Here is a 144,179-nt window from a genome sequence, read left to right on the forward strand (position 1 = left end):
TTTTCTGCGGCTGGAGTCTTGTCGGTAGAGGCTCTAAAGCTCACTTCAGCCAAGACTCTAAATACCAGCGTTAGGAAGATCCCATTGAAAAGATAGGATACGCAATTGGCGTAAGGGGATCTGCGGTATGGAAAAGTCGCGGCTTGGAAGTGAGCGCTAGACCCTTTCCTGGCTGACTCTAAATACCAGCGGGCGGCCAAAAGCAGCGTTAGGACCCCTTAACGCTGCTTTTGACGGCTAACGCCAAGCTCTAAATCTAGGCGTAAGTGTTTACTTTCCCTTTAAGTTCTAACAAAACTCCCATTATAAATCCTGAGTTTCCAGTGCTTATATGTTGGGAATAGATTATTAAATGGCATGAACTGCTTTGGTATGGTAATATCTACAGAGCTATGGCTGAGCCTCAGGATCATGTCATGTGATTACCTATAGGGTTACCAGCCATATTAATTAGCATATGTAGTTGAACAGTGTAGCTAAGAAACTACAGGTGCAAGGTCTGTCATTATTTAATAGTAGAGTCCCCACATTTAAAAGTCTTTATGTCTGTATCAATTTTATATTAATTATAGTTGATCTGAACCATACAAATAGCGTGCCCAGTATTTTGGCAGGCTGTCAAGTACTATGTGTAATAAAATACTGTACACTTAAATACCTCTGTCAGCTAAATATAAAGGGCCTTCTAGGCCTTTATGCATTAGAAATATGGCTGAAAAAAGTTACACTGTGCATTTTCTATTATATGTGTTACAGGCAACCATGGGGGTGTTCAATCATTGCTGGGTATTTACTTCTGGCAGCCAAGGGGGTCACATCACTACTACATACATGTGTTACTGGCAACCAAGGGGTAAAAAATATATGTGGTTAGATCAAGGGTGGTGCCTAAAGTTTAGCTTTGGTGGTGACATTGTGTAAACCCAGCTATGAAGCAGAGCTGGCAACCTTAGAGTGCTCTCTTGTGAATTTTAATCTTCTGATGTTTTAATCTCTGAGACAATTGACTCTGGTTGTGTTTGGATTGTAGAGTGCAGGGAGTTGAGGAGAGTCATTTTATTTTTGGATCCAGGCAGCACAATATCTTGAGCAGGTCCTGGCATTGACGCAAATTGCTGTGCACACATAGGGATAATTTGTAACAATTTAGAACACCTAAGGGGAAATAGTGTCATGAATTTAAAAAATGAGGGACATACTTCCAGAATTCAGGACTGTCCCTAATCACAGGGACTTCTGATCACTAACTATTTAAAATATTTATTTCTTGTTATATTTTCCCATAATTCCTAGTAATAATGTATAGTGTGATTTTACTAGCTATAGGAGGATCTGGAGAACTAACCTTAAAGGGACAGTCAAGTGCAAAAAAACTTTCATGTTTCAAATAGGGCATGTAATTTTAAACAACTTTCCAATTTACTTTTATCACCAATTTTGCTTTGTTCTTGTGGTATTCTTAGTTGAAAGCTAAACCTAGGAAGGCTCATATGATGATTTCTAAGCCCTTGGAGGCCGCCTCTTAACACATGCTTTTTTTATTTGCTTTTCACAACAGGGGACAGCTAGTTCTTGTAAACCATATAGCTAACATTGTGATCACGCCTGTGGATTGTGGCAGACACTGCACTAATGTGCTAAAAGGAAAGTCAATAGATAATAAATAAAATGTCAAGTGCTCAGGGGGCTGTCAGAAAATGCTTAGATACAAGAAAATCACAGAGGTAAAAAGTATATTAATATAATAGTGTTGGTTATGCAAAACTGTAGAATGGGTAATAAAGAGATTATCTATCTTTTAAAACTACAAAAATTCTAGTGCTGACTGTCCCTTTAAATAGTGTGTCACACGGTACCATTCTTTGACTTTAGCTTTGGGCTGTATTCCTTTATAATAGTTCTGTGAAAAAATACCAGTGTTTACCCATGTACTACCCATTTAAATGTATTTTCTTATACTTGTTTAGAATCTGGGCACTGTGTTACAACAATAATATCAGCACTGAGTGAGTGTCAACCGACAACCGCACGCCAACCACAATATGTCTGCTATCGAGAGCACAGCTCACCCAAATCAAAGATGGCTGTATGTGGTTTATTTCTAATTTTACGTCAAAACGGAAATTTGGTAAAATTTCTAGACCCGCCTATTCCGGAAGCGCTGCAGTAGGAGACACGTGGTTGTACTTTCATCATGATGGATATAGAGATTGTCTCTGAACAACCGGATCCTGAAGGTAAAGTTTGTGTTTTATAACCGTATAGAGGTTGATAATGTAGATTCCTAATCAGTAATCGCAGTATCTAGCTCAAAACAAATTGCACAAACTCACTTCACGTAACAGGCAATGCAATATATACATTAATATTTACTATTGAGAGCATAGTGATCTGGTAACGAAGGGGTTACAATAATGATCATTTTATTGATCTAAATAAAACTTAAGTAATATACGTTCTAATGAGGAGAGCTGGGATAGACGAGAATCTATGGTACAAATATGTCACTGGTGCAGAGCTGCGTTTGTAAAGCAGTGGGTGCGTGGAAATAATATGCTTGCCCATCTACCGGCCCCTCTTGACAACTTCACTATTATTTAAACACGTTGGTTCTACAGCTATAGTTCAGACTACTCGGCCCTTTTGGCCTTGTAGGCTGCCTCAGCCCCAGATCCACATCTGAACTCAGGCCCCTTGTCTAACAGACATAATGTGACAAGCTCTGGGCTAATACACACTACAACGAATTGTCACCAAAAGCATTGCTGTCCTAGTCCAATTGTCCCCAGGGCTATATAGGGACAAAACGTCATGATGTCCCTCACGTTATGTTACACGTCCTGGATGTTGTAGTGTTTAAATCTTACTCCCCTGCACATATAGGTAAAAAAATAATGGTTATGAAAGAGTTTTTGTTATCAAATTAAAAAGTTTTGACGTTATATTATACTAACAGGAATTGCACATTTGTGAGCAAATAATCCCAAGGGACACCTTTCTTGATTGGTGGACAAGGATATGCCCCACTCAAGGCTATTTTTTTTCCTTTTCCCAGCAGCATCTGTTTTTCTTATTTAAAATACACATTTTATATTCAATAAACATAAAAATGTAAACATAAAACTTTGTTGTTTATTTCTCCAAATGTACTTATTATTCATTTTTTTTTTTTGTAGAAATCTTGCTGCTATGATGGCATAGGGAGTTGGGTTCTGGAATATGCACATGTCGTGACAGCAGTGGGTGTAGCGTTGTTATACAAAAAATAATATGTATGGTGACCTTTTAGAGTACAATAGTTCAACCACCGTAACTATGGTAAAGTTGGTTAGTGCTATATATCTAGAAGCACTGCTTAAAGTGAATGTCAATTTTGATGCTAAAGTGCCTGGTTTTTAAAAATTCGATTAAAAACAGGGGCACTTTAATTCATCAAAATTTACATTTCACTCCTGTTGTGCAAAAAAAAACTTACCTTTTAAACTTGACAGCCGCTCCAGCTTCCTCCACCCGTCGCAAAGCCTCTTCCTGGGTCTAAAATGAGGAATCCGTCTTCCTCCAATCACTGCGTTGAATCAGACACTGATTCCCCCGGGGGGGAAGCCGTCATTGGTGGATGACCTATCCATAATTTCTGACGTCCGAAATGGCTTTCAACGACCGGAGGAAGCTGGAGCTGCTGTCAAGTTTTTAAAAGGTATTTTTTTTTTCACAACAGGAGTGAAATGTAAATTTTGATGAATTAAAGTGCCCCTGTTTTTAGTCTAATTTTTTAAAACCGGGCACTTTAACATCAAAATTGACTAGGGCTGCAACAACTAATCGATATAATCGATAATAATCGTTTATGTAAATAGTTGCCAACGAATCTCATAATCGATTAGTTGGTTTGCAACTAGTTGGTCTGTGCACAGCACCAGCTGCTTCACTGAGCTCCTGCACATGGTATTGTGTTTATGGTTATGCCCTTAGCCTAAAGGATGTCTACAGACATTTTACTTTTCACTTTTTCAGGACAGTATAAGCTTACAACTGCTCCTGGCTTATGTACAACCCAAAAATAAAATGGGAGTCATCATTTGGATTGTTTATATTAAATCAGGTGATTTGGGACTATGCTTTACATTATATAGTGCAGAGATTGTTATTTACACCTAGCCCTAGATTGATGGGATTTGTTATTTGAATTGATGTGCACTATTATCTGTTTGCACAATTGTTAGCAGATCGCTTGCTATTGCTGATATGTACTGTATAGATAAATGTGAAAGGCTTTGTCCTGCTATTGATAAATAGTCCTTAGCACTTTTGTCTTTCATTGTTTTTTTTTATATTTTAAATTAATTGTAACAAGTACAAAATTCAACCTCTATAAGTATATATCTGTTATTATTATCATTTATTTGTATAGCGCCGCCAAATTCTGTAGCGCTGGGTACAATGATAGGGATATACAATGACAAAGATTTGTGATAAAATACAAAACATAACAAAACTAAACAAATCTAGCACAGGAGGAAGAGGGCCCTGCTCCGGAGAGCTCACAGTCTATAGGTTTAGGGTGCAGAGACATAAGGTTAGGGTAGCTTGTTACAACAGTTGTATTTGCAGCAGTGAGTCAGGCAGTTCATGTACATGTATTAGTTTGGTTCGGATGTGGGATGGAGGAGAGATGGTAAGCCTCTCTGAATAGGTGGGTTTTCAAGGATCATCTGAAGCTATACAAGGTTGGAGACAGTCTAATGGAGAGTGGTAGAGAGTTCCAGAGGACAGGAGTAGCACATGCAAAGTCTTGGAGGTGGGAGTGGGACATAGAGATAACAGGAGTGTAGAGACATAGGTCAGAGGTTGATCAAAGAGGACGGGATGGGGAATATTTCACGATGAGAGAGGAAATATAGTTGGGAGTTAGACTGTTGAGTGCTTTGTAGGTTAGGGCTAATACTTTAAATTGTATTCTGGAGTGTATGGGGAGCCAGTGTAGAGACTGGTGGGGCGGAGCAGCTGATGTAGATCGTCGACTTAGGTGGATGAGTCTAGCAGAAGCATTCATAATAGATTGGAGGGAGGAGAAGCTGTGTTTTGGAAGACCATTTAGGAGTAGATTGCAATAATCAATGCGTGACAGGATGAGGGAATGAATAAGTATTTTTGTAGTTTTTTGAGTAAGGAAGGGACGAATTCTGGAAATGTTGCATAGGTGTGAACGGCAGGATTTGGTAAGAGTTTGTATATGTGGGTTGAATGTGAGTTCTGAGTCTAGTGTGACCCCAAGGCAACGGACCTGGGGTGAGGTGTTGAGAATAGAATCTCCAACCATCAGAGAAATGTCAGGTGTCGGATGCCTCGAAGAGGGGGGGGGGGATAAGAAGCAGCTCAGTTTTGGACAGATTGAGTTGGAGGTAGTGTGAAGACATCCAGGAGAAAATTGCAGAGAGGCAGTTGGAAATCTGTTATTTTAAGAGCGGACTAGAAATGTTTCCCTAACCTTATAGCTCGTTATTTACCATTGCATTGCAATATTCAAGATATTTTTATGTTAGAATGTAGTCCAGACTTACTTTGCATTGGTGAAGAGCTAACAAACATAAACATCCCACCATGGTGAGATTGGCAAAAACCTATTTCTGTAACCTCAACACCATTTGAGTGCCTCTTCACTGATGGAAGCAAAATAGTTGCAAAAAGAGAGCCAGCCTCAGCCAGGAGCATGTTATAAACAGTGCTCATCTACCTCTTTCTAGTTCCACCTCATTTCAAACAGTTTGTGGTTTTGTTTTGCTTAATTATAAAAATGTGTTCTGCTGATTAAAAATTGCACAAACAGTTGTGTGAATGTAAAGTTTTAGTCTGAAATTTATATTTGTAACAATCGGTATATTGATTTTATTTTAAATACAGGAAAAAATAATCGGCCGGTTAATCGATTATGAAAATAATCGTTAGTTGCAACCCTAAAATTGACATTCACTTTAATGGATGTGCAATTGTCAATTTGTTTCTTATATAAGTGCAACACACAACGGTCTGGATTTGCACAGATCTTTGTGTGTTGCACTTTCAAACAAATCCGTCTCCGAAAAGAGCCAAATGCCGCTACTCGCGGCCATATTCTGCATTGGTTTTAGAAACAAATCGCCAAATGCCTCTACTCGCGGCCATATTCTGCATTCATTTGAGAAACAAATCGCCAAATGCACATATCTACTGCTTAAAGGGAAATGAAACCCACATTTTTTCTTTCACGATTCAGATAAATAATGCAATTTTAAACAACTTTCTAATTTACTTCGATTATCACATTTTCTTCATTCTCTCTTAGTATCTACATCTCCCAGCTTTGCGTGCAGCTAGAGGACAGACTTAGACTTTGTTTTGCTGTCCTTACCGGTTGCAGAGTATTGAAGGGCGCAAGCAGTTGTGTAGTAGGCTGCTGCACTGAGAAGAGTTAGCGGTTTTGTAGTGGGTGCACCACACGGCAGATTTTCCTGACCATCTGGCTAATAGTTTAGCCAATATTGAGCTAAAATTAGCTAATATTATTTAAAATGTTAATATTTATGGCACAAATGATTAAATACATTTTATGTAAAAATTATGCTATTCTTTTTTGCTTTGGGTAGCATTAACTCCTTAATGACTGGGCCATTTTTCAATTTTTTTACCCTTTAAGGACAAGGGCTATTTTTACATTTCTGCAGTGTTTGTGTTTATCTGTAATTTTCCTCTTACTCATTTACTGTACCCACACATATTATATACCGTTATTCTCGCCATTAAATGGACTTTCTAAAGATACCATTATTTTCATAATATCTTATAATTTACTATAAAAAAAATTATAAAATATGAGGAAAAAAAAACACTTTTTTTCTAACTTTGACCCCCAAAATCTGTTACACATCTACGACCACCAAAAAACACCCATGCTAAATAGTTTCTAAATTTTGTCCTGAGTTTAGAAATATCCAATGTTTACATGTTCTTTGCTTTTTTTGCAAGTTATAGGGCAATAAGTACAAGTAGCACTTTGCTATTTCCAAACCACTTTTTTTTTTCAAAATTAGCACTAGTTACATTGGAACACTGATCTGTCTGGAATCTCTGAATATCCCTTGACATGTATATATTTTTTTTTTAGAAGACAACCCAAAGTATTGATTTATGCCCATGTTGTTATATTTTATGCCACCATTTCACTGCCAAATGTGAGCAAATAAAAAAAAAAAAAAAAAAAACGTTCACTTTTTCACAAATGTTGTCACAAACTTTAGGTTTCTCACTGAAATTATTTACAAACAGTTAGTGCAATCATGGCACAAATGGTTGTAAATGCTTCTCTGGGATCCCCTTTGTTCAGAAATAGCAGACATATATGGCTTTGGCATTGCTTTTTGGTAATTAGAAGGCCACTAAATGCCGCTGTGCACCACACGTGTATTATGCCCAGCAGTGAAGGGGTTAATTAGAGAGCTTGTAGGGACCTTGAAGGGTTAATTTTAGTGTAGTAGACAACCCAAAGTATTGATCTAGGCCCATGTTGGTATATTTCATGCCACCATTTCACCGCCAAATGCGAGCAAATAAAAAAAAAAAAAAAAAAGTTAAATTTTTCACAATTTTAGGTTTCTCACTGAAATTATTTACAAACAGCTTGTGCAATTATGTCACAAATGGTTGTAAATGCTTCTCTGGGATCTCCTTTGTTCAGAAATAGCAGACATATATGGCTTTGGCGTTGCTTTTTGGCAATTAGGAGGCCACTAAATGCTGCTGCGCACCACACTTGTATTATGCCCACAGTTAAGGGGTTAATTAGGTAGCTTGTAGAGAGCTTGCAGGGTTAATTTTAGCTTTAGTGTAGAGATTAGCCTCCCATCTGACACATCCCACCCCCTGATCCCTCCAAAACAGCTCTCTTCCCTCCCCCACAATTGTCCCCGCCATCTTAAGTACTAAAATAAAAGGTGTTTTTTTTTTTTTTTTCTTTTTAAATTATTCAGCTGTGATGGACCCCTGCCTTAGCCCCCAACCTCCCTGATCCCCCCCCCCCCCCCCCAACGGCTCTCTAACCCTCCCCACCTTCCTATTTGCCACCATCTTGGGTACTGGCAGCCAGTACCCAGTTTTCCCCAAAAAATAAAGGTTTTTTGTGTTTTTTTTTTTTTTTTTATTACAGCTTTTTCTGTAGTGTAGCTGCCCCTAACCCTACCAGATCCTACACGCAGACCCCCCTCCGCATGCTCCCAGCATCCGGCGTGCACAATGCACTTGCAGGAACCGGATGCCGGGTAGCGATGGGCCGCCCATCCGCCTCCCTTGTAAGCTCCCACCAACGAACGGCACCATCGCTACCGGTGCAGAGAGGGCCACAGAGTGGTTCTCTCTGCATCGGATGCTTTTTAAAGGGTATTGCAGGATGCCTCAATATCGAGGCATCACTGCAATACCCTGAGAGCTGCTGGAAGCGATTGCAATCGATTCCAGCACTCTCTTAGACAACTGACGTACCAGGTACGTCCATTGTCACTAACTGACAGTTTTTGCAGGACGTACCTGGTACGTCAGTTGTCATTAAGGGGTTAAATTTATATTTTAGAAAATATTACACTGTCCTTACCCAGCTACTTAATGTCACCGGCTTGCAACATTTTCTGTGGAGAACACTGCAGCAGGATGCATTTCAAGTACAAAAAAAACTAAATTTTCAGAGCTAAATTACATGAAAAGGGGGCAAAATTAATAAACTTATATTGGCAACTTGTTTCATTGAAGGGACACAAGTCAAAATTAAACTTTCATGATTCAGATAGATCATGCAATTTTAACACTGAGTGCTAAGCACTTTACCACCTGGGTGCTAAGGTGATTTAAAGGGACAGTCTAGTATTAATTAAACTTTCATTATTCAGATAGGGCTTTTAATTTTAATCAACTTTCCAATTTACTTTTATAATCAAATTTGCTTTTTTCTCTTGGTATTCTTAGTTTAAACTAAACATAGGTAGGCTCATATGCTAATTTCTAAGCCTTTGAGGGCTGCCTCTTATCACATGCTTTTTAAATCTCTTTTCAACACAAAGAGACAGAAAGTACACGTGGGCCATATAGATAACACTGTGTTCAGGCACAGGGGGTTATTTAAGATTCAGCACAACACAATGCTAAATTTAAGACAATAGATAATAAACAGTCACAGTCATGTGATCAGGGGGCTGGAAGAAGGTTCCTAGATACAAGGTAATCACAGAGGTAAAAAGTATATTAATATAACTGTGTTGTTTGTGCAAAACTGGGGAATGGGTAATAAAGGGATTATCTATCTTTTAAAACAATAACAATTCTATGGTAGACTGTCCCTTTTTAAGGTTTTTTTTTTAAAAAAATTTTGAACTTTTTTTTTTTTTTTTTGAACTTTTGTATTTTTTTTCCAGTTCCTCAAGACATAACCTGTTATAAAGGTTAGGTGATTACCTTTCTAACGGTGGATCTTGGGGGCCTGTAGCTGCTTAGATGTCTTAGATACAGGCAACTAAAAATTTAGTATAAAACAGTTTAAAAAGTTACTTAGAAGTTCCCATTTTAGTTATGTTAAAAAGGTAGCTGGAACACCCACCCAAATATCAGACACTCCCCCCTTCCTTTGCATATGAAAAGACCCTTTAAACAAGCAGGAGTAGGTATACATCAGTATTCTCCTAAAACTTTGGTGCTTGGTTAGGAGTCTGAAAATCAAAACAGTGTTATTTAAAAATAAGGAATCCGGATATCTGTGAATGGAGATCACAAAAAAGAGGGCGCCTCCTAGTGTAATACTGCAAGTTAAACCAACGGTAGCAGATCTTGAGAAAGAAAATATACTCACAAAATGAGCAGCACCAATGTGCTAAATGACGCAGGCTGAGATATCAGTTTCCCAGCAAACTGATCCTCTGAAGGATGTAGGGGCCCAGGGGTGGCCAAAGTAGGTGTAGGTAAGACTCAGGCTTCCAAATAATTCAGCAAACTTTTTATTTAAACCAGTTAGTATAAAACCAGTGGGTGTGTACAATGCCCAAAGTGTATAAAAACAAAGTTTCAGACAGATTGCAACGCGTTTCTCAGCTGTACTAGTTTCATCAGGCATCTGTTGAAATGGTGGAAGCTCTGGCTTTTGTAGCTGTTTTACCTAATCCCTAATTGGTTACACCCTTTTTCCAATTGAACAGGTGCATCATCAGTAAAAAACTAATCCTAAAATAGCTTATCACACATGTGAATATAAACAAACACATGAACCATAATACAATTTTGATAATTGCCATTTCATAAAGCCACATAGAATACAAATGCGATCCATAGCAAGCTTTCCTTACTTGTTCCCTACACATTTGTTTGAAGATGATTAACACGTCGGTATTTCACAAATTAATGTCTAGTGACGATACATTTGGTTTATAACGTTGAGACCGTCATAAAGAGAAGGGTGAGTGCTGGTGATCAGCAAAAATTATGTATACTGCAACACCGATCTATCATAGCATTTAAGCATTGGAACAGTGTATTCATATGTTAAAGGGACAGTACACCGTAAAATTGTTTTTATATGAATGTATTTTCAATGACTTGATAAACCAGCTGCAAAGTAAAAAAATTATGAGAAATTGCATTTTTCAGTTTATTTGTGTATATGAAGTAGCTGGTTTTGTGCTTTTAAACCACAGCCTATTGCAATGGGTTGAGCTTCAGGTAATATCAGATCTCATTATGTTATCACTTTTATGTACACAGACTTGCTTCCTTATCTTATATTTGTCTGGAAAACCAAAGCTCAATACTTAGAGAGAACAATCGAAAATTATCATTTTATTACTTAACTATCATGCCCCCCACTGAGAGTGTAATCTCTTCTGCTGGCTGTTTTTACTTAGGCTATTCAATAGAAGAAACTTTCAGTATAGGTTGGGATAACACAGGCTAAATCAGCTATTTCAAATGCCAAAATAGGGGTAAAGGAGCTACTTGTAAACAATTTAAAACACTCCAGCAGGTAAAATGAATCATTGGGAACAATTTAAAGGGGAGAATATTTTTGGGTGAACTGTCCCTTTAAGTCCGCTACTCATACATTGTAGCAATATAAACATGTGACGGCTTAGCTTTGACTCAAGGTTTTAACAGGTTCAGATCAAGTTAATATTCTCAAACTATCTCATTTGCCGATAGTTATTGAATGTGAGCCATGCTGGATGAGTGGATGTAGGGATATATGTTTGTATGTGGAATTATATTTTTGCGGTTATGTGTCAGCTCTCTTGAGCCGAAGGCTTGCTCATGATCGCTAGTGCTGTGGTTATTGACAGCAAAGTGTGCTTCTGGTATGCAGGAGAGTGCACGCTCACAGTAATAAGCGAAGCCACATCCGGAATAGTGCTCAGACCGTTAGCAGCATCTGCATGGCTGATAGAAGGAATGGGGAAACAGAGTTTAAAATGAATTATTAGAAGTTAGGCTTATGTATGGGAAAAAAAATATTAAGTTTGAGTTAAAACATTATAACCTACACTATGAGCATTAAAACTTAAAGGGACACTGAACCCACATTTTTTCTTTTGTGATTCAGATAGAGCATGACATTTTAAGCAACTTTCTAATGTACTCCTATTATCAAATTTTCTTCATTCTCTTGGTATCTTTATTTGAAATGCAAGAATTTAAGTTTAGATACCGGCCCATTTTTGGTGAACAACCTGGGTTGTCCTTGCTGATTGGTGGATAAATTAATCCACCAATAAAAAGTGCTGTACAGAGTTCTGAGCCAAAAAAAGCTTAGATGCCTTTTTCAAATAAAGATAGCAAGAGAACGAAGAAAAAATGATAATAGGAGTAAATTAGAAAGTGGCTTAAAATTGCATCCTCTATCTGAATCATGAAAGAAAAAATTTGGGTTTAGTGTCCCTTTTTGAAGTAACTAAAAGTTCAGTATTTAAGGTCCCTTTTAAGTAACAAAACAGTAAAGAGGTGATAAAAAGCATTTAAGGCACTAACCAGCTATGATAAACATTGAATACATTTATTTACACAGAATATATTAAAATGATTAAAGTGATGGTAAATCCAAGCGTTTAACAAACGTTCGGATTTACAGTACCATCACTAAAAATCAAGGGGAGTTTCATTGATCAAACGTACAAAATGGTGCTAAACTCACCTTTTTCTGTGCCGTTGCATAGCGCTAAATTTAGCAGCTCCAGCCACCCACGTCACAACAATCTTCTACCAATGAGGTGCAGATAACCGTAAGTCTATAACGTTACTGGTTAGAATTCTTCTGCCCTCATAGGGCTAAGACGTCTGGTAGATGAACACTGGGATCCAGGCGCCTGAACAATGGTTTCATTTTTCTATGCAAATGGAGCTCATCACGTTCTACTTTTTCAACACACAGAATGGGTCTTTCCACAGTATTGATATTATATGACGCTCAGTGTTTGGAATCCACGCTATGCTGTATAACTGTAGCAAATGCGGTCTGCTCAATGTAAAAATGATGCCCAGCGCTTTAGATGCACACTCTGCTGTTCGACTGTTATACGCATTTCGCCTCTGAGCCTTTGTGAAGAGTATCTGATTGGCTTAAAATGCCCTCCTTTTATAGTGCATATTTTTAACCTCTTACTTTTCATACGATATTGGCACACATTCTTGCTTATAGTTTTCAGTATTCCTGTAGATAGTGTTATTTTGGAAATCACAGAATCAAAATATATTATGTAAACTTTTCACCATGGTCTCATACTAAATTCAAAAAGGGTAATTCTGATATTTCAACTGTAAAAAAAGGTTTCATGACTTATTAGTTCAATGGGGATTCCAACTCTCAACTTCAGTAGTTTCTTGCTTCAGAAAAAGCTTTACTTAAAGGGACAGTCTACTCCAAAATTTTTATTGTTTAAAAAGATAATCAATTAATTACCTATTCCCCAGTTTTGCATAACCAACACAGTTATATTAATATACTTTTGTACCACTGTGATTACCTTGCATCTAAGCCTCTGCAGACTGCCCCCTTATTTCAGTTCTTTTCACATACTTGCATTTTAGTCACAGTGCTGATTCAAAAATAACTCCATGGGAGTCAGCACAATGTTTACTATATGGCACACATGAACTAGCGTTGTCTAGCTGTGAAAAACTGTCAAAATGCACTGAGATAAGAAGAAGCCTTCAAGGGCTTATAAATTGGCCTTTGGAGCTTACCTAGGTTTATCTCTCAACCCCTTTTAACCACTTGACTAAATATAATATTGCACATCCATTTCTGTAATATCAAAAATAAGAGGGCACATGCTTCAAATAACAACATACACAGCTCATTCAATATATGGCACTTGTACCTATTAACATACAATTATATCAGAGTCCCATGTTGAAAGTCACTATGATAGTGAAAAAAATCAGGTATTTCCTCAGTTTGAATGATGGCTGCACTCCTCTTCACAGAAGATACTGGAAAAACTGTAAAATAGAAGAGAGGGACGCCTCATGTGTAGAATCACCAAATCAATAAAGCTTATGCACTCGAGCCAAATTGGTACTCACATTTAAAATAAGCCCCCCAATGTGCTAATGGAAGCAGATTGACATAATATGGTGTCCACTCCAGGATATCCCAGCCAGGTGTGTCTGTAATGGAGAGTCAGTCTTTTAATAAAAATGTTTTTTACTATAACACAAGTATAGTGGTTTCTACCTTGCCTCTCATTTACCAATATTGGGCTGTTTGTGCATTTATCCTGTTTTTGGACCATATCGTTGGTAACACCTGGAGTGGGTGAGTTGATACGCCCTAGCCTAAAATTATCAATCTGCATCTACCAGCAGATAGGTGTGCCATTTGGCATAATTATCTCCATCTATTTGGTTGATCTGCACATGTGGTTTCCTTTGTTGTCTTGACTCTCCATTACAGACACACCTGGCGGGGATATCCTGGAGTGGGTGTACTGACACACCATATTATGTCAGTCTGCTTCCATTAGCACATTGGGGTGCTTATTGTAAATGTGAGTACCAATTTGGCTCGAGTGCATAAGCTTTGGCTTTATTGATTTGGTGATTCTACACATGAGGCGTCGCTCTTTCTTCTATTTTACATTTCTGTTATATATATGATTTATAAGATTAAAACACTTCATCAAATACATATTATATACATTTGTGTGTGTGTGTTAACATTTTATATATACTATTAATCCAATCCCTATCAACTCCCAATTAGTGCTTCATAATATGAGTTAAAAATATTTAGTACAGTATACAAAACTTAAAATATATGATTTTATTAAGTACAAAATCAGGAGGTGGGTGGGATTGGACTCACATCTCTCTCCCTTAGACACTGACTACTGTACCAAACCTACTATTCCTACATGCCATTAGCTAAAGTACAGTACTAATGATTTTCAAGTAGTGTTTATTAGTATAATACGAAATACATTCAGATAGAGCTAGATTATCACTACACATTTCGTCGCTCTCCATGAGCATTTAATTATGTGGATGTCAATTTATAAAACACTGGTAAATGGACAGGATCGACCCCATGTACTCTATTTCCCTTATATGGGCAAAATCATTAGGCCAAACGCCCTAATTATATACCCAATTAACTAAAGTGTAGGTATGGTATTTAAGAATTAAGTAATCATTACAGATATAAACATAAATACGTTGTGTACATTTCAACTGTAAACAACCTACAAAATAACATATTTATATTTCATACTCCTTACCATATAAGGATCCCTAATGGGGAACAATCTGAACATTGTTACTTAAAAGTGTTTTTATCATTACAAAGGTAGTTTAAATCCATTTCTGCATTTAAAGGGATGGAGGGTGTCAAACTCGGATATAAGTTTGACTTTATTTAACCTCTTAACTTGCCTATCAAAACTATGTGTATGTATGTGTGTGTGTATATCAGTGATGTGCAGTCACTAGAGGCAGGTGAGGCAGTGCTTCACCTCTCATATGGGCAAAAATATATATATTTTTTATTGGCTTTAAAAAAAAAATTGTAAATTTTTTCCCCCAGCATTTTTTTTCTCACAGCTATATGTTGTGCAATGAAGAGGCACAATCAGGTCTGCCCACCATTACACAACATGCTGCGCCATCTACTGGATGCAAGTGGTTAAGATCATTGCATGGCTCATTAACTGCTTATTTGAGACAGTCCTATTTGGGCTGAACCAATCCAGTGAGAGGCATTAGTAAGTGGAACATAGGGTTGGGGCTGGATGTTAAATCATATAAAACAAAACAAAAACGCAAAAAAAAACAACTTTCATATATTTTGTTGCTGTCCTGTGAACCTGCTAGCTTTGCTAAAGTGAAAAAGAGAGTTCTGTTCTTCCCCTCTAAGTGCAGTGGAATGTGCCACTGTCACTTCCTGAATCCTTACAGAGCAGGAGAGAGGCACAGAGAGCAGTGTTTCACCCACATCTTATTAAAGTAAGATTTTACTGAAAGATTCTGTTAGTTAAAATGATAATTTAATGAATGTGGTTTAGTGTTTGTTTACTCTTTTATAGCAGGGTCGTTTTTGTATTTTGTTTACTCAAACTTTACACCCACTAACTTAGCAGCTTGCCTCTGTACTTCACACTAAATTATAGACTAATTTTCTGAACTCTCTGTAGCTCTGCTGTTTTATTACTTTAAAATGCAGTGGTCCCCCCCCTTGTGTGTGTGTGTGTGTCTCTATCTATCCATCTCTCTCCTTATGTGTTGTTCTCCCCCATGGTCTCTTTCTCTCTCTGTCTCTCTTCCTCCCCCTCTGACTCTCATCCCTTATGTAATGAAAGAATCTATAAGCATAATTTGCAGCATTAAAGTAAAATGTATGTTTTAAACATATTTTAATGGGCATGGATTTCTAGATCTCATAATCAGAGCAAGCATTGTGTTATCTGGCAAGAGTTTCTGTTACAATCCTTTTAGACTAAAATCAGATGTTTACTAAGTTGACCAGTTTTCCAAGACACCATTTAAAGGGACATGAAACCCATATGCAAATTTAAATAACTTTCCAATTTACATCTAATATCTAATTTTCTTTATTCTTTTGATGTCCTTTGTTGAAAATCATATCTAAATATGCTCAGTAGCTGCTGATTGGTGGCTGCACATAGATACCTCATGTGATTGGCTCACCCATGTGCATTGCTATTTCTTCAACAAAGGATATCTAAAGAATGAAGGTGTATCCTAGCCACTGCCTCACCATCCTCTGACGTCACTGCACGTCACTGGTGTGTATATATATATATATATATATATATATATATATATATATATATATATATATATATATATATATATATATATATATATATATATATATATATATATATATATATATATATATATATATATATATTTATATTTTTAGTAGACAACCCAAAGTATTGATCTAGGCCTATTTTGGTATATTTCATGTCACCCTTTCACCACCAAATGCGATCAAATAAAAAAAATAGTTAAACTTTTTTACAAACTTTAGGTTTCTCACTGAAATTAATTACAAACAGCTTGTGCAGTCATGGCGCAAATGGTTGTAAATGCTTCTCTGGGATCCACTTTAAAAAAATAGCAGACATATATGGCTTTGGCATTGCTTTTTGGTTTTTAGAGGGCCTCTAAATGCAGCTGTGCACCACACTTACCCAGCAGTGAAGGGGTTAATTAGGTAGCTTGTAGGGTTAATTTTAGCTTTAGTATATAGGTTACCCTCCCACCCGACACATCCCACCCCCTGATCCCTCCCTAATCTCTCTCAAACAGCTCTCTTCCCTTCCCCGCCCCACAATGGTCAACCCCATCTTAAGTACTGGCAGAAATTCTGCCAGTACTAAAACAAAAGGCATTTTTTTTTATAAATTTTTTTGCAGTGTAGGACCACCCCGCCAAAAAGCTCTCTAAACCTCCCCCCTCTACCTATTAGCCACCTTCTTAGATACTGGCAGCTGTTTGCCAGTACCCAGTTTGCTATAATTTTATTTGGCAAACAAAAACATTTTTTATGTAGTGTAGCTACCCCCCCCATTACCATAATGAGCAATTTTATAATTTACTCCTGTTATCAATTTTTCTTCTTTCTCTTTGTATCTTTATTTAAAAAGCAGGAATGTAAAGCTTAGGAGCCGGTCCACCAATAAGCAAGCGTAACCCAGGTTCTGAACCAAAAATGGGCCGGTGTTCTGTCGAACTGCAATTCATCGAAAACTGCAATCCGACGTCCCTTCCGGTGATTCCATACATCTGATTGGTCCATGTCCAGTTAGTGACAGGACTCACAACCAATCAGATGGGCACTGTAATAGCCTATCTTCACTATCTATTTTGCCTCTGCATGGGGGGTTCGCCCCCCTTGTTAACCTCATTTTACAAGGTATGCCAGAGGATTGGCGGTGCCCCCCCAGACAGAGGCAAAACAGATATTAAAATAGAAGACTCACCGGAAGTGGCGTCAGATTGCAGTTTGCGACAGAACACCGGCTCCTAAACTTTACATTCCTGCTTTTTAAATAAAGATTTCAAGATAGAGAAGAAAAATTGATAATAGGAGTAAATTAGAAAGTTGCTTAAAATTGCATGTTCTGTCTGAACCATGAAAGAAAATGTGTGTTTAGTATTACTTTAGGAGGAGGGTTTTTTTAAAATCCCCCTTCCTCCTGTCTAGTTGAACTTCTTCTTTTTTTTTTTTTTTTTTTTTTTTTTAATACCCCAAAATGTAATCCCCTTTCAATTTCTGTTATGAACTTACCTAAAGTGTTTATATAGGATAGTTTCAGTGTTTCCCCTTTCTATCTGCCAAATGTGTTTCCTAATTTTATCCCTTGCGTTGTCTACTAGTTTGTCTTAAATATTGTAAATAACATTGTAACTGGTATATTATGTTATCTGAGCATCTGATAACGTCCCTAATTTTAAGTTATTTAATTTCACATTTTATATCAAAATCTCAATGTGTTTACTGTCCCTTTAAGTAGAGGGCAGTTGTGCAGCAGTCAGCTTAGTTGAGGAGAGGTCAGCAAGGAATGTGTGGTAGTCGATTTTCAGTAAAAAAAAAATCGAACTGTGAAGGAAAGAGTGCTTTAAAGGGACAGTAATACTGAAATTATTATGTAAATTGTGTACCATATTTTAAATACATTATTTGATTAAAATTGGATCTTAAAGTAGAATATTTTGCCAGCCGGTGGCATTACAAAGTAGCCAGATAGGGGAAATAATTAATCACAGGTATAAGAAAATGTTTTTTTATATTCTTTAATTGTATATTTTACGAGTGACAGTGGATCATTTTAAGATTTGGTGTACTGGAAATGTTATGTAAACTTGTAAAATCTAAAAAAAAAAAACTATTTAAATAATAAATAAAAAAAACAAAAAACGAGGGGTACCAATACTTTTGGCCACATCGGAATATAACACGAATAGCATTAAATACTGATTATAATATTCTAGGAATAGTTTAACTTCCATCCATTAGCAACAAAAAGCAAATTTATTCCTGCAGATTTTGTCAGGTAGGTCTGGATGTATAATTATACATGCTGAAAGATCACATTGGAACCATATGCTGCTTATTGACGTCACAATAACAAGAGTTCTAGTGATGTGGGGTTTTGAGTGACACATTAGTTGACAGAATGTTGGGGTTTTTTGTTTTGTTTTTGCAGAGGTGAAATATGAGTTCTTGTAATTTGCCAACTGTTACAAACAATTTCATTTACATTCAAACAAAACCAAATTTTTCATCTCTTACAAATTTGTTATGGCATCAGCATTTGGGTGACACATAAAATTCTTGAAAGTGGCGAGTGATGTTTGCAATATAAATCTTAGCAACACTGATAGATGCTGTAATGGCAGAAATATTCCTGTCAAAGTATATATTGTCACTTGCAAGGCAACGGTTACCAGGTGTCCAGAATTGAACCTGACATTTGGGTATTTAAGCCAGCTGTGCAGTACAACATTGGTAACAAATTTTAAAGGGACATGAAAACCAAAATGTTTCTTTCATGCAATTTTAAACAACTTTCTAATTTACTTCTATTATCAAATATACCTCCATCCGAAATCACTATTTGAGTAACTTTTTGTTGCAACAGCTTTTATCTTGAAAACCCTTGTTGGCCACTTTTAATTGACATATATTGGGCCCATGGTAATGGATACGGTTATGCCATTGAACTTGCCCCCCTGATTTTGAGGACGCATCCACTACCCGAATTTAAAGGGCCATAATACCCAAATGTTTAAACACTTGAAAGTGATGCAGCATAGCTGTAAAAAGCTGACTAGAAAATATCACCTGAACATCTCTATGTAAAAAAGAAAGATATTTTACCTCAAAGGTTCCTCAGTAGCCACCTCCCATTGTAAAGGATTTCTAAGCAGCATTTTAGTGTGTCTGTCCTAGGACAGCAGATGGGATGAGCATTGTGCGCACTCATATTTTTTCACCAATCAGGTAAAGGAAGCTTACTATGAAATCTCATGAGAGTTAAGTCAAATCTCATGAGATCACAGTAAGAGTTCATGACCTCAGCAATGCTGATGCTGATTGGCTGCTGTTCATTTCTTCATTTATTTTTTTATTTTTACCTGCAGCTGGGAGCAGCTGAGTATAACTTTTTACACAGAACTTACTCTGCTGAGCTGAGGAAATTGTGAGGTAAAATATCTTCCTTTTTTACATAGAGATGCTCAGGTGATATTTTCCTGTCAGCTTTTTACAGTTATACTGCATCAGTTTCAAGTGATTTAGCATTTGAGTATTATGTCCCTTTAAAGGGAAATGAAAAAGCATTTTTCTTTCATAGAGCATGCAATTTTAAACCACTTTCTTAATTCTATTATCACATTTTCTTTCAGGAGTGTGCATGTCTGGGTCACTATGGCAGCAGTTTTGCAAGAATGTTATCCATTTGCAACAGCGCTGGAAGGTAGCGCTATTTTCTGCCATGTAGTGCTCCAGACACATTTAGGTATCTCTTCAACAAAGAATACCATGGGAATGATGCAGTTTTGAAAAAAGAAGTAAATTGGCAACTTTGTTTAAATTGTTTTTATTTTATTCTCTGTCTGAATCCCAAAACATTTTTTTGGGGGTTTCATATCCCTTTAAGGGATATTAAATTTAATTCACCATACAATATTTAAAGGACCAGTTAATACAGTAGATTTGCAAAATCAACAAATGCATGATAAAAACACAAAGCAATAGCTCCTTTTTGAAAAAAATAAATAAAAATCATTTATGTCTATTTCCACTCCTGTATCATGTGACAGCCATCAGCCTATCACAAATGTACGTACTGTGAACTTTTGCACATGATCAGTAGGAGCTGGTGACTCAATGTAAATCTAAAAATCCAGTGCACGTTTTGTTAATGGAAGGAAGTTGGAAAGTTGCCTAAATTGCTGCTCTATCTTAATCATGAGTTTAATTTTGACTTGAGTGTCCCTTTAATTATGCATAGCTAAAAAAACAAACAAACAAACTTTGCAATGCACTTAAATTATTTTGCCTGCCTATTCTGCGGTTGCAGTGCATTCTGCGGAATGAAGACCCCCGACACTCCCTACGTGCAGTAATTATGAAACCTGTAAGGATGCTAAGCACTTTCCCACCTGGGTGCTAATATTTTCTAAGGTTTTTTTTTTTAAAAATTTAACTTTTTTTTTTTTTTTTTTTTTTTACAGACCCCCAAGACTTACACTGTTGGAAAGGTTAGGCGATTACCTTTCCAACAGTGGGTCTTGGGGGTCTGTAGCTGCTTAGATGCCTGGCTTCTAAGCAGCATGCCCCCATCTCCTATACTTAACATTGTTAAGTATAAATAAAGTTGCGTGGTGATGTAATCACGTCATTGCGCGTCACGTGAATCCCCGGCGATGCCTGTCACTCTACAGGCACGATCGCCGGGGTAGGAGCAGTTAGGAGCCCCAGATCTCCCTCAAGGTGGGAGAGTGCTCATGATGGCTCTGAGCCGTCATTAGCACCAGAGGGAGAAAGGGACACTGAACCCATATTTTTTTTCTTTCGTGATTTAGATAGAGCATGCAATTTTAAGCAACTTTCTAATTTACTCCTATTATCAAATTGTCTTCATTCTCTTGGTATCTTCATTTGAAAAGCAAGAATGTAAGTTTAGATGCCGTCCCATTTTTGGTGAACAACCTGGGTTCTTGTTGATTGGTGGATAAATTCACCCAGCAATAAACAAGTGCTGTCCAGGGCCTGAACCAAAAATGGTCTGGCTCCTTAGCTTAGCTGCCTTCTTTTTCAAATAAAGACAGCAAGAGAACGAAGAAAAATGGGAGTAAATGAGAAAGTTGCTTAAAATTGCATGCTCTATCTGAATCACGAAAGAAAAAAAATTGGGTCAGTGTCCCTTTAAAGGGATTTGCTAGTGCAAAAATTGCATGCTCTGCTATCTTACCAGACACAAAGGATTAAAAATACTGCTCAAAGCCTCAATCACTGCAGATGCCAAGCTAAACACAGGATGTGATTGGTGAGGCTGTGCTCTGCTGATTGGCGTACTGGCAGTTTCCTCCTTGGGACCAGCAGTTCACTGCGACTCTTGAGTGCTACTTTAAAGGGACAGTCTACTCCAGAATTTGTTTGAAAATATATTACCCATTCCCCAGTTTTACATAACCAACAATGCTATATTAATATACTTTTTTTTTACCTCTGATTACGTTGTATCTAATCCTCTGCAGACTGCACCCTTATTTCAGTTTTTGACAGACGTGTATTTTAGCCAATCAGTGCTAACCCCTAAGTAACTCCACGGGAGTGAGCACAATGTTATCTATATGGCACACATGAAATAGCGCTGTCTAGCTGTGAAAAACTGTCAAAATGCACTGAGATTAGAGGCTGCCTTCAAGGGCTAAGAAATTAGTATATGAGCCTACCTAGGTTTAGCTTTTAACAAAGAATACCAAGTGAACAAAAGCAAATTGGATGATAAAAGTACATTGGAAAGTTGTTTAAAATTGCATGCCCTATCTGAATCACGAAAGTTTGATTTTGACTAGACTGTTCCAGCCTTGAAATTACGTGATCGCATCAATAGCATGATTTCATTTTTACAGCAAGGGTTTACATCGGAACTTTGTTCTGATCTAAGCACTTGCACCCCAGCATTAAAGTGAATGTCATCTTTAATGATAAAGTGCCCGGTTTTTAAAAAAACTATTAAAAACGGGCACTTTCATTCATGAAAGTTTACATTGCACCGGATTTTACAAATACTTACCACCACCTTCTTCTCCTGAAACACTGGATCGCCGATCCCACGCCTGCAGCTCTTCTGTACTTCGTCAGCAATGACAAAACCGTCTCTCGCCGGTTTCATCATTGCTGTGTTAGTACAGCAGGAAGAAGCAGGCGGGACGATCCGGTGAAGAAGGTAAGTATTTGTAAAATCCGGTGGAATGTAAACTTTCATGAATGAAAGTGCCCCTGTTTTTAATAGTTTTTTTTTTTTTTAAACGGGCACTTTATCATGAAAGTTGACACTCACTTTAAGGGGTTAATGTGTTTTTTGCTTCTTTTTTTTTGTATTCTGTCTCACTGGTTTTCATACCTATCCGCAGGCCTCCCTAACAGGCCAGATTTTGAGGATATCTGAACTAGAGAACAGGTGAAATAATCAGCTGATAGTAAACATGCTTATTCTACCTGTTCTCACCCAATGTAATCCTGCAAATCTTGCCTGTTAGGGAGGCGTGTTGGCAGATTTGAAAACCAGTGCTCTATCTGTATCATGAAGGGAAATTTGTTTCCTGTCTCTTTTTTTAAAAGGTTTAACAAAGCTGGAGATAAATTATTAAATCATAAGGAATTAAACCAAAAGCAAGAGGTTATATAGTTTTGTAGTATATTGACGAGTAATTAGACTTAACATTTTTACAGAAAAGGATTTAGAGCATCAACTGCATCTGCACATTTTAATTCCCGATTCAGAGCAAACAATTTTAATCTGCTTTCTATTTGACATCTATTGTAAAATGTGCCTTGTTATCCTTTGAAGGATCAGCAATGCACTGTTGGAGCTAGCTGAACACATCTAGTGATCCAATAACAAGAAGCTACTATGTGCACCAATTAACGGCTAGCTCCCAGTAGCGATGTGCTGCTCCTGGATACAAAGAGAGCAATTTTTATAAATAACAAAAACAAATTAAGGCTTGGCGTAAAACAAATCTTATGTACCAAGTATCATGGCATAGCACATGCACAACAGATCATTTAAGTACAGTGTAATGCCTTGCAATATTATAATATTTAACAAATCTGTTTATAACTGTTAATTAAGCTATCCAAAGCACAAATTTATTGCATAATGTAACATAAATTGATTAAATGATTATTTGTGCAACAAACATTGAAAAAAATGAAGTTTTAGCTTCAATTTTAGCTAGGGATGCACCGAAATTTTGGCCGCAGAAAGTTTCGGCTGAAAATAGCATTTTTTGTTATTTCGGTTTTCGTTTTTTTTGCCTTTTATTTTCGGCAAAATTATTGTGTAGCATATTTTAAATTTGATGCCAGCCTAGAGCTGCTGTTTGAGTTCATTACTTGACTTACTGTTTTGCATATAATAATAGTTGTCTAGGACTATACTTTATTTTGATAATTGGTAACAAAACAAAAACGGTTAAATTTGATTCTGTTACACAGAACTAAATAAAGAATAATACTAGCGATGCACCAAAATTTGGGCCGCCGAAAATGTGCAATTCCAATTTCGGCCCAAAGAGGACCAAAATGGCTAAAAATGTACAGCCCTCCCCTGTTCTATTGAGTTACATGTCTATCCTTAGCATAAGGTGAGCAGCACAACACTGGCATGGTACACAGAGCACACACATAAGTACCATGACATAATGATATTTGAAACCAGGAGAGAAGGAAACCAAAGTTCTGAATAGTGAATACAAATATCAAAGGAGGATAAGTAACATGTTTATAAACACTTGATATTATCAGACAAAGCCCTAAGCACACACAGTGAATATCTTTAAGCCTTATATACAGTGCTCATACATCAACCTCTTGTGCGTAGACATTCTATTCTCCTGAGGCAAATATGCATGCACACTTTATAAGCATAAGCCCCAAGCTCGCACACAGTTGGTACAAATTAGCACCCACCAGACAGTGTATACAAAAAAGCACAGTAACTTTCTATAACCACCTTGCACATAAGGTTATAGCCAAGTCCAGTGGTCCTGGTGATAGGTGACAGACAGACTCCATTTGGGGCTCCGGACATATAATCTGACGGGTCAGTGTGAGACCCGAACCAGGAACTAGGCGGAGATACGATGAGAGACGATCAGGTGCAGCCACGCTCATCGCACGGATAACTACACCCAAAAACAAAACACATGTCCACCTCGTATTGTTGTCTGGCTATAACCACGCTCTCCCTTATAGAGCTCCAGTTTCACTGCAGATCACGCCCTACTGTACAAGTGACCATGTCCATTTGTTGGAGCTTTCCCGCCTACAAGCTCTCTCAGCTACACACACACACACACTGTAGTTAAAAAAAGAAAAAAACAATTTCGGTTTCGTTTCGGTTTTCGGCCAGGATCATACTGAATTTTCGGTATCTGTTTCGGTCCAGAATTTTCATTTCGGTGCATCCCTAATTTTAGCGGGGTGGTGGGTAAAGTCAGCTGGGTGGTGTCCATTAAATAGGTCTTGTGAAGAACACTGAATCAGTACATCAGACAAGTGTGATTGTCCAATAAGTACATTTTAATTGGATGGACTAATATTGCCTGTGCCTTTTACAAATTGTGCTTGCATACCGGTCAACCTTTCCCTGAGGACTTCTGGGTCTGAGAGTCCTTGGCTGTGCAGGGGAGGCTTGTGGCGGACACGTTTTGCACAAAAGCAAGATGTTAAACTGGTAAAACGCACAGGAACATTAAACGTTTTAAATAGATTTCACGCACCTCCCTCTAATTAGGGCTGCCACCATGTTGCAACTTGGGTTACACGTAGGGTTGCCACCTCGGCCATGTTTTCCTGGGCACTTATGAGATATACATTTTGCCGGGTGTGCAGGTAGGAACATGAATTTCAACCCTAGACAGCACACAAATAGTGACACTGAACAGCACTATTCATGTTCCTGCTTGCACACCCTGCAGCATGTATAACTCCTAAGTGTCCAGGAAAACATGGCCAAGGTGGCAACTCTAGTTATACAAAACAAAAGGATCCTGGCTAACAGGAAACAGGCTTCACAGATCTTCACCAACCTCTAAGTCCGCGGACATCCATAAAGGGAAAGCACACACCGGTCAATAAACTAAAATCAGGTACTTTATTGGAGTGTTAAAAACAGAAATAGAGACAAAGCTCCATTAAAACAGGAAAAAAGGCTACAGCGTGACTGACTGCAGACATGTTTCACGTGTGACTACACGCTTGTTCACTGCTGTTAGGCGTTAGGACCAGAGCTCCAGGAAGCATCACCGGACGAAGGACAAGTGCCTACGCTGAAGCGAACGCAGCCTGAAGGCACGGATCCCTGGAAGTGGTAAGTGCTAACCTTCTTTTCTTCTTTTGCTGTGTGGCAACTCTAGTTACACTGCAGGTATCTGAAAGAGTCACTGCGCACATGTAAATACATCAGAACTGGAATGCAATAAAAAGTATTTCAGCATGGTGGCATCCATGACTCGCGGGAGGCAGGGAATAACCTCTATACCAGTGATGGCTAACCTTGGCACCCAAGATGTTTTGGAACTACATTTCCCTTGATGTTTAGACACTCTGCAGTCTAATTGAGCATCATGGGAAATGTAGTTCCTAAACAACTAGGGTGTGAAGGTTAGCCGTTACTGCTACTGTCCTTATAAAGTGTGTTTTTAAAGTCCAGCTGCAAGCTTTTCCGGGCATGGCCAAGCACTCATTTAGAAGTTTTAGCTGGGAGACCCTGCCAGTCAGTGACTTTTCCTACTTAAAGCTTGCAGATCCCAGGTGAGGTTTTACCTTTTTTTGTTTTAATTTCTCTTCCTGAGCTAGTTATCTAGTGCCACATTTTTTTTATATATATATATATATATATATATATATATATATATATATATATATATATATATATATATATATATATATATATATATATAATATATATATATATATATATATATATATATACTATATATATATATTTCTTCTGTTAAGTGTGATCAGTCCACGGGTCATCATTACTTCTGGGATATTACTCCTCCCCAACAGGAAGTGCAAGAGGATTCACCCAGCAGAGCTGCATATAGCTCCTCCCCTCTACGTCACTCCCAGTCATTCTCTTGCACCCAACGACTAGATAGGATGTGTGAGAGGACTGTGGTGATTATACTTAGTTTTATATCTTCAATCAAAAGTTTGTTATTTTAAAATAGCACCGGAGTGTGTTATTACCTCTCTGGCAGAGTTTGAAGAAGAATCTACCAGAGTTTTGCTATGATTTTAGCCGGAGTAGTTAAGATCATATTGCTGTTCTCGGCCATCTGAGGAGTGAGGTAAACTTCAGATCAGGGGACAGCGGGCCAGATGAATCTGCATAGAGGTATGTAGCAGTTTTTATTTTCTGACAATGGAATTGATGAGAAAATCCTGCCATACCGATATAATGTCATGTATGTATACTTTACACTTCAGTATTCTGGGGAATGGTACTTCACTAGAATTACACTGTATGAAATACATAAAGCTGTTTAATAACTAGAGATTATGTTTAACGTTTTTGCTGGAATGTAAAATCGTTTTCATTTGCTGAGGTACTGTGTGAATAAATGTTTGGGCACTATTTTTCCACTTGGCAATTGCTTAATCTGTTTTTCTGACAGTTTCTGTTCTCCCTCACTGCTGTGTGTGAGGGGGAGGGGCCGTTTTTTGGCGCTTTTACTATGCATCAAATATTTCAGTCAGCAACTCATTGTATTCCCTGCATGATCCGGTTCATCTCTACAGAGCTCAGGGGTCTTCAAAACTTATTTTGAGGGAGGTAATTTCTCTCAGCAGAGCTGTGAGAATTATAGTTTGACTGAGATAAAAAACGTTTATTCTGTAATTTGTTTCCTGCTTTCAGAATTGTTATCTTTGCTAATGGGATTAAACCTTTGCTAAAGTTGTGTTGTTTACAAGGATTGAGGCTATAACTGTTTCAATTTATTAATTTTCAACTGTCATAGATCTTCTGTGCTTCTTAAAGGCACAGTACGTTTTAATATTATTCTAATTGAATTGTATTTCCAAGTTGCAAGTTTATTTGCTAGTGTGTTAAACATGTCTGATTCAGAGGATGATACCTGTGTCATTTGTTGCAATGCCAAAGTGGAGCCCAATAGAAATTTATGTACTAACTGTATTGATGCTACTTTAAATAAAAGTCAATCTGTACAAATTGAACAAATTTCACCAAACAACGAGGGGAGAGTTATGCCGACTAACTCGCCTCACGTGTCAGTACCTACATCTCCCGCTCAGAGGGAGGTGCGCGATATTGTAGCGCCGAGTACATCTGGGCGGCCATTACAAATCACATTACAGGATATGGCTACTGTTATGACTGAGGTTTTGGCTAAATTACCAGAACTAAGAGGTAAGTGTGATCACTCTGGGGTGAGAACAGAGTGCGCTGATAGTATTAGGGCCATGTCAGACACTGCGTCACAGGTGGCAGAACATGAGGACGGAGAACTTCATTCTGTGGGTGACGGTTCTGATCCAAACAGACTGGATTCAGATATTTCAAATTTTAAATTTAAACTGGAAAACCTCCGTGTATTACTAGGGGAGGTGTTAGCGGCTCTGAATGATTGTAACACAGTTGCAATACCAGAGAAAATGTGTAGGTTGGATAAATATTTTGCGGTACCGACGAGTACTGAGGTTTTTCCTATACCTAAGAGACTTACTGAAATTGTTACTAAGGAGTGGGATAGACCCGGTGTGCCGTTCTCACCCCCTCCGATATTTAGAAAAATGTTTCCAATAGACGCCACCACAAGGGACTTATGGCAAACGGTCCCTAAGGTGGAGGGAGCAGTTTCTACCTTAGCTAAGCGTACCACTATCCCGGTGGAGGATAGCTGTGCTTTTTCAGATCCAATGGATAAAAAGTTAGAGGGTTACCTTAAGAAAATGTTTGTTCAACAAGGTTTTATATTGCAACCCCTTGCATGCATTGCGCCGATCACGGCTGCAGCGGCATTCTGGATTGAGTCTCTGGAAGAGAACATTGGTTCAGCTACTCTGGACGACATTACGGACAGGCTTAGAGTCCTTAAACTAGCTAATTCATTCATTTCGGAGGCCGTAGTACATCTTACTAAACTTACGGCGAAGAATTCAGGATTCGCCATTCAGGCACGCAGGGCGCTGTGGCTAAAATCCTGGTCAGCTGATGTTACTTCTAAGTCTAAATTGCTTAATATACCTTTCAAAGGGCAGACCTTATTCGGGCCCGGGTTGAAAGAGATTATCGCTGACATTACAGGAGGTAAAGGCCATGCCCTGCCTCAGGACAAAGCCAAAGCCAAGACTAGACAGGCTAATTTTCGTTCCTTTCGTAATTTCAAAGCAGGAGCAGCATCAACTTCCTCTGCACCAAAACAGGAAGGAGCTGTTGCTCGCTACAGACAAGGCTGGAAACCTAACCAGTCCTGGAACAAGGGCAAGCAGACTAGGAAACCTGCTGCTGCCCCTAAAACAGCATGAATTGAGGGCCCCCGATCCGGGATCGGATCTAGTGGGGGGCAGACTTTCTCTCTTCGCCCAGGCTTGGGCAAGAGATGTTCAGGATCCCTGGGCGCTAGAGATAATATCTCAGGGATACCTTCTGGACTTCAAATACTCTCCTCCAAGAGAGAGATTTCATCTGTCAAGATTGTCAACAATCCAGACAAAGAAAGAGGCGTTTCTACGCTGCGTACAAGAGCTCTTGTTAATGGGAGTAATCCATCCAGTTCCACGATCGGAACAGGGACAGGGGTTTTACTCAAATCTGTTTGTGGTTCCCAAAAAAGAGGGAACTTTCAGACCAATCCTGGACTTAAAGATCCTAAACAAATTCCTAAGAGTTCCATCGTTCAAGATGGAGACTATTCGGACAATTTTACCTATGATCCAAGAGGGTCAATACATGACCACTGTAGATTTAAAAGATGCTTACCTTCACATACCGATTCACAAAGATCATTATCGGTACCTAAGGTTTGCCTTCCTAGACAGGCATTACCAGTTTGTGGCTCTTCCATTCGGATTGGCTACAGCTCCAAGAATCTTCACAAAGGTTCTGGGTGCTCTTCTGGCGGTACTAAGACCGCGGGGAATCTCGGTAGCTCCATACCTAGACGACATTCTGATACAAGCTTCAAGCTTTCAAACTGCCAAGTCTCATACAGAGTTAGTGCTGGCATTTCTAAGGTCACATGGATGGAAGGTGAACGAAAAGAAAAGTTCACTCGTTCCACTCACAAGAGTTCCCTTCCTGGGGACTCTTATAGATTCTGTAGAAATGAAGATTTACCTGACAGAGGACAGGCTAACAAGACTTCAAAGTGCTTGCCGCACCCTTCATTCCATTCAACACCCGTCAGTGGCTCAATGCATGGAGGTAATCGGCTTAATGGTAGCGGCAATGGACATAGTACCCTTTGCACGCTTACACCTCAGACCACTGCAACTGTGCATGCTAAGTCAGTGGAATGGGGATTACTCAGACTTATCCCCTTCTCTGAATCTGGATCAAGAGACCAGAAATTCTCTTCTATGGTGGCTTTCTCGGCCACATCTGTCCAGGGGGATGCCATTCAGCAGACCAGACTGGACAATTGTAACAACAGACGCCAGCCTTCTAGGTTGGGGTGCCGTCTGGAATTCTCTGAAGGCTCAGGGACAATGGAGTCAGGAGGAGAGTCTCCTGCCAATAAACATTCTGGAATTGAGAGCAGTTCTCAATGCCCTCCTGGCTTGGCCCCAGTTGACAACTCGGGGGTTTATCAGGTTTCAGTCGGACAACATCACGACTGTAGCTTACATCAACCATCAGGGAGGGACAAGAAGCTCCCTAGCTATGATGGAAGTATCAAAGATAATTTGCTGGGCAGAGTCTCACTCTTGCCACCTGTCAGCAATCCACATCCCGGGAGTGGAGAACTGGGAGGCGGATTTCTTAAGTCGTCAGACTTTTCATCCGGGGGAGTGGGAACTTCATCCGGAGGTCTTTGCCCAAATACTTCGACGTTGGGGCAAACCAGAGATAGATCTCATGGCGTCTCGACAGAACGCCAAGCTTCCTCGTTACGGGTCCAGATCCAGGGATCCAGGAGCAGTCCTGATAGATGCTCTGACAGCACCTTGGGACTTCAGGATGGCTTACGTTTTTCCACCCTTCCCGTTGCTTCCTCGATTGATTGCCAGAATCAAACAAGAGAGAGCATCAGTGATTCTAATAGCACCTGCGTGGCCACGCAGGACTTGGTATGCAGACCTGGTGGACATGTCATCCTGTCCACCTTGGTCTCTACCTCTGAAACAGGACCTTCTGATACAGGGTCCCTTCAAACATCAAAATCTAACTTCTCTGAAGCTGACTGCTTGGAAATTGAACGCTTGATTTTATCAAGACGTGGATTTTCTGAGTCAGTTATTGATACCTTAATACAGGCTAGGAAACCTGTTACCAGAAAGATTTACCATAAGATATGGCGTAAATACCTATATTGGTGTGAATCCAAAGGTTACTCTTGGAGTAAGGTTAGGATTCCTAGGATATTGTCTTTTCTACAAGAAGGTTTAGAAAAGGGTTTATCTGCTAGTTCATTAAAGGGACAGATCTCAGCTCTGTCCATTCTGTTACACAAACGTCTGTCAGAAGTTCCTGACGTCCAGGCTTTTTGTCAGGCTTTGGCCAGAATTAAGCCTGTGTTTAAAACTGTTGCTCCACCATGGAGTTTAAACCTTGTTCTTAATGTTTTACAGGGCGTTCCGTTTGAACCCCTTCATTCCATTGATATAAAGTTGTTATCTTGGAAAGTTCTATTTTTAATGGCTATTTCCTCGGCTCGAAGAGTCTCTGAATTATCAGCCTTACATTGTGATTCTCCTTATTTGATTTTTCATTCGGATAAGGTAGTCCTGCGTACTAAACCTGGGTTCTTACCTAAGGTAGTTACTAACAGGAATATCAATCAAGAGATTATGCCCTTCTTTATGCCCAAATCCTTCTTCAAAGAAGGAACGTCTACTGCACAACCTGGATGTAGTCCGTGCTCTAAAATTTTACTTACAGGCAACTAAGGAATTTCGACAAACGTCTTCTCTGTTTGTCATTTACTCTGGGCAGAGGAGAGGTCAAAAAGCTTCCGCTACCTCTCTTTCTTTTTGGCTTCGTAGCATAATTCGTTTAGCTTATGAGACTGCTGGACAGCAGCCTCCTGAAAGAATTACAGCTCATTCTACTAGAGCTGTGGCTTCCACTTGGGCCTTCAAGAATGAGGCCTCTGTTGAACAGATTTGCAATGCTGCAACTTGGTCTTCGCTTCATACTTTTTCCAAATTTTACAAATTTGACACTTTTGCTTCATCGGAGGCTATTTTTGGGAGAAAGGTTCTTCAGGCAGTGGTTCCTTCTGTATAAAGAGCCTGCCTATCCCTCCCGTCATCCGTGTACTTTTGCTTTGGTATTGGTATCCCAGAAGTAATGATGACCCGTGGACTGATCACACTTAACAGAAGAAAACATAATTTATGCTTACCTGATAAATTCCTTTCTTCTGTAGTGTGATCAGTCCACGGCCCGCCCTGTTTTTAAGGCAGGTAAATATTTTTTAATTTATACTCCAGTCACCACTTCACCCTTGGCTTTTCCTTTCTCGTTGGTCCTTGGTCGAATGACTGGGAGTGACGTAGAGGGGAGGAGCTATATGCAGCTCTGCTGGGTGAATCCTCTTGCACTTCCTGTTGGGGAGGAGTAATATCCCAGAAGTAATGATGACCCGTGGACTGATCACACTACAGAAGAAAGGAATTTATCAGGTAAGCATAAATTATGTTTTATATATATATATATATATATATATATATATATATATATATATATATATATATATATATATATATATATAATCAATCTCATGCCCTAATGCATTAGAATAAATATATAATTTTTTTTTACTAGAATTTCTCTTTTTAATTATCTGACTCTTATAATTTATTTATTCAATTATAATTAAACAATATTTGCTAAGCACTGAACTAGAGGATTTAGATATTTCCTATTGCAACTCACCCACCCCTTTTTTTGTTACAAATCAGTCTATATACATAATGTTTAATAATAATAATAATAATATACTTTTATTAAAATACAACTTAAAACTGTAATCCATAGAATTTTTTTAATCAGCTAAAATGAATTAATTTGCATTTTCTGTGGTGAACAGTAGATGTCAGTGTTGCATTTTCATTCATTATAAAAAATAAACAGTCCTATTGTTTGAGGATGCGTATTCCATGATTGGTTGCATCTGTCTGAGATTATTAGGCAAATGCAAAGGGGGAGTCACTGCGATACATTTATAACTGACCTTTTTGTGACATCAGAAGTTTTCACTTAATGTTAAAAGTTTGCTTTCATGGTGTAATGCTGTTTGTCACTGATAATACTTATTTTCTCAGATTTTTAATGGACCATATCAAGAACATCTGTAGCTATTTCAGATCACTTTTTTTCCTTCACTTCTAGAAACTATTGACAGTACATGTTTGTCAGGAAATTGTACACAGATGATTTGTTTCACCAAAACAAAGTATTGTGCTAACTGGTTGTTGGAGTTTAACCCCTTCACTACTTTTGAATTTTTTGTTTCTGCTTGATTTTAAATCTGTCAAAACCTGCAGCTACTTGCGTTTTTGTATACTTCTAAATAAGCCTAATCCTGTCACACATCCTAACTGGCTTCAGCAGAGATGATCAGATATGAAATGTCAAAACAATGGCTATTTTGCTAACCTAATAATCATGACAAGCCTTGCCTACTCCAGTTTTATAGGCCCAGTTTGGCTGCTCCAAATAAGGCAAATGGTGAGTAAAGTGGTCCCATAAGATGACAGCAGTATGTTCTTGGCATTCAACAAGTTAAAATAAGTAACTTCAGTTCAGTGCTGTTTTAGTTCTTGAAATATTGTAAAGTGCTCCCAGCTGCAGTTAGGAAAGCCATTTCTTTCATGTAATTAGCAAGAGTCCATGAGCTAGTGACGTATGGGATATACATTCCTACCAGGAGGGGCAAAGTTTCCCAAACCTCAAAATGCCTATAAATACACCCCTCACCACACCCACAATTCAGTTTTACAAACTTTGCCTCCTATGGAGGTGGTGAAGTAAGTTTGTGCTAGATTCTACGTTGATATGCGCTCCGCAGCAAGTTGGAGCCCGGTTTTCCTCTCAGCGTGCAGTGAATGTCAGAGGGATGTGAGGAGAGTATTGCCTATTTGAATGCAGTTATCTCCTTCTACGGGGTCTATTTCATAGGTTCTCTGTTATCGGTCGTAGAGATTTATCTCTTACCTCCCTTTTCAGATCGACGATATACTCTTATTTATATACCATTACCTCTGCTGATTTTCGTTTCAGTACTGGTTTGGCTTTCTACAAACATGTAGATGAGTGTCCTGGGGTAAGAAAATCTTATTTTCTGTGACACTCTAAGCTATGGTTGGGCACTTTTATTTATAAAGTTCTAAATATATGTATTCAAACATTTATTTGCCTTGACTCAGAATGTTCAACATTCCTTATTTTCAGACAGTCGGTTTCATATTTGGGATAATGCGTTTGAATCAATCATTTTTTCTTACCTTAAAAATTTGACTTTTTTTCCCTGTGGGCTGTTAGGCTCGCGGGGGCTGAAAATGCTTCATTTTATTGCGTCATTCTTGGCGCGGACTTTTTTGGCGCAAAAAATCTTTTCTGTTTCCGGCGTCATACGTGTCGCCAAAAGTTGCGTCATTTTTTGACGTCCTTTTGCGCCAAATATGTCGGCGTTCCGGATGTGGCGTAATTTTTAGCGCCAAAAAGCATTTAGGCGCCAAACAATGTGGGCGTATTATTTGGCGCCAAAAAATATGGGCGTCGCTTTTGTCTCCACATTATTTCAGTCTCATTTTTTCTTTGCTTCTGGTTACTAGAAGCTTGTTTATTGGCATTTTTTCCCATTCCTGAAACTGTCATTTAAGGAATTTGATCAATTTTGCTTTATATGTTGTTTTTTCTCTTACATATTGCAAGATGTCTCACGTTGCATCTGAGTCAGAAGATACTTCAGGAAAATCGCTGTCTAGTGCTGGAACTACCAAAGCTAAGTGTATCTGCTGTAAACTTTTGGTAGCTATTCCTCCGGCTGTTGTTTGTATTAATTGTCACGACAAACTTGTTAAAGCAGATAATATTTCCTTTAGTAATGTACCATTGCCTGTTGCAGTTCCCTCAACATCTAAGGTGCAGAATGTTCCTGATAACAAGAGATTTTGTTTCTGAATCCATCAAGAAGGCTATGTCTGTTATTTCTCCTTCTAGTAAACATAAAAAATCTTTTAAAACTTCTCTCTACAGATGAATTTTTAATTGAACATCATCATTCTGATTCTGATGACTCTTCTGGTTCAGAGGATTCTGTCTCAGAGATTGATGCTGATAAATCTTCATATTTATTTAAAATGGAATTTATTCGTTCTTTACTTAAAGAAGTACTAATTGCTTTAGAAATAGAGGATTCTGGTCCTCTTGATACTAATTCTAAACGTTTAGATAAGGTGTTTAAATCTCCTGTGGTTATTCCAGAAGTTTTTCCTGTTCCTAATGCTTTTTCTGAAGTAATTTCCAGAGAATGGGATAAATTGGGTAATTCATTTACTCCTTCTAAACGTTTTAAGCAATTATATCCTGTGCCGTCTGACAGATTAGAATTTTGGGACAAAATCCCTAAAGTTGATGGGGCTATTTCTACCCTTGCTAAACGTACTACTATTCCTACGTCAGATGGTACTTCGTTTAAAGATCCTTTAGATAGGAAAATTGAATCCTTTCTAAGAAAAGCTTATCTGTGTTCAGGTAATCTTCTTAGACCTGCTATATCTTTGGCTGATGTTGCTGCAGCTTCAACTTTTTGGTTGGAGACTTTAGCACAACAAGTAACAGATCATGATTCTCATAATATTATTCTTCTTCAGCATGCTAATAATTTTATCTGTGATGCCATTTTTGATATTATCAGAGTTGATGTCAGGTTTATGTCTCTAGCTATTTTAGCTAGAAGAGCTTTATGGCTTAAAACTTGGAATGCTGATATGGCTTCTAAATCAACTCTACTTTCCATTTCTTTCCAGGGTAACAAATTATTTGGTTCTCAGTTGGATTCCATTATCTCAACTGTTACTGGTGGGAAAGGAACTTTTTTACCACAGGATAAAAAATCTTAGGGTAAAAACAGGGCTAATAATCGTTTTCGTTCCTTTCGTTTCAACAAAGAACAAAAGCCTGATCCTTCATCCTCAGGAGCAGTTTCAGTTTGGAAACCATCTCCAGTCTGGAATAAATCCAAGCCTTCTAGAAAGGCAAAGCCTGCTTCTAAGTCCACATGAAGGTGCGGCCCTCATTCCAGCTCAGCTGGTAGGGGGCAGGTTAAGTTTTTTCAAAGAAATTTGGATCAATTCTGTTCACAATCTTTGGATTCAGAACATTGTTTCAGAAGGGTACAGAATTGGTTTCAAGATGAGACCTCCTGCAAAGAGATTTTTTCTTTCCCGTGTCCCAGTAAATCCAGTGAAAGCTCAAGCATTTCTGAATTGTGTTTCAGATCTAGAGTTGGCTGGAGTAATTATGCCAGTTCCAGTTCTGGAACAGGGGATGGGGTTTTATTCAAATCTCTTCATTGTACCAAAGAAGGAGAATTCCTTCAGACCAGTTCTGGATCTAAAAATATTGAATCGTTATGTAAGGATACCAACATTCAAAATGGTAACTGTAAGGACTATCTTGCCTTTTGTTCAGCAAGGGCATTATATGTCCACAATAGATTTACAGGATGCTTATCTGCATATTCCGATTCATCCAGATCATTATCAGTTCCTGAGATTCTCTTTTCTGGACAAGCATTACCAGTTTGTGGCTCTGCCGTTTGGCCTAGCTACAGCTCCAAGAATTTTTACAAAGGTTCTCGGTGCCCTTCTGTCTGTAATCAGAGAACAGGGTATTGTGGTATTTCCTTATTTGGACGATATCTTGGTACTTGCTCAGTCTTCACATTTAGCAGAATCTCATACGAATCGACTTGTGTTGTTTCTTCAAGATCATGGTTGGAGGATCAATTTACCAAAAAGTTCATTGATTCCTCAGACAAGGGTAACTTTTCTGGGTTTCCAGATAGATTCAGTGTCCATGACTCTGTCTTTAACAGACAAGAGACGTCTAAAATTGATTTCAGCTTGTCGAAACCTTCAGTCACAATCATTCCCTTCGGTAGCCTTATGCATGGAAATTCTATGTCTTATGACTGCTGCATCGGACGCGATCCCCTTTGCTCGTTTTCACATGCGACCTCTTCAGCTCTGTATGCTGAATCAATGGTGCAGGGATTACACAAAGATATCTCAATATCTTTAAAACCGATTGTACGACACTCTCTAACGTGGTGGACAGATCACCATCGTTTAATTCAGGGGGCTTCTTTTGTGCTTCCGACCTGGACTGTAATTTCAACAGATGCAAGTCTCACAGGTTGGGGAGCTGTGTGGGGATCTCTGACGGCACAAGTAGTTTGGGAATCTCAGGAGGTGAGATTACCGATCAATATTTTGGAACTCCGTGCAATTTTCAGAGCTCTTCAGTCTTGGCCTCTTCTGAAGAGAGAATCGTTCATTTGTTTTCAGACAGACAATGTCACAACTGTGGCATACATCAATCATCAAGGAGGGACTCACAGTCCTCTGGCTATGAAAGAAGTATCTCGAATTCTGGTTTGGGCGGAATCCAGCTCCTGTCTAATCTCTGCGGTTCATATCCCAGGTATAGACAATTGGGAAGCGGATTATCTCAGTCGCCAAACGTTGCATCCGGGCAAATGGTCTCTTCACCCAGAGGTATTTCTTCAGATTGTTCAAATATGGGAGCTTCCAGAAATAGATCTGATGGCGTCTCATCTAAACAAGAAACTTCCCAGGTATCTGTCCAGATCCCGGGATCCTCAGGCGGAAGCAGTGGATGCATTATCACTTCCTTGGAAGTATCATCCTGCTTATATCTTTCCGCCTCTAGTTCTTCTTCCAAGAGTAATCTCCAAGATTCTGAAGGAATGCTCGTTTGTTCTGCTGGTAGCTCCGGCATGGCCTCACAGGTTTTGGTATGCGGATCTTGTCCGGATGGCCTCTTGCCATCCGTGGACTCTTCCGCTACGACCAGACCTTCTGTCGCAAGGTCCTTTTTTCCATCAGGATCTCAAATCCTTAAATTTAAAGGTATGGAGATTGAACGCTTGATTCTTAGTCAAAGAGGTTTCTCTGACTCTGTGATTAATACTATGTTACAGGCTCGTAAATCTGTATCCAGAGAGATATATTATAGAGTCTGGAAGACTTATATTTCTTGGTGTCTTTCTCATCATTTTTCTTGGCATTCTTTTAGAATTCCAAGAATTTTACAGTTTCTTCAGGATGGTTTAGATAAAGGTTTGTCCGCAAGTTCCTTGAAAGGACAAATCTCTGCTCTTTCTGTTCTTTTTCACAGAAAGATTGCTAATCTTCCTGATATTCATTGTTTTGTACAAGTTTTGGTTCGTATAAAACCTGTCATTAAGTCAATTTCTCCTCCTTGGAGTTTGAATTTGGTTCTAGGGGCTCTTCAAGGTCCTCCGTTTGAACCTATGCATTCATTGGACATTAAATTACTTTCTTGGAAAGTTTTGTTCCTTTTGGCAATCTCTTCTGCCAGAAGAGTTTCTGAATTATCTGCTCTTTCTTGTGAGTCTCCTTTTCTGATTTTTCATCAGGATAAGGCAGTGTTGCAAACTTCTTTTGAATTTTTACCTAAAGTTGTGAATTCCAACAACATTAGTAGAGAAATTGTGGTTCCTTCATTATGTCCTAATCCTAAGAATTCTAAGGAGAAATCGTTACATTCTTTGGATGTTGTTAGAGCTTTGAAATATTATGTTGAAGCTACTAAGTCTTTCCGAAAGACTTCTAGTTTATCTTTTCTGGTTCTAGAAAAGGCCAGAAAGCTTCTGCCATTTCTTTGGCATCTTGGTTGAAATCTTTAACTCATCTTGCCTATGTTGAGTCGGGTAAAACTCCGCCTCAAAGGATTACAGCTCATTCTACTAGGTCAGTTTCTACTTCCTGGGCGTTTAGGAATGAAGCTTCGATTGATCAGATTTGCAAAGCAGCAACTTGGTCCTCTTTGCATACTTTTACTAAATTCTACCATTTTGATGTATTTTCTTCTTCTGAAGCAGTTTTTGGTAGAAAAGTACTTCAGGCAGCGGTTTCAGTTTGAATCTTCTGCTTATGTTTTTCATTAAACTTTATTTTGGGTGTGGATTATTTTCAGCAGGAATTGGCTGTCTTTATTTTATCCCTCCCTCTCTAGTGACTCTTGCGTGGAAAGATCCACATCTTGGGTAATCATTATCCCATACGTCACTAGCTCATGGACTCTTGCTAATTACATGAAAGAAAACATAATTTATGTAAGAACTTTCCTGATAAATTCATTTCTTTCATATTAGCAAGAGTCCATGAGGCCCACCCTTTTTTTGTGGTGGTTATGATTTTTGTATAAAGCACAATTATTCCAATTCCTTATTTTATATGCTTTCGCACTTTTTTATCACCCCACTTCTTGGCTATTCGTTAAACTGAATTGTGGGTGTGGTGAGGGGTGTATTTATAGGCATTTTGAGGTTTGGGAAACTTTGCCCCTCCTGGTAGGAATGTATATCCCATACGTCACTAGCTCATGGACTCTTGCTAATATGAAAGAAATGAATTTATCAGGTAAGTTCTTACATAAATTATGTTTTCTGCAACTTAAACCCTTGGGTTCTAGAATCATATATTTGTAGATAAGGGTTGAAAAGACATGAAACCTAAATACATTCTTTTAGAATGCAAATTGAGGCTATAACTTAAAACATTTTACTTCTATTATCACACTTGCTTAATTCTCTTGGTATCCTTTGAAGGAGCAGTGTTTCACCAGTGGTAGCTGGCTGACCACATCAGACCAGCCAATGACAAGTGGTATATATGTACAAAGTTCAGATGTAAACAAATAAGTAAAAATGTATATCATGCGATCGCGTGATTTTCAATGATGGGTTTGGGTCAGGGGGGAGTGCCTATTTAGCAAGTGGCTATGGCTTCAGGATGGTCAGACGGCTAGGAGGTTTCATGCCGTCCTAACGGTGGGAAGGGGTTACGTTTTAAATGTAGTACTGATAGTATACGTGAAGTTGTTACATGCTGACCCCTAGTTGTTTGACGTTATATGTAATGAAAAGTGCCATTTCCATGTTTAGTTTATGGGTTAAAGGAGGATTAACCACTAAATACATTTTATAAGCATAGTATTGAGGTTATTTCCTGTCTCCCTCTGGTCATAAGTACCACCATGTTGAAATCTATCTCTCACTACATTTCAGTGCTGGTGTGTTGGCACATGCGCAGTAACTCTCCTTCATATACCTGCAGTGTAAACTTTGTTCCATAATGGCAGCACCCATGGTAAGGGGGAGGTGCATGAAACATATGTAGTGTTTAGGATCTTTTTTTTTAATGCTATAATAAAAAAAGAAAATAAGGGAGACAATAGATGCCGTACAATTCAGTATTCTAGGCTTTTGCAATAAAATATAGAATTACAATATACTGTTCTCCAGAGAAACCTATGGGACAAAGAATAAAATATTTTGCATTAAATAATTTAGGTGCACAATGACGTTACTACCTTGACTTACAAAGAGGCTGGCAATGTAATGGTTTGGTAGCTGCAGGCATAATATGTCGCTTTAGAATTGGCTTATACTGGCATTTGTTATAGGAATAATTCCTCCAAATGACTGTGGCACTTTCAAAGACTAGATAGCTAATGAATTGCCTCCCCCCCCCCTTCTATAAAATCTTGTTTCTTTGCTTTGTATCTTATTTGTTTACTGGCCAATATTAATCTTCTTTAGCGGAGAAACAAAGTTCTAGGAAAATCAGGTTTGTTGGGTCATCATCAGAGAAGATTCTGGATTTCATACAGTGGGTGCATGTGTTTGATGTTGAAAGAAAGGAAAAACCTTTGTATGTGTTAGACAAAATCTATTTGATGTTGGGAACTTTTTTTTTTTTTTTTTTACATATGGAAATGTTGTGCAGAAACCATGAACTCCGCACTGCTTTAAACTGATGTATATTACAGCTCAGTTGGAAAATACAATTTATATTATTTTTACTTTTTTTTTTTTCTGTAGGATCTGAAGCTGGTTCTGATGTCGAAGATGTGGGTTCCTCTTCTGACGGGGATGCAGACAGTGGTAACGAGGGAGGCGACTCTGGTAATGACAATGACTCAGAAGACGGCGATCCGAATAAAGGATGGGCAGATGCCATGGCAAAAATTCTCAATAAGAAAATATCAACGGGCAAATCGAGCACGATACTGGTGAAAAGCAAGGCCCTGGAGAAGGAAAAGGAGAAGGAAAAACAAGAAAAGTTAGAAAAAAAGAAACAGGTATGTGCCACAGACGCAACCTTACAGTGAGCGAGTTACCGTATTGGTTTTCTCTTCAAAAGAAATGACTGAGATATTTCATCTTAGCATTGGGATAGTGGGAAATGGCACTGTAGTGGATTTTTTTTTTTTTTTTTTTTAATGTAAGCTGTGCCAGAAATGTGATTTTCATCTGAAGGAAAACGGGTTTTGATGGTAGCAGTCTGGTGTTAAGTAAAATATGTTGGATCAAAGAAAACCTGTCGCACTGTTAGTCTCCAATAAAATCCAGTCTTTGCCAGCAACTGAATGAAGGGTGAATTTAGTGTAACTGTATAGTACATATTCTCCAAGAATTGTGCTTAGTTCTGGGGGAGTAGGTTTTTATTTGAATTATTTAAAGATAAAGGGGACAGTAAACTTAAAATAAAATCCCCACATTTTTATTATGTGTAGACTAAAGTTCTTCCATTGCTATAGGCATGCTGTAGTGTAGTGTTTCCTAAACTTTATCAGGCCACTGCCCCTTTGGTTCTATAAACTCACCATGCCCCCCCCCCCCCAACATAACCCATAAAAATAATATTCAGACCTGCAGTACATAACCCCTTGTAAAGATAATGGCACAATACTATCTAAAGGAGTAAACTGTGTATTATCTTTATTTTAAGATACCAGCTTTTTAAAGTTGATAGTCACCGTGCAGGAGTCTTATAATTACTTCACTGTGCCAAAACTTCTGATAAAACCAGAGATTTGGAAACTGGTATCACTTCATGTCACTTAGCAGGGGTGTTAAATCGCTATAGTCGGAGATCTGAAGTTGATTTCTTTACTTGGGGTATAGTTGAACTACTGCACCAATAAATCAACTTTGTGATGTAATGCATCACCAGATTATTTCTGACTTGTTTTTCGCGGTGACGATATTCCATGCCTTTCTAACAGCACTGGGCTTTAATGCTGTTAGGACAACATGGAGCATCCTGCAGCCTCCTCCTTTCAGAAAATTAAAAATCGGACGGTGGGGGGGGCATGCCTAGTAACGTAGGCAGTCCCCCATGATCTGATCCCGGCCTCGAAATCACATAAGTGCATCAACTATCCCATGACTTTAATTTTCCAGCTATTAACATGGGAACTTTGTTCCAATCTAAGCACTTGCTCCCTGTCTTGAATGGGTTAAAAACATTAGATGGTTGACTGTGTACAAAGCTACTCAGACAAGCACAACGGGCCTTTGCTGTGTTTCGTACTACTACACAATGGTTCTAAACTATCCATGCTAATGTACTGTAGACTTAAGTTTTGTGTTTTACCAGTGTTGTACAAGTGACTGCAATTTATTATAGTGAGAGAGTGTAAGTTGCTGATAAACCTGAACTATCATAGAAGATAATGCCCTGATGAAGCCTTTGCTTAGGACAGTAAAAGTTCAAATATAAAGCGAGAAAGTTGTTTTTGCTTTGCGCATCTAGGAAGCACAACTTACGATAATTATACGGTGAGTGGAGTTTGATCATTATAAAAAAAGTGTTGAGTAACATTCAGACTCTGCTGATATGTTTATCTATTGGAATTATGCAGAAAATTGTTAGTACAAAATGTTTACTGCCCCTTTTTAAAACTCCTTTTGCGCGAAGATTTTCTCCACTCGCCCTAGAGAGACCAAAAAGCAAAATCTGTAACCTGCAAATAGAATAGTAGATGTATGCAGAATATTGAAAACCTAGGTTTCAGGTTATGGTTCATCTTTAAAGAGACAGTCTACACCAGAATTTTTGTTTAAAAATATAGATAATCCCTTTGTTACCTATTCCCCAGTTTTGCATAACCAACACGGATATATTAATATTATTTTTACCTCTGTGATTACCTTGTATCTAAGCCTCTGCAAACTGCCCCCTTATTTCAGTTCTTATGACAGACATCCATTTTAGCCAATCTGAGCTGGCTACCTTTAACTCCTCGTGTGTGAGCATAGTGTTATCTATATGACACACACGAACTAACACCCTCTACTGGTGAAAAACTGTCAAAATGCCCTGAGGGAAGAGGTGACCTTCAAGGCCTTAGAAATTAGCATATGAACCTCCTAGGTTTAGCTTTCAACTAAGAATACCAAGAGAACAAAGCAAAATTGGTGATAAAAGTAATTTGGAAAATTGTTTAAAATTTCATTCTCTATCTGAATCATGAAAGTTTATTTTGGACTAGACTGTTCCTTTTAAGAGACGTAGGACAAAGCACATTTTTACACAAAACCAAGACGTGTTCTAATTCACGTTGAGATCTGTGCATATCCTAAAAGGGCTAATTAAATAAAAATAGTTTGTATACATTTTTTCTTTTTTTAAATTGCTTGCAAAATAAACATTTGATTCAGATAGAACAGCCGTTTTAAGACACTTTCCAATTTTGCCCAATTTTGTTTTTATTCACACTTTCTGGGGAGCATGTGCACAAGCTAGCAGGATATACGTATACTAGTCTGTGATTGGCTGATGTCTTTCACATGATACAAGGGGCCGGAAAATGGGAGAAAAAATAAATTTGCCAGAGAAAAAAAATCTACTGCTAATTTGAAATTAAGAGTAGGTGTTAAGTGATTGTGTTTTTTATTATACACTTATTAATTATGTAATTCTACTGCATTGAGTGGTCTTTTAAATAGCCATGCTATCTGGAGCAGTCTACTCCACACCCTTATTAGTGTTTAGACAATAATTGTATTCCAACTGAGTTCACAGCTTCTAGGCATGCTCCAGCAGATAATCCCTGTTCACTTTTGCATTCTACCAAAAGAACAATAGATATAGATACAGCCATAGAAGTAAATATGTGGGGAGGAGTTAGAGCTTTACAAATCGGAAACTTAAAAGAAAGGGTTAATGGTGAGGCACTGCAGTATAAATTTGCAGGTCAAGTAATTAAAGTACATATTGTATTTTGTCTCTATCCCAACTTGTTTTATGTCCCTTTTATTATTATTATTATTATTATTATTATTATTATTATTATTATTATACCGCAATGTAGTAATATCCTAATACTAATGTCCTCATAAAAACTTGTTGGGTTCCTTGTGCCCATTTGGAAAATATAATTGTGTCCAGAAGACAAAATGCCTGTAGGTGCTCTGTATAATTCAGATGTGTCTAGCAAATGGACACTTGCTGACTCTCAAAATATGTATTTATTTTAAGAGGGGTTTTTTCTGTATGAAACGGAGGTGAAGAAATAAAACCCTACAGTGGTGATTTTTTTTTTTTTACAACAGTAATGGTTAAAATGTAGTAATTTTTTGTTGAAATGCCAAATGTTGGTCATAAATTCATGGTGCGTCTGCCCAGCATTATGAAGGTATAGTCCGTGAAAGAGTGCTTTTGTACCCGGCAGCTGTATTATAAGATTACCACAAGTAGAAAACTATTAAAAACAAGCCCTTAATGAAGCTGCTCAGTTTTTCCTAAAGAGAAAAAAAAAATGCTTTTAATTTGTAGAAATGGAGGGACGTTACTTCATTTGTTTGTGGGGGACGCAAGGAAAATAGGTTAATTTTCTTTAACTCTTTAGCTGCCGAAGAGGGTGTTGCAGCCCACTTCTGTTAAAAAAAAAAAAAATGAACAAAATGAATGCATAAATAACTTATGTTTACTAACTCTGGTGATGGTGTTTTGGTTTTATTGTAATTATCAGTATTATTAGTCAGTAGCTGGTATGTTAGGCATCACATTTGGCTATTTATGTGATAGCCACTAATTACAGTAGCATTGCATAATTACCGAGAGCATAATAAGACAATGCAATAACACTCTGACTTTCATATAAGCAGTAGATGTTTGCGCTATTACTAAGTTAAGTGCAAATATTGCTTTAGCATAAGCAATATTTTGCAATCAACTTGTAATATGGCCCTGTATGAGGGAGGTTACAATTTTCGTTAAAGGGACTCTAACCCCAAATGTTTTTCTTTTACGATTCGGATAGAGCATGCAATTTTAAGCAACTTTCTAATTTACTCCTATTATAAATTTTTCTTCATTCTCTTGCTTCTTTATTTGAAAAAGCATAAATAAAAGCTTAGGTGCCCGCCCATTTTTGGTTCAGCACCCTTGAATAGCGCTTGCTGATTGGCAGCAACATTGTATTAAAATAATCGGCAAGTGGTACCTATATGCTGAACGACCGGCTCCTTAGCTTTACATTCCTGCTTTTCAAATAAAGATACCAAGAGAACAAAGAAATTGATAATAGGAGTATATTAGAAAGTTGCTTAAAATTGCATGCTCTATCTGAGTCATTATAGAAAAAGTGTTTAGTATCCATTTAATGTCCCTTTTTAAAATGTTTGTTCGATGAGCTTTCTGTTTCATAATAAACTTAAAAGGTGATATTAAAGCCAGACTATTATTGACGTATTTCAGGGTGCAATATATTTATATAGTGTACTTTTTCTGTCTTGTTTAATGCGCCTTCTTCCCTCATGTAACATTTTATAATGCAGCTTGATAAAAAACGGCAATGGGAAATGATGTGCAGAGTGAAGCCAGATGTTGTCAAAGGCAAAGAAGTGGAGAGAAACCTGCAGAGAATTGCCACTAGGTAAAAAAATAAAAATCTACTTTCTTTCTTTGCACTTTTTAAGTTTAATGTAGAAATGTGCACTATCTGTAGTCTGTTTCTAATAGGACTTTTATTTTTCAGTTTGGACCTGAAGGAGCCAAATATGCAGAGTTTAATTTGACAACAGAAATAAATCTGTCTTGTTGGAAATATTTGTTTGCTACTTCAAGTGCCTTGCTAATTCTGTCTATATAGTTAAGTTATATATTTTGTCCAGTGAAGCTCATCTGATATTGACCAAATCCCCCCTCCTTATAGCTTCAGAGGTGAATTCCCCTTAAAGTGATGGTAAATTCTCCCCTTTTTAAAATCAGATCTGGAATGTAAGTGCTATTTTAGATGGAGTTTAATTCATTAGCTGTAATGAAGATGCGCTATAACTTAGTTATTAATATAGATATGAAATTCAAATACCCCACGTTACACCACCCACTTCAAAAGTCAATTTTCCTGTCAGCTAAATGATTGAATTACTCTCCAATCAATGCTCTAGCTACAACAAAAGTGCCAGATGGGGAGAGCGCTGATTGGACAACAATTCAATCTGTTAGCTGACAGAAAATTTTACTTTTGAAGTGGGCGGAAGAGCATGCAGTATTTGAATTTCATATCTATATTAAAAAGCATGTTATACTGCATCTTCATTACAGCTAATGAATTAAACTTCATCTAAAATAGTGCTTACATTCCAGATCTGATTTTAAAAAGGGGAGAGTTTACCGTCACTTTAAAGGGACAGTCTACACCAGAATTTTTATTATTTTAAAAGATAGATAATCCCTTTATTACCCATTCCCTAGTTTTGCATAATCAACAGTGTTATATTAATATACGTTTTACCTCTGTGATTATCTTGTATATAAGCCTCCTACAGACTGCCCCCTTATTTCAGTTCTTTTGACATATTTGCATTTTAGCCAATCAGTGCTTACTCCTAGGTAACTCCATGTGCGTGTGCACAGTGTTATCTATGATTCACATGAACTAACACCCTCTAGTGGTAAAAAAAACTGTCAAAATGCATTTAGCTTAGAGGCGGCCTTCAAGGTCTAAGAAATTAGCATATAAACCTCCTAGGTTTAGCTTTTAACTAAGAATGCCAAGAGAACAAAGCAAAATTTGTGATAAAAGTAAATTGGAAAGTTGTTTAAAATTATACGTCCTATCTGAATCATGAAAGTTTATTTTGGACTGGACTGTCCCTTTAAAGTTACATGAAACCCAATTTTTTTTTCATGATTCTGATCAAACATTCATCTTTTAACAACTTTCTAATTTATTTATATTCCCAAATTTTGCTTCATTCTTTTGCTATTTTTTTTTTAAGGATTAACTATGCACTACTGGGAGCTAGCTAATACATTGTGGGAACCAATAACAAGGCATATACATGCAGAAGTTAGCTCGTAGTAGTACATTGCTGCTCCTGAGCATACCTAGGTATACTTGCTCAACAATGGATACCAAGAGAACAAAACAAAATGTATATTAGTAGTAAATTAGAAAGTTGTTTTAAAATGGAATGCTTTATCTGAATCCTAAAAGGAAAAAAATGTTGAATTTCATGTCCCTTTAATTGGTTTGCTATTTATACATTGGCCTTTTGCCTTGAATCTTGGGCTGGTGCAGAATCCTGATAATGTTATTACAGAAGCATATTCTGGATGATTTTCTTATGGTTTAAAATGGCTTCCAAACCCATTAACGCCTATTTTAAGATCTCTTTACTTTGAAATGGTGGTTAGTGTTTTCTAGTTAATACAAGCTAATTTGTACACTTTAGAAGGGGGATGGGCAAAAATCAATTATTGGATGAATGCAGTATTATTACTAGACTTTTATCTCCGCCGACAACAATTGGTGTTCTTGGTTAAATATTAGTTGTTCTAAAAACTACAATTTAATGAATACAATTGTGTTTATAGCCTGTAATCTTATCTTAAGAATATGGAGAGCACACTCTGCACCTTCTAAGAATTTATAAAGCTCTGCTCACTCAAAGCACGTTAGAGCAATTTAATTTTCAAAATCCTAATAATGCCCAACTGGAAGCGTATTTTAAAAAATGGACAGGGGTTATTAATACTATTCCAGATATTGCGCAAATTCAATTAGTTAAACCGCTGATAAATTCGGATAATGTTCAACAAAATATAAATCTTGGTCATCTACCCAATTCGTGGTTGGGATAATAGATTTCCCTCCCCACCACTCTTTTTTGTTGTTGTTTAGTTGCTCTAGTAATACTATGTTCGAGAAATGAGTCCCCCCCCCCCCCATCTTCCCTTGTTTTTTTCCTTTTTTCTCCTTTTTTTTTTTTTTTTTTCTATTTTCTTTTCCTTTTCTTTGTCTTGTTTTATTTGATGTTTTTGTCACATGAATGTGTCCATATCTACCGATACTGTAACATTTTGGGTATTGTATGAATGACCTAATGTGACTTGAATCCTACAGTCATCACTAATTCTAATATTATTTGTTCTGATTTGTTTATGATGTAATAACTTTTCAATTATATGCGTCATAATGTATGTTATGAAAAACAATAAAAATTATATTTAAAAAAAAAAAAAAAAGTAGATGGTTAGTCTATTTTGACACTGAGAGCTGCTCATCTATTGTCATGTTTCGATCATCCTATGGTTGTTGATAGAAAACGTCTTTACTGTTTGGCAGCTTAAAGGGATTTAGGTAGAACATACCATTTTAAACGACTTTCCAGTTTACTTCTGTTATCAAATTTGCTTCATTCTCTTGGAATGCTTTGTTGAAGAAGCAGCAATGCACTACTGGTTTCTAACTGAGCACATGGGTGAACTAATGAAAATTGGTGTATATATGCAGCCACCAATCAGCAGCTAGAACCTAGGTTCTTTGCTGCTCCTGAGCGTACCTAGATAAACCTTTCAACAAAGGATTACAAGAGAAGGAAGCAAATTAAATACAAGTAAATAAGAAAAATGTTTAAAATAATGTGCTCTGTCTAATGAGTCTAATTATGATTTTACTGTCCCTTTAATGTAGGTGCAGAGCTCACTGATATCTGGCCAGCTATGTTTACAAGTTTTTGTTGGCAGGAAGAATGCAGATCTAACTATTGTGGTTTTGAAGTTATGATGAGCACACATTTTTATATCGTGAGAATATCTGATTTCTATTGGTGACAGTCAGATATCACCAGTTATGGATAATTGAAGGAAATGATAAACTTCATTTTAGTGAATATAAGGATGGAATTTTTTTATTTCCCTTCGTAGTTCAGACGCCAGGAATCCCTGCTCTAGAGGTTAAAATAACTGCTGCAATTTGGCTGTTTCTATTGCTTTTTCTGATTTCATATTTTAGCTGTTGAATGATTGTAATGTGTTCTTTTTCATTTAGGGGTGTTGTGCAACTATTTAATGCTGTCCGAACACATCAGGGTAACATCAGTGACAAACTAAAGGAGGTGGGAGGCTCTGAGAGAAAGCGGAGTAAACTCATCTCATCTGTCTCCAAGAAAGACTTTATTGATGTTCTTCGAGGAAAAGAAAGTAAAACGGAACAGAGTGTCGCAAAGAAAAGAGGTTCAAAAAAGGTATTTAAAAAAAAAAATTGTGTACAAATCTTCAGTCAGTTCACTCTCTGTATGACATAATAGGGATTGTTTCTTTACAATCTATATGAAAAATCCCATTCCGTGAATAAGTATTAGTAAGGAATTCATTTTAAGATTTTTTTTAATTTTTTTTTATTTATTTTTTAAGGAAAAACGAACCATAATATTAAAAGCAAAGCAAGTACAATTTGTATCTGCTCACAATGATAAATTGTGAAGTAAGAATTTGTAGAACTACATCATTTTTGCAAACTGGTACAAAACATATCGAATGAATCTGTAAATTTTACTCTCGTACTATAAAATGGTGATATTATGCAGTAATTGAAGACCTAATTTAATTCCTTATGCTTTTCATGCAGAGAACATTAAGTCCCATCCATACAATTACTTGAGCTCCTTAATTTTTCTATCTTAACCCTTTCCCGCCATTAGGATGTTCTATGCCGTTTGGCTGTCCTGAAGCCATAGTGGCTTGTTAAATAGTATCACAGACTAAAGGGAGTACCTAGCGTCCTAGGAACTCCCCCCTGACCTGATCCCATCATTGAAATCACGCAATTACATGAACGATAGTGTGATTTCAATTTGTTTACATTGGAACTTAGTTCCAATGTAGACAAATTAGCTCCATCAGGAAAGGGTTAATAAACCTAAAAAAAAAACAATACTAAAACTTGATCTAAACTAAATAGTTCCCCAGTATCTGGTAAAGTTTGTGATAAAGGTTAACTAATTTGACAGGTTCGTTGGCTGCCAAATGCAAAATGAAAATGTCTTAAACATTTGTATACTCTGTCTGGATTACACACCCCAAAAAATTGTGTTTTTTCTTTAATCCCTATTAAAGCAAATGTCTAATTTACATTAAAGGAACATATCTGCAGTTCATGGCAAGCAATACACTACTGTTGGCTGTTTGGTTTGAGAAAATGATTGTCTGTAGAGCGTAACTGACAAGTCTGAAATAAAGTATTTACATAAAAATACCTTCCAGCAATAAGACAACAGTAGTGTACTATACACTGGAAATATATTTTTCCTGTTAAATGTCCCTTTTTAATGAGAGAAAAACAGCAAGAAACTCTCACAAACAAATGATTTATAAGGACAACCAAACCTATCAAATGAAATATTTCTTGGAATCTTTGACTTCTTGAGTCTTCCAGTAATTCTTTGTGTGAGTCTATCACATAAAGTTTGCTTGCTGTAACCCTGTTTAACAAGGAAACAACTAGAGTTGCTTAATTTATTACGTTTGTTTAGTTACATCTTTCATAAAATAATGTTGCCTGCTCAGGGCTTAAGGGGGATTTGCTTTTTCAATTTATTCAGTGTTTAAGGTCACTGGAGCCAGCAAAATGGGTGGTTTAAAAGTTCCCATGAATCGCACACAGTAGGATATGCTTTTTCTTTAAATTAACTTGGCATGCTGGGAGCACTTGTATGAGCTAATGTTTCTAATAATGTCCCAGTTTACATTTGCTCTCCTGTAAATCTATGCCCAAGCATGCCCCTTGGAAAACGATTGTGTGGTTAATATCCAGTAACATAAGAGATTTGAAAAACAAATGCTTTTTTTTCAGTAATAACACATTCTGTAATACCGACTGTATTTCTGTTATGCTATTTGCACTTTTGATGTTGTGGGTGGAATCCAGCTTTTGGCCCAAGTGTACCTCTGCGCTGCGGTTTGTTCTCTTTTTATCATCTAAGTGCTTTTTGTATGCCAGTAAAACGTGCTTGATCCAATTACCACATAAACATATTGTCATATGGTTTTTGTTTGTGTGTAGTTGGGGCATGTTGAAACTTCAGCATTTAGTATTTTATATATTTCAACAACAAATATGCTTAGTATCGGACTAAAGGTTACTTTAGATCTGTGATTAAAAAATCTGACTTAAAGGGATATTAAAGTGTGCCAAAAAAATGCTCTAATGTGTTAAAGTATTTTTTATTGCACTATTGATTGTATATAACTGTCAACCAGCGCTGCGGAATCTGTTGGCGCTCTACAAATACCTGATAATAATAATAACCTCTGCAAAGCGATTAACATATTTATTCAGCTTACTCCCAGTAGCGCATTTCTGCTCTGGAGCATAACACATCTGGTGAGCCAATTACAACAGACACATTGTGTGTAACTACCAATCACCAGCTAGCTACCATTAGTAAGTTGCTGCTGTTGAGGAAATTTACATGTGCCTTTCAACAAATGCTGCCAAGAGAATGATTTAATACATTTTTAATAGTAGTGGGTTTGTGTTTTTTAGAGCATAACATTTTAACTGAATCATGAAAAATTAATTTTCGTTCTGTTTTTGCCATTGTTATCTTATCTAAAGACTGAAAAGCCCAGTAGCAAATGTATGTATTCAAAATAAACTGCTTATCCCAGTAGATGTAGAGAATAAGGAGATTAGATCCCTGGCTAGGTTAAGAGGAATATAATTGAATCAACACTGAGTTATAAAAGGGGCTTTAATGTGACAATTAAACATTCAGGATTTGGATAGAACATAACATTTCTCCAACATAGGTGTGTCCGGTCCACGGCGTCATCCTTACTTGTGGGATATTCTCTTCCCCAACAGGAAATGGCAAAGAGCCCAGCAAAGCTGGTCACATGATCCCTCCTAGGCTCCGCCTACCCCAGTCATTCTCTTTGCCGTTGTACAGGCAACATCTCCACGGAGATGGCTTAGAGTTTTTTTTTTTTTTTTTAAGATCCTAAACAAGTTTCTCAAGGTTCCATCGTTCAAAATGGAAACCATTCGAACAATTCTTCCTTCCATCCAGGAAGGTCAATTCATGACCACGGTGGATTTAAAGGATGCGTATCTACATATTCCTATCCACAAGGAACATCATCGGTTCCTAAGGTTCGCATTCCTGGACAAGCATTACCAGTTCGTGGCACTTCCTTTCGGATTAGCCACTGCTCCAAGGATTTTCACAAAGGTACTAGGGTCCCTTCTAGCGGTGCTAAGACCAAGGGGCATTGCAGTAGTACCTTACTTGGACGACATTCTGATTCAAGCGTCGTCCCTTCCTCAAGCAAAGGCTCACACGGACATAGTCCTGGCCTTTCTCAGATCTCACGGATGGAAAGTGAACGTAGAAAAGAGTTCTCTATCTCCGTCAACAAGGGTTCCCTTCTTGGGAACAATAATAGACTCCTTAGAAATGAGGATTTTTCTGACAGAGGCCAGAAAAACAAAACTTCTAAACTCTTGTCAAACACTTCATTCCGTTCCTCTTCCTTCCATAGCGCAGTGCATGGAAGTAATAGGTTTGATGGTAGCGGCAATGGACATAGTTCCTTTTGCGCGCATCCATCTAAGACCATTACAACTGTGCATGCTCAGTCAGTGGAATGGGGACTATACAGACTTGTCTCCGAAGATACAAGTAAATCAGAGGACCAGAGACTCACTCCGTTGGTGGCTGTCCCTGGACAACCTGTCACAAGGGATGACCTTCCGCAGACCAGAGTGGGTCATTGTCACGACCGACGCCAGTCTGATGGGCTGGGGCGCGGTCTGGGGATCCCTGAAAGCTCAGGGTCTTTGGTCTCGGGAAGAATCTCTTCTACCGATAAATATTCTGGAACTGAGAGCGATATTCAATGCTCTCAAGGCTTGGCCTCAGCTAGCAAAGGCCAAGTTCATACGGTTTCAATCAGACAACATGACGACTGTTGCGTACATCAACCATCGGGGGGAACAAGGAGTTCCCTGGCGATGGAAGAAGTGACCAAAATCATTCAATGGGCGGAGATTCACTCCTGCCACCTGTCTGCAATCCACATCCCAGGAGTGGAAAATTGGGAAGCGGATTTTCTGAGTCGTCAGACATTACATCCGGGGGAGTGGGAACTCCATCCGGAAATCTTTGCCCAAATTACTCAACTGTGGGGCATTCCAGACATGGATCTGATGGCCTCTCGTCAGAACTTCAAGGTTCCTTGCTACGGGTCCAGATCCAGGGATCCCAAGGCGACTCTAGTAGATGCACTAGTAGCACCTTGGACCTTCAAACTAGCTTATGTATTCCCGCCGTTTCCTCTCATCCCCAGGCTGGTAGCCAGGATCCATCAGGAGAGGGCGTCGGTGATCTTGATAGCTCCTGCGTGGCCACGCAGGACTTGGTATGCAGATCTGGTGAATATGTCATCGGCTCCACCATGGAAGCTACCTTTGAGACGAGACCTTCTTGTTCAAGGTCCGTTCGAACATCCGAATCTGGTCTCACTCCAGCTGACTGCTTGGAGATTGAACGCTTGATCTTATCAAAACGAGGGTTCTCAGATTCTGTTATTGATACTCTTGTTCAGGCCAGAAAGCCTGTAACTAGAAAAATTTACCACAAAATATGGAAAAAATATATCTGTTGGTGTGAATCTAAAGGATTCCCTTGGGACAAGGTAAAGATTCCTAAGATTCTATCCTTTCTTCAAGAAGGATTGGAGAAAGGATTATCTGCAAGTTCCTTGAAGGGACAGATTTCTGCCTTGTCTGTGTTACTCCACAAAAAACTGGCAGCTGTGCCAGATGTTCAAGCCTTTGTTCAGGCTCTGGTTAGAATCAAGCCTGTTTACAAACCTTTGACTCCTCCTTGGAGTCTCAACTTAGTTCTTTCAGTTCTTCAGGGGGTTCCGTTTGAACCCTTACATTCCGTTGATATTAAGTTATTATCTTGGAAAGTTTTGTTTTTGGTTGCAATTTCTTCTGCTAGAAGAGTTTCAGAATTATCTGCTCTGCAGTGTTCTCCTCCTTATCTGGTGTTCCATGCAGATAAGGTGGTTTTACGTACTAAACCTGGTTTTCTTCCAAAAGTTGTTTCTAACAAAAACATTAACCAGGAGATAGTCGTGCCTTCTTTGTGCCCGAAACCAGTTTCGAAGAAGGAACGTTTGTTGCACAATTTGGATGTTGTTCGCGCTCTAAAATTCTATTTAGATGCTACAAAGGATTTTAGACAAACATCTTCCTTGTTTGTTGTTTATTCTGGTAAAAGGAGAGGTCAAAAAGCAACTTCTACCTCTCTCTCTTTTTGGATTAAAAGCATCATCAGATTGGCTTACGAGACTGCCGGACGGCAGCCTCCTGAAAGAATCACAGCTCATTCCACTAGGGCTGTGGCTTCCACATGGGCCTTCAAGAACGAGGCTTCTGTTGATCAGATATGTAGGGCAGCGACTTGGTCTTCACTGCACACTTTTACCAAATTTTACAAGTTTGATACTTTTGCTTCTTCTGAGGCTGTTTTTGGGAGAAAGGTTTTGCAAGCCGTGGTGCCTTCCATTTAGGTGACCTGATTTGCTCCCTCCCTTCATCCGTGTCCTTAAGCTTTGGTATTGGTTCCCACAAGTAAGGATGACGCCGTGGACCGGACACACCTATGTTGGAGAAAACAGAATTTATGTTTACCTGATAAATTACTTTCTCCAACGGTGTGTCCGGTCCACGGCCCGCCCTGGTTTTTTAATCAGGTCTGATAATTTATTTTCTTTAACTACAGTCACCACGGTATCATATGGTTTCTCCTATGCAAATATTCCTCCTTAACGTCGGTCGAATGACTGGGGTAGGCGGAGCCTAGGAGGGATCATGTGACCAGCTTTGCTGGGCTCTTTGCCATTTCCTGTTGGGGAAGAGAATATCCCACAAGTAAGGATGACGCCGTGGACCGGACACACCGTTGGAGAAAGTAATTTATCAGGTAAACATAAATTCTGTTTTTATGCTAGTAAAAATGTTCTCTTGGTATCCTGTTAGAGTTTAGGAGCTTATGATTATTTTCAAATTGTATGATTGGGGGGGGGGGGAGAGACAACTACTAAAGCAACTGGATGTGTTACTGGGGGGCACCTAGATCTAATATTTGGGGTAATCTACTAAATATAAGCTTTAATTCTTAGCAAAAACACCCAAAACCTCAAATCTACCCTAGGAACATGTAATGGACAAAGTGACTGCCTTGTAAACGTGCCACTAGCTCATACCCTTCAGTACAGCCATGTGGTGAGCGTCGCCATTACAGGAGCTAAAAGCCTCTTCCACCTATGAGACATGTAATCCACAAGCTTAGAATACAGCACATTTCATCCCCCGGGGTAAAGGGACCTGCAGCAGTTTATCATACTGCATGGTTTTAGAATAGAAACTTGATATTCTATTGGAAGCAGCCTGGAGATACTAAAGCTTCTCTATTAGATGAGTTCGAACACCAGATGTGCATCAGAATTAAAGCCATTATTTCAGAAGATCAATGTGCAGTTATGGAGGTCGGTGCCCAATACACAGCTCAAGTGAGACCTGATCCGGCACCATCGTGTAACCTAGACATAGAGGGAACATCTTTACCTCGCATTGGGACACTACAAATGGAAGGAAGATCAGACAAGGGAGAGGATTATGTATATGTGCTCCACTCCCATTCTGACAGCCTGCCTGCAGCTCACGACTCTGGTCTAAAGGGTAGTCACTCACCAGGGACTGGGGAGTTCATGTCATCTAACCGCCCAGAGATACAGCAATTCAGTGATCCCATCCCCTACCTTTGCGTGAAGGTTGATGAGGGTGACTCCGCTTTGATTCCTCACCGGGAAACTGCGGCCAGCTCTCCTGGTTGGGGTTTGAAGTACCTGCATTCTCTTACTTCATCTAAGGGACATACAATGACGGAGTCACTGTGGTTGATGTTTAAAAACCTACAGCAATGGGCTACTTTGGATTGCACCCGGTGGTGAAAATGAGATTCCAACCCATGATTCCAGGGTTAGCTTAGGCTAAATGATTGCTGAACTGTGGTCAGGAGTCCCCTTTATGGGGAGCTACTCCTAAAACATATTTCTATGTGCAAAATTATCTTTGTGACATGATGTTCCTATTATAACTTGCTTGCACATGTTTATATCACTTTTGTATCCCTGTTTTCTCTTTTACCATTAGTGGAGTGCATATATATGTGGTTTTTTTTTTGTTTTGGTTTTTTTTTCTTCTATAAGATACGACGAGTCCACGGATTCATCCTTGTGGGATATTATCCTCCTGCTAACAGGAAGTGGCAAAGAGCACCACAGCAGAGCTGTCTATATAGCTCCTCCCTTGACTCCACCCCCCAGTCATTCTCTTTGCCTACTCTAAGTAATTGGAAGGGTAAAGTGAAAGAGGTGATAATATGTTAGTTTTTATTTTCTTCAAGCAAGACTTTTTATTTTTTATTTTAAATGGTACTGGCGAGTGCTATTTTTTTCCAGGCAGCAGATGGATGAAGACTTCTGCCTTGAGACTGATGATCTTAGCAGTTGTTACTAAGATCCAGAGTAGTTCCCACAGAATGGGAAGAGGAGTACTTAAACTTCAGTGTGAGGAATGTTTTTCATACTACAAGCATTGAGGTATGTTCAGTAATTTTTTTTCTGGAGAGACTGTTATTTCAGAATTGGCTGACAGTATCCCCATGAGGGAAAGGGTAAGCAGTAATCCTAATGTATAGAGAGGAGTATTACTGGACCTGTATGTTGGGCTATAAAAATTGGTTGACACTGATAATATGATGTTTGTGGGCAAACGTTTCTATGTTGGGAGTTAAAGATAACTTTTTCGTGGCAAACGTTTTGAATTTATTTTAACAATGGAGGGTACACATGGCTTCACTTAGATGGGTATATGAACCCAAATGGCTAGGTTTTAGACCGCTCTGGTGCGGTTATTGTTAGGCTGTGAGACAGAGTGATGGGCGGGGCCTATTTTCACGCCTCAGTTGCGCAGTTGTTTTTCCCATGCAAGCTCCAACTCCGGTGGGCCTTTCAGGACAGTTTGGGCCTAATCAAAGGGTTAATCCGATTTTGCAGACCCCTGAGGGCAGTTAGGCGCCACAGCACGGCTTTGGCGAGGTGCAGGGGGTGTTTTTGTTTAACTATAACGTTTTTAGTATAACGTTTTTTGTTCTTAAGGGTTAAGTATTCCTTTCCTTGTGGGGCAAGCTTAGCTGACAAGTTGGGATTCATTTATCATAAAATTGTGATAATTTTATCGTTTTATAGCAGTTTTGAAAAAAATGTATGCTTTTTTTTTCTCTTAAAGGCACAGTACTGTTTTTCAGATTATTTTTTTCACAAGATAAAGTGTTTTCAAGTCTGTTTGTGGTCATTACTTGCATGTTTTAACATGTCTGACATTGAGGAAAGCCAATGTTCTATGTGTTTAGAAGCCATTGTGGAACCCCCACTTCAAATGTGTCCCTCATGTACTGAAAGGGCCTTACATTGCAAAGAACATATTTTAGCTGATAAAAGTATGTCTCAGGATGATTCTCAGTCAGAAGAGAATCGGGTTATGCCATCTACTTCTCCCCAAGTGTCACAACCTTTAACGCCCCCCTCAAGTGACGCCAATTACTTCTAGTGTGTCTAATTCTTTCACCCTGCAAGATATGGCTGCAGTTATGTCTACTACCCTTACAGAGGTATTATCTAAACTGCCTGGTTTACAGGGTAAGCGCAGTAGGTCCGGTATTAGAGTAAATGCTGAGCCCTCTGATGCTTTATTGGCCATCTCCAATGTACCCTCAGTGTTCTGATTTGGGGGTGGGGGAATTGCTGTCTGAGGGAGAGCTTTCTGATTCAGGAAAGATGTCCCCTCAGACTCAGCTATGACGGCCTTTAAGTTTAAGCTTGAACACCTCCGCTTGTTACTCAGGGAGGTTTTAGCGACTCTGGATGATTGTGACCCTATTGTCATCCCGCCAGAGAAACTGTGTAAAATTGATAAATATCTAGAGGTCCCTACTTACACCAATGTTTTTCCAGTCCCTAGAAGAATTTCGGACATTGTTACTAAGGAGTGGGATAGACCAGGCAATTCCGTTCTCTCCCCCTCCTACTTTTAAGAAAATGTTTCCCATATCTGACACCATTCGGGATTCTTGGCAGTCGGTCCCTAAGGTGGAGGGAGCCATTTCTACCCAGGACAGTTGTGCTTTCAAAGATACTATGGATAAAAAATTAGAAGGGCTTCTAAAGAAGTTGTTTATTCATCAGGGTTTTCTTCTGCAACCTATAGCGTGCTTTGTTCCAGTAACTACTGCAGCAGCTTTTTGGTTTGAGGCTCTAGAGGAGTCTCTTAAGGTTGAGACCCCATTAGATGATATTTTGGATAGAATTAAGGCTCTCAAGCTAGCAAATTCTTTTATTACAGATGCCGCTTTCCAAATGGCTAAATTAGCGGCTAAGAATGCAGGCTTTGCCATTTTAGCGCATAGAGTGTTATGGCTTAAGTCGTGGTCTGCTGATGTGTCATCGAAATCTAAGCTTTTAGCTATTCCCTTTAAGGGTAAGACCCTATTCGGACCTGAACTAAAGGAGATCACTTCTGACATTACTGGAGGTAAAGGTCATGCCCTTCCTCAGGACAAGACGACTAAAATGAGGACCAAACAGAATAATTTTCGTTCCTTTCAAAACTTTAAAGGCGGTCCCTCTACTTCCTCATCCACCTCCAAGCAGGAGGGGAATTTTGCTCAATTCAAGTCAGTCTGGAGACCTAACCAGACCTGGAATAAAGGTAAGCAGGCCAAGAAGCCCGCTGCTGCTACCAAGTCAGCATGAAGGGGCAGCCCCTGATCCGGGACCGGATCTAGTAGGGGGCAGACTTTCTCTCTTCGCTCAGGCTTGGGGAAGACCCAGGGGTATCGTTTAGAATTCAAAGATTCTCTCCCGAGGGGGAGATTTCATCTTTCACGTTTGTCTGTAAACCAGTCAAAAAGAGAGGCGTTCTTACGCTGTGTAGAAGACCTCTATACCATGGGTGTAATCTGCCCGGTTCCAAAAGTATTACAGGGGCAGGGGTTTTACTCCAATCTGTTCGTGGTTCCCAAAAAAGAGGGAACCTTCAGACTGATTTTATATCTCAAAACTCTAAACAAATTTCATCGTTCAAGATGGAGACCATACGAACAATTTTACCAATGATCCAGGAGGGTCAATATATGACTACCGTGGATTTGAAGGATGTGTATCTTCACATTCCTATCCACAAAGATCACCAGTTCCTCAGGTTCGCCTTCCTGGACAAACATTACCAGTTTGTGGCCCTTTCGGGTTGGCCACAGCTCCCAGAATTTTCACAAAGGTTCTAGGGTCCCTTCTGGCGGTTCTAAGGCCGCGGGGCATAGCAGTGGCGCCCTATCTGGATGATATTTTGATTCAGGCGTCAACTTACCATCTAGCCAAATCTCACACGGACATCGTGTTGGCTTTTCTACGAACTCACGGGTGGAAGGTGAACATAAAAAAAAAAAAAAGAGTTCACTTGTTCCTCTGACAAGGGTTCCATTCCTAGGAACTCTTGATAGACTTGGTAGTCATGAAGATTTTTCTGACGGAGGTCAGAAAATCAAAGATCTTAACCACTTGCCGAGCACTTCATTCCATTCCTCAGCCATCAGTGCCTTAGTGTATGGAGGTAATTGGACTAATGGTAGCGGCAATGGACATAGTTCCGTTTGCTCACTTACATCTCAGACCACTGCAGCTGTGCATGCTCAGACAGTGGAATGGGGATTATGCAGATTTATCTCCGCGGATAAATCTGGATCTAGAGACCAGAGACTCTCTTCTCTGGTGGTTGTCACAGGATCATCTGTCCCAGGGAATGTGCTTCCGCAGGCCAGCATGGGTCATAGTGACGACGGATGCCAGCCTCTTGGGCTGGGGTGCAGTCTGGAATTCCCTGAAGGCTCAGGGTGTGTGGACTCAGGAGGAGTCCTTACTACCAATGAATATTCTGGAACTGAGAGCGATATTCAACGCACTTCAAGCGTGGCCTCAGCTGGCTTCGGCCAAATTCATAAGATTCCAGTCGGACAATATCACAACTGTAGCATATATCAATCATCAAGGGGGAACAAAGAGTTCTGTAGCGATAATAGAGGTTTCCAAAATAATTCAATGGGCAGAGACTCACTCTTGCCATCAGCAATATATATCCCAGGTGTGGAGAACTGGGAAGCAGATTTTCTAAGTCGTCAGACTTTCCATCCGGGGGAGTGGGAACTCCATCCGGAGGTGTTTGCAAAATTGATTCATCAATGGGGCACACCTGAATTGGATCTGATGGCATCTCGTCAGAATGCCAAACTTCCTTGTTACGGGTCCAGATCAAGGGATCCTCAAGCAGTACTGATAGATGCTCTAGCAGTACCTTGGTCGTTCAACCTGGCTTATGTGTTTCCGCCTTTTCCTCTCCTTCCTCGTCTGATTGCAAGAATCAAACAGGAAAGGGCTTTGGTAATATTGTTAGCTCCTGCGTGGCCACGCAGGATTTGGTATGCAGACCTGGTGGAAAGGTCATCTGTCACCGTGGAAACTACCACTGAGACGGGACCTTCTCATTCAACGTCCGTTCCAACATCCAAATCTAGTTTCTCTGAAGCTGACTGCCTGGAGATTGAACGCTTGATTCTATCTAAGCGGGGATTCTCTGAGTCGGTCATTGATACCTTGGTTCAGGCCTGTCACTAGGAACATTTATCATAAGATATGGCGTAAATATCTTTATTGGTGTGAATCCAAAGGCTACTCATGGAGTAAGATCAGGATTCCTAGGATTTTGTCCTTTCTCCAAGAAGGATTGGAGAAGGGATTATCAGCTAGTTCCTTAAAGGGATAGATTTCTGCTTTGTCAATCTTGCTACACAAGCGTCTGGCAGATGTCCCAGACATTGTCGTTTTGTCAGGCTTTAGTTAGAATCAAGCCTGTGTTTAAACCTGTTCTCCGCCATGGAGTTTGAATTTAGTTCTAAATGTTCTTCAAGGGGTTCCGTTTGAACCCATGCATTCCATAGATATTAAACTTCTATCTTGGAAAGTTCTGTATTTAGTTGCCATCTCTTCTGCTCAAAGAGTTTCTGAGCTGTCTGCGTTACAATGCGACTCACCTTATTTTATATTCCATTCTGATAAGGTGGTTTTGCAAACTAAACCTGGAATCCTTCCTAAGGTTGTTTCTAATAAGAATATTAATCAGGAAATTGTTGTTCCTTCTCTGTGTCCTAACCCTTCTTCTAAGAAGGAGCGTCTACTACATAACTTGGACGTGGTTCGTGCCTTGAAGTTTTACTTGCAAGCGACCAAGGATTTCCATCAAACATCTTCTCTGTTGTCTATTCTGGAAAGCGTAGAGGTAAAAAGCTACGGCTACCTCTTTCTTTTTGGCTGAAAAGCATCATCCGTCTGGCATATGAGACTGCTGGGCAGCAGCCTCCTGAAAGAATTACAGCTCATTCTACTAGAGCGGTTGCTTCCACATGGGCTTTTAAAAACGATGCTTCTGTTGAACAGAGTTTTAAGGCTGCGACTTGGTCTTCCCTTCATACCTTTTCCAAATTTTCCAAATTTGATACTTTTGCTTCTTCTGAGGCTATTTTTCAGAGAAAAGTTCTTCATGCAGGGGTGGGTGCCTTCTGTTTAGGTATCTGTCTTGTCCCTCCCGTTCATCCGTGTCCTGTAGCTTTGATATTGTATCCCACAAGTAAAGGATGAATCCGTGGACTTGTGTCTTATAGAAGAAAAGGAAATTTATGCTTACCTGATAAATTGATTTCTTCTATGATATGACGAGTCCACGGCCTGCCCTGTCAATTTAAGACTTTTTTTTTTTTTGGTTTAAAACTTCAGTCACCTCTGCACCTTTTAGTTTCTCCTTTTTCTTCCTATACCTTCTGTCGAATGACTGGGGGGTGGAGTCAAGGGAGGAGCTATATAGACAGGAGGATAATATCCCACAAGTAAAGGATGAATCCGTTGACTCGTCGTATCATAGAAGAAATCAATTTATCAGGTAAGCATAAATTTCCTGTTTTTTTTTTGTTTTTTTTTTGTTTTGTTTTTTGCGCTGCCATTTATTTATTTAAGGCATGAGGCATACTATTTCTTTCCATAACGCAGGGAGAGTCCACAACTTCATTCCTTACTCTTGGGAAATAAAACAACTGGCCACCAGGAGGAGGCAAAGACACCACAGCCAAAGGCTTAAATATCACTCCTGCTTCCCATATCCTCCCAGTCATTCTTTGCCTTTCGTCACTAGAGGAGGATGGAAGAGAAGTGTCAGAAGATTTTGGATAGTCCTGTAATGGGTATGTTCCCTTCAAGAGAGGACTGGAGTTTTAAGTAATCATATAAACCTCTCAGTGAGATTATTGATGGTTAGAGTCTGGAGATGCAGGGGAAGTTTTTTTTTTTTTTTTTTCTGCGAACCCATCCAGACTATCTACTAACAACTCGTGAGCAATCAGTGTTGATGAGTTTCACTGCTTGCTGATACACAATCAGGTCCCTGTCAGAGTGTCGCTGCAAGACTGTCACACTTGAGGCTCTGTTTCACCGCAGGGATCCTGGAGTGTAAGACCGCTTTATTATATATAGCAGGGATTCTAATATAGGGTCACAGTGTGGCTCCTTTATACCTCAATAGGATCAATTTTATGTATCTTTGAAGGGGATATAGATATATCGATAGAATGTGGAAGAAGTGGCATTCACAATCCAAACAACTGCCCAGTGCGCTGCTGTAATGAAAATGTACAAAGTCCACAGTATCACAAACCTGGCCAAGGATAAATGACGATACTGAAAAAGCAGGCAACACAGGATCCGGTACAATGCAAAGCCTTTTAATCCACAAGGAACATAGATAAAAGGGCCTTAACCCATAACATTTCAGTTCAAGCTAGAACCTTTCTCAAATGGAGGCTGTAACAGACATAAGTGCCAAGACAAACCCTTATATACCTAAACACATGACACACATAATCAAAATTAATCCCACCAGGTTTCGCCCATCCGCTCATCACAACCTGCAAGAGCATGCCACAAACACTGGTGATGCTGCTGTGCCGACCGATGACGTCATCAACATTTGCCGATGTAAAACACAGGCAGCTGTAGAGTAGTCATGGAAACGGAAATCAACAACCGTTTAACAAGCGCTCAAAGCTCAGGGCAGTGGGCGATCAGGAAGGAAGATAAAGGAAAAAAGAAAAAAACATGTTAATTACATCTAGAAAATGCAAACTTTACGTGGTAATAAGAACCACAAACCTTATAAGGAAATGTGCAGACTAATGGTTATACATCGATATATACTGCAGAGATAGCAAGTATCAATGCAGCCCAACCAGCCTATATGTAGAAAACCAACAGGCAAATATTCATATAGGGCTTCAAGACCCATGGAATAGGTAGAAACTTATGTATGGAAGGAGGAGGTTCCTGTAATCCATTGTATCATTTATACCAACACCCAAAAGTCAATCATGGTAAGGCCCCTTGGGGCAACTGTGTCCAGATCATAAATCCATCTTGTTTCAAGGCGTAGTAGGGCCAATGTCCTATTTCTCCCCCCCCCCCCCCCACGTCTCAAGCGAGGGACATGGTCAAAGAGTATAGTTCTCAACATTGATACAGTGACCCGCTTGCAGAAATTGTTGCGCGACTGGTTGTTCAGAACTGCCTTTTGTTGATGGCTTGGCGTATTGTTAATTTATGATTCGCCAGCCATTCTCTAAAGGTAGTCACAGTTTTCCCTATGTAATATAGGGAACACATGCACACGATTGCATAGACTACAAATTCTAAGGTGCATGTCAACCTATAATTTAAGGCATTTTTCTTATTAGTATGCGGATGATGAAAGCTGTTGCCGGTCACCATGTTATTGCAAGTGACACAGTTGCTGCATCGATAACCTTATTTGGCTTTAGGCAACCAGGATTTGTGGTCATAGCAATGAGTAGGGTCGTTGATCACCAGTAGATTTTTAGATCTCTTATATACCATCCTAGGAGGAGGTAGATCATAGAAGGGTAAGCTGCTGTCCTTGGACAGTATTTCCCAGTTGTCCTTAATAGTGGCTGCTACCACTTTAGAGCCTGGAGTATAAGTAGTCATGAAACTCAGTCGCTGTTCATCCTTTTCTACTTTCCTCACAATAAGATTCTTCTGTGTTTGTTGCTCAGCCACCATACTTTGTTGCTCAATCAGACCTTGGGGGTATCTTCGTTGTAGAAATTTTTGGGCCATCTCTTGCAATTGGGTTTTCTTATGGGAACCCTCAGTGTTATTCCTGACCACCCTCAGGAGCTGCGAGGAACTGACACCATTTTTTGTGTATAAGGATGAAAACTATCATAATGGAGAATGGAATTTTTATCAGTATCCTTATGATATAGAGTAGTATGTAACCCACTATTAACTCCTGTGTCAGTTTTATATATTTCTAAATCCAAGAAGTGGATTTTTTGGGTATCCCATTCGATTTTAAATAGATTTGCAATAGAATAGATTATTCTATTGCAATTCTATTGCATGAAGTATCATGAATGAAAGTGCCCTTTATTTGTTTCAATAGTAAATCCTAGCGTTTGTAAAACGCTAGGATTTACTTTCACTTTAACGTTGAAACCTTGTTTATAGATTAAGAGCACTATCTTGCAATGTTAATATGGTAACTAGCTCAGAACGAGAACAATAATAGCCTAACTTGTGGAACACTTAACAGAATAGAGTGTTTACTCTTTTATACCTATCCCGCATCTGCGCTCTTAGACTTAGGATACACTGGTATTTTTTTTTTAACTTGATATCAATAAATACTTAGCCTTTGCTACTGTTTCCGCATACTGTCAGTACTATTGCAGTACTTATTAAATACGTTGTTCGCATATTAGGAGATTCTGATTATCAGGTGATATAGTATTCTCCTCATCCACGCTGCACAGATATCACCACATTGTGTTTTTACTTTTATATTTTTAATTAACCTTTTTATTAAAAGTTAAGTTTTAACCCCTTCTTTTGGGGAATAATTTGTATCTAATATATATTAATGTGTGTGTATATGTATGTATATGTGTGTGTGTATGTGTATATATATATATATATATATATATATATATATATATATATACATATACACACACACTAAAAAGTTTACACACCCCTGTTAAAATATCAGGTTTCTGTGATGTAAACAAATGAGACAAAGATAAATCACTTTTCCCACCTTTAATGTGACCTATAAAGTGTACAACTTGATTGAAAAACATACTGAAACTTCTAGGTGGAGGGAAGTAAAACTAAAATAATTAGTAAGCACACCCTCTTATAACTAGGGATGTAGCTGTGTTTAGAATTGAGCAATCACATTCAAAATCATGTTAAATAGGAGTCAGTACACACCTGCCATCATTTAAAATGCCTCTGATTAACCTCAAATAAAGTTCAGATGTTCTAGTACCTGGTTTCTCAACAGCCGGGCCGTGGCCCAGTACCGGGCCATGATAGCCCTGCTGGTGGGCCCTGACCTGTCATGCCCCCACTGCACACTCTTACCCCACTGCACACCAAGGGCAGACTGAGACCAATCAAGGCCCCAGGAAAACTGTCTCACACTGACCCAAATGTATTCAAATTCATGCAAATGAACATGGTAGCCTCCCTGCCCTAATCCCAACAGGCCCATCAACTTCCAGAGCCAGGACCCCCAACATAAAGGGCCCCCAAACTACCGGGCCCTGGACATGTCCAGCTAAAATTTACCGGGCCTTGAGGTCACTTTGGTTGAGAACCACTGTTCAAGTAGGTCTTTCCTGACATTTTCTTAGTCGCAACCTACAGCAAAAGCCATGGTCCACAGAGAGCTTCTAAAGCATCAGAGGGATCTCATTGTTAAAAGGTATCAGTCAGGAGAAGGGTACAAAAGAATTTCCAAGGCATTAGATGTACCATGGAACACAGTGAAGACAGTCATCATCAAGTGGAGAAAATATGGCGCAACAGTGACATTACTAAGAACTGGACGTCACTCCAAAATTGATGAAAAGACAAGAAGAAAACTGGTCTGGGAGGCTGCCAAGAGGCCTACAGCACCATTAAAGGAGCTGCAGGAATATCTGGCAAGTACTGACTGTGTGGTGCATGTGACAACAATCGCCCATATTCTTCATATGAATTGGCTATGGGGTAGAGTGGCAAGACGGAATCCTTTGCTTACGAAAAAAAACATCCAAGCCCAACTAAATTTTGCAAACGCACATCTGAAGTCTCCCAAAAGCATGTTGTAAAAGGTGTTCTCGTTTGATGAAACCAAGATTAAACTTTTTGGCCATAATTCCAAAAGAGATGTTCGCCGCAAAAACAACACTACATATAACCAAAAGAACACCATACCCACAGTGAAGCATTTTGGTGGCAGCATCATGCTTTGGGTCTGTTTTTCTTCAGCTGGAACTGGAGCCTTAGTCAAGGCAGAGGGAAATATGAACAGTTCCAAATACCAGACAATATTGGCACAAAACATTCAGGCTTCTGCTAGGAAGCTGAACATGAAGAGGAACTTCATCTTTCAGTATGACAAAGCCCCAAAGCATACATCCAAATCAACAAAGGAATGGCTTCATCAGAAGAAGATTAAAGTTTTGGAATGGCCCAGTCAGAGCCCAGACCTGAATCCAATCGAAAATCTGTGGGGTTATCTTAAGTGGGCTGTGCACAGGAGATGCCCTCACAATCTGACAGATTTAGAGTGTTTTTGCAAAGAAGAGTGGGCAAATCTTGTTAAGTCAAGATGTGCCATGCTGAAAAACGTATACCCAAAAAGACTGAGTGCTTTAATAAAATCAAAGGGTGCTTCAACAAAGTATTATTTTAGTTTTTTATTTCTACTTCCCTCTACCTGAAAGATTTTAGTTTGTTTTACAATTGAGTTGTACAGTTTATAGGTCACATTAAAGGTGGAAAAAAAATTTGAAATTATTTATCTTTGTCATTTGTTTACATCACAGAAACATGAAATTTTAATAGGGGTGTGTAGACTTTTTATATGTGTGTATATATGTGTATATATGTATATGTGTGTGCGTGTGTGTATGTATGGATGGATATATGTGTATGTATATATATATATATATGTATATATATATATATATATATATATATATATATATATATATATATATATATATATATATATATATATATATATATGTGTGTATATGTATGTGTGTATATATATCTATATATATCTATATCCCTCAGTTTACGCCGGGGTTAGGTTCCAGAAGGAATGGTTGTAAATTAAAACCGTTGTAAATTGAAACCCAGTTTATAATGTAAGTCAATGGGAAGTGAGGGAGATAGGTTCCAGGCCCCTCTCAAAATTGTTATAAGTAACACCTAATACATTATTTTTAAAGCTTTGAAATGAAGACTTTAAAAGCTAAACAGCATTATAAACCTAATAAAATAATCACACAACACAGTATATATATATATATATATATATATATATGTGTGTATATATATATATATATTTATATATATATTAACTAAGTTAAATGAACAAAACATTTGCTAAACAGCATTATAAACCTAATAAAATCACACAACACAGACTTCACTTGCATTTTTCTGCAAACAGTTCTTTCTATGCATTCCAATCTGGACTGATTTATAGACAGGAAGATCTTTTTCCTTTGAAATCTGCTCGATAGCTCGGGTCTGGTTAAACTAATTTCAGCTTGCTTGGCTTTGCTGAAACAAGAGCGGACAGCTCCACCTACTGGCTATTTTAATAAATGCACTACTTCTCAATGCTTTTCAATAGCAGTCACATGACTGGAAAAAAAGGTTGTTGTTCTGAAACGGTGTAAATTGAACCGTTGTAAAACGAGGGCCAACTGTAATTATATATAATTTATTACAGGTATACCTCACTTTACAGCGCTTTGCTAATACAGCGCTTTGTGGAGCTGAAGTTCCACTTCCAAGGATTCTGAAACAGTGCTGTAATTTTAGTTAGATTGTAAGAAAAGTGACTGGAACCATTTTGTTATGCACAGTTCACCCTGTTTACAGCATTACAGTGCAATCTCAGTGTTGTAGTGTGGGAAATTTTACTACAGAAATTGTCACTATTTTACAGGTACAGTATTTATTGAATACTGTGCTGTGCGAGTGTTAAACTATACAGCGCTCTTGCACCCCTAATATATGTTAGTTTAAACATGTTTTTAAACACACTGGCAAGTGAAAAGAAAGCTAAAACCACCTTGTTTCACTTTAAGGCGGTTTTCACTTTACAGCGGGGCTCCGGTCCCTAACCCGCTGTATGAACGGGGTATACCTGTATATATTTGTAGAGTGCTAATTATGTAATTGTGTACATACTTTCCCAATGTTGTCATTGGATTTTCTGTAAATATTAGTTATTTTTATGTACAACACCTCTTCCTCCCTATTACATGATTGAAGATTATATTATGATATAGGAAACACTTGTAGTGCCATCGTTTTCTTTCTGTTCCAATAAATGTCTCGTTATTTGCTCACCTGTTTCAGCTGGCTCCTAGTAGTGCATTGCTGCTCTTTTAATAAAGGTTACCAAGAGAATGAAGCAAATTTGATAGGATATGTAAATTCTAAAGTTTTTAAAATCATGAAAGAAAAATATTGGTTTTCATCTCTCTTTAAGTAACTATTAGTAGAGAGAAGATTGGATTTTTGCTTTGTTGAAATACGTATTACTGTTTCCCTGATTTTGTATTCAGGAACACAAACTTTTTCATATTTTACATGTTCCGAACATTTTAATGGACTTGTTTTTAATAAACTAAACTGTTTAACAAACCTTCATTTATAACAGCAATGACAATTCCCTAAACCTAGAGCAGTTTATTTTTAAGTCAGAGGATTCCTAGGTTGATGTCCCTGTAAATTAAAGGGACATAATACTCATATGCTAAATCACTTGAAACTGATGCAGTATAACTGTAAAAAGCTGACAGGAAAATATCACCTGAGCATCTCTATGTAAAAAAGGAAGATATTTTACCTCACAATTTCCTCAGCTCAGCAGAGTAAGTTCTGTGTAAAAAGTTATACTCAGCTGCTCCCTGCTGCAGGTAAACAAATTTAAAAAAATGAAGAAATGAACAGCAGCCAATCAGCATCAGCAGTGCTGAGGTCATGAACTCTTACTGTGATCTCATGAGATTTGACTTGACTCTCATGAGATTTCATAGTAAGCTTCCTTTACCTGATTGGTGAAATAATATGAGAGTGCACGATGCTAGTCCCTTCAGATGTCCCAGGACAAACACACTAAAATGCTGCTTAGAAATCCTTTACAATGGGAGGTGGCTACTGAGGAACTTTTGAGGTAAAATATCTTTCTTTTTTACATAGAGATGTTCAGGAGATATTTTCTAATCGGCTTTTTACAGCTATGCTGCATCACTTTCAAGTGTTTAAACATTTGGGTATTATGGCCCTTTAAGGTAAATCATACAAGTAAAAGTGAAAGCTACTCATTTCATCTGTATGCAACAAACCTTAAAGGGATATTGACATTAAAAATTAAGCTTTCTTGAATTGGAGCATTGAATTTGTAAAATGATTCCCATTTACTTGTGTTAACAGATAACATGTTCTGTTGGTCTCCTTTATTGAAATGTTGATATTTTCCATGGGAGCATCAGCGGTATGCACGCATCTTGAGCATTATATGTATACTATTGTTGCAAACTATGCAGCCATATCTTGCTCAAGATGTGTACTCACTATACCAGAGCTTGACAAGCCCAGATGCCAGGAAGCCACTGGCTTCTTTAAAATTACTCTCTGCTGCCCTTGTTTTTGGTCCTCAAGACACCCATAGGTGCCCCCCAACCAAGTCCCTCAGCCTTGGTGTTCATGGTGTGAGTGGGTGGTTTAAAGGTCTCCTAGGGATGGCCTAAAGGTTATGGCTCATAAATTTTGAACTAGTTGCACTATACCACATGGAAAGGATCTAAGTTTCAACACAGTATATATACCAAGAGGGGTACAATTGAGAATATTTCTTAAATTGGTGGAATATTTTTTTGGTAAATTGAATTATTGTACATCCCATCCGAATAATTTGTAATTTTGACTTCCTTGTCCTGTTATCAAATTACTGTTATCTCAATGTATCTTTTCAGTTGCATGACGAATTAACTCCTTCATGGTTTGGCCGATCTGTTAACTTTGACCTGTTTTTAAGAAATCTTCTTATGTATGTGAGAATGTGAGTCATTTGGGAATCTGCCAAGAAACTACTTATGCAAAAGTTAGAGAGATTGTGCGTATTCTAAATTTATGAGTGCTGCTTTAAATCAGAACATTGGTCCCAAACACATGTTTCTTACTTCCTGGCAAATTTCTTAAAGTGAACGGTTCCCCCTCCTCCCTATGGTACACTTTGCACACATGGAACAGAGCAGAACTTACTGTGGCAGTTTATCACCCGCCAGCCTCCATTGCTTCTTTCATAGGTGCACTTAAATCGCATTCATCCCTCGTACAGGAGTATCTAATATAAGTTCCTTACTAAAATAGCTTCCAGATGTCCCATACCTGGAAAATCACTGACCCAGTTATTGCAAAGCACCGGCATTCCTCTTTGTATATGGGAAGGTGAAAGTTTTGCTTAGCACCTCAATGTGTATTTAATATAGTACGCTGTGTGTGTCTCACGTGGTTTGGACCTGTGAAAGTTCATCTGTAGAACATGAATAAAACGGTGTTGTAGAATTGAATTTATAAAACAACAATTTTAAAGTGTATCTTTATTAAAGGGACAGTCTATTCAGAATGAAAGGGGCAGTATGCACCAATTTTCATTTAATGTAATAGACGCTACTATAAAGAATAATATGCACAGATACGGATATAAAAATCCAGTGTAAAACCTTTTAAAAACTTAGACGCTCACAATTTAACACTGTTAATGAGATAAGACTTGGACACATACTGAAAGAGGCTGAGAGCAGAACCTCCCCCCCCCCCTCCCCTGCATATGAAAAGACCCATTATACAAACAGAATTAGTCTGAAGTCTGTATACATCAGTATACATCTAAAACTTTGGGGCTTGGTTAGGAGTCTGAAAATCAGCACAATGTTATTTAAAAATAAGCAACTATACATTTTTACTAAAACACTCCCAGATGGGCTATATAAATGGATCATCTACAAAACTTTTATGTAAAGCAAACTCTAGTGTATAATGTCCCTTTAAAATCACATGCCCTATCTGAATCATGGAAGTTTAAACAACTTTCCAATTTACTTTTATCTAATTTGCTTTGTTCTCTTGGTATTCTTCGTTGAAAGCTAAACCTAGGTAGGCTCATGCTAATTTCTAAGCCCTTGAAGGTCACCTCTTATCTGAATGCATTTTACAGTTTTTTTTTTACAGTTTTATACTGCTTCAGTGTGTAAGTGTTATACTTGGTGCAGACTTCATTCCCTACAGCTTACAATACTTTGTTAGCAGCCACCTGGGGTGTTGAGGGTAATCTGTGTTACATGGTATGTACTGCTTGTACTGCATACTTCTAAGCCTATGCTGGATTTTAGCGCTCCCGGCGGCTTCATTTTGTTATACTTTGAGCCGCCCGGGAGATTTAGTGGTATACGCCCATGAAGGGCGGAGTTACTAGTTTGCCCGTTTTCGGGCGCTCTCGCTATCCCTAGAGCGAAGTTTTTACAGAGGTTAGAGTCTTCACGCCCACGATGGGCGGAGTGGCTTTGTGACGACTGTGGGGGATTCGCTCTTCTCCTTCATGAAGTATACCGGGGGCATAGTGTCTCACAAAACCCAGTGTTCATTTCCCTTTCATTGCGGGTCCAACACCCTGTGAATGCAGCTTGACTGCTTTTCTAGAACTCGTTTCTACTCAAACACTTTGCATGTTTACAGAAAATGTGTGTTTCACGAAAGAGAAATGAGGGGTTGATAGGCATCACTCAATGTACTTAATGAGCCATATGTTATATACCTTTTGTGGTTTGGCACTTCAGCATGATTTCTGAGAACTACTGCAGTTCATCAATCCAACTCAGCATGTGTACAGTAAAAAAGTTGCTGTTTAGTATTTAAAGTGACAGTAACGTCTTTTTCATTTGTTAATTTTATTAAAAATTTTCAGCTCTTTATTTGTTATTTCATCCATTGTGTCTTAGGATGTAACAAATGCTCGCAAATAAGACAAGAAAAGACCCCGTACAGATGACTCGGCATGCTAAGGCACTGTGGATGAGTTCTGTAGCAACCCTAGGGTTGCAGGTTGGATCACCAGCGAGGTCCACTCAGCCTTTCATCCTTCCGAGGTTGATAAAATGAGCAGCGCCTTGAGACCCTTACGGGTTATTAGCCGCGCTTTACAAGTACCCAATACATACATACATATTTACAGATATGTATACACATATAAACACATAAATTCAGAGTTATTGGTGCCTTATATGTTTTGTTTCCACAAGGTAGGAAACATTCTTTTAGGAAGTTTTTCAGTAGTTACTGTTTCCAATACTTCCTCTATATTACTGATAGATACTTTGGAATTTTCCGATTTCTGGCAGCTGTTCCCGATAGCTGACGCTGTCAGGGAATCTGGGCGGACTGTCCCTATGGTGGAAACACTCTACTATTCCTGTTGAGCTGCATACACACTTGTGCGGTAGCATATTGTTTCAATGTTTATGTAGAATCTCTCAGGACTGAGACTTCTTTAAAAAAAATGATATCCAGATGTATAGTTAAAGTCTAGGCTCCTGGCAAGGCATTACAAGGGAATGACTTTGTTTGGTCCTGGAGAGGGAATCCCCCTCTTCTAAGCAAGAGGGAATCTATTTGCAATTCTAGTTGCTAGGAAACCCAACTATTCTTGGAACATGGGTGGATAAGCGAGATAACTCGCTGCTGAATCCAAGTCAGCATGAGGATTTTGCCCACGATCCGGGGACAGATTTCCTTGCCATTTGGGCTTGTGCACAGATTGTTCAGGATCCCTGTCTCGGATACAAACTGAATTCGGAAATTCTTCTTGAGGAAGATTTCTTTTTCACAAATATCTGCAAACCAGATGAAATGAGAGGTGTTCTTACATCATGGGAGAGCCCTCTCTTCTTTGGGAGTGATTTGTCCCATTCCATTACTGGGACAGGGGCTTTATCAAGTCTGTCTGTAGTCTTCAAGATGGGAACTTTCCGTTCTGTTTTGGTCCTCAGGAGATGAGGGAATTTTTTCTATGGTGGTTGTCGATGGAGCATCTATCTCAGGGGACATGCTTTCGCAGGCCCTAAGGGGAGATCGTGACAACGGATGCCTGTCTTTTCGGTTGAGGAACAGTCTGGAACTTCTTAAGAGCTTAGGATGTATGTACTCAAGTGAGTCTCTCCTCTCCATCAACGTTCTAGAGGTCAGAGCAAGGGCTAATCTGTTTCGGACCTGGCCTCGGCCAATTTCATCTGATTCCAGTTGGACGACATAACGACAGTGGCTTATATCAGTCGTCAGTATTTTTTTTGTCAGGTTCTGACTTGAATTAGTCCCGTGTTTAGTCTCTTTGCTCCTCTTTGGAGTTTGAATTTAAACCTTAAAGTTCTTCACGGGGTTTTGTTTGAACCTATGCATTCCATAAGATATTAAGTTATCTTGGAAAGTTTTATTTTTGGTTGCTATTTCTTCTGCTCACAGAGTTTCTGAGTGTTTCGGCATTGCAATGTGATTCTCCTTATCTTATTTTTCATTCTGATAAGGTGGTGTTACGTACCAAACCTGGTTTTCTTCTTCAGGTTGTTTCAAATGAAAATATTATTCAGGGAATTTTTATTTTTTTTTCCTTGTGTCCTCATCCTTCTATGAAGGAGTGGCTGTTACATAATTTGGACGTGGTCCGTGCCTTGAATTTCTGCTTACAGGCGGTTTCGGATTTTCGTCAATCATCTTCCTTGTTTGTCGTTTTTTCAAGGAATCATAGGGGTCAGAAAGCTACGGCTACTTTTCTCTTTCTTTTTGGCTGAAGAGTATCATCCATTTTGCATATGGGACTGCTGGACAGCAGCCTCCTGAAAGGATTACGGCTCATTCCACTAGGGCTGTGGCTTCCTCATGGGCATTCAGTAATGATGCTTCTGTTGAATGGATTTGCAAGGCAGCGAATTGGTTGTCTCTTCACACTTTTTCAAGATTTTACGAAATTGATACTTTTGCCTCCTCTGAGGCTATTTTTGGGAGGAAAGTTCTTTCAGCAGTGGTGCCTTCCGTTTAGGTTCCCTGTCTTGTCCCTCCCGTTTCATCCGTGTCCTGTAGCTTTGTTATTGTATCCCACAAGTAAGAATGAAATCCGTGGACTCATTGTATCTTGTAAAAGAAAAGGAATTTTATTCTTACCTGATAAATTTGTTTATTTTATGATACGATGAGTCCACGGCCCGCCCTGTTTTTATGTGACAGGTCTTTATTTTTGTTAACCTTCAGTCACCTCTGCTCCTTGGCTTTTCCTTTCATTTTCCTAACTTCGGTCGAATGACTGGGTTGGGAGGGAAGGGAGGAGCTATTTATACAGCTCTGCTGTGGAGCTCTTTGCCGCCTCCTGCTGACCAGGAGGCGTAATCCCACAAGTAAGGAGGAAATCCATGGACTCATTGTATCGTAAAAGAAACAAATTTATCAGGTAAGAATAAATTTCCTTTTAGCTGCATTTGCAGCTTTATCAGCTATGTGGCTACTCCACCTATTCAAGAAGCAAAATCACTCATTCGGGGTGATTGACACGCCCTGTTCTAGTGCAATTTGTTGCTTCAGGGCTAGGGATTACATTGCACAACAATCCTCTTGTGCATGTGGCGATTGCAGGCAGACCGGCTCACTACTTTCTAACCTGTCTGCCTGCAGGGATGGTAAATATACCCCAAAGTATTCATTCCTAGATTATAAATTTGTGTGTGAGAATAAAATCTCTCCTACTGTAAATAAAACTGTAATTAAAGGGACATAATTGTAAAAATTAAAATACTGTTATATGCAGGTGATAGTGCAATAACTAGGTATGCGCATTTTTAGTATTAAGCATTTGTTCTAGTAACGAATGTGGCATCTGCTTTCAGTGCTGGATTTAATAGTGTAGAGGTGAAACGCATTTTACACTTAAAAAATATGTTGTTGTGGGGTCACAACCCCACATATGGTGAACCAATGATCAGGCATATATGTGCAACCATTATTTAGCGGCTCCCTGTAATGCAATTGCTGCTCCTGAGCCTATATAGATATGCTGTTCAACAAAGGATATCAACAAAAAGAAGCAAATTAGATAACAGAAGTAAACTAGAAAAGTAGTTAAAATCGTATGCTCTATCCGAATAATTTCATTTTACTGTCCTTTGAAACAAACATTTAAAGTTGGCTTCAGAGCAGGAATGCACTACTGGGAGCTAGCTTAACACCTCTGATGAGCCAATGACAAATATATGTATCCAGGGCAGCAGTGCACTACAGGCAGCTAGCTGAACACTATCTAGTGAGCCATGATAAGAAGCATGTGCGTGTAGCCACATTTCACGATCTAGCTTCCAGCAGTGCAGTGCTGCTTCTGAGGATATAGGCATATGCTTTTCAGCAAAGGATACCAAAAGAACAAAGTACATTTGCTAGGAGATTAATTGAAGTGTCTTAAAATGAGATGTGATTCATAAGTTTAATTATGAATTCATGTACCTTAATTTTGGCTTTTATGTGCTTTTAAAAGCCTGCAAATAAAAAAATGTCCAAAAGATGAGAAGTGTGGATAAAGCACAATTTCAAGAGGTACATTTTAGAGAATAGAAAGCAAAGAAAATAAGGAATGTAAAATTGTATTGATATGATTAAAGGACCACTCAATGCAGTAGAAGTACATAATAAAAAGACAATGCAATTTTTCCAGGACTGCCTATATAAGATTTATTACTTTAGCCGCTATTTCTCATACTGTGGTGATCGCAAGTAGACAAATGGAATGTATTGTAATTAAGCTGATCTTGTATTCTTTTGTGTTTATGATTTTGTTTGTTTGAAAAATTTAAAATAAAAAATATATTATAAAAAAAAAAAGACGATGCAATTAGATTTACTCTGAATATCAAATAAGCAGTAGATTTTTCTTTCTAATGACACGGTGAGTCCACAGATCATCATCAATTACTTTTGGGAATATCACTCCTGGCCAGCAGGAGGAGGCAAAGAGCACCACAGCAGAGCTGTTAAGTATCACTTCCCTTTCCACAAACCCCAATCATTCTCTTTGCCTCTAGTGCAAGGAGGAGGTGAAATAATTAGGTGTCCTGATTAAGATTCTTCTATCAAGATTTTTTTTCTCTTGTAAGGTGTATCCAGTCCACGGGTTCATCCATTACTTGTGGGATATTCTCCATCCCAACAGGAATCTGCAAGAGGACACCCACAGCAGAGCTGTCTATATAGCTCCTCCCCTAACTGCCACCCCCCAATCATTCTCTTGCAGCTCTCGACAAGATAGGAAGTATCAAGAGATATGTGGTGACTTAGTGTAGTTTTACCTTCAATCAAAAGTTTGTTATTTTTAAACGGTACCGGCATTGTACTGTTTTACTCTCAGGTAGAAACATGGCTAGTCAGATACTCCTAGGAGTATTTTCTTAAGGCCCTCTGACATTGAGTGCATGGTGGGAGGGGTCTATTTTTGCGCTCTAGATGCGCAGTTAATATTCAGACTGAGACATCCAACTTCCCTAAAGGAGTCCTCTGGCATCTGAGGACCAATATAGAGGGCTTATTTCTTTCCTAAATCGTATTTGAGGGCAGGTAGGAGCCACAGCAGAGCTGTGGCAAGGTGTTTAACTGTTTATTAACGTTTTTTTTAACGTTTTTCAAATCGGTTTGGGGCCTAAAGGGTTAATCATCCATTCGCAAGTGTGTGCAATGCTGCTTTAGTCCCTTATAAACACTGTAAACATTTCGAAGTTTACTACTTTTTAACACTGTTTTGAAGTTTATGTGATAGTTTTGTTTCTCTTAAAGGCACCATACCGTTTTTATTTAATTGCTGTTTCACATTTATTAAAGTGTTTTCCAAGCTTGCTGGTCTCATTACTAGTCTGTTAAACATGTCTGACATAGAGGAAACTCCTTGTTCAATATGTTTAGAAGCCATTGTGGAACCCCCTCTTAGAATGTGTACCAAATGTACTGAAATTTCTATAAATTATAAAGACCATATTCTGGCATTTAAAGATTTATCACCAGAGGTTTCTCAGACTGACAAAAGGGAGGTTATGCCATCTAGCTCTCCCCACGTGTCAGAATCTATAACTCCCACTCAAGTGACGCCAAGTACATCTAGCGCGTCCAATGCGTTTACCTTACAAGACATGGCGGCAGTTATGACTAATACCCTCACAGGGGTATTGTCCAAACTGCCAGGGTTACAAGGAAAGCGAGACAGCTCTGGGGCTAGAACAAATACAGCACTTTCTGACGCTTTAGTAGCTATGTCCGATATACCCTCACAATGCTCCGAAGCCGTGGCAAGGGAGTTGCTATCTTAGGGTGAGATTTCAGATTCAGGGAAGACGTTACTTCAGTCCGATTCTGAAATTACAGCCTTTAAATTTAAGCTTGAACACCTCCGCTTATTGCTCAGGGAGGTTTTAGCGACTCTGGATGACTGACCCCATTGTAGTTCCAGAGAAATTGTGTAAAATGGACAAATACTTTGCAGTGCCTGTTTACACTGATGTTTTTCCAGTCCCTAAGAGGTTTTTTGGAAATTATTACTAAGGAATGGGATAGACCAGGTGTTCCGTTCTCTCCCCCTCCTGCTTTTAAAAAGATGTGTCCCATAGATGTCGCTATACGGGACTCGTGGTAGACAGTCCCTAAGGTGGAGGGTGCTGTTTCTACCCTAGCTAAGCGTACAACTATCCCCGTCGAGGACAGTTGTGCTTTCTTAGATCCTATGGATAAAAAAGTGGAGGGTCTCCTTAAGAAAATTTTTATCCATCAAGGTTTTATTCTCCAGCCTCTTGCATGCATTGCCCCAGTTACTGCTGCAGCGGCTTTTTGGTTCGAGTCTCTTGAGGAGGCTCTAGAGGTGGAGACCCCGTTAGATGATATTTTGGACAGGATTAAAGCTCTCAATTTAGCTAATTCCTTTATTTCTGACGCCATTTTTCATCTAACCAAACTAACGGCTAAGAATTCAGGTTTTGCCATTCTGGCGTGCAGGGCGCTATGGCTTAAGTCCTGGTCAGCAGACGTTACTTCAAAGTCTAAGCTTCTTAACATCCCCTTCAAAGGACAGACCCTATACGGGCCGGGCCTGAAGGAGATCATTTCTGATATTACTTGAGGAAAAGGTCACGCCCTTCCTCAGGATAGGTCCAATAAATTAAGGACCAAACAGAATAATTTTCGTTCATTTCGAAACTTCAAGAGTGGCGCAGCTTCAGCTTCCTCTAATGCAAAACAAGAGGGAAATTTCGCCCAGTCCAAACCAGTCTGGAGACCTAACCAGGCTTGGAACAAGGGGAAGCAGGCCAAAAAGCCTGCTGCCGCCTCTAAGACAGCATGAAGGAGTAGCCCTTGATCCGGGACCGGATCTAGTAGGGGGCAGACTTTCTCTCTTCGCCCAGGCTTGGGCAAGAGACGTCCAGGATCCTTGGGTATTAGAGATTGTTTACCAAAGCAAGAAAGAAGATTGAGCACTAGTAGTTATATATAAAACATAACCTTTATTGGTTATTTAAAAAGTAGAACAGACAGTCATATTAGAACGAATAGAGGGGGTACCTCTGGCAGGCTTACACGAAAGCCTGCCAGCCAGAGGTACCCCCTCTCTTTGTTCTAATATGACTGTCTGTTATATATAAAACATAACCTTTATTGGTTATTTAAAAAGTAGAACAGTCATATTAGAATGAATAGAGGGTTTACCTCTGGCTGGCAGGCTTACGCGTTTTGGCTAGGCCGTAATCATGCTATGCCTAGCCGAAACACGTAAGCCTGCCAGCCAGAGGTACCCCCTCTCTTCGTTCTAATATGAATGTCTGTTCTACTTTTTAAATAACCAATAAAGGTTATGTTTTATATATAACTACTAGCGCTCAATCTTCTTTCTTGCTTTGGTGGACTTTCTTGCCTAAAGAGCGCTAGTATCCCTGCTCTGTGCTGCCTAATTATCCCCGGAGTGTTTGGTTACCCTGGACGCTAAAATCGGCATCAACATACAGTATAGAGTCGCTGACTCGTTGCAGAGGAGGTGCGGTCCACAAGAGTACATCGGATTGGTGGAATCCTGGTATGACGTCAATCGCTGCTGCTGCTGCCTAGAATCATCCGGTTGGAGGATTGCCTAGTCCATATTCGGACACGCCCCTGGGTGGGCGTAAGTATACGTCGCCTCTGCAAAAGATCAGAGTGAAGTGCGGCTTAAGCTGATTGGAAAGACAGCGTGTTTCCTATCTACATGCAGATGATATGGAAGTAACAGACGGCCCTGTATAATGGACATCCTTGGGACTGTCGATTAAGGTGAGACCACATTGTGTGTGTGTGTGTGTGTGTGTATATATGTATGTATGTATATATATATATATATATATATATATATATATATATATATATATATATATATATATATATATATATATATATATATATATATATATATATATATATATATATATATATATATATATATATATACTCGCATCCCTTTCTTGAATTTGGTCATACCGTTGGTAACCGCCAAGTGATTAAAGTGAGCACTCTGGGTATCTATGAGGAAATATTCCCTGTAGTATTAGTGATACGGGACTATCGGAGCACTACTGTTTGGGTGTTTGGTGCCCTCACATCTCTCTCCTGGTTTTTTTTTTTTTCATTAGAGATCGTTTCCCAGGGATATCTTCTGGACTTCAAAGCTTCATCTCCAAAGGGGAGATTTCATCTCTCACAATTATCTGTAAACCAGATAGAGAGAGGCATTCTTACGTTGTGTTCAAGACCTACTGTTTATGGGAGTGACCCACCCAGTTCCAAGGGAGGAACAGGGGCAGGGCTTCTATTCAAATCTGTTTATAGTTCCCAAAAAGAGGGAACTTTCAGACCAATCTTGGATCTCAAGATCCTAAACAAATTTCTCAGAGTCCCATCCTTCAAGATGGAGACTATCCGAACCATCCTCCCTATGATCCAGGAGGGTCAATATATGACTACCGTGGACTTAAAGGATGCTTATTTCCACATTCCGATTCACAGAGATCATCAGTTCCTCAGGTTCGCCTTCTTAGACGGGCATTACCAGTTTGTGGCTCTTCCCTTCGGGTTAGCCACGGCACCAAGAATCTTTACGGAGGTTCTAGGGTTCCTACTGGTGGTTCTAAGGCCACGGGGCATAGTGGTGGCTCCTTACCTAGACGACATTCTGATCCAGGCGTCGACTTTTCAAATTGCCAAGTCCCATACGGACATTGTTCTGGCCTTTCTGAGGTCTCACTGGTGGAAGGTGAACGAAGAAAAGAGTTCTCTCTCCCCTCTCACAAGAGTTTCCTTCCTAGGAACACTGATAGATTCAGTAGAAATGAAAATTTTTCTGACAGAGGTCAGGTTATCAAAGCTTCTAACTTCCTGCCGTGCTCTTCATTCCACTTCTCGGCCGTCAGTGGCTCAGTGTATGGAAGTAATCGGCCTAATGGTAGCGGCAATGGACATAGTTCCATTTGCCCGCCTACATCTCAGACCACTGCAACTTTGCATGCTCAATCAGTGGAATGGGGACTACACAGATTTGTCCCCTCTGCTAAATCTGGATCAAGAGACCAGGGATTCTCTTCTCTGGTGGTTATCTCGGGTCCATCTGTCCAGGGGAATGAGTTTCCGCAGGCCAGAGTGGACTATAGTGACGACAGATGACAGCCTTCTGGGCTGGGGTGCAGTCTGGAACTCCCTGAAGGCTCAGGGTTCGTGGCCTCAGGAGGAAGCCCTCCTTCCGATAAACATTCTGGAACTGAGAGCGATATTCAATGATCTTCGGACAATATCACGACTGTAGCATATATCAACCATCAGGAGGGAACAAGAAGCCCCCTGGCAATGTTGGAGGTTTCAAAGATAATTCTATTGGCAGAGGTTCACTCTTGCCATCTCTCAGCTATCCATATCCCAGGAGTAGAGAACTGGGAGGCGGATTTTCTCAGTCGGCAGACTTTTCAGTCGGCAGACTTTTCATCCGGGGGAGTGGGAGCTCCATCCGGAGGTATTTGCCCAGCTGATTCAACTATGGGGCAAACCAGAACTGGATCTCATTGCGTCTCGTCAGAACGCCAAGCTTCCTTGTTACGGGTCCAGGTCAAGGGATCCCCAGGCAGCGCTGATAGATGCTCTAGCAGTGCCCTGGTCCTTCAGCCTGGCTTATGTGTTCCCACCATTTCCTCTCCTCCCTCGTCTGATTGCCAAGATCAAGCAGGAGAGAGCTTCGGTGATTTTGATAGCACCTGCGTGGCCACGCAGGACTTGGTATGCAGATCTGGTGGACATGTCATCCTTTCCACCATGGACTCTGTCCCGCTGAGGCAGGACCTTCTACTCCAAGGTCCATTCAAACATCCAAATCTATTTCTTCGGCTCGAAGAGTTTCAGAGTTATCTGCCTTACGGTGTGATTCCCATTATCTGATCTTCCATGCAGATAAGGTAGTTGTTCCTAAGGTGGTATCTAATAAGAATATCAATCAGGAGATTGTTGTTCCGTCACTGTGTCCTAATCCTTCTTCAAAGAAGGAACGTCTATTACACAATCTTGACATGGTTCGTGCTTTAAAGTTTTATTTACAAGCTACTAAGGATTTTCGTCAAACATCTGTATTGTTTGTTGTCTACTCTGGACAGAGGAGAGGCCAAAAGGCTTCGGCATCTTCTTTCTTTTTGGCTGAGAAGCATAATCCGTTTAGCTTATGAGACTGCTGGCCAGCAGCCTCCTGAAAGAATTACAGCTCATTCCACTAGAGCGGTAGCTTCCACATGGGCTTTTAAAAATCAGGCCTCTGTTGAACAGATTTATAAGGTGGCGACTTGGTCTTCGCTTCATACTTTTTCTAAATTCTACAAATTTGATACTTTTAGTTCCTCAGAGGCTATTTTTGGGAGAAAGGTCTTGCAGGCAGTGGTGCCTTCCGTTTAAGTTCCTGCCTTGTCCCTCCCTTCATTCGTGTCCTAAAGCTTTGGTATTGGTATCCCACAAGTAATGGATGAACCCGTGGACTGGATACACCTTACAAGAGAAATCAAAATTTATGCTTACCTGATAAATTTCTTTTCTCCAACATAGGTGTGTCCGGTCCACGGCGTCATCCTTACTTGTGGGATATTCTCTTCCCCAACAGGAAATGGCAAAGAGCCCAGCAAAGCTGGTCACATGATCCCTCCTAGGCTCCGCCTACCCCAGTCATTCTCTTTGCCGTTGCACAGGCAACATCTCCACGGAGATGGTTAAGAGTTTTTTGGTGTTTAAATGTAGTTTTTATCCTTCAATCAAGTGTTTGTTATTTTAAAATAGTGCTGGTATGTACTATTTACTCTGAAACAGAAAAGAGATGAAGATTTCTGTTTGTAAGAGGAAGATGATTTTAGCAAACGTTACTAAAATCGATTGCTGTTTCCACACAGGACTGTTGAGATGAAGTAACTTCAGTTGGGGGAAACAGTTGGCAGACTTTTCTGCTTGAGGTATGACTGGCCACATTTCTAACAAGACTATGTAATGCTGGAAGGCTGTCATTTCCCCTATGGGGACCGGTAAGCCATTTTCTTAGATTAAGTAAAAGAATAAAGGGCTTCATAAGGGCTTAAAAAACTGGTAGACATTTTTCTGGGCTAAAACTATTATTTTGCTAAGCATATTTTGCAGATTATAACTCTTAATAGTTATTATAATCTTGGGGATTGTTTTAAAAAACGGCAGGCACTGTATTGGACACCTTTTTCAGATGGGGGCCTTTTCTAGTCATAGTATGGACAGAGCCTCATTTTCGCGCCACTAATGCGCAGTTGTTTTTGGAAAGCAAGGCATGCAGATGCATGTGTGAGGAGCTAAGAACCACTGAAAAAGCTTATAGAAGGCATCATTTGGTATCGTATTCCCCTCTGGGCTTGGTTGGGTCTCAGCAAAGCAGATAGCTGGGACTGTATAGGGGTTAAATGTAAAAACGGCTCCGGTTCCGTTATTTTAAGGGTTAAAGCTTTCAAATTTGGTGTGCAATACTTTTAAGGCTTTAAGACACTGTGGTGAAATTTTGGTGAATTTTGAACAATTCCTTCATACTTTTTCACATATTCAGTAATAAAGTGTGTTCAGTTTAAAATTTAAAGTGACAGTAACGGTTTTATTTTAAAACGTTTTTTGTGCTTTGTTGACAAGTTTAAGCCTGTTTAACATGTCTGTACCATCAGATAAGCTATGTTCTATATGTATGAAAACTAAGGTTTCTCCCCATTTAAATTTATGTGATAATTGTGCCATAGTGTCCAAACAAAGTAGGGACAATGATGCCACAGATAATGATATTGCCCAAGATGATTCCTCAAATGAGGGGAGTAAGCATGATACTGCATCATCCCCTTCTGTGTCTACACCAGTTTTGCCCACACAAGAGGCCCCTAGTACATCTAGTGCGCCAATACTTATTACCATGCAACAATTAACGGCTGTAATGGATAATTCTATTGCAAACATTTTATCCAAAATGCCTACTTATCAGAGAAAGCGCGATTGCTCTGTTTTAAACACTGAAGAGCAAGAGGACGCTGATGATAACTGTTCTGACATACCCTCACACCAATCTGAAGGGGCCAGGAGGGAGGTTTTGTCTGAGGGAGAAATTTCAGATTCAGGAAAAATTTCTCAACAAGCTGAACCTGATGTTGTAACATTTAAATTTAAATTAGAACATCTCCGCGCACTGCTTAAGGAGGTATTATCTACTCTGGATGATTGTGACAATTTGGTCATTCCAGAGAAATTATGTAAGATGGACAAGTTCCTAGAGGTTCCGGTGCCCCCCGATGCTTTTCCTATACCCAAGCGGGTGGCGGACATAGTAAATAAGGAGTGGGAAAGGCCCGGCATACCTTTTGTTCCTCCCCCTATATTTAAGAAATTATTTCCTATAGTCGACCCCAGAAAGGACTTATGGCAGACAGTCCCCAAGGTCGAGGGGGCGGTTTCTACTCTAAACAAACGCACTACTATTCCTATAGAAGATAGTTGTGCTTTCAAAGATCCTATGGATAAAAAATTAGAGGGTTTGCTTAAAAAGATGTTTGTTCAGCAAGGTTACCTTCTACAACCAATTTCATGCATTGTTCCTGTCACTACGGCAGCGTGTTTCTGGTTCGAAGAACTAGAAAAGTCGCTCAATAAAGAATCTTCGTATGAGGAGGTTATGGACAGAGTTCAAGCACTTAAATTGGCTAACTCTTTTATTTTAGATGCCGCTTTGCAATTAGCTAGGTTAGCGGCGAAAAATTCAGGGTTTGCTATCGTGGCGCGCAGAGCGCTTTGGCTAAAGTCTTGGTCAGCGGATGTGTCTTCCAAGACAAAATTGCTTAACATCCCTTTCAAGGGTAAAACACTGTTTGGTCCTGATTTGAAAGAGATTATTTCAGACATCACCGGGGGAAAGGGCCACGCCCTCCCTCAGGATAGGTCTTTTAAGGCTAAAAATAAGCCTAATTTTCGTCCCTTTCGCAGAAACGGACCAGCCTCTAATTCTACATCCTCTAAGCAAGAGGGTAATACTTCACAACCCAAACCAGCCTGGAGACCGATGCAAGGCTGGAACAAGGGTAAGCAGGCCAAGAAGCCTGCCACTGCTACCAAAACAGCATGAAGGGATGGCCCCCGATCCGGGACCGGATCTGGTGGGGGGCAGACTTTCTCTCTTTGCTCAGGCTTGGGCAAGAGATGTTCAGGATCCTTGGGCACTAGAAATAGTTTCTCAAGGTTATCTCCTGGAATTCAAGGAACTACCCCCAAGGGGAAGGTTCCACAGGTCTCAATTATCTTCAAACCAAATAAAAAGACAGGCATTCTTACATTGTGTAGAAGACCTGTTAAAGATGGGAGTAATTCATCCAGTTCCAATAGGAGATCAAGGGATGGGGTTTTACTCCAACCTGTTCATAGTTCCCAAAAAAGAGGGAACATTCAGACCAATTTTAGATCTCAAGATCCTAAACAAATTTCTCAGGGTTCCATCGTTCAAAATGGAAACCATTCGAACGATCCTTCCCACCATCCAGGAAGGTCAATTTATGACCACGGTGGATTTAAAGGATGCGTACCTACATATTCCTATCCACAAGGAACATCATCAGTTCCTAAGGTTCGCTTTTCTGGACAAGCATTACCAGTTTGTGGCACTTCCATTCGGATTAGCCACTGCTCCGAGAATTTTCACAAAGGTACTAGGGTCCCTTCTAGCGGTTCTAAGACCAAGGGGCATTGCAGTAGTACCTTACTTGGACGACATCCTGATTCAAGCGTTGTCTCTGTCAAAAGCAAAGGCTCATACGGACATCGTCCTAGCCTTTCTCAGATCTCACGGATGGAAAGTGAACAAAGAAAAAAGTTCTCTGTCCCCGTCAACAAGAGTTCCCTTCTTGGGAACAATAATAGATTCCTTAGAAATGAGGATTTTTCTGACAGAGGTCAGAAAATCAAAAATTCTAAGCTCTTGTCAAGTACTTCATTCTGTTCTTCGTCCTTCCATAGCGCAGTGCATGGAAGTAATAGGATTGATGGTTGCAGCAATGGACATGGTTCCTTTTGCACGAATTCATCTAAGACCATTACAACTGTGCATGCTCAGACAGTGGAATGGGGATTATACAGACTTGTCTCCGACGATTCAAGTAGATCAAAAGACCAGAGATTCACTCCGTTGGTGGCTGATCCTGGACAACCTGTCACAGGGAATGAGCTTCCGCAGACCAGAGTGGGTCATTGTCACGACCGACGCCAGTCTGGTGGGCTGGGGCGCGGTCTGGGAACCCCTGAAAGCTCAGGGTCTATGGTCTTGGGAAGAATCTCTTCTCCCGATAAACATTCTGGAACTGAGAGAGATATTCAATGCTCTCAAAGCTTGGCCTCAACTAGCAAAGGCCAAATTCATAAGGTTTCAATCAGACAACATGACGACTGTTGCATATATCAACCATCAGGGGGGAACAAGGAGTTCCCTGGCGATGGAGGAAGTGACCAAGATAATTCAATGGGCGGAGGATCACTCCTGCCACTTGTCTGCAATCTACATCCCAGGAGTGGAAAATTGGGAAGCGGATTTTCTGAGTCGTCAGACATTCCATCCGGGGGAGTGGGAACTCCATCCGGAAATCTTTGCCCAAATAACTCAATTATGGGGCATTCCAGACATGGATCTGATGGCCTCTCGTCAGAACTTCAAGGTTCCTTGCTACGGGTCCAGATCCAGGGATCCCAAGGCGACTCTAGTAGATGCACTAGTAGCACCTTGGACCTTCAACCTATCTTATGTATTTCCACCGTTTCCTCTCATTCCCAGGCTGGTAGCCAGGATCAATCAGGAGAGGGCTTTGGTGATCTTGATAGCTCCTGCGTGGCCACGCAGGACTTGGTATGCAGACCTGGTGAATATGTCATCGGCTCCACCATGGAAGCTACCTTTGAGACAGGACCTTCTTGTTCAAGGTCCATTCGAACATCCGAATCTGGTTTCCCTCCAACTGACGGCTTGGAGATTGAACGCTTGATTTTATCAAAGCGTGGGTTTTCAGATTCTGTAATAGATGCTCTGATTCAGGCTAGAAAGCCTGTAACTAGAAAAATTTACCATAAAATATGGAAAAAATATATCTGTTGGTGTGAATCTAAAGGATTCCCATGGAACAAGATTAAAATTCCTAAGATTCTATCCTTTCTACAAGAAGGTTTGGAGAAAGGATTATCTGCAAGTTCTCTGAAGGGACAGATCTCTGCTTTATCTGTTTTACTTCACAAAAGGCTGGCAGCTGTGCCAGACGTTCAAGCGTTTGTTCAGGCTCTGTTTAGAATCAAGCCTGTTTACAGACCTTTGACTCCTCCCTGGAGTCTAAATCTAATTCTTTCAGTTCTTCAAGGGGTTCCGTTTGAACCCTTACATTCCGTAGATATTAAGTTATTATCTTGGAAAGTTTTGTTTTTGGTTGCAATTTCTTCTGCTAGAAGAGTTTCAGAGTTATCTGCTCTGCAGTGTTCCCCGCCCTATCTGGTGTTCCATGCAGATAAGGTGGTTTTGCGTACTAAGCCTGGTTTTCTTCCGAAAGTTGTTTCCAACAAAAATATTAACCAGGAGATAGTTGTACCTTCTTTGTGTCCGAATCCAGTTTCAAAGAAGGAACGTTTGTTACACAATTTGGACGTGGTCCGTGCTCTAAAATTCTATTTAGAGGCTACTAAAGATTTCAGACAAACATCTTCTTTGTTTGTTGTTTATTCTGGTAAAAGGAGAGGTCAAAAAGCAACTTCTACCTCTCTTTCTTTTTGGCTTAAAAGCATTATCCGATTGGCTTATGAGACTGCCGGACGGCAGCCTCCTGAAAGAATCACAGCTCACTCCACTAGGGCTGTGGCTTCCACATGGGCCTTCAAGAACGAGGCTTCTGTTGACCAGATATGTAAGGCAGCGACTTGGTCTTCACTGCACACTTTGCCAAATTTTACATATTTGATACTTTTGCTTCTTCGGAGGCTATTTTTGGGAGAAAGGTTTTGCAAGCCGTGGTGCCTTCCATTTAGGTGACCTGATTTGCTCCCTCATTTCATCCGTGTCCTAAAGCTTTGGTATTGGTTCCCACAAGTAAGGATGACGCCGTGGACCGGACACACCTATGTTGGAGAAAACAGAATTTATGCTTACCTGATAAATTACTTTCTCCAACGGTGTGTCCGGTCCACGGCCCACCCTGGTTTTTTTAATCAGGTCTGATGAATTATTTTCTCTAACTACAGTCACCACGGTATCATATGGTTTCTCCTATGCATATTTCCTCCTGTACGTCGGTCGAATGACTGGGGTAGGCGGAGCCTAGGAGGGATCATGTGACCAGCTTTGCTGGGCTCTTTGCCATTTCCTGTTGGGGAAGAGAATATCCCACAAGTAAGGATGACGCCGTGGACCGGACACACCGTTGGAGAAAGTAATTTATCAGGTAAGCATAAATTCTGTTTCTCTTGTGGTGTATCCAGTCCACGGCCCGCCCTGTCACTTTAAGGCGGGTGTTTTTTATTTTTAAACTACAGTCACCACTGCACCCTATAGTTTCTCCTTTTTTCTTGCTTGTCTTCGGTCGAATGACTGGTGGTGGCAGTTAGGGGAGGAGCTATATAAACAGCTCTGCTGTGGGTGTCCTCTTGCAGCTTCCTGTTGGGAAGAAGAATATCCCACAAGTAATGGATGAACACGTGGACTGGATACACCACAAGAGAGAAATTTATCAGGTAAGCATACATTTTTTTTTAATTTTTTTTTTGAAGCCAGGGCAGGATTGCGCTGATCTTCCATCACAATTTGGGTATAGCTGTACTCCGTTAGTCTCTTCAGCAGGGCTGTGGTAGCTTTAAAGCAGTTAGGAACTTGTAAAGTGGGCTATGCTGCATTTTCCTGACATGTTGCTGCCCTGGTATAGAAAGCCTGAGTAAGTTTACTCTGTCTTTCTCTTTACACAGGTCTCTGTGAGGAGTGGCAGCCTCTCATACTTTGTGAGCCGTTTGACTGCCGGACGGCTGGAATGCAGGTAAGTGCCTTTGTTCTTCTGGGGCTAGAAGGTTGGCACTGATGGGGTTAAGGATCCTCTGCTGTAAGTGGGACAAATCCTTAGGGATACTTAGGGCAGTATGCAGGCACATTAGTCATGAGACTTGGAGACTAGGGGTTAATCTCCTTCATAGCAGGAAGGGGTTAACTACCTTGAGGCTTAGATCTGAGTACTGTTTGGTTTTAATCAGTACTTGAACAGGTTCTTCTGGTAGTGTCTGAGAAGAGAGCTCGTAGAACGTAATTTCTAAGGAGCTGAATAGCTGGGAACACAAATTGCCTTATGAGGAGCAATATCTCTGAGTTCGGGTATTCCGCTTTTTTTAGGAAGCGGAGCAATGCTTTTTATACTTTTTCTTGTGTCTGTACCCTGCACAAATTTGTATATTGTAGTATGGTGCTTTTTGTGCGGCAGTATGAAGCGCAATGTTTGCACGCTTCATCTCCATGCCGTCCTCATGGCCCCGCCTCCTCAGGTAGGAGAAGCGCCCTTTTGGACTGTCTTTCGGTTCGATGACCCCGCCTCGTTCTCCGACCGAGAGTGAAGTGGTGTTTCTTTCTGAACGGTCCTGAGAGAGTATAGTACTGGGAGGCAGAGTCAAGCAGATTTCCTTTCATAGTTTTTCCAAATCAAGCTCTCCGCTGTAATTATCCAAACAGAGCTTGTATAGAGTTAGTCTGTTGGGTTTGCAGAGTTTTGAATCTAAGTAACTAGACTTGTGGAATTTTATGTTTTTTATGATGATCTGTATAAATAAACGATGGAACATTACACTCAGGGATACCAAGGGAAATTAATTTGTCTTTGAACAAATGGATTTTTTCTTTAAGGAAAAACCTTTTCTTTGCTCTGGTATGGTACACAATTGCAATTTTATGCTTGTTAGATATGTTCCTCATACATATATCCCTTGTTTATGTTAGACCTCCTTCATATAAGGAAACTTTATTTCCGATGAATTTTTTTTTGCTAAAGAATGGAACAGAGGTCTGTTCCTAAGTATAATTATAATTCCAGCAAGTTTCTCTAATTTTAAAGTGACAATTTTTTTAATATTTTTAAATAATTATTTCCAAGAATTATTTTAGCCTCATGTCTCCCTGGATGATGCTGTCTAAGCTAATGCCACAGCTTCTCCTCAAACGTCCCTTTTTTATAGTGTCACATGCAGTGCCCTGCAGTTCCTCTCAATCTCCTGGAGGAGTTATTTGTGCATAATAGTCTGCCCAGGTGTCTTCTGGTATCTGTGGCATTATCTGCTTTTTCTATCTTAAAGGGAAATCATTAGAGGAAATTTCATAAATTAGATAGTAAGGTTTCTGCTCCGCTGGCTACTATACATATTGCCTTCCTTTATATGCTGATAAGGAGGATAGTCGGTAGCATCTGAGGGTTAAATCTCAGATTCGAACAATATAATTCCTTCATCTGGTGCTGAAGTAGTTCTCTTCAGATTCAAGCCTGTACACCTTTGGGTATTATTTAGGAAGGGTTGACTTCGACTCTCCTGTCGTTGTCAATCCTCTAGAATCTAGATATATAAATATATATATATAATATATACTAGGATTCATTTGTAAAAATTCCTCCGGTTCTTGACTATGCTAGGAGAATTTTCTCAGGTATGGGAGAAGTCAAGAAGTCCTTTTTCCCCATCTCCTGTCTATAATAAACTGTCTCCTTTAAATATCATGGCGCATGGTACTTAAAGTAGTAGGGGCCTCTATTATTCTGATTAAAATAGATGTCCCTTTAGGAATGGAGACCTTTATGGAGAAGTGCTGCATCTTTTGGTACGATGCCTGGTCTGATTCCACAAAAAGGCTGTTAAGCCAATTTTTTATTTCTGTTGCTAATTTTTGTTACTTCGTAACTTCACAAAGTTCTTCCCCTTTGTCTTCCAAGCTGGAGTAGTTCAAGCTCTCTTGGATACCCAATCAGTCTGGGATCAGGGGGAAGTAATTAAAGAAACCCACAGCTAACTCATTCTGCATGTAGGGTTTACCCCCGAGCCAGGATCGGATTCTTGGCAGCCTACCTCAGTTTTTGTACTGCCTGGATATAAAAGGTGCTAGAGCCCTAAAGGGCTGTTGATATAGTATCCCAGGGTTATGATTTGGAATTAAACTCCTTTCTCCCAGGAGTGGGTTTCACCTCTCAAGGTTTTCTGTAGTCGGATAAGAGAGGCGTTCTTGAAATGTGTTCAGGATCTTCCTCCCTGGGAGTGATTGTCTAGTTCCAGTTTTGGAACAGGAGTTAGTTTATTTTTCATTCTGTTTGTGGTTCCTAAAAAAAGGAGGGAACTTTTTTCATCCTAATTTAGACCCGATATATCAAAACAGTTTCTCAGAGTACTGTCCTCCAAGATGAAGACTATCGCTCCATTCTTCCTTGGTATAGAGGGTCAGTTTATAATGACCTTAGACCTAAAGAATGCATACTCTCAGGTTCCCATCAAAGGGTTCTTCTCGGATTTCTGAGTTTGTGGTTCAACAATGGCTTGGCCACTGCTTCCAGAGTTTCTCAATGGTTCTGGGATTTGCAGTGGCGGCCTGCCTTGATGACCTATTGGTTAGGTGCCATCCTTCAAGTAAAATATCATTCGGAGGTTATTGTTGTCTGTCTTCGTTCCACGACTGGAAGTGGAGCTGGAATAGTAGTCCCTTGTCTCAGCAACAGGGTAGTCTGTGTAGGGACTATATAATTGTTTCCCTATCGATGAAAAACCTGACAGAAAAGCCAAAATTCTTTCTCTTGCCTCTCTCTTCAGTCTAATGCTCGGCATCAGAGGTTCAGTGTATGGAGGTAATTGGTATGATGGTGCTTCCATGGACATCATCCCTTCTTCGATTCATTTGAGAGCTCTGCAGTTGTGCATGCTAAGTGTAATGGGGATTATTCAGATTATCTCAGAGAATAGGTCTGGATCAGTCAACGAGTCTCTTCCCACTGGTTTTTTTCAGGAATTTCGGTCTCAGGCCTCGGATCGCCAGCCTGCTGGGCTGGGGAGAAGTCTGGGACTCGTTGAAGGCGCAGGGATGTTGGTCCTGGGAGAAGTCTGCTCTCCTTTTCATCATTTTGGTGTTGAGAGCGATATACAAAGCTCTGATGGTTTGGCTTCAGTTGTCTTAGCCCAGTTTAGCGGGTCCTAGGCAGACAATATAGCCTTGATGGCTTACATCAATTTCTCTCGGAGTCCTTAGTCATGTAGGAAGTGTTTCAGATTTTTTTTCTGTGGGCAGGTGCTCACAGTTTTGTCTTATCGGCCATTCACTTTTCTGTAGTGGACTCTAGAAAGCGGAGTTCTGTACAGACAGATTTCCCATCTTGGGGTGTGGGACCTCCATCCGGAAGTGTTCTTCAGGTTAACAACCAATTGGGGCTTACCAGAATTGGTTCTGATGACGTCTTTTCAGAACACCAAGTTGCCTAGTTCGGTTGAGGTCAAGAGATCTTCATGCCTTTCTGATATATACTCTGACAGTTCTTTGGCACTTCAGGATGACTTACCTTTTTCCTCGGTTTGTTCTCCTTCCATGAGTCTTCGTTTGGATCAAGTAGAAGAGAGCATTGACTAATAGCTCCTGCGTGGCCTCGCAAGATCTGGTAGGCAGATCTAGTAGAGATGACGTCTCTACCTCTGGAAATTTCATCCAAATTTCGTTTCTATGAAGCTGAAGACTTTGGAGATTGAACGCTTGAATTTAGCTAGGCGTGGGTTTTTCCGAATCGGTCATTGTGACCATGATTCAGGCTGGTGTTTTTTTTCTCAATATTATAAGATATGGCAGGATCCCAAGGATCTTATCTTTTTCTCCAGGAAGGCCTTGAGAAGGGGTTATCTGTTAGTACCATCAAGGGTCGGATTTCGGCCCTTTCTATTTTACAGTACAGGTGTCTGGCAGACAGTCCGGATGAACAATCCTTTATCAGGTCCTGGTCAGAATCAGGCCTGTGTTTAAGTTGGTTGCTCCTCCTTGGAGCCTTATCCTTGTTCTTAAAGTTTTCTCCAGGCTCTGCTTTAGAATATGCATTCCATAGATATTAAGTTATCTTGGAAAGTTTTTTTTTTTTTTTTCCTGCTATTTCTTCTGCTCGGAGAGTTCTGGACTCTCAGCTTGGCTGTGTGGTTCTCCTTATCTTGTATTTCTGGCAGATAAGGCAGTTCTTCATACCAAGTTTAGTTTTCTTCCTAGGGTTTTATTCAGGAAAGTATTGTTCCTTCTCTCTTTCCTAATCCTCCTTCTCATGAAGAACGTCTGTTGCACATCTTAGATGTTGTGCGGGCCTTAAATTTTATCTACAATCTCAGGACTTTTGTCAGTCTTCTACATGTTTTTTTCTGGATAGACATAAATGCTGGAAAGCTTCTACCACTTCTCTCTTCTTTGGCTGAGAAGTGTTAATCGTAGGGCTTATGAGCCTGCTGGACAGCAGCCTCCTGAAAGATTTTCAGCCCACTCCACTAGAGCGGTGTCTTCTTCTTGGGCCTTCAAGAAAGAGGCCTTTGTAGAACAGTTTTTTTTCTATAAATGTGATACTTTTGCCTCGGCTGGGGCTTCTTTTGGGAGAAAGGTTCTGCAAGCAGTGGTGCTTTCTGTTTAGGTTACCTGTCTTGTCCCTCCCATATCATCTGTGTCCTCTAGCTTAGATATTGATTCCCAACAGTAATTGATGATGATCCGTGGACTCACTGTGTCATTAGAATGAAAACAAAATGTATGCTTACCTGATGAATGTATTTCTTTCTTGACACAGTAAGTCCACGGCCCTCCCTGTTTTCAGACAGGCTTTTTTTTTCTACAAACCTCAGGTACCTCTGCACCTTGTGTTATTTCCTTTCTTTCCTTTTCCTTCGGTTGAATGACTGGGGTTTGTGGGAAGGGAAGTGATACTTAACATCTCTGCTGTGGTGCACTTTGCCTCCTCTTGCTGGCCAGGAGTGATATTCCCAACAGTAATTGATGATGATCTGTGGACTCACTGTGTCAATTTATCAGGTAAGCATAAATTTCATTTTTTTCTCTACTATTTTCTAGCCCCCTGAATCATGTCTGATATCGGCCAACCACAGACTAGTATACGTATACCCTGTCAGCTTGTGCACATGCTCAGTGGGATCTTGTTCCCCGGAAAGTGTGTATATAAAAAGACTGCAAAATGTGATAATGGAATTAAATTGGAAAGTGTCTTAAATTGCATCTACTGCCTGAATCATAAAAGTTTATTTTGACTTGAATGTCCTTTTAACTACAATGTTATGGGGTTTATGTCTCCATTGTATAATTTTGCTTACTACATTTGCACAGAAGGTGGTGCATTCCTCCAAATACAGGGGCAGTGCGGGACACATATAAAACAAGTTATTTCTAAGGTTCTAATAACCATGCATTTGCTTAGCATCTTGGTTTCATGTTACTGTGTGCAGTCCAAAGCATTCTTTCAATTTCACACATACTGCAAAAGCTTTAACTGAAGAGGGTGATATAGAGTTGGTAGAAGCTGGGTGGTCTTTGGTCTCTGTATTAAATCACTCACCAATCTGTGTGTACCGAGCATTCTCAAAGCTTGAATGGTAACAAATAGATCACAAACCCTCTGGACTTTTCATTGAACGTTTTTTATTTGTGAATCCTTGACATTTCAAGTAAACAAAGCGTCATTGTGACCTGTAGTTCTGAATAGATGGATTCCATTAATTATCTCTCTGTTTAAACAGCACTTGTCTATATAACCTATAAGTAATATATTGTTTCCTCACAGACTATTCTATAGAAATTCTAAAAACTGACACAACTAAACAAATAGGCACACACATAAATAGTGTGTGTGGTCTGTGTAGATATCACATCATTAAGTAGAAGCATTTATATGTTTGGAATTTTTAGCTCCAGTTTAATTTTCTTATCTAGTTTCAATAAGGAGAGATTCACAGTGTACTGTCCCTTTTTCAGAAGCCGCATACTTATCGAAGATAAATAGCTCACCAGCACGTGTTCACATGGAATCATTATTTCTTTGCCCAACCACGTAGGGAGCCTCTAAGAATATCCCTGACTTTTAACATATTGTGCAACTTCAGGACTTTTCCTGCTGAGATCTAAAGCATTCAGCATTCCGAAATAGGACAGCGTATCTCACTTAAGGCAAGAATCCCAGCCGTGTAAACTGCAACAGAAAAGGGCTGTGTTCCCTCTCTGATCCATGCTATTTGTCGTTTGGTGATAAACATCAGATATGTCTTAGTGGTTTTGAAAGAAAAAACAAAGTAAGCTTGGCTTTGTTTTAGCTTCTTACTGTTTGATTTGAGCTAGCTATTATGTGGTACAATAAAGGGACATTTTAGTTATAAAAAAAAAAAAAATGCATGGAGAAGTTTGACAAAACCTTTTTAAGAAAATACTCTGTGCTCTGCAAGGAACAGTGAGATAAATGTGTGTTGTAATGTGTTTACATTTAAGGCATGCCGATATGAAGGTAAGGGAGCTATTTGTAGACTGTTTAATACTCTCCAGCAGGTAAAATGGATAATTGGTAACAAATTAAAGTGAAGAAAATTTTAGGGTAATCGGTCCCTTTAAAGTTGATTCTGGAGTGACAATGCATTGCCAGACCTGAATGAGCATGATAGGTGATTGATTGGCCACCCCTGATAAGATCAGTAGCTGTGTTCTGCACCAGATCTGTAGCACAATGCTGGTCTAAAGTGGACCTTAAAGGGACGTGATACTCAGATCTTTAAATTTGTTCCTCAGAACAGATAAAATCTATTGCAGTGCTCCTGTTCTTAAAGGTATATGAAACCCAACAGGTTTCCTTCGCAATTCAGATAGAAGTAAATTGAAAAGTTATTTAAAATTGTATGTTCTGTTATCAATGTTATTTCATTCTCTAGGCTGAACACCTCAGTAAGCCAATGACAAGAGGTATATACTGTATGTACAGCTAGCTCCCAGCTCCTGAGCCTACCTATCTATGCTTTTCAACAAGACACCAAGAGAATGAAGCAAATTTGATAATAGAAGTAAATCGGAAAGTTGTTAAAATTGTATCCTCTCAGTCTCTATGAAAGAAAATAATTGGGTTTTATGTCCCTTTTAATCAACCAACTTTTCATGTAGGAGTTGTCCCTGACAGCCAATGAGAAGTAGATTTACATGACTCCTATCCTGTTGGGTGTCATTTTAATTTTAAACAAAGCAAGTGGTTAATCACTGGTATAGACCATCAATTATGCAATAAGAAAATGCTCTGTTATGTCACTGTATTTTCTTATTGCAACTTTACGTCCATTTAAGTTGAAAGCTACTTAAAGGGGCATGAAACCCAAAAAATGTATTTCATGATTCTCACAGAGGTTGTGGTGGTTGTGGTTGTTGTTGTTGTGGTTATTGTTGTAACAATTTTCCCATTTACTTCTATTATCTAATTTGCTTTGTGCTTTTGGTATCCTTTGAAAAGCATATCTAGGTAGGCTCAGGAGCATTGATGCACTACTTGGAGCTAGCTGCTTCTTGGTGGCTGCACATATATACCTCTTGTCATTGGCTCCCCATTGTTTACCTTGCTCCCAGTAGTGCATTGCTGCTCCTTTAGTAAAAGATAGCAAGAGAATTAAAGAAAATTGATAATAGAAGTAAATTGGATTTTTTTTTTTTTTTAACTATTTTCTATCTGAATAAAAAAGAAAAAAAAAATGGTATTATCTTCCTTTTTAAATTAAAACTAACGGCCAATGAGCAATGAATACCTAGTTAAGTTGCATTTCCTATCAGAGACCACTCCCACAGAAAAAGGTTTGTTCTGCGCTACAAGAAAAGGTTTATTTTTTTTCAAAATTCAAGTGCCTGATGTATTATACAGAGCACTATTAGATGGGACACATACATATAGTCTAGGTAAGTGCCTGATGTATTATACAGAGCACTATTAGATGGGACACATACATATAGTCTAGGTAAGTGCCTGATGTATTATACAGAGCACTATTAGCTAGGACACATACATATTGTCCAGGCAAGTGCCTGATGTATTATACAGAGCACTATTAGATAGGACACATACATATAGTCTAGGTAAGTGCCTGATTTATTATACAGAACACTATTAGATGAGACACATACATATTGTCTAGGTAAGTGCCTGATGTATTATACAGAACACTATTAGATAGGACACATACATATAGTCTAGGCAAGGGCCTGATGTATTATACAGAGCACTATTAGATAGGACACATACATATAGTCTAGACATGGGCCTGATGTATTATACAGAGCACTATTAGATGGGACACATACATATAGTCTAGACAAGGGCCTGATGTATTATACAGAACACTATTAGATAGGACACATAAATATAGTCTAGGCAAGGGCCTGATGTATTATACAGAGCACTATTAGATGGGACACATACATATAGTCTAGGCAAGGGCCTGATGTATTATACAGAGCACTATTAGATAGGACACATACATATAGTCTAGGCAAGGGCCTGATGTATTATACAGAGCACTATTAGATAGGACACATACATATAGTCTAGGCAAGGGCCTGATGTATTATACAGAGCACTATTAGATGGGACACATACATATTGTCTTGGCAAGGGCCTGATGTATTATACAGAGCACTATTAGATGGGACACATACATATAGTCTAGGCAAGGGCCTGATGTATTATACAGAGCACTATTAGATGGGACACATACATATTGTCTTGGCAAGGGCCTGATGTATTATACAGAGCACTATTAGATGGGACACATACATATTGTCTAGGCAAGGGCCTGATGTATTATACAGAGCACTATTAGATGGGACACATGCATATAGTCTAGGTAAGTGCCTGATGTATTATACAGAGCACTCTTAGATAGGACATACACACATTGTCTAGGCTAGTTCCTGATGTATTATACAGAGCACTATTAGATAGGACAGATACATATAGTCTAGGCAAGTGCCTGATGTATTATACAGAGCACTATTATATGTGATACATACATATAGTCTAGGCAAGTGCCTGATGTATTATACAGAGCACTATTAGATAGGACACGCACACATAGTCTAGGCAAGGGCCTGATGTATTATACAGGGAACTATTAGATGGGACACATATAGTCTAGGCAAGTGCCTGATGTATTATACAGAGCACTATTAGATAGGACACATACATATAGTCTAGGCAAGGGCCTGATGTATTATACAGAGCACTATTAGATGGGACACATACATATTGTCTAGGCAAGTGCCTGATGTATTATACAGAGCACTATTACATAGGACACATACATATAGTCTAGGCAAGTGCCTGATGTATTATACAGAGCACTATTAGATAGGACACATACATATTGTCTAGGCAAGTGCCTGATGTATTATACAGAGCACTATTAGATGTGATACATCAGGCACTTGCCTAGACTATATGTATGTATCACATCTAATAGTGCTCTGTATAATACATCAGGCACTTGCCTAGACTATATGTGTCCCATCTAATAGTGCTCTGTATAATACATCAGGCACTTGCCTAGACTATATGTGTCATATTAAATACTGCTCTGTATAATACATCAGAGCAGTATTTAATATGACACATATAGTCTAGGCAAGTGCCTGATGTATTATACAGAGCACTATTAGATGGAACACACACATATTGTCTAGGCAAGTGCCTGATGTATTATGCAGAGCACTATTAGATAGGACACATACATATTGTCTAGGCAAGTGCCTGATGTATTTTACAGAGCATTATTAGAAAGTACACATACATATTGCCAGTTTACTGCCCCTTTATGCAAGGACTTTCCAGATGCAAGGAGGCATTTTATCTAAGATTTTTACATCTGCATAACATGTTATACTCTAAGATTGCTCAGTGTTTGAAATGAGGTCAACTTAAAACTGTTCAGTTTACACTATAGCTGACTTATTTTTGAAATACATACCAATAAGCCTAAATCCTTCATTTAACCAGATCTAATGGTATGAGTACCACAGCGTATGGTTCCACCAAGACCATATAGAGTACAGCATTTTTAAAATCCTTAAGTACAGCAAACAAACATATGTCAACTTTTTAAAGCCAGTATGCCGTTCTATTCCGTCATAATTAGACTGGGCTTTAAAGCCTTTATGACGGAATAGAACGTCATAGCTAACGGCCTTCTGTGCTTTCAGGATTTGATCGCGGTCTGGAGGGCGTTCCTAGGGTTGTAGGAACGCCCCCCAGACACGATCCAATAATTGAAATCTCGCGATCGTGGTCTACATCGGAACAGTTGTTCCGATGTAGGCACTTTAGCCCTGACACGAAAGGGTTAAAAGTACTTTTCTTCATCTAGCCATCTACCCAGATCATTAATGTACCATTTTGAATTCACAGAATTATTTTTGTTTGCACATTTACAAATATGATTCTTTAAAAAGTGATCTCTTAATTTCTGCAATTTTTTTTTATCATGCATGTCACAAACTGTTGATTTAGGGGATGCAAAGTGCATAAAGGTTTCCTCCCGTGAGTGTTTCTGTGGGTGTCTGTGTTTGTCTTTGTGCTTTGGTTTGTGTCTCTATGAGTGTGTATTTTTTTTTTCTGTGGGTGTCTCTGTGAGGGTGGGTGTATGTTTCTCTTTGTGTATTTTCTCTGGGTGTCTCTGTGAGGGTGGGTGTGTGTGTGTTTTCTGTGGATGTCTCTTTAAGGGTGTGTGTGTGTGTGTATGTATGTTTGTTTTCTGTGGATGTCTCTGTGAGGGTGTGTGTTTTCTGTGGGTGTCTCTGAGAGGGTGTGTGTATGTATGTCTTTCTGTATTTTATGTGGTTGTCTCTCTCTGTGTGTATGTCTTTGTGTGTTTTCTGTGGGTGTCTGTCTGTGTTTCCTTGGTTGTATGTGCAAGTTTGAGTTTGTTTGTGTGTGTGTGTGTCAATTGTCTGTTCCTTTTTAGGACATTTTGACCTTACTACTGATTATTCACATCTTTCTACAGACTTTGAGACTGAGACCTTTCCGGAAGTCACCAATCTACCGTTTAACCTTTTAAATTATTGTTTAGGCAGTTCAGGGCCCTTCCTTTCAGCCACTGCATGCTGTTGGCATCTTCCTTTACAAAAAGAAAATCAGAACTCCTCCATATTTTGTTTTCTAAATCTCCTTTTTTACAAAACTGTAGTTTACCTCATTACTTGTTAGGTCAATGTAAACAAGTGCTGAGTGTCTGTTTGGGTGTCTGTGTCTGAATGTGTTTCTTTGCGTGTCTGCTAGAGTGTCTATATGTGAATCCTTATATGTATGTGTGTGTTTCAGTGTATGAGTGTGTCTGTATGTTACTACCTTTACAACATTTCCAAGTTTAAATAGACACTTAAGAATAAAGTGCATATACGTTTTAGTCACTTGGTCAAAAATTGCACATGTCAAAGGATGGGGGGGAGCCCTGATCAATGGTTAAGTCAGGGGCCCCCAAAATTTTTAGTGGCGGCCCTGCAGAGCACTATTAGATTGGACACATACATATTGTCTAGGCAAGTGCCTGATGTATTATACAGAGCACTATTAGATGGGACACATATAGTCTAGGCAAGTGCTTGATGTATTATACAGAGCACTATTAGATGGGACACACACACACATATATATATTTGTCATTTGTGATGATCTGAATGCGGCTGTTCTTGGCATTCTTCTATTTTCAGAGCCGGTTTCCTTCTTTTGAAAGAGCAAATCACTAAGATGTGTGCAAATCCTGATCTTAGTGTGTTGAACATTCACAGGAAGGAATCTGGCTTTGAAAAGAGCAGAATGCCGCTAGCGGTCGCCCCCTTCTGCATTCGGATCATTACGAATCATCCAAATGCACAGCCTAATATTGCCCCTTAAATGTGAACTACACATTAAACTTTAAGGGGCATTTATCATCGAAAACATGGTATGTCAAAATCTGTTACAGCTTGCATTGAATAATTCACCTGTACAAAATAAAGTGCTTTTGGAGTTGTCCCCCTCAGCCAATAAACAATTAATATCCTGTCATTTTGTGAAGTAACTTGGATTTCCCCTGGGGGGAAAGAGGTGGGGTTGTGCTACTGATCAACAGCCCTCTTGTTATTTGCAGCATCTGTGCATTTGCGGATTCAGATAGAGCGTGCAATTTTATATAACTTTACATTGATTTCTAATTTGTTTTGTTCTCTTTGTATTCTTTGTTTAAAATGTAGATTGGTGGCAGCACATACAGTATATACCTCTTCTCCTTTGCTTTCAGCTAGCTCCCAGTAGTGCAGTACTGCTCCTTCAAAAAAGGTTACCAAGAGGATGAAGCAAATTAGATAACAGAAGTAAATTGGAAAGTTGTTTTAATATTCTCTATCTCTCTAGTTTTCAAACCTGTCCTCAGGCCTCCCCAACAGGCCAGGTTTGCTGGATTACCTTGGGTGAGAGCGGGTAAAAAACCTTACTAATCAGTGGATTATTTCACCTGTGCTCCAGTTCACAAATACTCGAAATGTGGCCTGTTAAATAGGTCTGAGGACAGGTCGGAAAAACCAATGCTCTATTTAAATCATGAAATATTTTTTTTGTTTTGTTTCATGTCCCCTTTAAAGGGACACTAAACCTTAAAAACAAACTTATCTTCAATTGCAATATTATATTTCACATATATTTTTTAAATGTAATTGTTTCATAGTTTTAACGTTGTAGAGAAATCCTTCTTTGAAAATCGATTTGATTTCCGAACCCACCGCTGCCTATTGTTTTTGCACCCTCCTATCCTGACCGATAACCCAGGTTATGAAAATGGCGGACTTTAGTCGCTATGTGCATGCGCGTTTTTCAGGACTCATCAGTGACCATCAAACCAGCAGACCCCTGTGGTATAGGAGATAGCATATGTGCATGCGCGAGTCAACGGATCGCAATGCGCATGGTGACGACATCACTTAATGATATGCACGAAATCGCTATAGGATTGGCGATTGAGTTTCTTGGTGCACGGCCCATTTTAGAAGCTTGGCTTTACTTACGTCAGTATCGAAATATAAATTATAATTTTATAAGATTCAGAAAGATCATTGTGCTGTAAAAGTAGGTATGTTATGACATATAAAGATTTTGTTATTTGAAATCAATGGTCATGTTGTGCTGAAGAGTACATTTTTGGAATCCTTTAAGTTAAATGTTTTATATTTCTGAATTGTAACCTTGTGTTGCAAATAATAACCACTTGATGGTGCTGTTGTATTGTATTATGTGAACCTATATCATTAAATCCCCTCAGCTATACTCAACAGCTACAATTTTCTTTCTTTTCTTTTTTTTTTCTTAAGCTTTCAGACACTTATTAGATTTGTAATCTGTCAAAAACATATCGTAAAGCATTGTTTCTGCTTATTTATTAAAGAAGAATTAATAGAGTTTTGGAAACCCCTATTTGTCAATACATTGAAATATATTAAGTGTTACATATTTTTCATTTATTTTAACTGCTTTTATTGAATCCACATTTCCATTGAAATGTGCCAAAAAATGTTCTGATGAATCGGCACCTGGGGGTTAATATTGTAATGTATCTACAATTGCCAAAAAAGATTTTAATTGCAAGGCACACCCATACTTCATTGTGTTTTAGTTCCCTCATTAATGCATATGTGATAACAAGCAACATGCCTAGTTTGATTTAATAGTTTTTAATTGCATGCTAACTTTATCTGTCATTAGTTTTAAAAATTTTAAACAATTATTTTATTGTTTCAGCCTGCTGTGAAGTCTGAGAACGTGTCAGAATGGAGCATATTACGTGACGATTTTATGATGGGCGCATCCATGAAGGACTGGGATAAAGATAGCGTTGATGGAGAGCATGGCGTAGAACCAAAACGCAGACATAAGCTGGATGATAGTGCAAGTGATTCCGATACATAAGTCTGCAAGAGGAAGAGACTTTCAAGATAACCAGTTATCTTGTTTGCTTACTCAAATAAACTCTTCATTCTGTGAATGCATAACATTTTTCGGATTACACAAATACCTTTTTATAGGGAAGCTAAATACTAACCTTTTTTTATCTTCTGGATTTGACAACCCTTTTTAATCCGGAAATATTTTCCACAAATGTATAATTTTCAGAATTCTTTCCAAAACATTTTTTTGCTCAGTCAAAACAGTGGCACCTGCCCAACAGTGAAAGGTTTTGCCAAAGGATATTAAAAATTAGTGTTATTCCATTATTGATACACTGTGCCGGTGAGTGCATTTTTATTCCCTCATACACCTTAAGGATTCTGTGCCCAGGAGAAGGTATTTTGGTTATATCCATTTAATGGGTATCTCCTTGTGTGGTGGATATACTGAAAGTCTACTGTTGGCAGTAAAAGGCCTCTTTGGAGGTGCATGAAACGAATTCCAAAACTGCGCTTAAAATGATTCTGCATGAATATAATTCATGGCATTTCAGTGAAGTCTCTCCAAGGTTACCAAAACATATTTATTTCATTTTAAACGTTTTTGGTCTTGCGTTATCAAAGCAGTGCTAAACCTTAGCAACTTTTGAATTAATCTCTGCTTGCATGTATACCTTTGAGAACAAGCCACACATTTGCCATTTGATGTGGGAAAAGCATGAGAATATTTCCTCTCTGCTTCGCACAGTGTTGCCAAGCCATGCTGTTTAACTTTATTGTTGAAGGGATGTTGCACACGAAATGAAAGGTTAATAAGGGTAATCATTTTTTTTTAATTGCATGGGCTTTCTGTATCATGAGTTGAATTTTTACTTGTGTCCCTATATGCATAAATTAAAAAAAAAAAAGACGGCATGCATTTATTTGCTAAATTTCCTGTGATATATCCTCTGTTAGTTGCTGGGTTCATTTTTAAAGGGACGTTATCATATTTTTTTTTGCCTTGTAACAAACATATGTTCTCTATAAACCCATTGGCTGTTACCAACACAAAATATTAATTGCTATATCAACTTCGCTAAATTTTCTGTTTTCCCTAAGTTTAATAAAGAACATTTTAAATGTTATGAGACCGAATTAAATGAAATGTTGTAGTTTGAAATACATGTTGTACATAAGGGAAATAGGATCTGTGAATGAATTTGTTTTGATACATTTTGCGTGTATAGTGTGTTTCTTTATGCCTATCATACTAGTAGGAATGTGTACAACACTCCTATCAAAGGAAACCTAATTGTACTATAGCCCTCAAAATTATCTGTGGTTACCTCATCCTGAGGATTTACTTTTTGAAGTGTGAAGTGAAGTGGCTGCCTACTCGATAGATTAGACTGGAAGGAAAGTTCTCGAGCGGGATTACCTCCGCTCTCTAAATGACTTAGGTCCAAAGCTCACAGATGAATGGAATTTAGCTTGGATTTGTAGACTGGATTTGCTGATAAAACATGCTCTCAAAATGGATAACCAACTAGTCTGTCTTTCCCAAAATGCAACTGAATTAAATTACATAATACAATGAAAAATGTCTGCATACTCATTGCTAAAATAAAATAAAAAAAGTTAAATGAAATTTGCCCTTTAAATTATCAGTTTGGTGTCTGATTTATTTTGAGAGTCCATAATTCATTCTGTAGCTTAAAGATATATAACACAGTAAATATTGTTAGACCTAATGATGTACTGAAAGCAAAGATTAGCCTTAGAGTATTATGTAGCGTTTGTTGTTTTTTTTATAAATTAATTTTTTAAATATTGAAGATATAAGAGTAAAGGTATAGTTTCTATAAAGTACTTTTATTATTTGCTATAAATTAATGTTGGAGCATTAGTTTTCTATTTTCCTGACTTCTGATGAGAACAATAAGGTACAGAGGTAAATTGGCAAACAAGGCTGTGTGGATACCGTTAGATTATTGCTTTAACATTCCAATGTTCCACACAGTCTTGTTTGCACAGTCTTGTATTGCCTTCTTTATATTCGTCTTTAAAGGAACACTAAATACATTTCATGCAACTCCTAATAATGGATGCTGCCGTCATGGAACCTAAGGTACACTGCAGCTGTTTGTAGGAGAGTTACTTCATGTGTGCAAACTGCTCAGCACTGGAATGTAACGAAAGATAGATTTCAACATGGCTGCAACCATGACAAGAGGGAGGCAGAGTATGCTTATGAAATGTATTGAGTGTTTAATGTCCCTTTTATTTGTCAGCAGTAAAGATAGATAAGGGGGAACTTAAGTACCCATTACTGTATAGAATACACATTTTTAAACTGTTATTATTAGTCATATTTACATTATACTACATTCTCACATATATTTCAATTTACCTATAAGGATGACTTTGCAAAGTTTAAAACAGAATATATTAGTCAACATCAGGGCTCGACTAACCTAGGGAACCCCTGGCTTCTAATATTTTGGGTTATTCTCGATATGACTATATACAAAGACTACTGTCTGGCTCCTAAATTTTAAACAGATTTGTCAACCCCTGTATTGTTTAAAACGCTTACACACACTCATCCTTGTAATATTGCCACAGTGATCACCTGCATTTTAAAACCTATATAGGGTTTCATTTAAAGAGGGGCTTGGGGTTTTGTGGGTATCTTGGCCTTTTTGATGCCATAAGTACCTAGAGCCCCCACCTTTCAAACGTGTGTTGCTTTTTTTTTTTTTTTTTTTTAACATTACATTTTTACTTTTTAACCCCAAGTCACACATTTGGTGTTTGGGGGTTTTCTGGTCATATACAGAAGGGCGTTCGAATAGCTACTCCCATTCATCTTCCTTGTAACAGGCCAGCACTTTTGGGTTTCTGGTGCTTTTGAAAAAGGAAAAAAAAATCTGTTCTGAAAATGTTTTTCATTGTTTATGCATGCCTGTATATTACAATTAAACAGACTGATTTATGTCCTACTTAAGAAAAGTCTACAGCAGACAAACTAAGTGCATTGCATACAAAGCAGGAGCTCCCTTTCATATTGGCTTATCTCTCTTCCACAACCCTTCTGCTGCTTGTTTGCATAACATTTCTAAAGTCAATACTGCAGTATTGAAACATTCAGAGATAGGTGGCTTTCCAAAATGCTAAAATAAAAAAGTCTTATGAGTTATTTGTAAACAATTTAATACACTTCAGTAAGTAAAATAAATCATTGGGAAGCCATTAAAAAGAAGACAACATTTTGAATACAATGTCCCTTTTAAGAAAGTGACGACCATCTATATGAAATGTTATTGGTTACAACATCTTGCATCCAGTCCATACATGGTGTTCAGGATTTAGTGCTATTTCTTTTGTAATAATAAAAAAATACAAACTGAGCACTCCCCCTCTCCGACACTATATGCATGCTTAAAAAAATAATAAAAAGTGTGAAAAAGAAATCTGGGAAATCTAATCGGCTTTGCAATGTTGCTAAGATTGTAAAATAGGCTGTTTGTATTGTTAGGTGGATGTTTATGGGTTATGAATGGAGAAAACCTCTCCTAAACTGAACAGCCTTGCAGAACATGCAGGTTCAGCCCTTCGCATTGGTCTCAGAGCTATCATTCTATTAAAAGTATAAACGTACCTTTTATTTGTCTAATTTTTCGTGTTGCGATTGGCTGCTTTCTTCTAGTTAACTGGCATCTGATCTCTCATCTCTTTATCGCCCTTTTTTATCTTCTACTCCCCCTCGTACAATTTCTATTCATGATGACCCCTTTCATTAAAAAGTCAGTTTACATCCTGTATCTCTCACTCTACACATAGGACATGCAGGTGTGTACCTGTCTGGTTCAATATTTGACATCGGATAAGAACTATTAAGTCTGCTGATTTCACACCCTTGCACTGAGTTGGAGTTTTGCTGCTAACTTTGAAGCATTAGTGGAAGTAATGTTTAACAAATATTCAGCAGAGCAAGCAGATTCAAACTATACAATCATATGAGTATTTTTATTTTAAAATGGGCTTTTTAGTTTGATTTTTTTGTTGTTGTTGTTGCTATATTTATATAATTTTGATCTGCTCATAGGGGGTTCCCATGAGCTTCTACTCAAATGCACATTTATTCACCCCCATATGGTCACTATTGCCACAGTGATCAACAATATTTTAAAGCCTATATAGTGCTTCATTTAAAGTTGGGCTTCTGGGTCTCCTTTTGATGACCTATTATTATAAGTACTTTTATTTTATTTTTTTACCCCCAAGTAACTCACTGGGTTTTGGGGGTTTAAGGAAGGAAGTCAAGGAGTTTTTGTACCTACCCACCACCCATCTTCCTTGTGACAGGCCAGCACTTCTGGGCTTGGAGATGTCACAATAACTGACTTTATGTATAAATACTGTGCATGTCCCACGCTCTAGAGGGGCACAAAGGGAGATAAATGTTCTTAAAATGCTGCAAATTGCTTAAAGGAATACTAAACCCATCTTTTTTTTCTTTCATGATTTAGATAGAGCGTGCAATTTTAAGCAACTTTCTAATTTACTCCTATTATCAATGTTTTTTCGTTCAGCACCCTGGATAGCATTTGATTATTGGTGGCTACATTTAGCAAGCATAACCCAGGTTCTGAACCAAACATGGGCGGCTCCTAAGCTTTACATTTATGATTTTTAAATAAAGATAGCAAGAGAATGAATAAAAATTGATAATAGGAGTAAATTAGAAAACTGCTTAACATAGGTTTAGTGTCCCTTTAAATCAGCCATTGATTTGAAAGAAAACCTAGGTTACGGATTTTTTTTTTCTTCTTCTAGAGATCATGGGACAATCACAATTATTAATGTCCCTTAGATTTCTAAAAGGGGACATGAAACACAACATTTTTCTTTCATGATTTAGAAATAACATGCAATTTTAACCCCTTAGTTACCACACCATTTTTCAATTGTCTTGCCGTTAAAAACCACATTTCTGCAGTGTTTGCGTTTAGCTGTAATTTTCCTCTTACTCGTTTACTGTACCCACACATATTATATACCGTTCTTCTCGACATTAAATGGACTTTCTAAAGATACCATTATTTTCATCATATATAATTTACTATAATCATTTTTTTTTATAAAATGATGAAAAAATGTAAAAAAAAAACCACTTTCTAACTGACCCCCAAAATCTTTTACACATCTACAACCACCAAAAAACACCCATGCTAAATAGTTTCTAAATTGTGTCCTTAGTTTAGAAATACCCAATGTTTACATGTTCTTTGCAAGTTATAGGGCAATAAGTACAAGTAGCACTTCGCTTTTTCCAAACCATTCCCCACCCCCCAAATTAGCGATAGTTACATTGTAACACTAATATCTGTCAGGAATCCCTGAATATTTGAATAACCCTTCACATGTGTGTGTATATAATTAATAAAACGTTAACTTTTTCACGAACTTTAGGTTTCTCACTAAAATTATTTACAAACAGCTTGTGCAATTATGGCACAAATGGTTGTAAATTAGCAGACGTGGCTTTGGCATTGCTTTTTGGTAATTAGAGGCCCCTAAATGCTGCTGCGCACCACACTTGTATTGTGCCCAGCAGTGAAGGGGTTAATTAGGTAGCTTGTAGGGTTAATATTAGCTTTAGTGTAGAGATTAGCCTGAAACATCCCTCCCTGACCCCTCTCAAACAGCTCTCTTCCCTCCCACAATTGTCACCCCCATTTTAAGTAAAAGTACAGAGCTTGCTAAAAATTTGGCTTTTTTAATAATAAAAAAAAACTTTTTATGTAGTGCAGCTGCCCCCCTCAATACCCTACCCCCTTCCTCTCTCTTCCTCTTTCCCTGAACATTTTCCGTAGTGAAATCTTGCGCCCGCTCCTGGACCTCTCATCAGCACTCGCCAACCTCCTCCAGCGATGAGCCTCCCACTCACCTGTCTTCTATCCCTCCCACGCCACCAACGATCTGCACCATTGCTGGCCAATGCAGAGAGGGCCACAGAGTGGCCCCCTCTGCATTGGTTGCTTACCAGAGGGTATCGCAGGGTGCCTCAATATCGAGGCATTGCTGCAATACCCTGGAAGCGATCATGATTGCTTCCAGCCCTTTAAACCCCTGAGGAAGTGCCAGGCACAAGCTTGGTCGTTAACTACCGTCTTTTGTAGGACGTGCCTGGCATGTGCTTGGTCGTTAAGGGGTTAAACAGGTTTTCATTTTACCTCTGTTATACGATTCATTCTCTTGGTATATTATTATTTTGTTGAAAATCATATCCAGGTAACCATAGGAGCAGCAATGCACTGCTTCGAGCTAGCTGCATGCATATTCCTCTTGTCATGGGTTCACCCAGTGTGCTCAGCTAGCTCCCAGTAGTGCATTGCTGCTCCCTCAACAAACAAAACCAAGATAATTAAATATAATTGAATATAGATTTATACTGGAATGCTTTTTAAAATTGTATGCTCTATCTGAAAGATCATGTTTTGGGTTATCCTTTGTTGAAGGAGCAGTTGTGCACTACTGGGAGCTAGCTGAACACATTGGTAAGCCAAAAGGCATATGTGCAGCCATTAATCTGCAATTAGCTCCCAACTCCTGGTCCTACCTAGGTATGCTTTTCAACAAAGGATATCAAGAACAAAGCAAATTAGATAATAGAAGTGCATTAATAAGTTGTTTAAAATTGTATGTTCCATCTTAAAGGGAGACTGAACCCAAATTTTCTTTCATGATTCAGATAGAGCATGCAATTTTAAGCAACTTTCTAATTTACTCCTATTATCAAATTTTCTTCATTGCCTTGGTATCTTTATTTGAAAAGCAAGAATGTAAGTTTAGATGCCGGACCATTTTTGGTGAACAACCTGGGTTGTACTTGCCAATTGGTGGATAAATTCACCCACCAATAAACAGGTGCTGTCCAGCGACTGAACCAAAAATTGTCTGGCTTCTTAGCTTAGATGCCTTATTTTTCAAATAAAGATAGCAAGAGAACAAAGAAAAAATGATAATAGGAGTAAATTAGAAAGTTGCTTAAAATTGCATGCTCTGTCTGAATCACGAAAGAAAACATTTGGGTTCAGTGTCCCTTTAAACATGAAAGAGAAAAATTGGCGTTTTATGTCCCTCTTTTGTCCTATTAAGTAAATGGGCCTAAATTCCAATATTTTATCGTTTTGTTTTTTTCACATGAAAACATCATTAGAAGCCTAGGAATTTGTTATCCCAACTAAGACCTAGTTGCCATAGAGGTGGAAAAGTTTGTAAACTGATTGTAATATAAAAAGTCTCCATAGACTTTAATGGAGATAAATGTTTTATCACCACCAGTTTCCACAATTTACCATGGAAACTAGGCCTGAGTTACAGCTGTGCTAATTTGGTAAATGTAGATTTTCCATATTTTGGTAAGATAAGAAAAAATAATTACAGGATTTTTCACACGCTTTTTCTAGAGCTTCATTGAATCAAAGCATAAGAAACCATATTAAAGGGACATTTAACTGCTGGACACAACTACAGTAGAAGTACTACTCACCATGTTGTTTGTTTGTTTTTGGTCCTCCTGCCCTTCTCTTCTGAGCTATGCTCTTATTTTAACAGGTGCCAGTGGATGAATCTCTACATTTTTCATACTGGTTGCCACCATTTTGGAGCTTAGTTATTTTTGCACCTTGTGACATAATTGGTGCAGATTTTCAGATCATTGATGATAGATATATATATATAAAGTATATAGCCCAAGAATACGCAAAATCCATGATGGTGGCGCCCAGTATGAAAATACAGAGCTTCAACCAACAGCACCTGTAAAGATTTAAAATAACAGAATAGCTGTGAAAGGAGTTGCAGGCAGGGGGGTGGGGGGAGTAGTATAATCTATTATATGTTTTACACTTCTAACATTGTGTTAATGGTTTAATTAACATCTAAACACTTATAGTAATGAAGAAACATGTTTTATTTATTAATGTTTCATAAAATGTAATATGTTTACAATTTTAATATTTTGATCAAGCTGAGAAATAGTATTAAATGTATGGGGATTTTGCACTTTTTTGTTTATTTTTTATATTTGAAAACATAATTTATGTAAGAACTTACCTGATAAATTCATTTCTTTCATATTAACAAGAGTCCATGAGCTAGTGACGTATGGGATATACATTCCTACCAGGAGGGGCAAAGTTTCCCAAACCTTAAGATGCCTATAAATACACCCCTCACCACACCCACAAATCAGTTTAACGAATAGCCAAGAAGTGGGGTGATAAGAAAAAAAGTGCGAAGCATATAAAATAAGGAATTGGAATAATTGTGCTTTATACAAAAAAATCATAACCACCACAAAAAAGGGTGGGCCTCATGGACTCTTGTTAATATGAAAGAAATGAATTTATCAGGTAAGTTCTTACATAAATTATGTTTTCTTTCATGTAATTAACAAGAGTCCATGAGCTAGTGACGTATGGGATAATGACTACCCAAGATGTGGATCTTTCCACACAAGAGTCACTAGAGAGGGAGGAATAAAATAAAGACAGCCAATTCCTGCTGAAAATAATCCACACCCAAAATAAAGTTTAACAAAAAACATAAGCAGAAGATTCAAACTGAAACCGCTGCCTGAAGAACTTTTCTACCAAAAACTGCTTCAGAAGAAGAAAATACATCAAAATGGTAGAATTTAGTAAAAGTATGCAAAGAGGACCAAGTTGCTGCTTTGCAGATCTGGTCAACCGAAGCTTCATTCCTAAACGCCCAGGAAGTAGATACTAACCTAGTAGAATGAGCTGTAATTCTCTGAGGCGGAATTTTACCCGACTCAACATAGGCAAGATGAATTAAAGATTTCAACCAAGATGCCAAAGAAATGGCAGAAGCTTTCTGGCCTTTCCTAGAACCGGAAAAAATAACAAATAGACTAGAAGTCTTACGGAAAGATTTCGTAGCTTCAACATAATATTTCAAAGCTCTAACAACATCCAAAGAATGCAACGATTTCTCCTTAGAATTCTTAGGATTAGGACATAATGAAGGAACCACAATTTCTCTACTAATGTTGTTGGAATTCACAACTTTAGGTAAAAATTCAAAAGAAGTTCGCAACACCGCCTTATCCTGATGAAAAATCAGAAAAGGAGACTCACAAGAAAGAGCAGATAATTCAGAAACTCTTCTAGCAGAAGAGATGGCCAAAAGGAACAAAACTTTCCAAGAAAGTAATTTAATGTCCAATGAATGCATAGGTTCAAACGGAGGAGCTTGAAGAGCTCCCAGAACCAAATTCAAACTCCAAGGAGGAGAAATTGACTTAATGATAGGTTTTATACGAACCAAAGCTTGTACAAAACAATGAATATCAGGAAGAATAGCAATCTTTCTGTGAAAAAGAACAGAAAGAGCGGAGATTTGTCCTTTCAAAGAACTTGCGGACAAACCCTTATCTAAACCATCCTGAAGAAACTGTAAAATTCTCGGTATTCTAAAAGAATGCCAAGAAAAATGATGAGAAAGACACCAAGAAATATGTCTTCCAGACTCTATAATATATCTCTCGAGATACAGATTTACGAGCCTGTAACATAGTATTAATCACGGAGTCAGAGAAACCTCTTTGACCAAGAATCAAGCGTTCAATCTCCATACCTTTAAATTTAAGGATTTCAGATCCGGATGGAAAAAAGGACCTTGCGACAGAAGGTCTGGTCTTAACGGAAGAGTCCATGGTTGGCAAGATGCCATCCGGACAAGATCCGCATACCAAAACCTGTGAGGCCATGCCGGAGCTATTAGCAGAATAAACGAGCATTCCCTCAGAATCTTGGAGATTACTCTTGGAAGAAGAACTAGAGGCGGAAAGATATAGGCAGGATGATACTTCCAAGGAAGTGATAATGCATCCACTGCCTCCGCCTGAGGATCCCGGGATCTGGACAGATACCTGGGAAGTTTCTTGTTTAGATGAGAGGCCATCAGATCTATCTCTGGGAGCCCCCACATTTGAACAATCTGAAGAAATACCTCTGGGTGAAGAGACCATTCGCCCGGATGCAACGTTTGGCGACTGAGATAATCCGCTTCCCAATTGTCTACACCTGGGATATGAACCGCAGAGATTAGACAGGAGCTGGATTCCGCCCAAACCAAAATTCGAGATACTTCTTTCATAGCCAGAGGACTGTGAGTCCCTCCTTGATGATTGATGTATGCCACAGTTATGACATTGTCTGTCTGAAAACAAATGAACGATTCTCTCTTCAGAAGAGGCCAAAACTGAAGAGCTCTTAAAACTGCACGGAGTTCCAAGATATTGATCGGTAATCTCACCTCCTGAGATTCCCAAACTCCTTGTGCCGTCAGAGATCCCCACACAGCTCCCCAACCTGTGAGACTTGCATCTGTTGAAATTACAGTCCAGGTCGGAAGAACAAAAGAAGCCCCCTGAATTAAACGAAGGTGATCTGTCCACCACGTTAGAGAGTGTCGAACAATCGGTTTTAAAGATATTAATTGATATATCTTTGTGTAATCCCTGCACCATTGGTTCAGCATACAGAGCTGAAGAGGTCGCATGTGAAAACGAGCAAAGGGGATCGCGTCCGATGCAGCAGTCATAAGACCTAGAATTTCCATGCATAAGGCTACCGAAGGGAATGATTGAGACTGAAGGTTTTGACAAGCTGTAATCAATTTTAGATGTCTCTTGTCTGTTAAAGACAGAGTCATGGACACTGAATCTATCTGGAAACCCAGAAAGGTTACCCTTGTTTGAGGAATCAAAGAACTTTTTGGTAAATTGATCCTCCAACCATGATCTTGAAGAAACAACACAAGTCGATTCGTATGAGACTCTGCTAAATGTAAAGACTGAGCAAGTACCAAGATATCGTCCAAATAAGGAAATACCACAATACCCTGTTCTCTGATTACAGACAGAAGGGCACCGAGAATCTTTGTGAAAATTCTTGGAGCTGTAGCAAGGCCAAACGGTAGAGCCACAAATTGGTAATGCTTGTCTAGAAAAGAGAATCTCAGGAACTGATAATGATCTGGATGAATCGGAATATGCAGATATGCATCCTGTAAATCTATTGTGGACATATAATTCCCTTGCTGAACAAAAGGCAATATAGTCCTTACAGTTACCATCTTGAACGTTGGTATCCTTACATAACGATTCAATAATTTTAGATCCAGAACTGGTCTGAAGGAATTCTCCTTCTTTGGTACAATGAAGAGATTTGAATAAAACCCCATCCCCTGGAGGCGGAGCTTGGCCAAGCAGGCAAATGGCCGCATAGTCACATCGCTCCGGCACAGCAGCAAGACCTGTCACCCTTAAAACAGTGTCTAGCTCTTTCAACCAGCTGCAAACAGTGGTTAAATAACCAAAGTCCCACATGTGAGCAAGCTCGAAACCGGGAGGGACCGGACCCGCATGCAATTTCACAGAAAGCAGGAGCAACGGAGCGCTCCGTCGCCATCTTTACACATTCGCAACTGCGACGGTAAAGGATCCCTCACGATACACGATGACCAGAGACCCGATGGGGTAAGAGCTCACACCAGTCTGTTCATAAAAGGCTCCACACAAGTCTCACACCAGAGAGAACACGGTACAAATAACTCCACTTAATGCATAATATGCCGTAAACACGGATCACAAAAATAACAATAAAATGATCAGCACAATATTGGGAAATCCTCTAAGGAGATGAACAAAACAGTTATCAACGGATCAACAAGAGAAAATACACTAAAACTGCCTCATAAAATATAAAAGGACAACACGAATCAGAAATTAACGCATAGCACTGCACATTGTGCATAAACCACAACATACGCCATCAGGCCTAAGCAGATTTCTGCAGATTGCTGCATCACAAGTTCTCACACTGAGATCTCTAAATTACTCACCTGCAGCAACCATGACATCCAAGAACAAAGGCAAAGGGGACAAAAACCCTAAAGGACAGTTGCAGTCCAACACGCTGGTAAGCTCCTTTTTCCAATCCAATACATCAGATACACAAGAATCAAACTCCACAGACGGCACCTTCCAGAATGACCCAATATCATCTCCTGACTACATGATACAACTTAAACAGGACATAGCAAAACTACCATCCAAAGAAGATTTTGAATCTCTCAAATCTCTCATAACAAGAGAACTATCCACGCTGCGCAAAGATATAACAGAGATGGGAGAGAGGATAGTAACAGTTGAGGAAACGCAAGACATAACTACTGAAGCTGTCTGCTCATTATACAATCAAACCAGCACACATGAAAGCAAGTTAGAAGCCCTACAAGAAAAGATAGAGGACTTAGAGAATAGGGGACGGAGGAGTAACCTCCGCATCAGAGGCATACCCGAGATAATAAAGCCAACAGACCTGCTGGAATACTTACAAGGACTTTTTCGTCAAATACTGGGAAACCAACAGGCCCCACCGATAGAAATAGAAAGAGCCCATAGATCTCTCCGTCCCCCACCATCACCTAATGCTCCCCCTAGGGACATTATCCTCAAATTCCTCAGATTTAACGACAGAGAAACCATATGGCAGAAGGCTAGATCCTCCCACACAATCACATATTTGGACCATGAGCTACAGATTTATCCGGACCTGAGCCCCAGCACTATACAAAAGAGAAAGGAAACCCGTTTCATCACTTCTATACTCCAGGACAGAAACATCAAATATCGCTGGGGATTCCCCTTCAGCTTAATCGTACCCCATGAAGGAACTACCATCATTTACAAAGGTACACAAGACCTGGACAAACTCTCTAAAGGACTGGGAATCCCCTTGAAACTACCTGGCCCACCCTCCTCAGCCGAAGGCCCCCAACCCTCAGCTGCACATACTCCATTCTCAAGCTTGCAGAAAACAACTTGGAACAAAGTTCAGTCCCTTAAGAAACGAAAAGAAAATATGAACATTTCTCCTGTATCACTAAGAGACTGACCAAGACAATTGTCTTATTTGAACTGTTCATCCTGGGTAAGACCTTGAAATATAAAACTTGTCACCATTACTAGTCAGAAGATAGTACACTAACTGTTTAGCTACTTGATAGTTAAGTTAAGCAAAATGTTATTTCCTGTTGATCTGTTCTCTCCACCATAACCCTATAAGGGCCTTTCTAATTTAACAAGGTTTTGGTTGTTGACCATTAGCATAGATAATCACATTGTTATTCTTATATTTAATATTTACATTCTTGCTGCTGTAAACCTCAGATTGAAATGAAAGGAATTTCAATCCTCCCTCTGGCTTCTGGCCATTCCCCCCCCCCCCTAGTTAACTATCCTACCCCCATTGATGACCATTTAAGCATAATGAAACATACTGTAATGTTCATATTGTTCACTCTTATAAATGTACAATGTATACGCTCTTTTTATTTCACATTTCCATGTTGGTTCTTATACCGTCTAGGCCTGAGAAATAGCCTAACACTGTTTCCACATACACGACACAGCGTAGTACCACCAAGGATAAATCACCATGAGTAAAAACAAAACTAATAAAAGACAATTATCTTTTCTAACGATTAATGCTAAGGGCCTAAATAACCCACACAAAAGAAACATCGTTATGCGAGATATCAAACATAAGAGAGGAGACCTGATATTCCTACAAGAATCCCATTTCATAAAGGGACAAGAACCTAAAACTTTCTTCTATAAATTTGGCCCCTCATATTACTCCTCAAACAGTACCAAGACTAATGGAGTTGGAATTTTAATAAAGAAGGGTATACCTTTTCAGTTACTCGATTCACATAAAGACATAGAAGGTAGATATATAATACTAGTGGGGAAACTATTTAACACTATTACCACCTTAGTAAGCGCCTATGCTCCAAACACTGGACAAGACAAATTCATAACCTCCCTCACTGGGAAACTCTTAGAAGTGGCCAAGGGTATGTTAATAATGGGAGGAGACCTTAATGTATCCCTAGACCCGTACCGAGATAACTCGAATCACACTTCATCAACACCACATAGAGCACTGACGGTAATAAAGCAACGCTTAAGGGATTTGGCACTACATGATGTTTGGAGAATACATCACCCTGAGACAGATGATTTTACGTTCTTTTCTCATCCACACTCACGTTTCTCTCGCATAGATTACATACTAACTGATGTAACTACTCTCTCATTAACTACACAATCATCCATAATCCCAGCGACCTGGTCAGACCACTCTATAGTCTCATGCACAATACAATGGCCCTCAGCTTCCCCTTCTACTTATATATGGAAAATCAATGAGGAATTATTAGATCATCCACTATACAATGATAAAATTCAAAAAGCAATAAAAGAATTCTTCGATTTTAATATTAACTCTATACCCTCATTCCAGAACATCTGGGAGGCGCATAAGGGAACTATACGAGGTGAATTAATGAGCATGCACTCCCATTACAAAAAACAACAGAGACAACTGCTACATGACTCCTTGAATAAAGCAAATGATCTAGAATCACAACTTAAAAGAACACCTGACAACCCACAATTAGCTAAAACATTACAAGAGACAAAACAGACAGTGACCAACCTTCTAGATAAAGAATGCAAAGCATTTGCCTTCAAACTCAAGCAGACACATTACGAAGGAGACAACAAATGCAGTAGACTATTTGCCCGCAAATTAAAACGCAAAACCCAACGCGACTACATTCTCTCAATAAAGTCCCACAACAAAACACATTATGACACTTCAAACATCGCTGAAGCCTTCCGTTCCTACTATGAAAAACTATACAACCTTACTACGAAACCCACAGACTCACATACACATAATTCAGAACCCAACGCATCCTTTATTGACAAATACTTATCAGACGTTAAACTTCCAGAACTGACAGAAGAACAACAAACTTTTCTACAAAACCCCTTTACCCTACTTGAAATTAAAAGAACCATAAAAGACCTCCCCACGGACAAAGCCCCAGGCCCTGATGGCTACACTAACTATTACTATAAAAAATACATAGATCTCCTTTCCCCGCACCTTCTATCTCTCTTTAACTCGATAACACCGGAGAACCCTTTCCCCACTAGGACACTGGAAGCTTTCATCTCCATTATACCAAAACCTGGAAAAAGCCCTGATTATGTAGAAAACTTCAGGCCAATCTCACTCCTAAATACAGACTTAAAAATATACGCTAAAATTCTCGCAGTAAGACTAAACACAGTACTACCGCAACTAATTGAAAAAGATCAGGTCGGCTTCGTACCAACCAGGGAAGCAAAAGACAATACTGTCCGGGTTACACAACTTATAGAATACGCTACACACAAGAAAATCCCGCTCTTAGTTCTGTCGACCGACGCGGAGAAGGCGTTCGACCGCGTTGGTTGGCAGTTTCTGAGAGCGGTATTACGAAAAATGGGTGTGGGTCAAGACTTTATTAATCGGGTGTTCGCCATGTACTCTACCCCAACAGCCAGGGTCCGCGTAAATGGTTCCCTTTCGGCCCCATTTCATATCACAAACGGTACACGACAGGGCTGCCCCCTCTCCCCGCTGCTATTCGCCTGCGTAATAGAAATACTAGCACATAAAATACGAAACCACCCCCTAATAACAGGTCTACAAATACACAACTCACATCACAAGATTATGTTATATGCCGATGATGTGCTGTTCTGCATCACTAACCCTCTAACCACTATACCACACATCATACATCAGTTAGACGAATTTAGCATTGTATCTAACTTCCTAATTAATAAAACGAAATCAGAAATCATGAACATTAATGTCCCAACGACGGAAATAGACTTAATCAAACACATATGCCCATTCCGCTGGCAAACAAGCTCACTAAAATACCTAGGTATCCAACTCACGCCATCCCCAGATCACCTTTTTACTTTAAATTACAAACCACTCCTTAAAGGAATTATCACAGATCTCTCCTCCTGGAAAAGGAAGCATATTTCATGGTTAGGGAGGATCAACGTAATTAAAATGAACGTCCTTCCAAGACTCCTCTACCTTTTTCAAACTCTACCCATCCCCCTTCCTACAAACTACCTCAACACCCTGCAATCAAACATCTTAAACTTCATTTGGCTCAACAATAGAGCGAGAATTAGCAAAAAGATAATGCTCCTTCCCATACAAATAGGAGGCCTCGGAGTCCCAGATCTCCATAGATACAGACAAGCTACATTTTTACAACGAATTATAGATTGGTGCTCGAACCTAAACGATAAATCATGGGTACAACTTGAACATGACATGACACACAACCAACACCTGGGCCAACTCTGCTGGTCGCCAAGGGACAGAGATAGATTCTTAAAAACCACCACACAAATTATATCAGAAACCTTCAGAGTCTGGGACAGAGTTTTGACTGAGTACCCCAATATATCGACAAAACTCTCACCTTTAACACCGTTAACACACAATAACGAATTCCAACCTGGCCTCTCAATGGCAGCTAGACTTGCGGGTAGCTCCATCAGATCCCTACAGATCCACCACTTGGGAAATGAACAACACTCCCCTACCGTGGAGGAGCTAGTCTCTGAGGGCCTCTCCGTCCTTGGAGACTGGTTCTTCTATAGACAGTGTCAATCATATATTACTTCACACCCACAATCCAATAACATGATTAGGACAATGACACCCTTCGAATCTATTTGCCATAAAAGCACCCCAACCAGACACGCTCTATCTCTTACACACTCCCTCCTATCACAACAACCGCACGGAGCTCTACCATATTACATAGACAGATGGAACACTGAATTGGGAATAGAAATTACTTACACAGATGCCTTGCAAATTTTCACAAATATTAAAAAAACCTCAATCTCCTGCAAATTCGTTGAGCTTAATTTAAAAATACTTCAAAGATGGTACCTAACACCAGAACGATGTAAAAAAATATATAAACTTAAATCAGCTCAATGCTGGAGATGTGGATCTGAAGAGTGCCACATGTCCCACATATGGTGGCAATGCAGTAAATTAATACCTATTTGGAACGAGGTAGCGCAGGAATCTAGTAAAATACTAGGAATACCCACTCCCTTAGACCCTTGCTTATGGCTCTTTAACAAGACCCCGAGAAAACTTTCTACTCCGTTAAAAAAACTATTTCATATCCTGAGCAATAGTTTTAAAATTCTGATTGCAAGAAACTGGAAATCAGATAAGACCCCCTCCCTGGCACACTGGCTTGCAGAGTGCCATCGCACTATATCTATGGAAGAATACTTTTACATGAAAAATAAAACTTTAGACTTATACGCCCAGATGCTCCTTGTGTGGGAAACCTACATGCACTCCTCTTCTGAATGAAAAGAAAAAAAAAAAAAAAAAAAAAAAAAAAAAACCTCAGAAAGCAAAGCTAGAAACACATGCAGGCCTGGACGGTACACTTTATTGTACAATGACTCCTCCTCTCAACATTGATAATTATTGTAACATTACCTGAACTTCCCTCCCCCTTCCCACCCCCCCTATCCACACCCCCTCAAAAGTAAGACGCAAAATGATTCAAGACTGTAATTGATTTTATTTTGTATGTTTATTTCTATGTAAAAATTTGAATCTCAATAAACTTTTGAAACAAAAAAAAAAAAAAAAAAAAAAAAAAAAAAAACCCCATCCCCTGTTCCGGAACTGGAACTGGCATAATTACTCCAGCCAACTCTAGATCTGAAACACAATTCAGAAATGCTTGAGCTTTCACTGGATTTACTGGGACACGGGAAAGAAAAAATCTCTTTGCAGGAGGTCTCATCTTGAAACCAATTCTGTACCCTTCTGAAACAATGTTCTGAATCCAAAGATTGTGAACAGAATTGATCCAAATTTCTTTGAAAAAACGTAACCTGCCCCCTACCAGCTGAACTGGAATGAGGGCCGTACCTTCATGTGAACTTAGAAGCAGGCTTTGCCTTTCTAGCAGGCTTGGATTTATTCCAGACTGGAGATGGTTTCCAAACTGAAACTGCTCCTGAGGACGAAGGATCAGGCTTTTGTTCTTTGTTGAAACGAAAGGAACGAAAACGATTGTTAGCCCTGTTTTTACCTTTAGACTTTTTATCCTGTGGTAAAAAAGTTCCTTTCCCACCAGTAACAGTTGAAATAATAGAATCCAACTGAGAACCAAATAATTTGTTTCCCTGGAAAGAAATGGAAAGTAGAGTTGATTTAGAAGCCATATCAGCATTCCAGGTCTTAAGCCATAAAGCTCTTCTGGCTAAGATAGCCAGAGACATAAACCTAACATCAACTCTAATAATATCAAAAATGGCATCACAGATGAAATTATTAGCATGCTGGAGAAGAATAATAATATCATGAGAATCACGATTTGTTACTTGTTGCGCTAGAGTTTCCAACCAAAAAGTTGAAGCTGCAGCAACATCAGCCAATGATATAGCAGGTCTAAGAAGATTACCTGAACATAGATAAGCTTTTCTTAGAAAAGATTCAATTTTTCTATCTAAAGGATCCTTAAACGAGGTACCATCTGACGTAGGAATGGTAGTACGTTTAGCAAGGGTAGAAATAGCCCCATCAACTTTAGGGATTTTGTCCCAAAATTCTAACCTGTCAGGCGGAACAGGATATAATTGCTTAAAACGTTTAGAAGGAGTAAATGAATTACCCAATTTATCCCATTCCTTGGAAATTACTGCAGAAATAGCATTAGGAACAGGAAAGACTTCTGGAATAACCGCAGGTGCTTTAAAAACCTTATCCAAACGTATAGAATTAGTATCAAGAGGACTAGAATCCTCTATTTCTAAAGCAATTAGTACTTCTTTAAGTAAAGAGCGAATAAATTCCATCTTAAATAAATATGAAGATTTATCAGCATCAATCTCTGAGATAGAATCCTCTGAACCAGAAGAGTCCAAAGAATCAGAATGATGGTGTTCATTTAAAAATTCATCTGTAGAGAGAGAAGATTTAAAAGACTTTTTACGTTTACTAGAAGGAGAAATAACAGACAAAGCCTTCTTTATGGATTCAGAAACAAAATCTCTTATGTTATCAGGAACATTCTGCACCTTAGATGTTGAGGGAACTGCAACAGGCAATGGTACATCACTAAAGGAAATATTATCTGCTTTAACAAGTTTGTCATGACAATTATTACAAACAACAGCTGGAGGAATAGCTACCAAAAGTTTACAGCAGATACACTTAGCTTTGGTAGATCCAGCAGGCAGTGGTTTTCCTGTAGTATCTTCTGGCTCAGATGCAACGTGAGACATCTTGCAATATGTAAGAGAAAAAACAACATATAAAGCAAAATAGATCAAATTCCTTATAAGACAGTTTCAGGAATGGGAAAAAATGCCAAATATCAAGCTTCTAGCAACCAGAAGCAAATGAAAAATGAGACTGAAATAATGTGGAGACAAAAGCGACGCCCATATTTTTTAGCGCCAAATAAGACGCCCACATTATTTGGCGCCTAAATGCTTTTGGCGCCAAAAATGACGCCACATCCGGAACGCCGACATTTTTGGCGCAAAATAACGTCAAAAAATGACGCAACTTCCGGCGACACGTATGACGCCGGAAACGGAAAAGAATTTTTGCGCCAAAAAAGTCCGCGCCAAGAATGACGCAATAAAATGAAGCATTTTCAGCCCCCGCGAGCCTAACAGCCCACAGGGAAAAAAGTCAAATTTTTGAGGTAAGAAAAATATGATAATTCAATGCATAATCCCAAATATGAAACTGACTGTCTGGAAATAAGGAAAGTTGAACATTCTGAGTCAAGGCAAATAAATGTTTGAATACATATATTTAGAACTTTATAAATAAAGTGCCCAACCATAGCTTAGAGTGTCACAGAAAATAAGACTTACTTACCCCAGGACACTCATCTACATGTTTGTAGAAAGCCAAACCAGTACTGAAACGAAAATCAGTAGAGGAAATGGTAAATATAAGAGTATATCGTCGATCTGAAAAGGGAGGTAAGAGATGAATCTCTACGACCGATAACAGAGAACCTTATGAAATAGACCCCGTAGAAGGAGATCACTGCATTCAATAGGCAATACTCTCTTCACATCCCTCTGACATTCACTGCACGCTGAGAGGAAAACCGGGCTCCAACTTGCTGCGGAGCGCATATCAACGTAGAATCTAGCACAAACTTACTTCACCACCTCCCTTGGAGGCAAAGTTTGTAAAACTGATTTGTGGGTGTGGTGAGGGGTGTATTTATAGGCATTTTAAGGTTTGGGAAACTTTGCCCCTCCTGGTAGGAATGTATATCCCATACGTCACTAGCTCATGGACTCTTGTTAATTACATGAAAGAAATAGCTGTTTTTGCTTATTAACCCCTTAACCCAAAAAGATGTGTATATACATCATGCGGTACAGTAGCATAACATACATATAGTTACAGCGGAGAGAGTTCCTGAGCTCTAGGCATCTGTCTGCATATGGAACCGGTAGGTAGGCTCATATGCTAATTTCTAAACCCTTAAAGGCTGCCTCTTATCTCTGTGCATTTTTACAGTTTTTCACAGCTAGACACTGCTTGTTCATGTGTGCCATATAGATAACATTGTTCTCACTCATGAAGTTACCTAAGAGTCAGCACTGATTGGCTAAAATACAAACATCTCAAAAGAAATGAGGGTAGTCTGCAGAGGCTTAGATACCATTTAATCACAGAGATAAAAAGTGTGTTAATATAACAGTGTTGGTTATGCAAAACTGGGGAATGGGTAATAAAGGGATTATCTATCTTTTAAACAATAAAAATTCAAGAATAGACTGTCCCTTTAATACATAAATAAATACACAACATAGAGCCAGGAACATTTTAGGAGTCATTACTCACATTCCCATAATTAGTATAGCTCTTTATCATGATCATAAGATGTAAGATCAGCACTACGTTTCTTTCAAACCCAATTGAAAGCAGCTCTGAGTGCACCTAAGGACACTTGACATCCTTTATCTATGGACTATAAATGGATGACCTAACCTTTTAGTGAAAACTACCAGCCTTTTCACAAGCACTTCATCTGCAGAAAACCCAAGGTTTTAATGTTCTACTATTTATGTTTAGTCATAGTAACCATGGAGCCAACACAGAGAAACTAAGTCTCCACAGGGTTTCCTGGGCATTCCATTGTTATTAAGGATGTGTATCATTGCTCAACAGAAATGCAATCTTAGGCTTATTGTCTGCCCCCACACTCTTTATCAGCAATCAGCTACTGTACAATATGAATGTGAAGGCTATTCTATTATTACTAAACTCAGCAAAAATCCTTACTCTTTTATTCTGTAATACATAATCTACAATGTGCATATAGGAGTAGTTTTAGACCATAATAGGTACCTACATTGCAAATTCAGGGCATTTAGTTTAGGTGTGCTGCAGTAATAAATGGGGTGCACATCCTTTATCTCCCTGAAACCAACATTAAAGGGATAGGGAAGTCAAAATTAAACTTGCATGATTCCCATAGAGCATTTAATTTTAAGACATTTTTAAATTGACTTCTATTTTCAAATGTGCTTTGTTCATTTCGTATCCCTTGTTGAAAAAGAATACACACATATCCTACACACTAGTGGGAGCTGCTGCTAATTGGTGCCTGCACACATTTGTCTCTTGTGATTGGCTGACTAGATGTGTTCATCTTGCTGCCAGTAGTGCACTGCTGTTCCTTCAGTGAAGCAAATTTGATAATGGAAGTAAATTGGTATATTGTTTAAAATTGTTTGTTCTATCCAAATCATGAAAGAAAATGTTGGGGTTTCCTGTCCCTTTAATTAGGTGTACATGTATATAGACTCCAAAAAGACAGGCATTTATACAAGTAAATACAAACGTAAAGTCACAAGAATGTGGTAGAACAAGCTTCCTAGAACCCAAATTCTATCCATCATATCCATTGTTCCCTTTAAGACCAGTTTTGTGAGTGGCCCAGCAGTGAAACAGTTAATTAGAGCAATTAGTAAACAATACACAATGCAGACTGCAAGTTGTGGTTCCCTTATTAACTGCTTCACTGCTGGGCCACTCACAAATCTGTCAGAGCGAACAGTGATCATATATCTATGTGTCTATATCTAAAAAAATTCCAAATAAAATTTGCTTTGTGCTTTTGGTATCCTCTGTTGAAGAGTAAGCCTTGGTATTCTGATAGGAGCTTAGTCTTTAGTATTCCTTGGCATATGTCTTTAGTATTCCTTGGCAGCAATGTTTGCAACTAAATAACAAGTTCATGCTTCTGAGATCATCTAGTATTGCTATTAAACAAAGAATACCAAAAAGAACAAAGCAAAACTAAGAAATACAATTAAAAGTTTATTTTGACTTAACTGTCCCTTTGAAAGAACAATAAAGAATTGTAATTACAAGACATAACTGTTGTGTTGCTATAGAATAAGATATCAGCCAAGTCTTAACGTTTTTAAAACTACTAGTTAAGGAATCAGCAAGAGATGGAGTGTCCTAAAAAATGACTTTGGGGAGTTAGGTAGCAAGTTTAAAGCAAGGACTTCCAAGGTAATCTTTTCTGAGCTATTACCTAGGCAGAAGAAGCTAAGGTCAGTTAATTCCTGTTTAAATCAGCCAATAGGATTTCAGTAGCTCTCATCCTAGTGGCTGATTTGAATTTGAAGAATCAAATCAGCCAATAGGAATGCAATGGACGCCATATTTAAACGTGTACCTTGAATTCACTATTCAGTGTACGGTGGCGATCGTACGAAGAGGATCCTCCACGCTCCATGGCTCCACAGTCGCCGGTCATGCACCGCGCTCATCTCCGCTCCGTGCCAGCTTGGTTCTGGATGAAGAAGGAAGAGGTCTCCGCTTGGAAGATGTCGGCCGCTTGGAAGAAGACTTCACCGCCTTGAACAAGACCTTCTCTGCCGGACTTCAGGAACGGTGAGTACCTATTTGGGGGTTAGAATTAGGCTTGGTATTTTTTTAGATTAGGGGTTTATTGGGCAATCTTAAAAGAGCTGAATGCCCTTTTAAAGGACAGTAAAAGAGCTGATTGCCCTTTAGGGGCAATGGGTAGTTTACGATTTTTTAGTGTTAGTTTTTTTTATTTTGGGGGTTTGGTGGGTAGGGGGATTTTACTGTTAGAGGGGGGACTTAGTATTTGTTAAGGTAAAAGAGCTGTTTAACTTAGGGCACTGCCCTACAAAAAGCTACAAAAAGCCCTTTTAAAGGCTATTGGTAGTTTAGTATTAGATTAGGGGGTGTTTTTATTTTCATAGGGATAAGGTTTATTTTTTTATTTTTTTGATAATTTGGTTTATTATTTTATGTAATGTTAGACTTTTTTATTTTTTGTAATCTTAGATTAATTTAATTTTAGGTTTTTTATTTTTAAGTAATGTTAGCTTTTTTATTTTAATTGTAATTTAGTATTTTTTTAATTTCGGTAATTGGGGTTAATTTATTGGGTGTTAGGTTAGGGGACTTAGTAATTTAATTAGTTATTTGCGTTGTAGGGGTTTGGCGGATTAGGGGTTAACAGATTTATTAGGATTATTGCATTGTGTGGGTTTGGTGGATTAGGGGTTAATAGTTTTATTAGGTTTATTGCGATGTGGGTTAATGGCGGATTGGGGTTAATATATTTTATTAGTTATTGCGGTGGGGGTTGGCAGTTGACAGGTAGATAGATATTGCGCATGCGTTAGGTGTTAGTTAATATTTTCAGGCAGTTACGGGAGTTACAGTGCTCACATTTTCAGTGTAAGGCCTGATGTTCCTGCCTATGCATGGCGAGGTGGAAATGGAGTAAAATTTTTCCATTTTCGCTGCATAAGTCCTTGCGCTGAATATGTGATACTGATTTGCTACACGGTTCTATGTTAGCTTATGGGAGTAAAAATTGCGGCCGATGGGTAAAATATATGTGCAGCATTTATATGCGGCACAGTATATGTGATACCAAAACCGCATAAAAACCTGCGTTACTGGCTTTTGCGGGCAACGCCGCATATGTATTCTTGCCCCTGGTGGGATGATTCACATGACTGGGTTGTTAATTTAGAGGGTTATACTTCATTTAGGAGGGACAGGGGTTATAAAAAGTGTGAAGGAATTTGCATGTGTGTTAATACTGAACTTAAACCTGCAACAAGGTCAGATATTTATGATGATTCAGGTGATAATGTAGTGAAAATATTACTAGGAACATGCTACAAGCCCCCCAACGTAAGTGACATGGAGGAAAATCAACTACTAATGCAAATTATAGAAATGCTGCTAATAATATCAGTGCTGGGAGATGTTAACTACCCCACCATAAACTGGGTCAATGAAAATAGTAACACAGTTAAGGGAGAAGCTCCTTAAAAAACTGTGTGCACGTGTCCCGGGAAGAATTTCTGCTGTTTCGAAGGCAAAGGGTGGTCATGCCAAATATTGATTTGTTTTAGATTTTGTTCTGTTCACTCACTTTGGATTTTGTTAATTGATACATTTTTGCATCTCTCTCTCAGCCTATAAATACACCACACCCACAATTCAATTTTACAAACTTTGCCTCCCTATGGAGGTGGTGAAGTAAGTTTGTGCTAGATTTTCTTCTGTGATATGCGCTTCTCAGCATTTTGAAGCCCGATTCCTCTCAGCGTACAGTGTTTGTCAGAGGGATGTGAAGAGAGTATCACCTATTGATTCAATGGTTTTCCTCACAGGTAATCTTTTCATAGGTTCTCTGTTATCAGTCGTAGAGATGCATCTCCTACCTCCCTTTTCAGATCGACGATATACTCTCATATTCCATTACCTCTACTGATACTGTTTCATTACTGGTTTGGCTATCTGCTATATGTGGATGGGTGTCTTTCGGTAAGTATGTTTTCATTACTTAAGACACTCTCAGCTATGGTTTGGCACTTTATGTATTAATATAAAGTTTGAAATATATGTATTGTACTTATATTTGCCATGAGTCAGGTTTTATGTATATTTCCTTTTGCAGACTATCAGTTTCAAAATTGGGAAAATATTTGGAAGTTATTTATTCTTACCTGGGGTATAGTCTTTTCTTCAAATTGACTACTTTTTCATTAAATTTCACGGGCACAATTAGGCTTGCGAGGTCGCAAAATGCTGATATTTATTTCCTCATTCTTGTCGCAAGAATTTTTTTGGCGCGAAGGTACGTTCGGTGATGCAAATTTGTAATTTCCGGCATCTTAGTTGACGCCAGGTTTCCTTGCACAAGGTTGCATCTGTCATGACGTGAGTTGCGTCATTTCCTTATATTGTTAGCACCAAAAAAATGTATTTTGCGTTGTGCGTCATACTTGGCGTCAAATAATTTAATCATTTAAACCCCACTTCCTATATGCCTCTTGCTTTTTTGTGCTCAGAGGGCTATGCTGTTTCAATTTTTTCCCATTCCTGAAACTGCCATATAAGGAAATTGATAATTTTGCTTTATATGTTGTTTTTTTCTCTTACATTTGCAAGATGTCTCATTCTGATCCTGTCTCAGAAACAACTGTTGGAATCCTGCTGCCTGATAACAGTTCTACCAAAGCTAAGTGTATCTGTTGTAAGTTAGCGGAGATTATATCTCCAGCTGTAGTTTGTAACAGTTGTCATGATAAACTTTTACATGCAGAGATTGTATCCTTTGCCAGCAGCTAGACTGGAGTTTTGGGAAAAAATCCCCAAAGTTGATGGGGCTATCTCTACTCTTGCCAAATGTACTACTATTCGTATGGAAGATAGTACTTCTTTTAAGGATCCTTTAGGTAGAAAACTTGAATCTTATCTAAGGAAAGCTTATTTATTTTCTTGCTATAGTCTTAGGCCTGCTATATCCATGGCTGATGTTGCAGCTGCATCAACTTTTTGGATGGAAAGCTTAGTGCAACAGGAAACAGATTCTGATTTGTCTAGCATTGTTCGCTTGCTTCAACATGCTAATCATTTTATCTGTGATGCTATTTTTGATATCAAGAGCTTTGTGGCTCAAATATTGGAATGCTGACATGGTATCTAAGTCTATATTACTATCTCTTTCTTTCCAAGATAACAATTTATTTGGTTCCAACTGTCGCTGGGGGGGAAGGGAGTTTTTTTGCCTCAGGATAAAAGATCTAAGGGTAAATCTGAAGCTTCTAATCGTTTTTGTCTTTTCGACAGAATAAGGAACAGAAAGCCAATCCTTCCCCAAAGAATCTGGTTCCAATTGGAAACCTTCTTCAATTTTGAATAAATCCAAACCTTTTAAGAAACCAAAGCCAGCCCCCAAGTCTGCATGAAGGTGCGGCCCTCATTCCAGTTCAGCTGGTGGGGGGCAGATTAAAATTTTTCCAAAACATTTGGGCAGATTCTGTCCAAAATCAGTGGATTCAGAGTATTGTCTCTCAAGGGTATCGAATAGGATTCAGAGTAAGACCTCCTGTGAGAAGATTCTTTCTCTCTCATGTTCCAGCAAATCTGGTGAAGACTCAGGCTTTTCTGAAGTGTGTTTCAGATCTCGAGCTTTCAAGGGTAATCATACCAGTTCCGTTTCAGGAACAGGGTCTGGGGTTTTATTCAAATCTATTCATTGTCCCAAAGAAAGAAAATTTATTCAGGCCAGTTCTGGATTTGAAAATTTTGAATCGTTTTGTAAGAGTGCCAACTTTCAAAATGGTGACTATAAGGACTATTCTGCCTTTTGTTCAGCAAGGTCATTATATGACCACAATAGACTTACAGGATGCATATCTTCATATTCCTATTCATCCAGTCCACTATCGATTTCTGAGATTCTCTTTTCTAGACAAGCATTACCAATTTGTTGCTCTTCCATTTGGCCTAGCGACAGCTCTAAGAATTTTTTCGAAGGTTCTCTGTGCCCTACTCTCTGTAATCAGAGAACAGGGTATTGCAGTGTTTCCTTATTTGGACGATATCTTGGTACTAGCTTAGTCTTTACATTCTGCCGAATCTCACACAAATCAACTAGTGTTGTTTCATCAAAGACATGGTTGGAGGATCAATTTGCCTAAAAGTTACTTGATTCCTCAGACAAGGGTCACCTTTTTCGGTTTCCAGATAGATTCAGTGTCCATGACTCTGTTTCTCACAGACAAGAGACAAATAAAATTGGTCTCAGCTTGTCAAAACCTTCAGTCTCAATCATTCCCTTCAGTGCCTATGTGCATGAAAGTTTTAGGTCTCATGACTGCAGCATCGGACGCGATCATCTTTGCTAGTTTTTATATGAGACCTCTTCAGCTTTTTATGCTGAATCAATGGTGCAGGGATTATACAAGGATATCACAATTAATATTCTTAAATCCCAATGTTCGACTCTCTCTAACTTGGTAGTTAGATCACCATCGTATAGCTCAAGGGGCCTCTTTTGTTCGTCCAACCTGGACTGTAATCTCAACAGATGCAAGTCTTTCAGGTTGGGGAGCTATCTGGAGGATCTCTGACAGCACAAGGGATTTGGAAATCTCAAGAGGTTACCAATCAATATTTTAGAACTCTGTGCTATTTTCAGGGCTCTTCAGGTTTGACCTCTGTTGAAGAGAGGACCATTCATTTGTTTTCAGACAGACAATATCACAACTGTGGCATATGTCAATCATCAGGGTGGGACTCACAGTTCCCTAGCTATGAAAGAAGTATCTCGGATACTTTCTTGGGCGGAATCCAGCTCTTTTCTAATTTCTGCGGTACATATCCCAGGTGTAGACAACTGGGAAGCGGATTATCTCAGCTGTCAGACTTTACATCCGGGGGAGTGGTCTCTCCATCCAGATGTGTTTTTTCAGATGTGGGATCTTCCAGAAATAGATCTAATGGCTTCCCATCTAAACAAGAAACTTCCCAGGTACTTGTCCAGGTCCAGGGATCCTCAGGCAGAGTCAGTGGATGCATTAGCAGTTTCTTGGTTTTACAAACCTGCTTATATCTTTCCGCTTTTAGTTCTTCTTCCAAGAGTGATCTCCAAGATCATCATGGAACAATCATTTTTGTTTCTGGTAGCACCAGCATGGCCTCACAGGTTTTGGAATGCAGATCTTGTCCGGATGTCCAGTTGCCAACCTTGGCCACTTCCGTTAAGACTAGACCTTCTGTCTCAAGGACCGTTTTTCCATCAGGATCTCAAATCGTCAAATTTAAAGGTATGGGAATTGAACGCTTAGTGCTTAGTCATAGAGGTTTCTCTGACTCAGTGATTAATACTATGTTACAGGCTCGTAAATCTGTTTCTAGGAAGATTTATTATCGAGTTTGGAAGACTTGTATTTCATGGTGTTCTTGTCATAAATTCTCCTGGCATTCTTTTAGAATTCCTAGAATTTTACAGTTTCTTCAGGATGGTTTGGATAAAGGTTTGTCTGCAAGTTCCTTGAAGGGACAAATTTCTGCTCTCGCTGTTTTATTTCACAGAAAGATTGCTAAACTTCCTGATATCCACTGTTTTGTGCAGGCTTTGGTCCATATCAAGCCTGTCATTAAATCAATCTCTCCACTTAAAGTCTTAATTTGGTTTTGAAGGCTTTACAGGTTCCTTCTTTTGAGCCTATGCATGCTTTGGATATTTAAACTACTTTCTTAGAAACTGTTGTTCCTTTTGGCTATCTCTTCTGCTAAAAGAGTTTCTGAGTTATCTGCTCTTTCTTGTGAGTCTCCTTTTCTGATTTTCCATCAGGATAAGGCAGTTTTGCGGACTTCATTTAAGTTTTTATCTAAAGTTGTGAATTCTAACAACATTAATAGGGAAATTGTTCCCTCTTTGTGTCCTAATCCTAAGAATTCTTTGGAGAGATCCTTACATTATCAGGATGTTGTAAGAGCTTTGAAATATTATGTTGAAACTACTAAAGATTTCAGGAAGACTTCTAGTCTATTTGTTGTTTTTTCAGGTCCTAGGAAAGGTCAGAAAGCTTCTGACTTTTTCTTGGCATCCTGGTTAAAGGATTACTTTCTGTTATAATTTTTAAGATAAACAACTAACATATTAAAGTTAATAAACATTAATTAAAACCTACTGACCTATATTTTCTCCAAAACGAAGTTTCATAACGTTCTAAAAGTTATATCTTTTATTCGCCGATGATGTCACGTTATCCTGCCCACTATTTTCAGCACTGCATGTTCAAAATATTTAAACCAATAACTTTGTGTTTAAAGCGCCATTTTGAAACCTAGGTATTGTAAACGGATTGGTACAGAGCAAAGGATACCCACGGAGTGGGTTTGGAAAACAATTAAATTTGCAGACAAGATTTCTGATATACGGTAGAGATATGTTAATGAAATGCTATTGATAAAAAGCGTATTTGGGGTAGTTAGTAACAGGCATAGAAAATATTTACTTACAGTGGCCCTTTAAAGCTTTTGATTCATCAGTCTTATTTGGAGTCAGGTTTGGCCCCGCCTCATAGAATCACAGCTCATTCTACTAGATCAGTTTCCACTTTGTGGGCTTTTAAGAATGAAGCTTCAGTTGATAAGATTTGCAAAGCAGCAACTTGGTCTTCTTCGCATACATTTACTAGATTCTACCGCTTTGATGTATTTGCCTCTTCTGAAGCAGTTTTTGGTAGAATAGTTCTTCAGGCAGCTGTTTCAGTTTGATTCCTCTGCTTATGAGAATAACTTATTTTTTTGGATGTGGATTTATTTTTTTCAGCGGAAAATGGCTGTTTTTATTTTTATCCCTCCCTCTCTAGTGACCCTTCTGTGGAGTACCACATCTTGGGTATTACTATCCCATACGTCACTAGCTCATGGACTCTTGCCAATTACATGAAAGAAAACATAATTTATGTAAGAAGTTACCTGATAAATTAATTTCTTTCATATTGGCAAGAGTCCATGAGACCCACCCTTTTTTTTTTTTAAATAATATTTATTTTATTTTCATTATAAAGTAAGCTTGACAATGACAAATACAGAGTAATCAACTCACTTTGTACATACAGATGTAACAGAAGTCATAATAAAAGTATCTCCATGAACAGTTGTAGGTAATATCAGGTATATAACATATTTCTCCAGGATACAAAAGAATACAGAATGAACAAGCAGTTTTAGCCACACCTGACTGTTATGATTGGTGCAGCACCATATTTCAAATGTGAACACAGTAGCATAATAATGCCGACCAATCAACTGAATGAGAACCTTCACCATGTTTGTCTTAGCGACCTAGAGGGCCATTCGTGATACATGTCTCCAAGTGAGGTAGAGAACCTCTAAGAAAGAGAAGCAAAAATGGGGGGGGGTGTTAAAAGGTAGAAAGGGGAGAGAGGGAGGGGGGGGAAGTGAATGAGTAAGGGAAGGATAAAGCAGAGAGAGAGGGGGAGAGAACCAAGCCATCAAGCACAGACCAGAGGGAGCAGACATAAACCACTCATCAGGGGTCACAATAAATATGTATAAGTTGGGCCTATTTGTCATATTTGATGTAGTACGATGATTTTAGATATGGACTCAACCGCAGAGGAGTTTCAATCATTAACCTTAGGTAAAAATTATTTCCATGTTCGACTCCACAGCTCAGCTGGCCATTCGTAGTGCGCATCTCCAGGTGGGGCAGGCAATCCCAAGGAAAAAAGGGCTGAAGGGGGGGGAATGGGGAGGGGCAGGGGGTCTCATGCTATGGGGGAGGGGGGAGAGGGAGTGGGACAAGGGCAGAAGAAGTAGGATAGGGGGAGAAAGAATGGTGGTCAACAGATAGAGACCAGTGGAGGCAGAAGTAGATCCTTACTCCAGGGCCAGGAGTCTATCATGTTTGGGGGTCCCATCTCTCAAAGCCATCTGTCTACAATCTTACTGGTAGTGGAACCAGGGTTCCCAAATTTGCCAGTAAAGTTCCTCCCTATCAGCATTTGAGTAATAACCCTGTTCCATCTTAGCATAGACTTGTATTATGGATGTGATAGCTACCATGTCTGGGGGCTGGGTCTGTTTCCAGGCTCTAGCTATTGCCAATTTAGTGGCCGCGAGTATGAAAACTATTAGCTTAGTCAAAGGGGTCGGGATACTACGCGGGAATATGTGTAGTAGGGCCATTTCAGAGGTTAGTGGCACTTTCATTCCGAGATTGAGGCAAAGGGTAGATACTTGGAGCCATATGGGTTTCAGGTTAGGGCAATCCCACCATATGTGTAAGTCTGAACCTCTCAGCTCGCATCCTCTCCAACATAAAGAGGAAGCTGTAGGGAACATCTGCGATAATCTGGAGGGGGTGTAGTACCATCTCAAAAATAGTTTCATATATGACTCAAGAGTGTTCGCACAGTGCAGAGTCTTTTTAGTTAGTGTCATAGCAAGATGAAGGTGTTTGTCAGAGATTGGTCTGGAGAAGTCTCCTTCCCAAGCTCTAAGTTGCCAGGGTCTGTCTTTGTTTGTGGATGACTGCAGTAGGTTGTAGTGGAATGATATGATTCTAGGGGTCTTAACCTGTAGCTGCCACAATTTCTCCCAGTTGGTCAGGGGTCTAAGGCGGACCTTAGAAAACCCCCAAGACATCAGAAAGGCATATAGCCTGGAGTATTCAAATATGGCCCATACGGGAGGGTCCTGTATAACCGATTTGATATTGTCTGGAGTGACCAAAGTACCCGAGGGGTATAGCTGGGAGACCAGATTCAGGTCCCAGTGTCTCCATTGCTGAACATGTGTATCTGGTAAGGCTGCAAGCAAAGCGGGTAGTGAGTGTATAGGGGATGGATGGGGAGCAACCTCAGGCAGGCTTTTAAGACTACGCCACATTTTTAGGTTATCCCTGACAATAACATTTTTAATTCTCAGCATGTCTAGTTGATAGTCAGGGATCCAGGGCAAATCTGCCAAGTTCAACCCTCTGGGCAGATCAAAATTTTCTATGCTCTTCCATCCCTGAGGTTCCCCTTTGTCTGCCCACGCTGTAATGTGTGATAGTCTGGCTGCCTCATAATATCTGCGTATGCTAGGCATAGCTACTCCTCCCCGTTCGTATTTTTTCTGGAGTATTTTCGCAGCAATCCGAGGTCTAGACTTTCCCCATATGTATTTTTGGCCAATAGATTGGAGTGTATCTATCAGGGCACTGGGTACATTAAGGGGGATACACCGGAAATAATAGAGAATTTTAGGTAGAATCGTCATTTTAAAAGAAGCTATGCGGCCTAGCCATGACAGTTCTTTGAGGCTCCAGGAAGTGGTGAGCTCAGTCACCTCTTTAATTATATCCGAATAGTTTATGGCAAGTACAGATTTCGGGTCAGGGCCCAGTTGTACCCCAAGATGCCGGATGGTAGTGCGTGACCATTGAAAAGAGTATGATGTTTGTAGAACATCTAATTCAAATGCAGGAATGCCAAGCGGTAAGGCCTCTGTCTTAGAGACGTTAACCTTATAATAGCTATATGTCCCAAATTTGGAAAGAAGGTCTAGCAGCATCGGCAAGGAGCCCAGTGGGTTTGTGAGGAATAGAGTAACATCATCAGCAAATAATGCTATCTTTGCAGTGACTCCTCCAAATTTTACCCCATGTATTGGACTTGAGTTCCTAATGGCTTGAGCCAGGGGTTCAATGGCTAATGTAAAGATTAGGGGTGACAAGGGACAACCCTGCCTGGTGCCATTGGTAATATGTATTTCCGGGGAAGCAAATCCCAGGCCTTTAACCACCGCAGTTGGGCAGGAATATAGGGCTTGAATCGCTGTTATCACTTCGTCTGGTATACCGAATTGGGCAAGTGTACACCATAAGTAGTCCCATCTGACCCTGTCAAACGCTTTTTCTGCGTCTAAAGACAGGGCCAGCATGGGTAACCTTAGTTGGGATGCCTCCATGAGGATGTCCAGTGTTCTTCTGGTATTGTCAGGTCCTTCTCTGCCAAAGGTGAACCCGACTTGATCAGGGTGTATCACCCTTGGGAGTAAGGTGTTTAGACGATTAGCCCAGAGTTTAGCATAGAGCTTTACATCTCCGTTAATCAATGATATTGGTCTATAGCTGCTACATTGTGAGGGATCTTTATTAGGTTTGGGAATCGGTAGTATCGTTGCTTGCAAATATTCCTTAGTGAACAACCCCGACTCTCGAGCTTCTGAGAAGACCCCAAGGAGGACTTTACTCAATTCCACCCTAAAGAGTTTATAGAAAGATGCCGGGTATCCGTCAGGGCCCGGGGCTTTATTGTTTTGAGTATGTTTGATGGCAAGGTTAATATCCGATATAGAAAAAGGGGCCTTGAGTGTTTCTTTATCTTCTTCCGATAGACTAGGTAAGTTGAGGCTTTGCAAAAAGTCAACCACCTTCTGAACAGAGGACTCCTTCCCAGCCATTGAGGGTTGGAGATGGTATAAATCTGAGTAATAGGTTGCGAAAGTTTCTCTGATTTCCTTAGGGGATGTGACCAATGTGGTCCCCCGTTGGAGTGCCAAGATTCTGGCTGCAGCGGTCCTTCCTCTCAGTTTGTGAGCTAGTAACGTTGAGGCTTTATTGCCCTGACAGTATAGTAACTTCTTAAATCGAATGTAAGACTCTTTCACTCTCTCCAGCTCTCTGTCTGCCAATTGCGCTCTGAGCTGCTTAATCTTATCAGATAGGGAGACTGACGGGGAATTTTTATTGTCCTGCACCGTCTGTCGTTATTCAGACATAAGAAGGCCCAAGGGTGCACCTGCCTGCCGCTGCAGTGTCGCCTGTCTCCTAATGCAAATCCCTCTCACGTATGCCTTCAAGGCAGCCCATATTGTTTGAGATGGCATACCTGGGGTCTTATTAAGTCTCAAGAACTCAACAATGGAGTTCCTGAGGGATGTCTTAAAGATTTTATCATGGAGTGCTTGTTTCGGGAATTTCCAACTAGGCCTAGTTGTTCTGGCTAGGTCAGTAGCTAGGGTAAAAGTGAGGATATCATGGTCGGACCATGCACAAACCCTGATATGTGACTCTAGTACTCTGTCCAGAGTCCATGAGTCAGAGAAGAAGTGGTCTAGTCTCGAGTAGGAGTGATGAGGTCTAGAAAAGTAAGTATAATCTCTGTCACTGTGGTGTTGTGCCCTCCAGATATCATATAGGTTATGTTGGATTATGTATTGGCGGAATTTGTTGGCCGTATTTATAGTGTACGCATCAATGCTTTTCCCCTTCTGAAGCATTTTGTCTATTTGGGGATCCCATACCATGTTGAAATCTCCTCCCAGGACTAGGGTTCCAACCTTATATTTCTCAAATTTGGACAAAATCCCTTTCAGAAATTTGGGTTGTGTTTGGTTGCGAGCGTATATGTTTACCAAGGTGAACAAAATACCGTTAAGTTTACAGGTAAGTAGTAGATATCTCCCTTGGGTATCTGCCTCTACATAAATAGTCTCATAGTGTATAGTTCTATGTATAGCAATCGCTACACCTCTAGATTTTTCAGTATGAGAGGCCAGAATCACTGTGGGATACTCTGGGGTCCTGTATGGGGCTTGAGAAGATGCTAGCCAATGGGTTTCTTGTAAAAAAATAACTTGCATTTTAAGATTTTTCATGGTGTTTGTAAGCATACTTCTTTTGTCTTGGGAATTAAGCCCCTTAGCATTTAGTGTTGCAAAAGAGATGTTACTGGAAATTGTCGACATGGCGGGTCTAATGACAAGGGAGGGTTGGAGGGGGAAACAGAGCTGAGGGAAAAGTGATGTTTGGGTAGAAAACTCACCCCACCTGGATCTGCACACCAAGATACGGTCACCGGATTTTCAGGTCAGTATGAGCAGGCCAATGTTCAAGGAGAGTGCAAGAAGTCTGCCTCCAAAGGGTCTTCACCTATCACTTAGAGTAGGAATAAGGTTAGGTGAAGGTATACGTACTCAGAAACAGGTGTCAAATTAGGAAACAAGAAGGAGAAAGGAGGGAGAAGATAACCTGTGAGAGCAAGTTTGTAACAAATATATTCAAGTTTAAACTGTTTACAACTAAAATGTCTAAACAAATCTGGTGATCCATCGGATCACCAAAAGGAGAAGTGTAGCCGAAAAGATAGACTGACTTCTCCAGTCCCCTTAAAAGGGGATGTCACTAATATACTTAGCGTATATGGGGGGGGGGGTGTTATAAATACACCAACTGGTATAAGTAGATTGACTATCTACGGGGGAGTATGAACTACAGGAAAACAAAATTAACTCAAACGGTTTGGTTTATAAACATAGCTTAACATTCAGTGTGATTGAACTGACCTATATCCTGTCCATATATTCAAGTGTAGGTATGTCTAAATTCAACTTTTTGGAACAGATTTTACCAAATGTTAGTTAGGCCACCTGTCACCTGCACCATGCAGGGGAGGGGAGATGCCCACAGCCCCCAACTTTTGGGGTAAAGCCGGGGTGTTTAAAAAATGGAGGTAAGATGGCTAGGGACAGGGTTACTGTCTCTCAAAAGAGATCCCAAGCTCCCTCATCCCCTGCGCGGAACAGGCACCCAGGCAGGGTACAAGTAAACAAAATTGAGCACAAATATGGTTAATAAAGCAGGTGTTATCTTATCAGTTTCAGTATTATAGACAAACATTAACCAAAGAGAACAACATTCAAATAGTAGGCCTTTGTGGCCTAGGAGTGAAATCTGGGGCTCCAGCTCGGATTTTAGGCTGTGAGGTCAGGGTAGGTGGGTCAGACCCAGTTTTGGAGGTTGCAGGGTTATTTCTGGAACGAGGATCTGGTGCAACTAGCCCCCATTCTTTTAGTAGGTTGAATCCTTCCTGGAGGGTGATAATGGTGTGTGTTTCCCCATTTTTGGCAACAATCAGTTTTGTCGGGTAGCCCCATCTATATCTTATATTCTCTGTTCTCAAAATTTGGGTTATATTTCTAAAAGTTCTTCTCCTTTGCAGAGTGTAGCTCGAGATATCCGGGAAAACCGAAATGTGTTGAAATTTATCTGGTAGCTGGGGTTTGTTGGCCAATGCCCTCATTATCTTCTCTTTATGGGTGAAAAAATCTTGTGATACCGATCGTGGTCTTGCCACTCTGTGAACTCTGTCCAGTATGAAGTTTGTCGGGTCTGAAGAGGGTAGTATGATTTTACAGAATTCCAGAATATGAGACTCTAATTCTTGTGAGCCAATTTCTTCAGATATCCCCCGGAACCTCAGATTATTCCGTCTGGATCTGTCTTCCATTTCGGCCAATTTTATCTCCAGGTCAGATATCTGTGTTGCTAGACTCTGAGAGTAAGCTAATAGGTGAGCTTGATCAACTGTTAGATCTTCTTGCTTACGCTCCAGGGTATCCGTCCGTTCCCCCAATGATGCGATCTCTCTGCGGAGTTCGGCTGTGGAACCTTTAATTTCTTTAGTTAACGTGTCTTGCAGGAGGTTCATCCTTTTAGTAAGTACATCAACAATAGAAGCTGACACCGCATCTGATGTGGGGGATTGGGAATCCATGCTGTTGTCAGATTCACTTTCATCCTTCATAGGGGTGGAGTCTCGGTATACCTGGGTTTTATCAGCTACATGTCCTTTAAAGTGGTCCACCACTGTTTTCCTGGGTGGCTGCGACAGTTTCGGCTTTCTTTTAGTGTTTTGAGACATATTCTGTATCTTATCTTCAAGTAGCTGAGTATGGTCACAGAGGAGCTAAGAGAAAGTCGCACTCAGATATAGTATAACCGTTAAAGAGAGTAATTTGGAAATAATTGTAACATAGTCCCCCTGATGTCAATCTTGATTTAAGTAGCCATGTTTAACATCTGGCCTGCTGGTGGGAAAAGGTGCGTCAACTGAGAAAGTGTCTTTGTAATGTCTTATATATCACTCTGCAGAGACAAGTGGAACAGGAGCTTTGATATGCACTCTCTCCAAGGAACCTTGCCCTCACTGGGCCATGGCGGGAAAAGGGAAGTGGATATGACCTGTTGCAATTATATACAACAGGAAAGGGGTGGAGAGAGTGGATAGGAGGTGAGATAAATCCACAGTTGCAATTCCTCCACAGGGAGAGATAGATCAAAGTACTTGGAAGCAAATTATCAGGGCTGTTATGACCTCAGTATTAGCGAATTAGATGAGCCACCTATATCATTATCTTATCAAGTGAGGAGGCAAATAATCCAAAAGTCCTGTAAAGAAAAAGGGATGTTAAAGCAGAAAAAAATAAACACTACACTCTGTGTTAGGGAATCACAGAGACACCTGAGCTGGCGCAGCAGCTTGGATTGTGCAAAAGATTTCAGACACAGTGAACCAACAGCCTCCTGTAGAATAAAGACACCCTGATGGCTGATATTAGGAGCGTGCTCGTAACTACTGTGTCAGTCTCCCAGTGCTCCCAGTTGTTCCTTTGGGGTCTGATTGGAAAATGATATTATGGAGATTATGGAGGCCACCAGTCAAATAAATCAAGCAGGGCTATCTAGTGTCTACCTTCAGTGCAGATGTTAGAGGCCTTTAATGTGTGTGCACAGTTGTGTAGCAGCCTAGATTTTAGCTAGGCCACAGTGCCTTGGGCTTCAGTTCCAGAGGTTCTGTGTTATGATCTTTTTTCTTTAAGCAGAAGGGAGTGATTTCCTGTGTAATTGCCTAAGTGGCAGCGTAAGTCCCATTTGTTTCTATGAGCACAGCAAGTTGTAAGTTATATGGGGCCCAAGAAGTATAGGGGATTAGAGGACAGTCTTATCATGCAACCGTTGTGTTTTGTCTGAGGTCAAATGGGGCAGCAGACCTGGGTGACCAGAGGATTGCAATTTCAGTGTCTATCATATATAGGAGAGAAGGTCTTACCAAAGTATGCAGGATCTTCTGCTGCCCCTGATGATGACCGCAATAGTGATGGTCCCCGCTTGGCTATCTGGCAAAGTCCCGCTGTGAAGATAAAGATGGCGGAGACTCGCGCCTTTATTGTTTGGCACCCGGGTATTCTCAGCTGGTCTGTTTACCCGCAGTGTCTGTGGCGGGAGTAGCCTTAGCTTCTTAGAGTGTCCTAGGGTTATTTATCTGCTCCGCCTCGCTCTCCACAGCACTCCGCAAGGCTCCGGTCTCCAGGTGCGTTATAAGGCCCAGAAGCGTGGGTGTCCCATTTTCACTGCAGTTGCAGCCGCAACAAGTGAATCCACCGCCTTAGTCAGAAAGCCGGTACCTGTCCGTACGCTGCTCCTTGTCCAAGTAGAAACAGCAAGTGTTTATGTGTTACCTCCGGAGCGGAGCCCCGACCCTCCGGAGGATAGCTTCTCTCTTGCAGCGTAGGTAGCGTGGGCCTTCAGGCCGAACTGTTTATCCGCCTATGACAGTCTGACATACGGATTTACCCACTTTTCAAACATGGATATTGTGGCTGCAACCAAGAGTCTCCTCAACAGTCACTGTTTAGGCGTATCAGGCAGGAATAATATAATAAATTTCTATATTTGTGCTCATTTAGCAGAGAGCTCTTCAGAAGTACGTCCACTCAGTTAGGCGGTTAACTCCGCCCCCCCCCCCCCCGAGACCCACCCTTTTTATGGTGGTTATGTTTTTTTGTATAAAGCACAATTATATTTCCAGTTCCTTTTTTGATGCTTTTTACTCCTTTTTCTATCACCCCACTACTTGGCTATTCATTAAACTGAATTGTGGGTGTGGTGAGGGGTGTATTTATAGGCATTTTGAGGCTTGGGAAACTTTGCCCCTCCTGGTAGGATTGTATATCCCATACGTCACTAGCTCATGGACTCTTGCCAATATGAAAGAAATGAATTTATCAGGTAAGTTCTTACATAAATTATGTTTTTTCCAACATATAAAACATAAATACACCTGAACACACATATATATATATATACACACCACCAGCAAAAATATTATGACTCACTGAAGGCTCAGATGATTGTTAGCATTTTTTAGCAATAAAGTATTTTTTAATTAAGGTATGTACATTATTTTTTTTTAGACATAATGCTTTTGCACACTTAATAGACTACAGTATAGTGTAAATATAACTCTTATATGCACTGGGACTTACTTTATTTCTATATTTACTTTATTGCAATGTTCTGGAACCAAACCCGCAATATCTCAGAGGTATGCCTGTATATGAATGGTACCCCCTTATGTATAGTTTCTTGAAAGACACCTCTGAGCGAAAGGTGAGGCATCTGAGGAACAGGGGAGTTCCCAGACAGTACGCCCTGTTATAGGTTCCCCAAAAGTGTCACAAGTTACAACAGACCCATTTTTTACATGCCCATTACTTTGTCATACCTATATATTGCTTCTGCATAATATTGCTTCAACAAGCTCATCAGACCATGAGAAAGGTAACAGCAGCAGCAGGGGTTGTTATTTCTCATGTAGCATGGAGATAAAAGCACAGTATATAGCTAAAAATTATCAGCAGGGAGAGAGCACAATGTTATCTATTTGGCACACATGAACTAGCTCTGTCTAGCTGTGAAAAGCTAATAAAATGCACTGAGATAAGAGGCGGCCTTTAATGGCTTAGAAATTAGCATATGAGCCTACCTAGGTTTATGCTTCAACAAAGAATACCAAGGAAACAAGCAAATTTGATGATAAAAGTAAATTGGAAAGTTGTTTAAAAATGACATGCCCTAACTGAATCATGAAAGTTTAATTTTGACTAGACTGTCCCTTTAAGCTAATATATTATTCTATAGTGACACAACAGGAATGTCTTGTACGGAATAGAAGATAGTTCTTTCCTTTAATTGCACTCAAGCAAACTCCTGCAAAATTCCTGCTCAAATCCTATGTATGTGTATTAGTTTGTGATTGGTTAACAAGGATCCTTTTGTTCTAGAGGACAGGAAAATTAGTGAAAGAGAACCCCCCATAAAACAGTATATTTATTTGACAGGATAAAGCTGTACTATGCATTGCAAAATTCTTCTCAGCTATGAGAGTACATTATCCTGTAACATACATTTTTGTTTAATGTCCCTTTAAATTACAGGGAAAGGGGGAAAATATAAAGAAAGTATGTTTCAAATATTTTTTTACTACACATAATTAAATAGTTTATTTTTAGACGTGGGCATTAGGCTGCTTCGTTAGCTGCCGAATGCAGAAGTAGGCGGCCTCTCTCTTCGGAGCCGTGTTTATGCTTGTGAAAAATCACTGTGACCTCGCTAAGATCTGGATTTACACAGATCGTAGTGCGATGATCTTTTATAAGGATAAATCTTGCTCTGAAAAGAGCCGGTCAATGAGGGGCCGCCTACTTCTGCATTAAGCAGCTAATGAATCTGTCAAATGCCCAAGTTTATTTATTTTTTTTAATCCCAAAGTGTTTACTGTCCCTTTAACTTATTACATTGCTTTTTCACCAGTCTATTTCTTAAAGGGGCATTCAATCATTTTTAAATAAATTCATAGGACATTTCAGCAATTAAGCACTTTTTTACAGTTAAAATAAATAATGGAAGTATATTACAACGTTTTATAGTATGCATATTTAAAGATTTGTTGGCATGTTGCATTTTGAGTTTAAAGGGATATTAAACTTAAAATGTTGTTCCCGCCAAAGGGCTAGATTACAAATGTCGTGCTAATGAAAGCGTGGGACACTATACGTGATATCGCTGGACTGCACTATCATTAGCCGTGCAGAACTTGATATTACAAGTCCACAGTAAAGCGCATTAACCAGAGAAGGGTTAGTGCGGTTGACTTTGCTCGAGTGCAGCCTATACTTTCAATTGATATTGTGACCGCGCTAACTTGCGCTGGTATTAAAAGTTGAAAGTTGTAGTTTGTGCTCTAGCAAAACCAGAAACTGCGCTAGAATATTTAGCTCAATTTCAGATCTAATGTAAACTATAAGGGTAATAAAAAAAAATCCATAAAACACACATAAAAAATTACACACATATATACACTTTTTAATGATAAAATATCATATTAATATTAATAAAAAAAATTAAATGGGTTAAAAGGAATATGGTACTGTATATGGCAAAGTCTTTGGAAAGGTCTCCAATGTGTATGTGTGTATATATGTGTATAGATTTGCATTTGTGTTTATAGGTATAAATATGTATTTGCACACATACATATATATACACATGTATACACTTATATAGACGTACGTGTGTATATATATATATATATATATATATATATATATATATATATATATAACAGTCCTAATGTGAATCCGCCCTTGTGGGGTCAGCCACCCGGTTGTTCCGTGTAAATATAATAGTTACATGTTCTGAAGAAGGGGAGTTTTATTCCCTGAAACGTCAATAAATTTGACTCTTTCATTTGAAAAAATCCTGGTTTGTTTCTGTTTCTGTGGGAACTATATATATATATATATATATATATATATATATATATATATATATACACACACACACACTTTAGAGTCCTTCCCAGTCAAATATCTTAAAACATGCAATATAATGTTTATTCATTTTTATGTGTTTTAAATAAAGTAATTTAAATTTCTACATTCTTCACAGAATTGTTTTTTTCCTTTTTATTAAAAAAAA

General features: G+C 39.3%; 1 protein-coding gene across 1 annotated transcript; it reads left to right on the forward strand.

Moving 5' to 3' along the window:
• Nucleotides 1-2,153: 2,153 nt before the first annotated feature.
• Nucleotides 2,154-104,362, forward strand: RRP15 (ribosomal RNA processing 15 homolog). Its single transcript, XM_053712504.1, has 5 exons — nucleotides 2,154-2,237; nucleotides 40,621-40,880; nucleotides 45,367-45,464; nucleotides 48,867-49,062; nucleotides 102,574-104,362. Exons 1-5 carry the CDS (start codon nucleotides 2,195-2,197, stop codon nucleotides 102,739-102,741), a joined length of 765 nt encoding a protein of 254 aa, XP_053568479.1. The 5' UTR covers nucleotides 2,154-2,194; the 3' UTR covers nucleotides 102,742-104,362.
• Nucleotides 104,363-144,179: the final 39,817 nt, after the last annotated feature.

The sequence above is a fragment of the Bombina bombina genome, chromosome 4, assembly GCF_027579735.1.
Source record: "Bombina bombina isolate aBomBom1 chromosome 4, aBomBom1.pri, whole genome shotgun sequence".
NCBI classification, from domain to species: Eukaryota; Metazoa; Chordata; class Amphibia; order Anura; family Bombinatoridae; genus Bombina; species Bombina bombina.

What these genes read in the sequence shown, in the direction of transcription:
- RRP15 (XM_053712504.1), top strand. Translation starts at nt 2,195, where the DNA reads ATGATGGATATAGAGATTGTCTCTGAACAACCGGATCCTGAAG. An exon ending in TGAACAACCGGATCCTGAAG is followed by an intron (nt 2,238 to 40,620) that starts GTAAAGTTTGTG and finishes TTTTTTCTGTAG; the next exon opens with GATCTGAAGCTGGTTCTGAT. An exon ending in CTGCAGAGAATTGCCACTAG is followed by an intron (nt 45,465 to 48,866) that starts GTAAAAAAATAA and finishes TTTTTCATTTAG; the next exon opens with GGGTGTTGTGCAACTATTTA.